The 144,179-nt window shown below is 44.2% G+C and overlaps 1 protein-coding gene and 2 long non-coding RNA genes across 4 annotated transcripts in view; all 3 read left to right on the top strand.

Annotated features, from left to right (window-relative positions):
- Positions 1–48,832: 48,832 nt before the first annotated feature.
- Positions 48,833–105,573, top strand: LOC142768710 (uncharacterized). Of its 2 annotated transcripts, XR_012885408.1 has the most exons (3): positions 48,833–49,003; positions 101,711–101,882; positions 105,490–105,573. It is a non-coding gene; the product is annotated as an uncharacterized LOC142768710 (long non-coding RNA). The 2 variants fall into 2 exon arrangements; XR_012885407.1 differs by lacking the exon at positions 105,490–105,573 and having other exon boundaries at positions 101,711–102,158.
- Positions 105,574–123,445: 17,872 nt separating this feature from the next.
- On the top strand, positions 123,446–130,779 carry LOC119163908 (uncharacterized). The gene is made up of 2 exons (XR_012885763.1): positions 123,446–124,085; positions 129,367–130,779. It is a non-coding gene; the product is annotated as an uncharacterized LOC119163908 (long non-coding RNA).
- A 4,044-nt stretch (positions 130,780–134,823) lies between these two features.
- Positions 134,824–144,179, top strand: part of LOC119163907 (TNF receptor-associated factor 3) — a 9,500-nt gene continuing 144 nt past the window's right edge. The window contains exons 1-2 of the mRNA XM_037415978.2: positions 134,824–135,216; positions 142,895–144,179. The exon at positions 142,895–144,179 is cut by the window's right edge and continues 144 nt beyond it. Of these exons, the coding sequence (XP_037271875.1) occupies positions 134,944–135,216; positions 142,895–144,139 (1,518 nt within the window). The 5' untranslated portion in view covers positions 134,824–134,943 and the 3' untranslated portion in view covers positions 144,140–144,179. The remainder of the gene's footprint in view (positions 135,217–142,894) is intronic.

The raw sequence follows: 144,179 nt of genomic DNA, 5'->3' as shown, positions 1-144,179 counted from the left end.
TTGGCTTCAGAAACAGCGGGCACATGCAGGCAGTCTGGTAACGTAGGCCATCTGTTTTGGGGGCGTGTCCAGGCAATATGCTATCAAAGCAAGTATGTAGTTCGGCGTGTTCTAGGGTTCAGCGCATTACCAGATGAAGGAGGTGTCGCTCATTTTTATGTTATGGTTTCAAGCGTACCTTCACTAGTTTACTTCTTATTTGCTGTTAACAGGTGTAATAATCCAGAGCTCAGCTAGCACACAGATTATGCCGATAGCCGCTCCTGTGACTACCGACTCCCTTCTTTGGCGCACGGCTGGCGTACCCTCCCCTTTGGTTACTATGAAAACGACAGGTTAAGCAACGAGATTCTATACTCTACGACTGCCAAAGCTTTATTTTCAAAGCCACTGTCTTGCAACGATGATTTTCAACGATTAGGCAACGTAAATTTTTAAACTGTTATATTATTGTGCTCGTGAACAGTTGTCTTACTATTGCCCCTGCGAGTTGCTTGTGCATATCACAAGTCTGTCATTTGGCTGATAAGTCAACTTTGCTTCCTCAGTTTCTGATTTTTTGGTTTACTTTCTATTCCGCATGCGATCAGTGAGGCACAAGGTGCACGCAATAAAGTCGCGTAATAATAAAGGCACGTAACAGGCCAGTGGGGAAGATAAATTTAAATTTCGCGCCATGTTAGGCAAATGCGCGACGTCACTGTGGCTTCCAGTTGGGAAGTAATACTTTATTTATTTTCAGTTTTTACCCTTAGCTGTCACCTTCTAGCGTAGATGGTGACGGTGGCAACAAGCCACCGACTACTGCATCCATGGGCTTCTACGGAAATTACGCGACCAGTTTACATATATACCTTAGGATGTCTCTCTGGCGATATGGCAGTTTGCATCCTTAAGGCTGTGAAAAGTTTACTGTGTGGGACATAAAATAGCAGCACCCTAATTCCAGATAGTCGCTTGTTGCGCAAGTTGGTACGTGCCTAACGTCAAACAAAGCCCCTCTAATATCGAAAAACAAAAGAGAAAAAGTGAGACGCTGAAGCAGAGACGGTGATCACAGACGTGGAACACGGAGTTCCACCTCTCTGTTTATTCTGTCTGCTTCTGCCTCTCAATTTTTAGGCTTTTGTAGTGGTTGTCTTCGAGTTTAGGTACGCACCACTTTTCGACTTTCCCACCCTATTCTCAGGTGCTACTCTAAAATAATGTATGCTTATATGGTCATCGAAATATCTGATACTGTCATATTTAATTTCTTAAAATAGAGTGCCACGTGGTCGTTAAGTGCGTGGTGCAGCATTAAGATGACAAAAACGAATGCGTGTATGGTTTCTTGCAGACTGGTTTCTTGCAAACCTATGGTTTCTTGCAGACTGTGTTAAGGAACGTGTTATGTTCGTGTGCAGTGCGTTCATTCGCACTTGACCTGTATTGTCCAGTGATATTATTCTATAAGTGATATCGTCCACCACTATGACGTAACAAACACCTGGCTTCTTTTTCCAGATGTTCCGGAGAGAATACACGCAATTCAACATCTTCTCTGCTACTTTTACCTCGCTTGCGATGTTTTATAAAGTGAATATTAATTTTTCAGGAGTTTGGTTGAATATACAAAAGGAATGAAGGAATGAATACAAACGCTGCACACAAAGGACTCTGTTTGCATAATGCAAAAATGGTGAGAGCTTTCACTGTTTTACTTCCAAGCCTGAAAGATCCCAATGAAAGTGGTGTTTCTTTATCTGCTTTCCTCAATGGCTTTTTCCAAGTGAGTAAAGCTAAAGTGATGTACAGTACAAAGGTATAGCTTTTTTTTTACATCTCCAGTACGTTTCAAGCCCACATTTAAGCCATGTTTTGCTGTATTGTACATCCAGATGTGGTATACGTATTGCCCCAGAAAGCAAGACCAAAACATTTTTCACCCATTCGCTTATTTTTGATAAATATTTAATGGCCTGAAGACTCAAATTAAAGGACTGTAAAGCGTCAACTTAATAGATTAACGCGATAGTGATATTTGGTTCTCACTGCGTAGTTTGAACACTTAGTGTACGAAAGATTTTTGAATGGCCTATGCAACCGCTAAGTGGCCTTAAGGGTGCAGTAGCGTGTGTGGCTTTTGCAGTGGGCGACTGGCTTCAAACAGTGAAGTCATTATCATAATCCTCTGTTTTGACGCCTGATGGCAATGTCTACGTGAGCTGCGTTTTAATAGAGCAATGTTTTATCAAGTATTGAGAAGCATCTATACAGGTAGTGTGTATTTTCAAGCATGAAAGTTGCTTTATCTGCATTTCTGACCAGCAGACGTTATTTCACAATATGCGCCACTAGAGGCGTGCTTGTATGGTGGAACAACCACTTGTCTCACAGATGACTCCGGTTCAGTCCCCACTCAAACTCAAAGTTTTCAATAATTATTCTACTTGCATCTTTTATAACTTTTTGGTCACGCAAAAATGTTTTTTCGCTGTCAGTCTACGATGCTGACGCGGACGCTAAGGTCGACGCCGCAACTGAAGTGAAATGATATTTTACAGCGAAAGCTGTTCAGAGATCAAAACTCGGATTATGCGCGGCACTGTAGTTGTTCGCCACCACCACCACCAGTGTTCGTAACTAATATCATAAAATTAAAAAAAAAACACTAGGCCTGCGCGGATGACCCAGCACAGTCAGAGCGAAAGCTACAAGAGTGGCCTTTCAGAGCCTTTCGAAACACTCAGTGGGTAACTACTGCAAACACAAGTGCTTGATACCCACTAGAGCATTATTAAAATATTTCGGGTAGTAGGTCAGCATTCGCTAAGCTATTTTTTGTCAATCTTCTCAGAAGCGTCATAACGGCTTAACACTTGCAAGGATTTTTTGTCGTGTTAATATGAGTAATAAAGAGTTGTAGAACAGCAAAAGAACAACCAGTGGTCGCACAATGCGGATAGCGTAGCGAGTGGGTCGGCCAATGCTCCAACCCCTTACAAAGGTTTGTTCTTGTTCCCCCATTACCTGTGGTTCACACGCACTTCAGCCATTATTCCTCATCGTCATCAACCACTGAATGAACAATTGGCGCAACATCATTGCAAGTGTTTAGTGGATACCACGCTTCTCAGAATAACGACGAAAAGTAATATAGCGAATGCGAGCCTACTGCCCAAAAATTCTATTATTAATGCCCTAGTAGGTATCAGGCAAGTGTGCTTGCAGTAGTTACCCTATGCGCGTTTTGAAAAAGCTCTCAAATGCAGTTATTCTAGCTTTTGCTCTGACTGCGCTGATCCTTCCGCGCAGACCTGGTGTTTTTTTTTTTCTTAAGACGTTCCTTAGACGTTACACCGTGGTAGAATAGTTTTCTTTCACACTGATTGCCTGGGTTCAACTCAGGCTTCTGCCCGCATATTGTCTACTCCTAATGCGTGTTAGCTGCAGCGAATATCCATGGTAATACCGGAAATATCGCCAAGAAGTTCACCTTTTGTTTATATACCATAAGGGCTTACAGTCTACAATTTCGGTGTAACATCTGGGCGCTGTATGTACTATAAATGATATCACGTTGAACAGCCTTCAGTCTTCAACATGTACAGCTGTACGAAATGTGTCAAAATGATGTTCGTGTATTTATAAATTTTCGGTACATTTTGTAAGATGAAATTGTTAAAATATTTGATAACACAGAAAAAAACTCGAGGTAAATATAGAACACGTTGTGCCAGAGAAGCGGTGTCACCAGTGCTCAACATTTTTATGCAATTGGCACTCAGTGACAAAACCACAACTACAGCACGCCCATTTAAATGGTGAGCATTGTAGACAAGACTTGTGAGTGGAAGCGAAGGCACCCTATAAGCACTTCGGATATGTTCTTCGTGAAAACGGGCAGGCAAAGGTTGAACACTGCATCATGGGCCCTTTAGAGACAGCCCGCATTGAAAGTAGTAGGTACAAACTTCGTAGGCTTAAGCGCCACTTTGCTATGGTTAATTGACCAGGAATTATTTTTACAGGCCCAAAGTTTGTGGGAAGTAAAAACTTCTATAGAAATTTTGTACCATCATACGATTTATATGACTGCGCCAGGGGGTGACATTTTCTCTGTGATCACCCGCTATTACAATATTTCTGACAGCCAACAATAACACCATGGTTAAATTTCATGTCACCCATTCAGAGACGCATGGTATTTATTCATATGCGGACACATTTGCTAGGGTGAACTACGGTGAACTGCTCGCTTGTTTTAGGCTCTGTGATGTTTGAAAATATTGCATATTGCCACGGGCATGTAAGGAGATTGAGCCTTGATGGATTGGACCTCGGCTGGACACAGAGCCCTCATGGATTTCACTTCTTGGACTTCTTCGTGGAAAACGTCTGTTAGAGCAGCAACATGAGGCTGAGGAGACACCGCGTGCAGCTTTTGCAGCCCTTTGCGCACAATACTGCACATGAGCTCAGTGAGGTAATTTATGGTCATCGCTTCAAGAGTTGCCAGGGCTGATGAGGCTGATGAAAGATTGCCAAAACGCTCAAACTGAGACGAATGCGGCCTTAGCACATCTCTATTGTCATGACTTCGTGGAGAAAATCTGCTACTGTGCTGAAAGGGTTGCCCACTACTCCCGCGAACAACTGCTCTTTCACTCACGCATCAGTAGGCACACCTTCTCCTCTTCCATCATTAAGGGGTCAGCTCACATGTCCTCAACGAACATGACAACTGTTGGGTTTCAACCTGGTGCGTTCGCCCAATACTTTCATATTGTTAGTCGCCCCACTGACGGTGTGCCCACGCCATGAAGGAAGCGGTGTCACTGATTTGGCAGAACAGCGGCTGTCTGTCAGTCATAAAAGACGTAAAGACCCATGTTGCCAAGGAACAAAGAGGTGGCAATTTACGGGAGAAAAAAGCCAAGTCCAGCTGCAAGGGTGGAAGGTGCACTTGCGCTACACTGTAGGCAACCAAAAGCAGCGGCAGCGGCGGCATTGATTCACTGGTCAAATTTACTGATGACCTGTGAGCCCAGCGTTGCGGGCATGTACCCGGAAGGTGCGTTCCCACGGCTCGTCAACGCCGTACGTCTAACGTTCCGGGAACCGGAATAAACGAAGTTGAGCGGCTACGAGAGGCGGTAGTTCTCTGAGGAAGATCCGAGGAAGAAGGACACCGTGCCTGCCACCTTCAACGGCTGCCAACCGAAGGTCGAGGAGAGAGACATTCCTGTGTTTTGTTTGGATTCAGGAGTGTTTTAATGGGAGGTTAGGGGATAAAAACCATGGTTGCAGGGACAGGAAAGAGAGAGAAACGAATAAACGTCTATATCAAAATTATGTCCGAGCATTCTTTTGTTCAATGTGGCAGCAGATGAACAATCTTGTCCTCGGCTTCCTTGGCGGCCGCACCAAATGTCGCGCAACCAGCAAGGCGAGTGGAAGAACTAAAACGGAACTCAAGTGCAACTTTTTCCTTCAGGCGCTGATTTCGGGAATCGAGGAGACGTTCTGCTTGCTCATTTTGGTGACAACTTCGAAAGGTAATCTGCTGCTTGGCGCAACACTCTGGCCAGGTTGCCATAGTGGCTTCATGGTTTCGAATGAAGTGCGCACAGAGTCCGCGAGGTGAGAGTAGGCATACCGAAGCTTTCGGTGCTAGTTCTACTCTTGCACACCAGCACAACGATTGTTGTCGTCAAGCCAGTCGTCGGCGTTCTCGTAAGGATCACCATAAAACGACTTCGTAGTTCATGGGGCCTTGAGACCGCGAAGGAGGCAGCATCGATGTCTCTTGAGTTTGCGTCGTCTCACTTGTCACGTGATTATGGATTGAACACGATGTCCGTTCCCAGGAGCACTGCGCGTCGAGCCGAGCCAACCACGATGATGCTGATGATGATGACGACGACAATGATGGTGGTGATGGTGATGATAATGATGATGATGATGATGATGCTCTTGGAAACATTGCCACCTACCCACTCTGGGGGATCTTTCATGAGTCGGGCAGACCATGCATACTGAACTTATGATTAATATTCAGTAAGAGCTAAAATAATTTTGAGATAATTTTTTGATGTAACACTAATTTTTAATGATTGCTATACTAAGTTGTTCTATATTGTGTAACATCCTGGAGTCTGACTGCAGGTCGCGGGATCGAATCCCGGTAGCGGCGGCTGCATTTCCGATGGAGGCGGAAATGTTGTAGGCCCGTGTGCTCAGATTTGGGCGCCGTTAAAGTACCCTAGGTGGTCAATATTTCCGGAGTCCTCCACTACGGCGTCTCTCATAATCATATGGTGGTTTTGGGACGTTAAACTCCACATAGCAATGAATCAAATCCCGGCGTCTGGAATTCTTTTGACTAGAAGACTGGATAAAGTGTTGTTACTAGTTGATACACCTACCAAACCTCTTCGAGCCAGATATCAACTTTTCGACAGCTTCAGAATATTCCTGTCGAAGTGTCCCAGCGCAGAGGCCCCAAATGATATTAGAACGGTCGACGTAACCGGTAGACCACATTGCTGCAATACTATTTCGATAGAACGTTTGCTGTGTAAGGAAAAACTTCGGCCGCTCAACAAAAAGTGTTTAATCGTTACGAGTTCGTTGCAAGAGGAACAAAAAGAGGAGATTGCCAAACCCGCTCTGTACAAGTAAGAATTGAGATTTGAAATTCTACAACTCATTCTGGTGATTGAAACTTCAGCCAAACTTCCTACACACCAGTTCCTCCTCGAAGGGAACTGTAGGTGCAGAAAGTCCAGTGATAAATCACCACGAAAACGAGCTTATCGCCTAGTTTTTTTTCACAATGGCACATACACGCATCGGGAAGGCCCAATCTCGTTTCATGCTCGTGTCAATAATGTCAAGTATAACTGGCACAAACTATCTTCTGCAGTGTAGAAGCTGGCGTGGTCTCCGTTGGGTGACAGAAGTTATTGAGGTCTTCATACAATTATGCGACTGATACTAGCTGATTTTACGTCATTACAAACAGGTTCTAAACAAAATTTTATGTTCATTGAGCTGGCGCTATTGGGCCGTCAAACAGCCCTTGCGCCATAAAAGACCACACATCATCATCATCTACATCACCAACTACATCATCATCGTCATCATCATCATCATCATCATCAAATTTTGGCGAAACTTCGGTACGTCTTTTATATATTGCTGCAAGCACTTTTTGCTAACACAAGTGCGGTTTTCTTGTGAACAACGTCTGGCTGAGCTAACTATCACACAAGAAGGCATTCTGGATCTGCTCCCTAAAATTGATGTGAAGAAATGCCCAGTGCCTGATCAAATTCCCAACGCCTGCTTAAGACGATATGCCGAGTGGCGCTCATGTTTTTCTTTCGGACTTATTTACAAAGTCACTTTACTCCGGTGAAGTTCGGACAGATTGGTGGTATGCTAGGGTAATACCAATTCACAAACAAGGTTCCGAAAATGACATCACAAACTACCGGTCAATTTCTTTGTCAAGTACTTGTTGTAAAACTCTGGAGCCCATTTTGACTACTCACCTAGTAATGTTTGTGGAAGATAATGTCATATTAGGTAAAAATAGGCACAGTTTCCGGCGAGGATACTCTACTGTTACGATTCCTACAGAGTTTACACACGAAATGGTCAGTGTACCAATGAAAAGGGTCAAATAGAGATTATATTTATTGATTTTCGAAAAGCATTTGACAAAATTTTACGTAGGAAGTTGCTCATGAAATTATCTTGTTCCCTTGGTGACAGTCAACTACTAAAATGAATAGAGGCGCATTTGTCAAACAGAGAACAAGTTGTTGAAATCAATAATGTTCGCAGTGCCAATACGCCAGTCCGATCAGGTGTGCCACAAGGGTTCGTTATAGGCCGTTTACATTTTTCTATCTACATTAGTAATATGGGTGAAGGTTTTTCACAGCGTGTGCCTATAAAACGTTATGCAGATGATACAATCGTGTATGCAAAGATTTGCTGCTCTAATGACCAACTGGTACTTACTAACCACCTACAAAAATTGAGTGGTTCGTGCGATGAGTGGCAAATGTAACTGAATACATTCAAAAACCTTTTTCATGCGCATGGCACGTAAAAAATCCCGCTATCTTTTCCGTACAGTATTAAAGGCGCACTGCTAACTAAAGCTAGAGATGTTAAATATCTAGGTATTCGCCTTGCACATCACATAAACTGATCAGTACATGTCGATGATGTTTGTAATAGAGCCATGCATACACTTAGGTCGTTGCGTCGAAAACTGCACAATGCTACTACAAAGGCTAAAACAATTATATACAAAATGACAGTTCTACCAGTACTGACTTACGCTAGTTATATATAGGAACCTTACACTAAAACAAATACACTAAAATGAGAACGTATACAAAATATAGCCTTGCGGTTCGTTTTAAACGTGTATTCAAGAACTCAGTCTATAGGTGAGCTTAGAGAAAAAACAAGAATAATGACGGTGAAAAGAAAAATGCAACTTAATCGACTGATCTTCTCTTTTCATATATTGAAAAGGACTTCAGTATGGATTTCAGTATGTGTTCACCTAGGTATCACCTAGGTTAACACATTGTACTAAAGAAAACTACCTCATACAGGACAAAACATTCAAAACATATTACACCGATTACCCCCCGAACCGATTTATTCAAATAAATTTTTTATTCGGAGCATTGCTGAGTGCAATTGGTTACCTGAAAACATAGTCGAATGTTCCATTTTACAAAGTTTCGAAAAGGTTTTCTTAGAACATTTGTGAACGATTTCTAGTGTTTCAGTATTTGTTCGCACTTCAATTGGCTTGTAGACTACCCGTTGCCTAAACATGTTCAATGTACTACAAGACTTCAAATATTATTGTTTTTTCTTTTCTTTGGTGACGTATACGGGATATTTTCTAACCTGTTATTTTACATATATGGGTGAGCTGTGCGGCATGTTTTCTAATATGATTTTGTGTTTCATTTTCTTATTCTGATATGTTGTTCAATTCTTGAGTGTTCCGTGTTAAAATTGTCTTTGCATGTACTACGTTTGTATAAGGCAGTTATGTAACCCCCCTTCCTGTCTTGGCTTATGTGCTGACAGTATGAATAAAATAATAAAATAATACTTATTGAAAAGTATAATGCAGCTGAAGTTTCAGCATCAACACACGCCTTGCGCGGGGTAGCGCACCGCTTGGAGATAGGGCTGCTGTCATTATGCAGAAGTCCTCATGCGTATAAACGAAGGCTCTAGTTGCATTCCATCTGAAATGCTCTTACTTTCTGTTAACTGCAGCCTTCTATCTTCCTCAGATTTTTTTCTTCTGTTACATGAATTTATGATCTTGTTTTTAAGCAATGCTGCAAACTCTATAATTTTTAACTTTTAATGTTTTTGTGCTTGAAAGTCACCAACCTTATGTTTCTTCAAAGTACGTTATTTTTACAGTGGTGGACTGCCAAGCCCTACTAGAGTACCACTTCATTCAGCTTGCCTTCCAAATGTAAGTATTATAAATATGCACGCTATGCAGTAAGTGTTAATGACGCTACTAGCGCACATACAGGCGTGCTATGTCGAAATTCCCAAGATATTAGAGAGCGCGAGTTATCTGCGAGAGAGCTCTATGTCGGGCGTAACGAGACGACCATGAAATGCGCGCATATGAGAGTCGGAAAAGAAATGGTTACTATTGTGCACATTGCATAAAAACATATCTGAGCCATTTTCGGTAGTTGAAAAGGAATATACTAGGTATATATGTATAGGTTGTGAAGTTTTGGGTGAAGAGTGGTTGACAACCTATTAGCCCCGAGAAGTTGGAGTGGCGCCGCCAGGTGGATGACGTCACGGCACGGACTCCTCGACGCGAGCCAAAAAAAAAGAAGTTTTCAAACAGGACCCATAATTTTCATGCATACAACCATCACCATTCAATACTTTCTTGGGATTGTAATAAAGCATTCGAAGCTTGATAAATAAACTTGAGAAGGCTGGGACTTTCGCGTTAGGTTAGCAATATATCTGTTGTTTAAATATCATCTCCCACTGCGCACATCTCGGAGTTCCCCAAGACGCACGTTGTTTCTTCGCGGTACCAATGGTTGTACTAAACAAACTATGTCAAACAAACAATGTCAAATTCAACGTAATATTTAAAATTAGGAAATGGTTCTTTCCTGTTTCACAAAATGAAACATGGGCATAATAATCAGATTCTGTTAAGTTGCGTGCATTTTTTTACAAAACTATTATTGCCAGGTTTTTTCGCTGTCTTCTGTAACTATGGCAACTATGACTCGAACTGCTAAATGAAAAAGTGATCTGAGATTGGCTTTGCGAATTTTGATTCTTTGCTGCTGTGAATACCGTATGTGCATCTCGCGTTGCCTTGCTTGTCATCGTGTTTGAGGTAAATGACAGTGTTTCACTCGATGTCTTTCATTCGATGTCATTCGATTTTGCTTAAAAGTATTAGCGGCGTCGCTTCAGTGACAATCACAATCAAGGAAACACATTGTGAAAATGGCGTTGATCATGATCAATGCAGGGTTATTACATAGCTCACGCCATTTCGCGGGTGCAAATGTGCAAGGTGTGCAAGGTGCAGGGTGTTTGTACCTCGAGCGTGAGACGAGTGTTTACGCAAAGGACACTTCAATCTGGCACGTGGCAATAGCCACACGCCAGATTGAAGCCAGTGGCAATAGATTTTGTTGAAAGTACCAAAAAGCTCCAACTGACACACGTCAAAATAATCACACACTAAATAATCACAATTCGGTTCACAATGCATACACAAATGCATATTCTCCCCACCTGGTTTCTTTACTTTCGTACTGTGTCATGGTAGCAGGTCCTCTTGGTTGCTTTTTTCTAACACCTCGCCGGCACTTCCATCACTCATATGAGCACACTGCAGAGCACAAATCTCAAAAAAGGTGAGCAGTATTCTCACGTTGCGACACCCAACACTCCCTCAAGCACGTGTGGAAATAACGCTCATGCCATGGCTTTAGCGGGGGGTAAGTCACAAATGCGTACATTCCACAAGATAAAGACGCGCACATTCAGACGTCACCTTCCCGCATATGAAGGACCACAACAATCGTTGAAAGTGGTAATCCTGCTGCGCCGAAAGGAATGTGTCCGCTATACCACACGAGCGCTCATACCAGCATGTGGTTCTGACCTCCCTGGTAAGCTTACCCGCTTAGAAGGGGTAGCGCTTCCGAGACTTCGAGTGGGAGAGTTACTCTTACGCCGTCAGTTACTACCCACTGGCCGCAACAATACCGCGCAGAGTATGGAATCACCTGCCCCTTTTGTGACGCCCTCATAACTGCCGTAGACGTGACACACATGCTCTGGTCGTGCCCGGGCCTAGAACAAGCACGCTTTGGTCATCTTCGAACAACGGGTCACCATCCCAGTCGCCCTCCCGACTTACAAGAGTGGGTAAGAGGGCCATACTATCAATCTCTGTCAAACTTTATGCGTGAGTGCAACTTGTTTATTTATGTGTGAGAACGCTGTGTTTATCTATGCTTGTTATGCCTAAGGGCAGTCTTTCGAATAAAAAAAGTGGTAATCCTAGCGATGCAGCGAATAGACGCCGTGTTGCTGCTTGACGTTGCTGAACCGACGGAAGGCGACGAAGCTCGGCCGCTTCGGTGCGCTTGAAACGCTGCAAAATAATAAACGCCAGCATCGAATAACGGCTGATGAGGATGATGCTAAGAGGGTCAGGGTGAGTAGACGAAATAGCTTCTTGACGAACAAAACACCACAGAAAAACCGAAGGGACGCCTGCCCCTCTTTGTGCAGTGGCATATCGCCTCTCGTCGACAATGGCGCCATGCTGAATTCGTTATTGGATCATTGTGACTGTTACGTTACAGTAATGAGCGACCGCAGTTGGACAGGCATAATACAAATGGACAGTGGTACACTTTACCTTTCATTCTTAGCTTGTCACCGACTATTGTTACAACGCGTAAGGGACAAAGTGCTAACATAAATAGTGAAACAGTGCCTCTTCATTAGTGTCTGCCAAAGGGACACCAAAGAAGAACCATCACTTGATTTATAATGACAAAATGCACACTGAGAACTATAATGTCGTATTTTTCAGTAGCCTAAGTTCATTATTGATGCGTAAAATGAAGATTGAACCTACATTTTTGAATTCCGCGTCAGAATTCGCCCTCATGGCGCAAGAAATTTCAAATCGCAATTTTGGTATTTTTGTGCATTAGCTCAATGGATTGTTCTGAAACATCGTATGCCAAGAGGAGGACACCCACAGATTACATTTTATTTGTTTTTTATGATTGCAATCTATGTCGGAGCCAGTAGGTGCCTTACGAATTATTTACGGCCCTGTGTTCAGTGCGAGAATCTCAAGGGGTTAAAGCTACCGGCATTTTCTTTTCGTGCGTTTTCTCTCTTACTAAGTGTCATTTCATGGTAAAAGAGGCGTTTTCATAATAGTGAATTTTTACTTAACAAGTACGCGAAATAACATTTCGCTCTTTATTGTCCTTCCAATAAATAAAAAGTATGTATGTGTGGAGAAAAGGGCGAGCCGCCATACCCATGATGAAGCCTACCGTCGACCTCTTCTTTATTGGAACACTCTCACATGATCTACTTCTAATGATGATAGAGTCGCTCTTCGTCGCTTACGCAGTATTCAGCATTTTCCGCGCCCATATACATTGGCACCAGCTGATGAACACTAACACACCTCAAGTTCTGAGCAAACGCTGTTCAACAGTACTTCTATAACGGTCATGGTCCAGGTCATTCCATGTGGAACCATCGGTGGTTTTCTCTATTGCCTGTTTTGCGGTGCTTTCGGCGCTTGTTGCACGCTCATGCTTCGGAACGTGTTGACCTTGATAAAGCTGAATTGTAGCTGAGCAAGTTTCTTTGACATGATAATTCGCAGACAAGACTCTTCCAGACGAATATTGTATAGCTATACCTGTGGAATACTCTCCTTTTGCTTTCTGTTAGTTTCTGCATTAGCCTGGTAACCCTTCTGCTTCCGCCTTCGTCTAATCAGTCTCATTCGCCGCTATGACACTAAGTCGGCATTAGAACATTCACCTAGTTTAGATGTGCCACGCACACTCCCTTCAATAATGACTTCTGTAGCTTTCTCGAAGAACCAAAGCTTTCAGCAGTATAAGGGGCTCACTGTTGTGTCGTTGTGGTCTTTTGTTTCTCACTTTGTGAACTGGGCTTGGGTTACCTCCGTTGAGCACTTGTGCGCACGGTGATAAGAACCTTATAATGTCTAGCTCTGCCAGCTTTCGCTAGGACGCATTCTCAAGAACTCGTGGGTGGCATTGTTGATATACAAAGTCTTCGATCTTTTCAACCATAAGAGTACCTTCTATTTCAAACACCGGTGTTGCTGTAGATGTCTTGTCAATCGTTTCAAGGGTATTGCACACTAATGACAGTTCTAAAGGTGTGGCCCAGATCTTTGTAAGTATCGGTTGTTGTGTACGGGCTCCTTCGTTTGTAACTTGCAGTCAAGGTGCTAATCGGTTGGCTTCCGCTATACTCAAGATGTACAAGGCTGACTCCTCTAGCATTAGTGCTGCAATATTACTGTCCATTAGGCTTCGGCTAAATGGTGGTGATGCAGACGCAAAGAGTGCCTTTTCGTCTGCTTCCAGTTTAATCTGTTGTCTTATTGATGTAAAATGAGCCTGTCGATCTTTTAGGTTTTGCGTGATCCTACATTCTGGTTTGATCCTTGCCAGAATAATATTGTACTCGTAAACGTCAGCCCCCTCCATCACTACCACCAAATTATCGATGTGAACTGTTCTCTCTACTTCCTTGTATATGCGTCTGAATTCACCATACTGCTCAATCAAAAGTGGGTGAATACTTCGTAACTCACAGAGTGCTGGGTGGTCCAATTGCAGAAGACACCCTATGTCTGCGATGACTTGCGTGCTGGCCTCGCGTACCTGACTCCTTGAACTGGTATAGCGCATTACGGGGAAGAAGAAACGGCCGAGCATACCGACGCAAGAGGACCGAGCGCTACTTCAGTTGGAAATAGCGCTCTGTCCTCTTGTGTCGGTCTACTCGGCCGTTTCTTCTTCCCCGTAATGCGCTATACCAGTTCAAGTACGACAAACCAACTCGCCCAATCTTCAACACTCGTGTACCTGACTCCGCCTTTTGCAGAGGGCCTCCATGATCCGGTTCAGTATTTCCGTAAACGTGAGAAGTCACTGGCCATCTCACGAGGCGAAGTCGGAGTCAAACGGCAGCCGTCAAAGAAGGCTCGCAAAACGAATATTCGTAAAGTTTCGGGCTCTCATTGTTCATGATCTTGCGAATATTGGGCCGTCGAAGTGAAGGGCAACGCAGAATGAAGCCGAAGTAGACGTGAGAGCTCTCGTCTTGTGAGCCTCCAGGCGATGCCTGCACTCACGGGGCTGCACTGTCAAGATGTACATACGTCGTTGACCTGTGCACCACCTCGACTTGTGAATATCACGCCATCGTCGTGAAGCACGGCGCCATAGCAAGCTTGCGAGCTACCGTCTCGTGAACCTCCCGACGATTTGTGCACTCACGTCAGTCCACGGGTGCTTCTAGTTGTCTTAGGTCAACCTGGACTCGTGCTTCCGTGTTTTCGTACAAAACTAATATGGCGAAAAGGTCGAGCCACCGTCCCCATAGCAAAGTCCACCCGTCGGGCTCTTTGTATTGGAACACACTCATATTATCTCTTCTAAATGTTGACGGCATCTCTCGTTATCGTTTATGCAATACTCAACTGTATGCATATTGACACAAATAGTTTTCAATCAGTAAATATAATACTTATTTCCAGCAGTCGTGACAATTTCAATCGACTATTTGTCACAACTTGTAAGAAGAGGGCTAAACATGAAGGCATGACATATCTTGCAGGCACAATATTTAGCACATATCAAATATCATTTAGACCTCTATACCTTAGACGTCATTCACATGCAGATTTACAAAGATGTACGGAACTTACTTGTCACAGGCCGCAATATGCAGCATTAGCAACTCTAGATATGGCTACGGAATACGAGAGAGCGGGACGTGTTCTCCTCTTAAGTTCTTTCAAAATCTTGGACTTCCCGTAATGCGAAACGTTAGGTTGCTTGAGAACTGCAGAAACTGCTGCCAGAGAATTTTAAATTAGTACTGACTCAGCAGAAGCATCTTTACTATCACCTGTTGTGAACTAATGAAATTGCGCCCCCATTTCACTACGAAAAGTAAAATAAACCAGGCATTCCGCTACGGCCTATTATCGACTTCAAGAGGTAACTGCTTGATCAACTTTCGGGTTACTTACATGGTGTTTTGAGTCTGCTCACCAAAAAAAAAAACAGCCTTACATTTTTCAATTTCTTAGCTTTCGCGGAAATAGTGCACAACATTGCCGCCAATGAAGAGGACGATATGGCGTACTTCGCCGTGAAATCACTCTTCACTTCGGTTACTCTTAATTTGGCCGCACCAACAGAGAAGGTGGTGCTTCTGGCGGACGAAACCTTTGCGGAGCGCACACTATTGGAGGTAGCACACTTCTATGAGTCACTGGAGTTTTGTTAGGCAAAGCATGCTTCACGTACCGCAAGCAGTGCTACAAGCAGATGCGCGGAACTGCTGTAGAGGCTTCTATCTCTGTACTACGATGAATTTGGTCAGGGAGGTCACTGAAAAGAAAGCGCTCGCCAACTTTTTTCTCGAACCCAAGATATTCGTTTGCTACGTGGACGACTGCTGCTGCAATATCGTAAGTTCTTGGCGTATTTGTCCTGTATAGCAAGGCTGACAAGAGTGTGTCGGAAGACGAGAAAGTTTATCACGTTAAAAAAGGGATTGTTGACGATGCCTTCAACCTGCTGTAGTTCAATGTTGTCACGAGCAATCAACACAATTATGACGGAATATCACGAGCATCTATACGATCCTGACATAATGCTGCAGTATAGAATAGGCGACTGCCCGCCGCGTCTTCCACGACATTAGACGTCTGACGAACACAGCAGCTACTTCCTTTTGCGATCAAGCCTTCCGCCAAGCCACCCGTTTAACAACCTCACTGGCATCCTTCGTCGATAGGTCAAGCCAGCCCAATTTGTAGCCACTTCATTCCCAACGTCTGAGCCTTCGCCGACCACTATCTCACTGATAAAATTCGTCGTTGGTCAAGAATTATCTAACTTCAGCCTACATGACGTTCCACCTGTCTACTCTGCCGAGTCTTTTTGTCGTCGTCCCTTCAGTCCTCACTTTGCTTCCGACTGTTCTGGACAACAAAATATGTCTGAATGGCCTATACTTCACGGCAAGTTCGTATGTTTCAACTGCCCATGCAGTTGTCATATCATATCGGTCATATCGCGTGCCACTGTCACAACCACTGGGCTCCACCAGCACACTACCCCCCCACCCCCAAGGCCATTTCTGTCCGCAAGTCATCCTCACCATTTGATTCCTCTATTCTGACCACGTTCTCTGAAGCTCCGCACCGCTGATGAGACCTCGCTACGCCCGCTTGTCATCCCATCCTCGCCGTCATTCTCATTTGCAGCCGCAACGCCGTCCTGCCTCTCTGATCTATTCGCCGTGGCCCCGATCAGGAATGTAGGCAGTGGAGCTCCTGGATGTGGAGCTGCATTGACGACGGCCTCTGCGAGAAATCCTCGTTTAATATTACCGACCACCCGGAATCTCTTGAAGGTTATTACACGATGTACCTGTGAGCACGTTGATTGATACTAGAGCCTATGTGTCCATCAAGGGTGCTGCTTTTCCTCGCCGATCAACGAAAGTTGTCGCGCTCACCCTGAACCTAGGCATACGAGTCGCCGACAGAGAAACTGCCGCTATTTATGACACGTGATCTGCCCGTGTGAACATTGCAGATAGATGCACTGCTGTTCTTTTCACCGTTATTAAAAATTGTTCTGATGATCTCATTCTAAGTATGGATTTTCTAACTGCTCACTCTGCCCTTAGAGACTGTTTAGCCGAATGTCTAGGCATTGAGAGGCCTCTACTTTCCAATTGCATCGACTTACCTCAAAGCCATCTATGCGCATCAATATCGTGCGCCTTCCGCCTAACTCTGTTACACACGTCGACCTCTTCTCACGCCAGCTGTACATGACGGCATTTACATGGCTGCACCAAGTCTTGTCTTGATGGTTACAAAAAGCGTCGCTGTTGTGCACACGATTTAGGCAATTGTTGAAAACCGCACCTGCCTTTGTTTCGTCAAATTCGTTCTCACTGCTAGCATTGTTCCCTTGGGCGAAATCACAGCTTTGCAAGACCTCAATCTTGAGCCCTTCAGAGTGGATGATTGCTGCAGCTCAGACCATGGTCCAACTTTATTACGTTCCTCGGGCGGTGACATTGAACGCATGATGCCGTGAGACTTCACTCCAAATGAAATTGAAGCGGTCCGTGAAATCATACTTTTTTTTAGTTTCGCCAGCATGTTCTTAAGCCAAACGAATGTTGTTACTCATCGCATCAATACTAGCATTGCCGGTCCAATTCGTCGAAGACCATACCGTGTTTTCGCGTCCGAGCGTACAGTAATACAGCATGAAGTCAAAACGATAATCGAGTCCTCGTACAGCGCCTGGACTTCTCTCGTCGTCCTGGTCCAAAAATGAATGGATCGTGGAATTTTTGTCTGTATAATCGATATCTCAACAAACTTACGGAGACGTTTACCGTTGCCATGAGTCGATGACGCCTTGGACTGCCTTTATGGCGCTAGTTATTTTTCCACTATCACCATTCAATCCAGCTATTGGCAAATAGTCGCCGATGAATTGGACCGCGAGAAAGCCACATTTTTATTCCTTACTCTTTTTATATTTCCAGTGTAATGCACTTCGGTCTGCGTACTCCACAGGCCACATGCGAAATATTGGTGGATTCGTTGCTCCAAGGGTTCAAATGATACATCTGCGTATGTTTGCTAGACAATGTTATCAATTTTTCGCCTACAGTTGACTACTATCTCAATTGTTTATCCGCAATTCTTGGCGTTTTTCGGTGAACCGGACTTCAATTGAACATTTAGAAATGCCACTTTGCTCGTCTTACGAATAACCATACTTGACCACCTCGTCGATGCCGCAGGGGTGCGCTTGAATCACAAGAACTTTCGCGCCGTTACAGATTTCTAGTTCTTAGGTTCAAAAAAGATGTTCTGTTTTCTGGGGCTGTGCTCCCATATACAAAGCTTCGATAAGCATTAGCCACTGTTGCAAGCCCGCTCACACATCTACTGAAGAAGGGCGCTCCATTTTCCTATGGCGCTGATCAATGCTCACCTTTTTTCCTGCTCACGATCCTGCTTATAACACCACTAATTCGAGTTCATTTTGATCCATCAGCTTCAAATGAGGTTCGCACTTACGAAACTCTGTATAACGTTGGAGCAAGGTAATGCAACATCAACGCAGACATGACCGTGTTATAGCTTTTTCAAGCCAAATGCTATCTACTACCAAGCGCAACTATTCAATCACGGAGCGTGAGTGCCTCACCGTTGTGTGTACAGTCGCTGTGTTTTGTTCATACTTATATGGGCACGTAATACGGGTTCGTATCCCGGCATCGGCTGCTGCATTTCCGATGGAGGCGGAAATGTTGTAGGCCCTTGTGCTCAGATTTGGGTTCACGTTAAAGAACCCCAGGTGGTCAAAATTTCCGGAGACCTCTACTGCAGCGTCTCTCATAATCATATGGTGGTTTTGGGACGTTAAACCCACATTTCAATCAATGGGCACCCAATACGTGTCACCACTGATCACCACGCGCCTTGTTGGCTGACCTCACTCAAGAATCACACAGGACGCTTCGCTCATTGGGTCCTACGTGTACAATATTACACAATCACCGTATTGTATAAAACAGAGCGGTTGCACCAAAATGTAGATTGTTTATCTCGCTACGCTGTGGAAGAAGCAGCCCATACCGAAGCCATTGCGAATGTTTTGTCTGTGTCGCAGCTACTTATCCTTGACAAAGAACAACGCCGGGATGCTTCTCCACGGGCCGTCATTGACGAGCTTGTGTCAATGCCTCATGACGTGTCTCAAAATATTGCTGGTTAAAGACGAGGTCCTATACTGCCCTAACCTCAATCCATATTCCTGTGACTTACTCCCCATCATACTTGCACACCTCCGTGCAATTATCTTCAACCAACTTCTTGACGTATTCTCGGGGTGCTGCTGTGGGCGATGAGCTAAGACATGACTCCGTAACAAAAAAACACGTTAAATAAACACCCACGTGGCACACCATCTATATAAAAATATACAAAATTGTAGTAAATATATAGAAATACTTACAATATAAGTCACTACTGTTAGTACACCTTTAGCAGTGAGCCGAAGACACTTTTATTGGGGTAAACGCAGAGGTAAAGCCGACCAGCTGTCAAGCAGAGTGAGCGTGAGCAGCAACAACACTCGTCCCTCTCTTCTTTCAATGGTGCTCCTGCCTGTGCCATATATCAATGCTACAAATCAGCCCCCCCCCCCCAGAAAAGGAGCCATCCTGGCGACCCCTGGACTGGGTAGGATGGGTGGGTCGTAGTGCGGTTTCGATCGATCGACATGAACAGTCTCGCGACCACGACTGCGTTGGTCTGTCGATGGTTGACCAGCTCAAGAATACAGTTAACCGGTGAGGACTGACGTAGGACTCGGTAGGGGCCTTCGTACTTGGCGGTAGCTTTGTGGAAAGACCAGGAGCAGATGAGAAAACGCGAAGCCATACCTACGTGCCAGGCGAATACGATGGGGGGGGGGGCAGGTTTTCATCGTGACGGTCCTTCTGGTACGCTTGATCTTGTGCGGTTAAGGAACGTGCGGGTTGGCTACGATCTTTCGCATAAGTGGCGACTTCGGATAAAGTTGTGGATTCTGAAGTGTCTAGAAGGTACAAGAGAATCGTATCCATGAATGAGGAAAGTTCGCGCCCGTAAAGGAGAATTAACGGGGAGAATCCTGTCGTAGACTGAGTGGCGCTATTGTAAGCATAACAAAGGGGAGTATGCGGTCCCAGTTGGTGTGTTCAGCGGACACGTACATAGACAGCATGTCGCCCAATGTGCGGTTAAATCATTCAGTCATTCCATTCGTTGGCGGATGGTACGCAGTGCTTGTGCGATGCACAACTTTGCATTCACGAAGAAGGGCTTGTACGGCTTTGGAAAGAAACGTAAGTCCGCGGTCGCTGAGTAGCTCACGAGGCGCGCCATGGCGAAGAACAAGATTGTGAAGGATAAACAAGCCAGCTTCACGTCATGTGGCTTCTGGCGGCGCAGCAGTTTCAGCATAGCGTGTCAAGTGATCCACAGCGAAAACCACCCAGTGGTTGCCGTCAGGAGTGTAGGGAAGGGGACCGTATAAGTCAATTCCGATGCGGTAAAAACGTCGGGATAGGCAAATCAACGGCTGCAGTTGTCCATTGGCTGTGTTCGGTGGGCTTTTTCGGCGTTGGCATTTTAAACACGAACGTACGTACTGTCAGACAAATCGGTACATTCCGCGCCAATAGTACCGCAGCCGGAGGCGTGCATACGTTGTTATCACACCAGCGTGGCCGCATTGAGGATCTCTGTGAAAGAAGTCGCAAATAACAGCACGTACGTGGCGAGGAATCAAGAGCAACCACTTGCGGCCGTCGGTAAGGTAGTTGCGACGGTACAGGAGTCCATCGCGGATTTCGTAATGTCGAGCTGTACGTCGTAGTGAACCTTGGGGTGGTACCTTGGGGTGGCTGAGGCAGTAACTCTATCATAGAGACTATCCAAGCGTCTTGGCGCTGCTCGTAGGTCATGTAAGTGAACGAAAATGCAGCAGCATCGAGACTGGAAACAGATGCACTTCCATAACATATAAACAAATTCCTTCACAGTCTAAAGTGTCCTAACTATTGTCACATATCTCTACAGCCTTAGTGCTTCTCACGGTGCTTCACGTCACCTTACTTGTCGTAACTGACGCGCTGATCGTTAATGTCCGAATTGGTCGTGTCCTCGTCGGGGATCTCGATGCTCTCGACGAAAGTCGTCTTCCTTGCCGGTGCCGACGTGGTCGCGCGTCGTCGTCATCGCCTGATTCCGGTGGCGTGGCGATGTCTCGATGGTTAGGCCTAGCGGCTGCTGCTGATGCCCGGTGCTTAACGATGACGTGGCCAACCGGGGACTGTCTTCGGAGGCTTTCTTCGAAGGAGGTTTGCGCCAGGAACGTCGGCGCTTGCAGTACGCGGTGGCTGCATTCCAAGTAGCCTCCCTCAAAGCTTTTCGAGATCTCTGTCTACTTTTCGGGACGCCCGCGTCACATGTTGCCAAGTCGCTGTCCTGCCGCTCCCGTCGCCAGTACATTTGCTGGCGATGCGTCCTTCTGTTGCGAAGCGCACGACGACAATGCCAGCTGGTCGCTGCTAGCCCACCGATCACCACTGAGATCACGCGCCTCGAGCCTCGATGAATGATGCGCACACTCGTGCCATTTCAACTCTTGTCCGTTATTCCTCGTCTTCTTTTCTCCTACACGCTCTTGATCGTGACAGGTGCACATGTCACGAGCAAGCGTGAGAATCATATGTGCGAGAATCCCCAAATGGGCAATTCTCGCACATATGATCGTGTATGCCGTTGTTTCTTTTGGCCTGGTCTTGCCCGTTATGTTTGACGCTACGTCGCCACCTTGTGAGCCCTGGCAGCGCCGTATAAAGCCATCTTCCTTACCAGCTGGAGGCCTTCGGTTGATCAACGTTTCCAATAAACCTTTTTTCAGTTACTCTCGACCTCTTTGGCTAGTTTGAGTTGTCCTCCTCGGGCAACCAATGAGTTGCTGTGGCCACTGACTATGCAACACCGTACACAATCACACGAGCACTTTTGACTAATTGCGCTATCAATGTGGCGGGCTTTCTTGTGTACATAATTTTAGTACATTGAGCTGCACGCCAAGGCCTCATGGAACGAAGCCGCACCTTCCACTCAGCTGTTGTTGAAGAAATCCTGTGTTGCTGTTGTATCAGCCGCAAGTTTGCAACTTCGTACTACCCGCAAACGAACGGTCTTGCGGAGCGCCTCAGCCGGACCAGCTGAGACAGAGAGTCGGAATTGATATTGAGGTTTCCCATCGCTCGGGGTATCGGGGATTGGGTGTTTTGAGGGGAAGTGAGGGCTTATTAACATCTCTACACTCAGCTGTGAAGTGTGACGGCTAGGGGCCATGAATTGCTGAAAACACGTGGGTGCTGAGACTGGGGAACCACCGCGTTTGGTTCAAGCACGCTCCATCAAATCTTTGAGCTCAATGAAGTTTATTCCCTCTCTCCGAGCCGGACCATAACCGACATGTTTTCTAAATATTGTTACGGGGAACATACACGTATCATACACGTATCACGTATCCATACACGTATCAATATGTAGCGGCTGACCACTTGCATTTAGACATTCATTTGTCATATGTGACGTTCGCATAATATTCCACGCATCACGATACTGCCAGCTATACGTCATTTTATTTCGGATACGGCCGAAACCTCGCCCTACTTTTTGACACCTTGCTGCCCTCGGTCATTTAATATGCTGGTAAAGCCATCGAGCGAGGCGATCACGCATGCCAACTAGCCCGACATTGTCTACAGGCCTTCACTGGAGCCCCAAAGACAGCTCTATCATTTTCATGATAAATACCAGCACTTTTTGCCGGGTTTGCTTATCCTTTTGTGGTGACCCGCTCGGCATGTAAGTCTTTCTCAAAAACTGTTTTCATGCTACACTGCACCCTATCGCGTCGTTCGCCAGGTGACTCAAGTTCCATAGAGATTGTCCCAGCCAATCCGACGTCATCATCATCAGCTTTCAGCGACATCATGCGCATAGCTCGACTCAAACCTTGTCGCCCTCTTGCGTGTAGACCAACCATCGTGCGTGTAGACCAACCATCGAGATGGCGCTTCTACTACCAGCTGGTGATGATACAAAACAGCCGCTGCCACCTTGATACATAAAAGATAAGGGGGACGGCGGATGCTTATGCTTGTTGGACTGGTGCTAGCTTGTTCAGCCAGTACTTTGTATACATAAAACCCCTACATGTAAAACTGTCGAAAATCCTATGTGAATAAATTATTTCAGTGTTCTCTAATACTGCATGCCTTAGATTGATATCATACTTATATATTAGCAATTATTGTTGGAATTATAAACAGAAACTTCTTCATTATGAACAAAAACTCTGTGCTGCTGAAATCGGGGAACGAATGATTGGGATACCAGCAGGCACATTCACAATGTCACCAAGTAGTTCCACCTTGCTTCAGAAAATTCTCGTGGACAAGACTAACTATTTTAGTGGGCAGTAAAGCACGCTCAATGGGGGCTTCGGCGAAGCTACCTTAACCGTTAGAAGTGCATCACCTTTTGACATTTTCTTTGTTTCTTTCTTGAATGGAGGCCGGCACAATACTTTAAATAAACACTTTACTCACGAATCATCCACCAGGATGCCATAGACGGCAATGATGGCACCCGAGACCGGGTCTACTTCCTTATTGAGACAATTGTGTTGATGCATAGCCTTGTCTGATATAAGGCCCTCATATCCTTTACATGTGTGGACAATGAGACCTCTTTATGCAAAAGTCACCATGTATTTGACTGTAAAGCCCTTCTTATAGAATCAGTAGCACTGTAACGCTCAAAGCAGACAGTTAAGCTGGCTGATTGAAACTTCCGTGAAGTCCACAATTACATGTGCATTGCTCAACTGTTTAAAACACATGGGCAAATACTCAACAACGTTTTAATGGTACAGTTGCAGTTGTTATCGAAATTTCCGTCAAAATCTGAATTGTTTATGCACTAATTTTGGTGCATGTTGTTAGTGACCAGCTCACTAACTGGCTCAGGAAAGCTCTCAAAGTATCAATGGTCAGCTTTACAAAAGGTAAAGCAATTGTTTCTTCTGCAGACCAGTGGGGTCGGCCTGGGAGTGGATGACTCATTGCATAGCAGCTTGCTAGAGCATTCAAAATTTAATTGTTTGCAGGCCTCTTATTTATATTTTTTGCTTATTGTTTGTATGGAAAGAAGCCTGATGTCCATTATACAGCTTTATGTTCTGTTGTTCCTGTACGTAAAACCATTTCTAGGAGGACATGTGCTATATATTTTGCTCTGCAGGGAACTCTGTCTCTTGTGTCTGGGGGCGGGGTTGGCAAGTGCATCACTTTCACAAAACAAAAGCAAGGCCAAATGTATCTGGAAATGTATCTGGTGCTCGAGTATAGAAAAGGAAGAAGACTTGCTGTGATCGCAGCAAGTCTTCTTCCTTTTCTATACTCTAGCTCCATGCCCACTGCCCTCGTTACACCAGTAACATTTTGTCAGATATAGAGTTGTACTATCTTTTTTCTTCGAGCTGTTTTTTTAATTATGCATGTAAGCATGTTATACCGAAAGTTAGAAATAGGAAGTCTAGAAGTTTGGTGTACCTTATTTAACGCATGCATATCACACGTACGCATCTCGAGATACAAAGCTTTATGCAAATTAAATCCTGAAACCATAGCTCATGTTCTAAATATATCACTGAGACCACACTATCACCTTTCATGATCGCGAGACCCTTTAAAGTTGTGAGCGGCCACAACTCTTTGTTTTGTCCAGCTACCTTGAAGGACCCTTCAGGTCGCCTCACGTGATGGAGCCTGTGACTTCAAAAATATGACATTACCATCGTTTACAAGTCCTGCAAAAAACACTCCAACGCCTATTGTCTCTCTCGTGCGCCTGTCGACCAACAACCACTTGACGACCCGGATGACGACTACTTCTAGGAAACGATAACTGCCAACGACTTCGCTGAACGACAGCACGCCGACCCGGAATCTAGGGCCCTAGTAGAATACCTCGAAGGCAGGACCACCGAAGTTCCGAAGGTGCTTAAGCGCGCACTTGCGTCGTTCTTCCTGCGAAACGGTCTCCTTCAAAAGAAACAATTATCGCCGCTTCGAGCCAAATACTTCCTTGTGGTGCCTTCAGCTGTGCAAGCAGAACTCCTGCAGGCCCTGCACGACGATCCGACGGCAGGGCACCTCGGTATTTCCCGCATTCTCGGGAGGATACAAGAAAGGTAATACTGGCCACGTATTACCGCCAACGTCACTCATCATGTGAGGACATGCTGGGACTGCCAGCGACGCAAGACACGGCTGACAAGGCCAGCGGGATTCCCGCAACCCATTGAACACCTCGCCGATCATTCGAGCAGATTAGTATGAACCTTTTGGAGCCATTCCCGACGTCGGCTTTTGAGAACAAGTGGATCGTAGTAGCCACCGAACACCTAACTCGCTACAACGAGACAAATGCCCTGGCCAATCGCAGTGCATCCGAGGTAGCTAAGTTCTTCGTCAAAAGTATCGGCCTACGTCGCGGCTCCCCGCAGGTCCTCATCATGGAGAGAGGAACGGCATTTACTGCTGACCTAGCGATGTTGGCATACTGCCAGGCATACCAGCGCCAGAAGACAGCGTACCTTGCACAGACCAACGGCTTCACCAAGCGGCTAAACAAGATGATCGCCGATATGCTGGCAACGTACGTCGATGTCGAACACAAGACGTGGAACGCCATTCTTTCGTACGTGACTTTCGCATACAACACGTTGGTGCAGGAGATGACGCAGACATCTCCATACAAATCGGTCTACGGAAGGAGCCCAGCAACTACGCCTCGATATCATGTTACCCAACGTCACCGATGAAGAAAACCTTGATGTGAGTAAGTGACTACCTTCAGTGCGCGGAAGAAGCCCGACAGCTCGCGCTTCCGTATCAAGAACCAACAGACGACTGACAGCCGCTGTTACAATCTTCGACGACGCTTCCTGGAATAGCAGCCCGGTGAACGTGTTCGATCGTGGACGCCGATACGCCAACATGGACTCAGTGAAAAGTTTTTGCGATGGTACTTCGGACCATACAGGGTGGTTCGACGTCTCGAGTCACTCGATTACGATGTTGTGCGCGACAGTATCATAAACTCTCAAGGACGCCGATCGTGACCTGAAATCGTCCATGTGACGCGCCTCGAGCCATTTCATGCGCGTTAACAAACTGAAACAGTGTTTTTTTTCTGTATTATTGCTGTATAGTAATTTATTTCTTGTACTTTCTTGCATTATGATTATAATTTCATCTTTCGGTAAAGCATCGGGACGATGCGTTTTTCAGAGGCGGGAAATGCCACGTTCCTTTTCTCAAGTGTTGTTATCGCCCCAATACACTACGTGATTCTCAGCGCAAACCAGGCCTGCAGTCTTCGAGAAGCTTCAGGACTGTAGTACTTCATTTCGATAAGATCACGCCCACTTCGCGAAGTGTACAGATTATTCTGGAACCTACGTTACAACTAGCGATAACGCTAGAACATTCGATGGCAAGTGTGTAAATTGCCGACGCGCTTCGCCGCTTGTCAGTTGACTGATGGCCGACGCTGCATGATCCGCTATCAGAGCAAGTGTGCTACCGTAAGCCGACTTTCCGTTTAGCAGGCACAGGTTTGCCCAAATAAACAGTTTCATTTGACCAATCCGTCTGTTGCCTTTAACCACATCATGACCCCGTGACACTATTTCAGGACACCCATCTATATTTCAGGACACCCATCTGAACTTCAGACAGATTCTGACGCTGTACGTGTTGTGTCTGAGCAGGTAGCGGCTATTAAGGCCCATTGTAACGATACCGAGAACAGAATGCGGCGTTAGAATCTGCTCTTTTTTGGTTTGGAGGATGACACTACAGAGGATTGGGCAAAGTCAGAGAAGAAAATAATTGACTTCTGTGCAAATAAGCTTGGTCTTAAAATGAATGAACAGCAATTTGAACGCGTAAAACGGTTCGGAAAATATAGAGACAATAAGCGAAGATCTGTAATAACCAAGCTAACCCTCTTGAAGAATAAAGAACGTATTCTGTCATGCGCGCACAAACTGAAGGGTACATCAACTTTTATACGAGAAGATTTCTCGCCGGAAACTCGGCATACGAGACGAAAACTAATTGAATTTGCGATAGCACAAAACGAAGTGTTTAGGCTTTTTGTGGACAAACTGCGCATCGATTCCACAAATTATATTTATGATAGTGCTGGAAGCGCAGCTGTTCCGCTGAATAGATAGCTCCGGTCAGAAGCATGCGCACAGACTCACATAGCACCAAAGCTTTACCCTATTTCACCATCATTGTCTCTACCGTTCGCCAACATACGAAGCATACCATCCAAACGTGATCTCATTTCTTCTTTTTGGAAGATAGTAGATCAGACATTATTGCATTTACTGAAACATGACTGCATCCTGCAATAAAAGTTGAAGAAGTTTTTTTTTTCCTTTTCGAACAGGTATAACATGTATAGATGTGACCGTTCTTTCAAAAGAGGGGGCGGTGTTATGATAGGTATTAAAAAGACTATTACGTCATCTTTAATCAACACACGGTCTGATCTTGAGATTTTCTGGGTGGCCTGCACAATTTCTTCCTCTAAGTTATTGATAGGCATTTGTTACCGTGCACCGGATTCGAACGGTTCCTTCGTAAGTGCTCTGCGCGACAGCATTAACAAAGCATCTGAGCTCTTCCAGGCTGATTTACCTTATCTTCTGGGTAACTTAAATTATCCGCTAATTCATTGGACAAAATTAGCATCTTCTTGTCATACATCAAACGAATTTATCCATTTATGTTTAGATGTGAACCTATTTCAAACTGTTTCTAAACCTACACATGGTACCCATGTTCTAGACCTTATTCGAACGAACACTCCTGAGACTATAAGTAACATAGAACACCTGGATGGTTTCAGCGATCACCATCTGCTTCAATTTACAATAAACTTAACACCACCCACGGCAGAACCCATAACAAAGCAAATTCAAGACTACAATGAAGATACATTTACTGCAAAAAATACGGAACTAAGAACATTTTTTAAAAACAAAGTGTGGCCCTCATTTTATGATAGATGTGTGGAAGAGAACTGGTTGTTGTTTAAAAATGCTTCGTGCGCGTTGGTAGACAAATATGTCCCACTCGTTTCTATAACAAACAATAAATTAAACCCCTGGTTTACAAAAAAGCTCAAGCGCATGAGGAGCAGAAAGAAACGGCTGTATAATATCGCCAAGAGCCTTCGAACATCATCCTCATGGCAGAATTACAAATGCTATCTTAAAACATATTGCTCAGCTGTAGGCGAAGCAAAGGACAAATATTTCTCTAATGACCTTCCTGAACTACTTAAAAACAATCCAGCTAAGTTTTGGAAAATATTAACCCCAACCACGAATCTAATGATATTTGCTAACACAGCAGCAGCAATATTCCTCTTTCAAATAGCGAGTGTCCATCGGCTCCTAATTCAATCTTCAGTTCCTTATTCACAAATGAGGACACTTCAAACATACCTAACGTTTCTGATTTAAGCTACCAACACATGGAACCTATAGATATCACATTAGAGGGACTATCATCACTCATAAATAACCTTAAGATGTCTTCTTCTTGTGGCATATATGGCTTAAACTCAATAATGTTACAAAATACAGTAACAGTGTCAAGCGAAATTCTTCTTCACATATTTAAGCAGGCACTTGTGACTGGCCTCCTTCCTATGTCATCACTCATAAATAACCTTAAGATGTCTTCTTCTTGTGGCATATATGGCTTAAACTCAATAATGTTACAAAATACAGTAACAGTGTCAAGCGAAATTCTTCTTCACATATTTAAGCAGGCACTTGTGACTGGCCTCCTTCCTATGGACAAGAAAATAGCAAAAATCATACCGGTATTTAAAAGTGGCAATAAATCATCATGCGAAAATTACGGACCAATCTCCTTGACATGCATTTCTTGCCAGTTACTGGAGCACATTATCACATCACAGATCTACAGACACCTTGAAACTCACAAGTTCTTTTTTCATAATCAGCAAGGTTTTAAAAAAAGGCCTATCGTGCGAGACACACTTGCTTGAATTTGTTACAGACCTACACACTAACTTGAACAACAACCAACGAACTGACTGCTTTTTTCTGGACTTTTCGAAGGCGTTTGATCGCGTCGCACACTGTCGCCTTTCAAACTTTCAGCTTTTAAATTGAACTTTTTCACTTTATCATGGCTCCGGAACTTTCTTTCTGAACGTTACTAGTTCACCATTGCAAATATTTTCTCGTCCTCCTTAATTGAAGTATATTCTGGTGTACCAGAGGGAAGCGTCCTCGGTTCTTTGCTCTTTCTCATCTTTATTAATGACCTTCCACATAACGTGTCCTCCACTATAAGAATAGTTGCTGACGACTGCATTGTCTATCGCACAATAGTTAATACAGATGACTATCTGGCACTTCAGCATGATCTCGAACAAATTAGTAACTGGTGCAGTAAATGGGTAATGTCATTGAATACGTCAAAATGTAAATAATGTCATTTACTCGGAAACCTATAACTTCCCGATATTCATACAATATCAATAAAGACATTGTTGCAATAGCTACACAATACAAGTATCTAGGCGTTATATTCACCACAAATCTTTCTCGGTCAGAGCACATCACCTCCGTTTCAGCCAAAGCCTCCCATTCTTTGGTTACTTGCGACGAAACTTAAGAAATGCTTCTTCTAATCTTCACAAATTAGCATACCTTACCCTCATTCGCCATCAACTCGAGTACGCTTCCTCTATTTGGTCCCCTCACAAAAAATACCTTACTGACATAAGCCGCTTCGTTTCTAACGATTACAGCTATCGATCTAGCGTCACACAAATGGAACTTAACCTTTCATTGGAATCATTGAGTACTCGACGTGACATTGCCTTGCTGACACTGTTTCACAAATTCGTTCATTCAACCCGTACAACACTAGCATGCTTGAACTGACCCTACTTCACGCCACACAGGCTTCATAATTACCTTAGCTATACCCACACTTATGAATCAACACGTGCATTCAATTGCTCTGCGCTTCCACGTGCAGTCCGATGTTGGAATTCCCTGCCAGATAGCATCGCATGTCGGACAAACATTAATGCTTTTCGTGACACATTGACCAGTTATCTAGCCAACGAGGTGTAAAAATGTTTGCCATTACCGCAGTGTGCTCTCTTCGTTGTAACATTTTTGCAGTCTCTTATTGTATTGCACCGTAGTGTCACTTATATATTTCCTTTTTATCTGTTTTATCTTTGCTAGTGTTGTTGATTTTGTTTTATTTTGTACAGCTATTATTATTATGTGATCTGCTACATGACCGCTGTACATGAACTTTGTGTTTTTGTAACTTCTACGGAAGTTTATTTTTTGTACTGCCCCCCTTACGCATTGCCTCAACAGAGGCCTGAGGTATTTTTAAATGAATAAATAAATGAATAAATAAATTGTACATAATGCTATTATAAGTACTAACACGCCACCTATAACAATGTACAAGCAACCAGAAATTGAATGCCGTTGGTTTTGCTCAGCTTGCTATGGCGAGTAAAAGTGTCTTCTGTCGCTGATAGCTGGAATAAACCAGCTAAGTGAAATGCCATTATCATATGGACACTTTTATACGTCATTTGAAGAGAAATTTTACTCCTACATGACCTTTCTGCGTGCACTGCAAATTCTTCCGTGCCATCTTTCTATCGTGCAAACACGCACTACAGCTTGAGCACAGCAGAACTGCTTAGCCGTTCGTTTTTTCTTAATGTGAAGCTTTTTTTAGCGAACTTCGGTGAGTTTTACCGTATCTATCTATCTATCTATCTATCTATCTATCTATCTATCTATCTATCTATCTATCTATCTATCTATCTATCTATCTATGCCCCGCCACGGTGGTCTAGTGGCTAAGGTACTCGGCTGCTGACCCGCAGGTCGCGGGATCAAATCCCGGCTGCGACGGCTGCATTTCCGATGGAGGCGGAAATGTTGTAGGCCCGTGTGCTCAGATTTGGGTGCATGTTAAAGAACCCCAGGTGGTCGAAATTTTCGGAGCCCTCCACTACGGCGTCTCTCCAAATCAAATGGTGGTTTCGGGACGTTAAACCCCACATATCAATCAATCAATGGCAGTTATGTTACGGGATCTATCTAATTTGGTATGGCAATTTGGTATGACTGTATAACAAGCGTACCGGACAGGTCATAGCATGAAAATCGTGATACGTCTGTCATGAATGTAATGAATTGTCATATTCTTGCTGCTCCTGCTTTAGTGTCCTTCACTTGACATATTGCAAAACTGGTGTGGTATGACATGACTGAATGGCGAACACAACTTACAAGTCCTCACGTGTAAATTATGATATGCGTGTCTTGTAAGAATTCACGATGCGCTCACGGCCTTTCGCTAGCTTCACCTACACAGAAAGTAGATACGTGTGGTGAATGGTTAAATAAGGTTTTGACTGATGCAAACGTGATAATCATGACATGCGTGTCATGTAAGAGCTTCGCTACACGCCTGCTCATGATGCGCTCACAGTTGTTTCACTACGTTCACAAACACCCAATTTGCTACTACGTTACGTCAATGGATGATGAAGGTATATAACTGGTGCAAACGTAATCATCATAACATGCGTGTCATTTAAGAAAAAGACTGCAGGCAACGCACATATTGCGCTCACAGTTGTTATTCTGGCTTGATATACACAAATTTTGGTACAACATGACGGGAAAAATTACTAAGGTATATGACTGGTGCAAACTTGCTAATCATGACATGCATTTCAATAAAGAACATTACTACATACCACGCTCAGGATGCACTCGCGGCCGTCTCGCTAGCTTCAGATGTACCAAATGTGGTATTACGTGTCGTAAATGAACAACGAACAAAAATACCAGGCACAAACATGATAATCAAGACATTGAAGTTATGTACGGCATAATTTATGGCCACGTCGTAACATTTTGCTGATAATAAAGTGGCATATCGACCTTCTTCATTCATGCTTCGCATATCATCGATTCCAATTGTACGTGGGATCTGCCTTTTTTTACGGGTGGCTGCATTTCACTGCTCACAGCTGCAGCCAATTAGGCACTCGTGCCTGAGTGAAATACTAACATCACATAGAAACATTCACGAATGATTGGCAGACAACTTTTTACTCGGGCTCGAAGTGTCTGTGTGCGCTGCAAATACGTCGGTGCCATGCGAGAGATTACCTGCACTTCCACTAAGCGCCAAGTTGACAGTGATAGCGTACCCGAACTTGCTGGTACGTCAGTGGTAAACGCTACAACTTTCGACATTCGTTCAAGGTGTACGGGCGTTGTGCTGTAAAGTGCATTGGATGCTTTCCAAGTCGCCGTACCTTGTAGTGGGAAAAACGTGCAATGTCGTAAATACCGTTCATAAGTTGAGCATTTGCTATAACTGCAGCATGATGCGTGCCGTTAATATTCGCAATTATGCGTAGTGGAGCGAACTCTTGCATTCCGCCCAACATACACACAAAATAAAGTATAGCTTATTCGCATGTGGAATGCACCTTGCGCGCCGAGTTGTCGCCATGCGAAATGTTTACATACTTCGAACAGTATCGTGACAGGTAGTGTTGCTAGGGGCAATGGTCATGTAATAGATTCTAGTTAATAAGTTTACACACGAGTTTCACCATGAAAGAAGGAATCCTCTCATGCAAAATTCCGTCAGCAAATGGTTATTCTCGGCGTCAAAGCCTTCACAATGAGAAGATCGGCAATCCACCGCGCTTGGCCGCTTCTGTCCTTGGCCTCTGAAAGAAATGCATGGAAGTGAATAGCACCACGTTTCAATCGCTCTCACGCATACTGAGGATAGCAGCATACCTGCTCGGCCGTTTCTTTGTGTTTTTAGGGGTGAAGCTTGTTGAGGCGTCACCCGATCGTCCCGCGTAGTAGCCACCTCTACTTAGCTCTTGAATCGGCCATAGAGGGCACTACTTGTACTATATACAAGTAGTGCCCTCTACATCAGGTACAGGTAGCAATATGCACGATATCGGAGGTACTGGTGCGTGATCGCAACCTGCAAAGAGCGGTTGTCAACGCAAACCAAAACATATGGCAGATGAGTCGAGAGAATGGCTTTGAGGTGGTGGAAATAAATAGAGAGGTGCATAGGTGGGGTGATTTTCAACGAGACAGAGTTCACTTCGATGGGCGGCTAGGTCATGAGGTGGATTGGCGACTTGCAGGACGCGCAGTAGCTTTTTTTCAGGGCAAGAGGGCCCTTCGGGGTGCAGGATGGCTAGTAACGAGGAAAACAACCAGGGAGACTCTTTGACAGGTGGTATGGACAGATACAATTCCAAAGTGGCACCAGTATCTAAGATAGGTAGAGTCCAAGGCCGAAATAGACGTAGCCACGAGCGCCAAGCCAATTCAGACATAGGGCATATTAACATGCAGGGTGGTAGGAGCAGGCTGAAGTGCGAAGAGATAGCAGAACAGCGAAGGGAGGTGAGGCCGATGGTATACGGTTATGTAGAAACACATCTCAGGGACATGGAACAACCTCCTAACAATGTGGACTACGCTTGGGAATATTGTAATTGAACAGAAGGCAGCAAAAAGGGGGTGGTGTTGGTGCATTCATTCATAAAAGTACAGACTGGCAAATGGTCAAGCAGGAGTGCAAGGAACATTTATGGCTAAAAGAAAAAGTGGCAGGGCAAATGACAATCCTTGGTTTCGTGTACTTGTGGACGGGAGCAAAGGCCAGAAAAGAAAACCAAGCAATGGTAGAGTGTATATAAAATTACATTCAGGAGTTAGCAGGAGAGTGCAAGATAATTATACTAGGAGATATGAATGCGTACATAGAAGATATAGATGGGTATACTGACCCGACAGGCAAAATGATCATGGATATGTGTTAAAGGCTTGATTTGATCATTTGCAACAGTCACGAGAAGTGTGAAGGGCAAATAACATGGGAGGTATGAAGGCTGTAGTCGACGATAGATTACGCACTGATGTCACGTGTATGATAAGCTCAGGGGGATGCACATAGATGAAGGTGGCTCCAGAAGTCTGCGTAGTGATCACAAACGTATCAAGCTAAGTTTTGGAAGAGCAGTGAAAGTGGGAAGCAGGCAAGATGAGAAACTACCAGAAACTTTTTATTGAGAAAGGCAAATTGAAATAGGCACTAAAAAAATTGAGAAAGTAATCACTGAGCATCATAAAACAGTGTGGACATACACAAATTTAATTAGACTGTTTGAGCCAGAGCTTGCTAAGGCACGTGACAAGTCATCCCGAAAAAGAAGACAGAAATCTAAAAGTTGGTGGGATGAGAAAGTTAAAGGAGCCATAGCAAAACGTCAGGAAGCCTCTAGGGAACACAGAATGCTAAGCAGCGGGGTGAACAACAGATGATGTTGAAAGAAAATGGGAAATCGTTCTAAGCTGTAGAAGGGATGCATCACTTCTGATCAATGAAAAGATTAGGAGAAAGGGAGCTCAGTGGCTGGCAGAAGTACATAAAAAAGATAGAAAGGCAGCTGTGAACTTTTGAACCTTCTAAACCACCTAAGAAATGTGAAGAGCCTAGAGCAGAGGTTTACAACTACAGCTCAAGGTGCTAGGCCAGAAGAGGACGCAGCTATTGAATATATAAGAACAAAGGTGACAGAAACACTTCGACAAAGAAGTGATTGATGCACCACAATAGACAAGGATGAATCAAGTGGCGCAATGGCTCCATTTTTACAACGAGAGTGGGAAGGAGCTGAGAAAAGGGTTCCTAGTAGTACATCAACAGGTCCAGTTGGCATTCCAATTATGCTGATAAAGACATTAGGTCTGAAGTCTAAGCAGGCTTTGAGAGAGGCAGTGAGCAAAATATTAACCGATGGTTAAGTTCCCGATGCATGGAAACTTAGCAGGGTGAGCATGATCTATAAAAGAAAGGGGGACAAAGCTGACATAAACAACTACCGTCCTATAGCAGTGACATCAGTGGACTACAGGCTGGCAGATTATAATGCAGATTATAAAGGAAAGACTGCAGGCACGGATAGAGCATGAAGGGGTGCTGAGGGAGCTGCAGAATGGGTTTCGGAAACACAGGAGGTTGGAAAACAATCTGTTCTCACTGACGCAGTCCACCGAAATAGCAGAAAAGGAACACAGGCCCCTGCGGCTACCATTTTTGGATATCAAGGGAGCGTACGATAGCGTGGTTCAAGAGGAATAGTGGGAAATGCTGGACACACTAGACATGGAAGATGTAGTCAATAATCAACTAACGGATATCCATAAAGGTAACAAAGTAGTTATAAAGTGAGAAAAACAAGTATCCAAGCCTGTAGAGGTAAAACGTGGACTTAGGCAGGGGTGTCCCCTGTCACCCTTACTATTAATGATGTACCTACTAGGATTAGAAGCCAAATTATAGAGAAGTAGACTCGGCTTCAACATCTCTTTCGTCAAACAACGAAAATCCATTGAACAGGCGCTACCAGCATTGATGTACACAGACATTATAGTGCTAAAGGCCCTACAACAACGAAGATTTGCAGAGATTGGTGGACATCTGCGGTAATGAGGGAGATAGGTTAGATTTCAGATTTATTAAGAAAAATTCAGCAGTCACGATTTTTAATGACAATGAAGGTAGTGAGTTTAGAATACAGGAGGTCACGCTAAAGAAAACAGATAAATAGAAATATCGGGGCGTATGGATAAGCAATAGGGCCGAGTACCCAAAGGAACACGAAATATACGTGACGACTAAAGGTAACAGGAATTCAGCGGTAATGAAAAACAGGGCACTGGGAAATTACAATAGGTATGATCTTGTGAGAGGGATATGAATAGGGGTCATGGTTCCTAGTCTGACGCTCGGCAATGCGGTCTTGTGCATGAGATCAGAAGTTCAAGCAAGATTAGAAATTAAGCAACGTGGAATAGGTAGGTTTGCGCTAGGAGCTCACGGGAATACACCAAATCAGGGAGTACAAGGTGATATGGGATGGACATCATTTGAGAGCAGGGAAGCTAGCAGCAAGATAAAAATTGAGAAGCGATTAAGAGATATTGGGGAGGTGCGTTGGGCTTGGAAGGTATTCAGCTACTTGCACATGAAGAATGTCGATACGAAATGGAGGAAGCGAACCAAAAAATTGACTGGTAAATACTTAGAAAACAGCAGGGGGCCAAACCAAAAAAAATTATCGGTTAAGAAGAAGGTTAAGGAAGCTGAGACTGATATGTGGAGAATTGGCATGATTAGGAAGTCCACACTAGAGATCTATCTATCTTTTAAGCAGGAAACTGCCAAAGAAAGGATCTTTGATAATACTCGGGGTAGTTCTCTATTGTTTGAGGCCAGGACGGGAGTATTGCAAACCAAGACATATCAGGCCAAATACGAAGGGGTAGACACGGGGTGCAGTGCGTGTGGAGAGGAAAAAGAAACTGCCGAACACTTGATAATGTTCTGTAAAGGGCTTCACCCTATAGTTCAGGATGATGGCGCAGAGTTTTTCAAAGCACTGGGGCTTAGGGACTGGGAGGGCAAAATAGACTTTTGCGGGTAGCATTAACTAGAAGGAGGTTATCTGATTGGCGGCTAAAGTCAAGGCACGAGTAAAATTTAAACCCTTCACTGCAAAGTACGAATACTCAACCTCACTATTTAAAGAAAAAAAATAAATCTAGTTTTTTGCTCATTAAGAATTACGGCTTGGTGGCGCTAGCCACCGCCCGATCTGAAGGGTATAGCCATATCCAGCCATCCCAATCATCCACCAATTGCATATGCGCTGAAAAATACAAATGATCCAACACCAAAGGGCGTTACTTGTAGAAAAGATAACAATAAATTATGAATTTTATGAAAATAGGATTTTAGGATTTACGTCACACGTACGGAAGAAGAGAAAGAGGAAGATTATCGTGCGACTGAGATCGCGTGTTTTTCGGTGGCGCGGAACGCCAGATGACGCTCTATAGCAAAATAAAAGTGCCGTTTTGGCACGCGCACGTTTGGACGGTGGTGGATAGAGAAGGCTGTTGAGTGGCATGCACGCAGGACGGTGACGGCTCGTGCTCGAAGAGGAACCCCGAAGTGCGGACGCATGAGGCATAAGTGTGCCAAGAAGCCACGCTGTGGCGCCAACGACATCCCGTTGTATGAGAGCGGGAGGCCAAACCAGCGCGGCAGTGACACCAGGCAGCACGAGAAGCTGTACCTGGCGCCCAATCTCCCAATTGAAGACGTCAAAAGGTTTGTCGACTGAGACATGTGCTTATACGACATGTAGAAACCATTCCTGCTCGTCGGCGACTTCCACGTCGACGTATCGGACCGAACAAACATTGGTTGATGCAATACATCACGAGCAGGTACGGACTCAGGTGCGTCTTCTTTGATTACCGCGATCACACGATGACCATCAGGGGAACGTGCATCGACGTTGTGTTTGCAAACTTTAACGTACAACTAGTGCAAGAATCAATTTTGATGCATTTCACCGTCTATAAGACGGTCAAAATGAGGGCAAAACGAAATCCGTAATAAACGACATTGGTTATTTGACAGTGTTTAATGACATTTCACTCTAGAGTTTCCTTTGAGGTGTGGACCGAGGTATCTTTACTAGCAAGAGCTTCGCCCCACTTTTTATCATTCACCACGTGGCTATGCCGTCATTTTTTTGTTAGGCAGGCTCCATGTCACCGCCCACAGCTGGAGCCGATACAGAAATGATGGCGTTTCAACTGTTTTGACCTCCGCGCGAAGTTTTCTCCTGCTGCAGCTTCGTGCCGCCTAACTTGTTGGAGTAGCGAATACACACACTGTTCGACCCGTCTGTGATGACGTAATAGAAAAGGTTCACGAAAGATGCAGGGTTGTTCTGATGAACCTGCGGAGCTTTGCCCATTCATCATCATTCACTCCGTTCATATGCTGTGATTTTTTTTCTTGAGTAACCGCGTATTGGGCCTGGGCTTTCGAAAAACTGTTTCGCCTTATTCATTGAAAAATTCTTTTTCTAATGTTTTAAAGGACGGAGCGTAATCATAAGATTCTAATGTGCGCTCTTTTTTTTTTCTTAACCAGTGCAGGGGATTACAGGCAGGACAGCCGTGCGGTACCAATTGCACTTGCTGCTATCACTCCCAGTTTCCCATCATCCTATTGTGTGTTGCAGACAGCTCTAGGCTGCCACATGGCGTTGTGCGGCCGGCCAATGGATAAGGATAGAGAACCGGCAATGCTCACTGCTCCGACATGTATGTTTCCTTCTATGCTGTTGTGGAATAACTTAGAGCTTATCAGTGTGTTAGCCAGCTAATTGTGCGTGTGCTCAAAACCGCACAGTGCGCTAGCTCGAGTAAAGCAACGTTTTACTGACTACGATAAATGCTATCATTGCTATTCTTATACGTTTTTGTGCATGCCAATAACTCGTCACGTGAGCAGCCACCTCGACAAACGCGAGTGCCTGAAAAATAAACTTCAGAGTTGAGGTATAAAAACCTCAAATTTGAGGTACAAACAGTGTTTTACTGGCATTGTTGCTTTTCATGGAGAGCAAACCGGCCGGTAGAAGACACGTCTAAATTGTACAACTGCCTTCTTTGTTAGCGAAAATATCGCTTTCTAATAACGTTTAACTTTTTCTTACCACGCCAATTAAAATTTCCCACCAGTGATTAGTGCTTCAAATAGGCATATTTTTAACGCCCAAAAAGAATCTCAGCATGGGCTAAAATGCTGCATTTATTAAACCAGGACAGCATGTTATACACATAACATCTTCTGACATACATATCCTGTCAAATCGTGGCATGCATATCATGTACAACGTAATTTTCATGTCAAGCTCAAATTGAATATAGCTTGTTATACTCAAAAGTTGGTTCGGCGTGATGTGAGAGCATGACAAACATAAGTTACAGGTCCTTACGCGCAAGTCATAACATGCATGTTATTTACAGCATTGTTCGTTCCTTGCTTGCTGTTTGGAATTTACAGATTCCCGCAAAGCGTAAGATCTGCCGGCTTTCTTTTATATCACAGGGAAAAGGGGGATCAAATTTATTGGTCAAAAGCAACGCAAAAATGAACGCTCCCCTTCATTTCGCACTCTTTCTTCGCGTGTCAGCCAAGCTCCTACGAGGCAAGAAGTTGAGACCTGTCTTATTATGGAGTCTAGCTCACAATGACCCAGATTAATGTACGAAAGGATCATGCGATTTTTTTCGTGCCACTTGCCGACGCAAGATTGCACCATGTGTGTTCACGTACACTGATGTTAAATAAAACAAGAGTTCTGTGATGGTACATACAGACATAGTTCCCAAGCCACTGTATCACCGTATCAAATACGAAAATCGCTAATTTGAGCACTGCTTCTCCTGTGGCGGTTAGTACGCTGATGTCGAGACTACGGCTGCGAGCTTATTACTCATGACACTACTTTGTCGAACAAAAAAATCTGACCTAGTGCTTCAAGAGGAGCTTCTGGTAACGTTTGTAAGGTAGTGACCCCGACTTAAGTATGTTTGTTAAAGCCAACGAGTTGATTGTGCAAGTTAAACGCTGATTGACGAGGCTGTTCTTTAAATACACGTTATTTAGTTATTGGGGCATATACGCCCCGCGTATCTCGAAAGTTTGGGAAAATACAACCAAAGTAAAGTAAAGTCCTGACTGAAAATCCCGGAAGTTTCGTTCGCGTTCCTTATACCGTGACACGTTATGGGTTTTAGAAGGCAAATTATTTTGAAAGTGATGGATCAAAAATTACTAGGCTATTGGTGTACGTGATGTTAGTACAATGTGTTGTTCTTCAAATGATCTTCATTCTATTGCTTTAGGGAATATTGAGTATCATGGGCCTGAGCGCACACCGAGAAGCAATGACGGTGAGATCACACTCAGTTTTAGAAGAAGCATGAAGCAGTGCTGTAATATCTTTGACTTATCAACAAAAAAGCTTGAATGTTTACGTAATGCGAATAAGATCCGAGGACATCGCTGACCAGATGTGACTACAGTCGAGTAAATTAAGACCCTTTCAAGCTATTTGTCGCGTTATATTGGAGAAAAAAGAATAACTCCATTGAAATACTAATGTAGAACAGTGTGTTGATTGAGTCGGCAATTCATTAAGGAAATGGCCTGAAGAAGGTAGAAATAGAAAAAATACCAACATCAGCGCTTTTGTAATGTTACAGAAAGCATAAATCGGGTGCCTTGATGCACACATCGACTTTCTTTTTGCTATTCAACCTTGTATGAGGAGATTTTATTTTTTCTAGATTCCGCGTTGCGTTCTTTCAATAAATTTTCATTTGTTGGTGCGCACGTTTCTTCTTTGTGTTTAATTCTACAATTCTCGCACAATTTCGCTCATAATAAAATAAGCTGTTTTCACTACTTTGCACCTTTTTTTAGCAAATGGGATGAACCCAACACAGTTCTTTAAATAGAGGACAGTACATTCCACACTATGGTCACTGTGAAATGCCAAAAGTAGGTTGTCTAAATATAAAGTGGGTGTGTTTTACGTATATGAAGGTTCCTAAAATCATGCTTTTTTTCATGAAACAACTACTCTGTTCAAGAAATGCGATTAGATTAGCAATGAAATGTTCACTAAGATAACATGATATACTGGGCAAAATGAGAGGTCTGCAATTTGAATATTGACACACCTCGATGGGCGGATGAAGAGGAAGAGGTAGAAGCGGTCTGGCTCACGAGCAGCTCGGTCGCCGGTTTCTGGCTCTGAGCTGTACCGATCTCAACCATTTTCTTGTAAATAAACGCGTTCCTTCGTCACAGTTGTGGTGGAAGGTGCTGGGTAAGCCAGCTACTGTCAAGCGAGACCGGAGAGCAGCCGTCTACTAACGACGGAACCGCAAGAGCACGAGCTTCGCCGCAGCCGTCGACTAGCGGGCTTGCCACCACTACCTCAAGATATGAACTTGGACGGAGACATCCAGCAGCCGGTCGCGAGGGCGCCGTCTTTCCACTACCGAGAGCCACGCACATTTACAGGAAAACCTGGCGATGACGTTGAAGAATGGCTCAGCCACTATCAACGGGTGAGCCGAGCCAATGGCTGGAATGCGGCCAGCCAGTTGTCCCACGTGGGTCTATTTCTCGATGGCAGTGCTTTAGTGTGGTTCGAGAATCACGAAGACACCTTGACAACATGGGACCAGTTTATGGAGGAGATCAAGAAGTGCTTTGGCGACCCTGCGACGAAGAAGAAACGTGCAGAGCAAATGTTGTCGCAGAGAGCTCAAGCTTGTGGTGAGACATGCAGAACCTACATTGAGGAGGTACTGAAACTGTGCAAATGTGTGGACACCAACATGACGGAAGAGGACAAGGTGGGCCACATTCTCAAAGGAATTGCGGAAGACGTCTACCACTTCCTTATCGGCAAGGAGAGTCTTGAGTCTGTGGCCGATGTGATTGGGCACTGCCGAACGTTTGAGGCCCTGAAGACTCGCCGCATCACTACGAAGTTCGGACGCCTTGCCAATGTTACGACCGTCGCCACTGTCGATGTGTGCCAAGACTCCGTGCCTACCGACCTTTCGTCAACGATTCGCCTCATTGTACGTGAGGAACTCCGTCGTCACCTTTACGCGCCCTTGAACGCCCGAGAACCACCGTGCGATACACCGTCCACAAGTATCAATGCTACGAGTTTCGAGGAGCGCAGCTATTCCAACCGCGGCCCTCAGCTAAGGGCTCCACCACCGGCGTCTTCTTATGTAGAGCCGCCTCATGCTCCCCACAGTCGTTACGGCTACAACAGCCATCCACCTCCTTTTGCGTCTCAGTGGGAACAGAGCGCCGCGTACCCTCAACATCCAGCGACGTTCCCTATGCCCCGTGAACGGCCCGTCTGCTACCAGTGCGGTGTTCGTGGACATATCGCCCGATTTTGCCCAATGCGACGTAATCCACGTTCGACATTCCCTCAGAGATCCGCGACGTTTGCACAACGAAGCCAACGGCCTGACTACACCTACTGGCCCCCCAACCCAACTGACGAGCGGCACGCCTACCAGCCGATCAACCGGAGTGATTCGCCCGGATCTGTGCGCAGCTTAACGCCGCCCACCACCCGTCCACCTCGGTCACCGTCTCCACGGCGCCGGTCACGAATGTCGTCTCCGCCACCGGGAAACTAGCCAGCGCGGCCGACGGAGGTGAGGTCGCTGGACGTACCGATTTTCATCAAAGAATGCCTCCACCAGTTTCTATGCTTCAGAATAAGGTTCAGGTACTTGTTGACGACGTTCCCACGATGGCATTGATAGACACTGGCGCAAGTGTTTCCGTGATGAGTTTAGTTTTTAAGCAACGACTGGGCCGTAAGGTTATGTTTCACTGGCACAAACCTGCCACATTTCGGGCAGTGAGCGGCGCATTCTTGCGTCCTGTCGGCGTCTGCACTGCGTCTGTTAGTGTTGCCGGTAAAACGTTCAAGGCGGAATTCACAGTACTGGCTCAATCAACGCATGACGTTATACTTGGCATAGACTTTTTGCGAGAGTGTCGTGCGACCGTGGATTGTGGAGCAGGTGAGGTTCTGTTGTCTACTCTCGCCCAGCAGCCTGATTGTGAGAAAGGTAACCTCACTGTAGCTAAAGATGTACTTCTGCCAGCGTGGTCCACGGCCAGCGTACAAGTGACCACTTCGGAAACCAACTCGAGTTTGAATTCACGTGACATAGTGATTGAGCCATTGCCTGTAGCTTGTCTCAAGAAAAACATCTTTGTACCACGGTGCATTGTATCTCTCGCAGACGAGACGGCTCAATTATGGGTGATAAACAGCTCACCCGAGTCGGTTGTACTACCGGCTGGTATGCGCCTTGCCCTGTTCGAAAAGCAGAGCAGCACCTGCATTGGAGCTTTAAGCGATCTTGAAAGGGCGGGTCCGGAAACTTCTGGTATAGAAGCTGAATTTTCAAAAATGGTTAGCAAGTCCATTTCCTCACAGAAGCGCAAAGACCTGGTTGCACTGCTGGCGAGACATGCTAAAGTATTTGATTTTGCACGGACGGTGCCTAGGGCTCAGATACCGACCACGCGCGCTCGTCACAAGATCGATACTGGCTCTGCTCATTTGGGTTACTGCTTAAAACAGTAACCCAAATAAAGGTCCTGAATTACCATCCCACTGTCCAAGCACTCCACATAAACTTACATTACGATGGACACAAAACAAAGTTAAAAATTGAAGCGCACCTACTGCTCCTATCAGTGCAAGACAGTTGCTATGCGTATTCATCGTTAGCAGTAGGAGGTCTTTAATGAACATTTTCCCCAATGCGAGCCTACCATATTTAAATAAGACTTTTTCAAAGATAATATAAGTTGTCTTTGTCTTTCAATCACTTGTTGTCCTAAGAACTTGCTAAGAAAGGTAAAAACCAAGAGAAATTTTGTGTCACCGCAGCCTGCATGTGGAGACGTATTATCAAGAAATCTTTATTGGCATTTATACGGTAGGCACTTGTATTCTTGTTTCTGCAACGTGAATGACTGAGGACGATGAGGTTCCCTTTTGTATTCGTCATCTTTTAAAGCAGTTCAGCTTTTGATTTGTCCTGCTTTGGTTGTGTGTACACACACTTTTGCTGCGAACGCTATACTCCGTCTTCTACCTCCGGTGTTAACGAGGCGTGATCTTGGAGTGTCTCGCCTTTTTCAGTTTCTGGCACTTACCTGCAATATGTAATGAAAGCACCTTCACCACACAGGCACGCAAACAACCGCGCTTCGTGATTAGCTCTAGGAACGCGCCATTTGGCGGTGCCTTCACTGACAAAAATGAAAAAAAAAAACAGCGCAGCTGGCGGAGTGTGCTCAATTACATGCCTCAGTTTTCTGCCTCTAACCCAACTGTGCCGTTTGAACTGCAGGCGAACAGCTTGAAGTTTGATCGGCAAACTCACGTGTAGCAGGGGAGCATCTGAGAGTACAGAAAGAGATCTTGGCAAGTAAAAGATCACAAGAATTTTCTGCGAAAGCTTGCGCAATACCAAAGACAAGCACACATTGTAGCTGGATAGACAGGTAGGCGTGTAGGTAGTTCATATTCATTCAGTGAACCGGGAGTCCGGGAATCCACAAGGTACAGAGAAGACACACAAGACACATTCTGAAATTCACACTTTTGTTATCACTATCTCATTTTATGACGCGGTACAAATGGGTGTACATTTCGGAAGTAAAATTGCACTTTCTGTCACTTTAGATCATGACAATGCCGTCATTTTGGTGCAATAAAAAGGTTACTGACCCTTCTAATTAAGCTATTCACAAAAACAAAAACTTATAAAATTAGGATATTTGAGTTTAATCAAGCAAACGAAGAAGCAGGATTTTATACAGGCTAGTCCACAATATACCAAGTTATACTATTATTCAATTATTCAGGCTATAGAGAACCCCGCCGCGGTGGTCTAGTGGCTAAGGTACTCGGCTGCTGACCCGCAGGGCGCGGGCTCGAATTTCGGCTGCGGCGGCTGCATTTCCGATGAAGGCGGAAATGTTGTAGGCCCGTGTGCTCAGATTTGGGTGCACGTTAAAGAACCCCAGGTGGTCTAAATTTCCGGAGCCCTCCACTACGGCGTCTCTCATAATCATATAGTGGTTTTGGGACGTTGAACCCCACATATCAATCAATCATCAGGCTATAGAGAGACACGCAGAATATAACCAACCCTACACATAGCTTTTAGAAATAACGAGATGGCATTTGATTTGGTCGGTATCTCAGCAGTCCTGCAGGCACCGTGGAATCAGGGCATCGACGAAGCTTGCAGGAAACACGCAGGAAAAAATATATGGTGAATCCACAGCCACCATGGTACTCCATAAAAATTTGCAGAATCCAAATCAAGTAAGTTGTAACGCCGGGAGATACCATCTTTCCAATGCGTGTTTAGAGAGAGTTTTCAGCAGCCTGTACTGGGATGAGTCCCATATAAAAGTTTTGTGAGTGTATTGTAACGTGACGTTCACTGATGGCATTACATTGATGAGTAATTGAACTGGGCACGAAAAGCGGAATACTTGGGCTGAAAATCAATCTGAATAAAACTAAGGTAAGGGGTAACATTCTCGGCAGGTAACAGTACTTTCCGATAAGTGGCAAGCACCTGGAAGTTGTAAAAGAGTACGCCGACTTAAGACAGGTTGCAACCGAACAGCCGAACATTCTAAAAAAATGGAGTATTCGAAAAGTATAGTTCTACAGCACATTTGTCATCTTACATGCTAGCGTTTTCTTTTTTGAAAAGTGGACGCTGGTCGATTTCCAGTCAGGAATGCTGTGTCACACTGATAAAGCGCACGCCCTTAGCCACCGCGAACTACTGGAGCCACTTTATTAGCGCGAAAAAAGTACTCGATGTAGATGACGATTATTGTTGTGTAACAGGAACACTCATTACAGAGCCGTTTTTTTTTCAGCCGTGAGATTGAAATAACTGGATGAATAACGGTGGAGGAGAGCAAATTCGGCAAGCATTCAAATTATGAACGCTTGTCTACCACTATACCTCAAGAGTGAGGCATATAAAAGCTGCATATCTTCCCGGTACTAACCTTCCAAGCTGAAACATGAAGGTTTAAAAGAGAGTATAACTTGAATTGAGGAAGATGCAAAGAGAAGATAGCTGTAAACTAAAGGGCCAAGAAAAAGAGTAGAGTGGGTCATGCAACAAGAAGGGGTGGGTTAATGATATCATAGTTGAAATCAACACGAAATGGATATGGGCCGGGCACGAGGCGCCTAGGCAGGATAATCGCTGATCATTAAAGGTAACTAACTGGATCCCAAGAGAAGCCATTCACGAGAAAAGAAGACCGAAAATGGGGTCGGCAGATAAGATTAAAAAGCTGGCAAGTATATTGTGGCAGCGAAGAACACAGGACTGGATTGATTGGCAAAACGTGAGAGAGGCCTTTGCTCTGCACTGGGTGTAGCCAGCTTGATGTCAATAAGCATTTTCCTGTAAAAAAAAAACATCTCCATACCGCTTCACACTATCCGCTTTATTAAAACAAATTGTGAAAAAACACACCGTAATAATTACTTCTATACTAGCTGTGTGACACGCGGTGTGCTTTTTCTTCCTTACAAGCATGTGATGGCAAGCAATTCGACCTGAAATAAACTTCACAGTGGCCGCTCACAATATGGACTTCGACCTCTATCAACCGTGCATGAAGCTTAGTTTCGATTCCTTTAGCAGCCGATATAGCCGTGTGGCATTTAAAAAGAAAGGGTCTGACTTTTTTCGGTCTAGCAACAGTACTGCAATGAACTTGAATAGTCAGTTGTTGGGGGTTAGTTTTTCATTTGGTTGACAGAAAAAATCAAAGCCGCCTGCATGAACTGTGTACGGGTTGCATCATATATCTTGCAATATTTTGTTAAACTTGCGCAAGAAATAAATAGCACAGGATGTTTGTGCGGCACACGCTCTGTGTAGTATGCTTATTTCACATTAAACGGATTTTCGTAGGCTACGTTCACAATGTGCTGTGTAGCGCTTTCATTGAAAGAAATTACTGTGTTGTGCAGTGCATGGCAAAGCTTGACCACTGTACTTGCAGTAACTGAAATATCTCAGATGTTTAGAGCTGTCAATACATTGCGCTTGGTGACCTTGTCGTGCTTACTTTTTCGAGGCAGTTAACAGCGGATGAAATTTCTTTTTATGGGCACGTTCACCTCCGATACGTGAAGGACATATTGTTCGTTGCTGGAGAAGAGTCGCGGAATAAGGGTAAATGCTGTCCGGGAAATCATCAGCCACTATACAGGAACGAAATAAAGCCTGAAGAAAGGAAGATGACTTGATCGGATGCGCGCATCAGCAGTAATCGACGTGCTTCTATCTTGACGCACCCTAGCACAAATGCCTTATTGGCACTTGGAGGATACTTACGCTTCAACTTGAGTAAAAGACTGTAACAATAAGGGGCCCAGTTTTTACTTTTCTGAATCGATTTCATTGCGTCGCTTCTTATATGGACGCCTAAGCCATACTTCAAACAAAGTAAAACCTCATGCCTACTGCGAATACAGTTGGGAAGCACGCGCTTCGGTGATTCATTTCGCGAGGCTGTGAAGTAATCACTACAGACCTGTGAGTGTGTGCATGTGTGTGGCAGCCCACCTGGATTATGTTGCTGATGATGGTCGTTACTAACTTTTCAACACATCATTTTTATGAATGAGTTATTCATATTTTTATTCAGAGGGAAATGTGGCGTTATCATTTATGCGAATTTCTTACGCGTAACCGTTACTGTGATGGGTATGACGGTACGTGTATCTGAGAGGCTTGTGTAGGCTTCGTAGCCTCGATCACACGTTTATACAGATAAGGAGCGAACCCTTCGCTCATTCGCAAACAGAATGATTGTGAGTTAGTAGGCTCTTATCAACTGTGCTTGCTTTCAATCATACTTTCAAACAGCCAATGTTACTCGCACAATCGTTGGTCAAGGCTTGCAGCGAAAACCAATGCAGGCTAGCAATTTACAAGGTGATGCACAGGAGGCCTCTTTGCGTTATTGTGATGTGCGCTTGAAAGTGAAGCTTAAGTCCTCCAAGTCTGTGCCAATATATAGCATTAACAATGAGAAAAAAAATTGCCGCCAATGATCCCTGCACAAATGGTTAACCAGCGAAAGCGCTTAGCAGTGGATTCAACATTTACGCTGCACTGAAGCATTTTACAATTATTGTCAACATGTTTGTGAGTCCTAATGAGGTCACACACGTTTCGGTGGAGTTCACTATATAGTGTTTATTTGATATGCCGCACATTGTGTCTTGATGATCACGGTCACGGAGAGTGTAATGAGCGGTTAAATGTGTTTCGCAAGGCATTGATCACACTGGTTGTTCTCGAACCACAGGTGGTCGCAGACGTCGCAGCTGAAGCCAAAATGCGCTGGACATCCGCCGACAACGGGTTTTTGAATGTACCACCCACTATTGAACGGCACTGGTTAAGCATAGAAAACGTTTAGCATCGCGAGATAACTCGTCAGCGTAGTTTGTAGGATCTGCCCGCCACTGGCGCTTGCATTCCCGTTCACCTTTTAAATTAGCTTGGGAGGCTGCCTGCCTGGTCTGTTTTTTTTCCGCCCTACACCATCGACCCAGTGAATGCAAGTTCAGTGAAGCTTCCACTGTAGGTGCTCTTCTACTGTATCTATAACTTACGCATGTGGAAGGTCTTAGTAGAAACTGGTACTTGCAAGCACGAGGCCTTGGCTGCGACGGAATAGATGATGTCACTCGCGACATGATGCCCTCGTACTTGGGCACTACGCTGAGAACGACTTAGCTAATTGTACAGCCATTGGAGACCGTTCGTGACAATTCCGAACAGCTTTTCGTTCCTTCTAGCCGTAGAGAGCTTTCACTGTGAAATTTGTCTTATGAGTTGTCACTAGCTAGACCATTCTATATGGTTATATAGCCGCGTGGTCATTACGGGCACATTAGCATCGGTGTGGACCAAAAAAGGGTAAAGCCGACGGAGAAACGCAAGAACAATCAACAATGCCCCAATATTTTATAGCGTAAAGTTCATATTGTTGCGCCATGTGTTGTTGAGTGCATTTTCTAGGAACACCAAGATAGCGAGCCAGCGTTGTTTTGTAGGCTCAAGACTGCTGTTGTATGAACAATACATTTAAAGTACAAGCAATGCTAACTTCCCTTCTTAGCATATGGCAGTGAAACAGTTCGCATCATAGCACATCGTGGGGAATCATTTACAAGAGACAATTTTGTAACCACACCTTTGCATTCGTCGTGTGAATAACGGCTTGAAACATGGTGAGTATGTTTTCAAGGGTGCAACGCGGTAGCTTGATTGGGACCAGTTCGCATTCTGTGATTTGCTTCCCAGACTTCTCTGTCTAGAACGCACCTCGATTGCGCCGCAAAAAAAATGATACTTTGTGGGCGTAGCATTGGCTGTTTGAAACGCCACAAGAGTGAATACGAGCACCAAATTGCCTTTGAAAGTAGTCCTCCATAATGCAATTTAGTGTAGGACGCACTACGTGTAAGTTGAACAATTATACGCTATTCTGCACACTTTGTTGATGCCGTTGCTGACGATAATGATAAAGCACACTTCATATCCTTGAAATAGAGCGGTCTTTATTCTATCCACTTCTTTTGCAAGTGACATCGGTCGATGCTTTGTGCGCTTTACATTTGCGGAATACCAGACGTCTTAAGGGGACTCTTCACGCTAAATCAAGCTTGCATCGGATTTTCACTTCTCATTTTCAAGCTAAGAAACACGCTTTGGTTCTACTCTACACCCTGTGGTTAGATACAACTTCGTCTGCACCAAGGAGAGATTTAGCATCAGCCAAGAAGGTCATGTTATGTCATTGAGATTGACCAGCCTCGCTGTTTGTAGGCTTTACACAGTAAAGCCTACAATTCCCTTTTTTTTCCTTTTTTTATTCTTATGCAAACTTCAAAGTCTTGTAAAAGCGATGGCATACTTTATTTTATGACATAGAAAACATATTTATATATATTAATATATATATATATAGAGAGAGAGAGACAGGGAGAGAGATAAAATTGTGTTGTATTCATTTTTTTACATATTCATCTCAGTCTCCCTTTTGTCACGTTTTAGTTGTACACCACGCACTGATGCCTGCGGCGTTCTCATCTTACGCCAAAGATATGAGCTGATTTGGTATTGCAGTGTTGCTCGTCACTTGAGCACTGCATCCCTGAAATGAACGTTAAGGTTTCATTCAGGTAGGCCTGCATCATTTTCTTAGAAAAGTATCAGAGTAACGCAACCGAAATTCGAGCGAAATTCGGAAATAGGAAACTTCGTTTTAAACTCCGGTAAGTAGCTGGACACCAGATACCATGTTATATTTTGGCACAATGCATTCGACACACAAATATGGCCATGTTTTTGCTATTAGAAAATACGATGATGATGTGGGGAGGTTGCTGGTACAATAGCCATTTGATGTACAAGGAAAGCCTGGCAATAAAACGAGAGATGCGGACAATGGTTGTGGTTGATGGATGCGTGACCTTCAAAGTCCGCGTACTATAGTGGGTAAAACATATAAGTATCAAACTAATGAGCTACTTGTAATGTGTGTATTGAGAATGAATGGCAACTCTTCATAGTGATAAAGCTATTTGAAAATATGTAGCATTAGCACCCGCTATTGGACAAATCAGCGTCCCCAGCATCATATAAGTACGTTTTTAGCACTGGTGCACTCAGAGAATACTAGTATACGCTGGAATTTACTGGCACTTCAGTGCGCGCTCTGGCAACTAGATGAGTCGCACTGGTAGGGGCACTTGTTGAACCACTATGACGCTGGAGCTCACTGGGAAGCGCAGAAGACGCTGGAATTTTCACTGGAGTGCACTGGTGCATACTGGATCATCCAATGTTCCTGCGAGTACCGACCCGCCGTGGTGTTTTTGTGGCTAAGGTACTCGGCTGCTGACTCGCAGGTCGCGGGATCGAATTCCGGCTGCTACAGCTGCATTTTCGTTTGAGGCAAAGTGCGGTAAGCCCGTGTGCTCAGATTTGAGTGCACGTCAAAGAGCCCCACTTGGTCGTCATTTCCACTACGGGGTCCTTCAGAATCATGTGGTGGTTTTTGGACGTTAAACCTCACCTATAATTCAATTCCTGCCAGTGCCACGTACAAATTAATGTAGCGCGTGCAGTGGATGTTTTCGTATCGTTGAATGTGAAACCCTTGATGGGATGATGCAAATGATGCCACCCTAACAGGCCCCAAGCATGCCTCACAATTTCTCGATAACTTGAGATAGAGAATAAGCGCAAAGCTTTCATTATCGAAATCATGGTCATTTTTATTGTGTTCCTTTGCAATAAAGAGCAAAATATCGTAATAACACAAAGAAGCCAACGCTGGATATTTTGCTTTCAAGCTCATTCTTTCTATTGTTCCTGCACGATCAATACCAGTGCTAATTTCGCGGAGCATCGGGGCTGCAGCAATAAATATACCTTTCTTTGCGTAGCGCCCGCGTGTACCAATTTCGCAGCGCTGATGTATTAGCAATATGAAATTTGGTTGTGTTCTTAAGCATCAATGCACCACTCGTAACAAAAACAGGAAATTGTTACATCGCAGCAAAGCTGACGAGACGTACATGAGCTCTCTCGATCGCTTCACATGCTTTCCCAGCAAATGCCCCCTCCCCCCCCCCCCCAAAAAAAAAAACAGCTGTCGTTCGATACCTTCACAACAGAAATGCATGTCTGGCAACGCTTGTCATGCTTACTTCAGCTGCAGCTGAAGTAACGGTGAGAAATTCCGAAGTTCTAAAGCACAAACGTCAATCATCGTAACAAAGCGGCATCAAGAGCGGTCTTACCCAGTGTCCTACACCAGCAAATTTTAAGCCTCGTGTCGGACGTGTCGGTGTACATATTACAGGCGCTTCTTGCTTTGTTTAAACACAATTCTAAAGTGTATGAATTGCCGCAGTCAATAGTGTAGACATTAGCCAACCTAAATTGCTCTTTTTTGTGTGCACTGCCCGCACAAGGAGCGATCAACATCAATGTGACAAGCTTTGAGGAACAGAAGCTGTCACCGATAGCTGCCGGCCGCACAAGCTGGTACTTCTGTGACTCGTTTGTAACACTACGCAATTTCCATTTGATACGTTGGTACTTTTGTGAGCTGAACTAACACGCTGGTATACGTTCCCCGCAGGGCGCCTGTGAAAGCAGGCGTTTCGTGTGTAGCGACACCACGGACACGAGCTAATGGGGGGGGGGGGTTCGACTTTCTCCCTCGCCTAGCCGTGCATGGCTTTGCCGTGTTCGGGGAAAAGGGGATCCTGGGGCTTGAGCTGACGCTCGGTGTTTGGACCTTTAAGGCCCCTCAGCAGAGGCAACACACCCCTTTGGTCATGGCTTCACGTAGACGGCACCCCTGGGCTGCCCCATCCAGGGGAAATTGGCAGTCGCCATTTCCTATCTCTCTCTCTACATCTTAGTCTTTATCTCTAACTTTTTATCTCTCCTGTCTTTTACTCTCTTCTGTTTACTTCCAAACTTCCTGGCGGCTAAGGTTAACCTTGTGCAAATAGCCTACATTGGCCTAAGCGCGTTTGGTTATAGTAGCGTTGTACGGCTGGCCTATGCAGGTTTTAGCATCCACAAACTTGTGGCATCCCCTCGTTGGACTCCGTGGTGGGCGGCTGCCAATGCTTCTGAAGAAAATTAAACAGGCATGCATAGAACTTTCCCCTAATAAGCGATCGTACCGCCTTAAAGCACGTACGTACCGAAGGCTTTGGTTTTTTCAACCGTTCAAATAGAAACTTTCCCCTTTTCATCTCATACCTAGTGAAGAAAGTGGCAAGCAAGCCAGAACTGTATCCCCCTTTGTAGCAGTCAGGTTTCTTACAGAAACTCTCTAGGCCGGGTACAAGTTACCAAGATGGCCAGTGGAGACCTCCTCCTTAAAGTTCGAGAAAAAGAACAGTTTGAGAAGCTACAGAACCTTTCAGCTTTTGGTAACACTCTGATCACTGTAACACCGCACAGATAAATGAACACAACTCGTAGAGTGGTATCTGACACTCATTTGCTTGGCCTGACCGAAGTAGAACATCTGGAGGGTTGGAAGAGTCAGAATGTGGCCGATGTACAGAGGATTATCATAGGAAGAGACAACAAGCAAACAGCAATAAAACACCTTATACTCACGTTCGCATCCAGTAATCTGCCAGAAACTATCCAAACTGGGTGCACAAAGACTTCGATAAGACCGTACATACCTAACCCACGTCGTTGTTTTAAATGCCAGAGGTATGGCCACGGCTCTCAGAGCTGACGCGGTCACCAAACGTGTGCACAATGTGGAGTGTCAGGGAACAATTCTGACAACTGCGAAGAACCATCACACTGTGTGAACTGTTGCGGAAATCATGCCACATACTCACGGTCTTGTCCATTTTTGAAAAAAAAAGAAAAATAAATCATCACAACAAAAATATAAACAAAACATCACATTCAAAGAAGCAAGACGAAGAGTGTCGCCATTTTATGGCGCTACATATGCTGATGCGGCGCGTCAGCGGGCAACGCCGCACCAGCCCTCGCCACTCCCTCGGCCAGTGCAGAGCGAGCCGTCGGCTGTGGCGCCTGCCCCCAAGGCAGCAGTAGTTCAGTCTGCTCCGCCTTCTAGTGAATCGAGACCGGAGACTCTAGGGTCCTCTGCTCTCAAGGCTTCACCTTACCAGGCGAAGCCTAAAATCCGAACCACCAGCTTGCATGTGCGGGCATCCAGTGCCTCCGAGGAGACAATTCATACAACGGTACCCTTGGTGCCGAAAGGGCAGCGCGGCTCCTTGGAGCGCTCAAATAAAAATAAAAAAAACAATAACAGGGTCCGACGACCATCCTGCCACCTGTGTTAACAAGTTCAGTCAACACAGGATATTCTCTCAACACAGCAGCATCTTTTTTTTTAATATGCAGACAGAAATATTAGAGTGGAACATCTCAGGCCTTTTTCGAAACCTCTATGACTTACAAGAACTCCTCCGTGAACACAATCCTAGAGAGCTGTGTGTACAAGAGACACTTGAAACGAACAAAAACAAACTTTTTACTTAACTACGTAACCTTCCGAAAGGATAGAGATGATGCCATGCCACCATCCGGGGGTGTAGTGGTTATAGTTAGTCAAGGGATAGCATGTACACAGTTACCCCTTCAAACTTCTCTGGAATCGGTGGCTGTCCGAGCAGTTATTCAAAACAAACACATCACAGTCTGCTCTTTGTACATACTTCTGCGCCACCGTCTTGAAAAACGTGTACTCCAGTCTTTAATAGACAAACTACCAGAACCTTATCGAACGCACATAACGGTCTGTGCGGTGATTCTCGCAGTGATGCACGAGGTTGTCTCGTTGAACAGTTCCTCATTTCATCAGGTGCTTGTCTGTTGAATAGGAAAGAGGCAACGTATTATAACCTTGCCAACAAAACTTACTCTCTCATAGACCTCAGTATCGCATCTCCTTCACTTTTATCATTACTCCAGTGGAAAGTCATAAATAATCCACACGGAAGTGACCATTTTCCTTTAGTTTTGAGTACACCAACATTATATGAATGTCCTCTACATGTTCCCAAATGGCTGGTAAACAAAACCGACTGGGAAGAATTTTATAACATTACTTACTTAAGTTAGACTGACATAAGCGCGTTAAGCATAGATGATGCTCTGCAGTACTTCACGGCTTTCTTACTGACGCAGCAGCCAAGTGCATCCCACAACCATCTCGACTGCCCGGCAAGCGACGCGTCCCATAGTGGAACACTGAGTGTCGTAATGCGCGAAAGCAGCAGAACAGGGCATGGAGGTTGCTGAGGAACTCGCCGACAGCGAAAAACCTTGAGAGCATTACGAAAATAAAATCTCAAGGCAGGAGAACGCGCCGACAGGTCCGAAGGGAAAGTTTGCACAACCTTTTAACAGGGATCAACTCGTATACACATGATGTTAAAGCCTGAAACATGGTTAGTAGGGTAGCGGGAAGACAAGTACACACACTCCCACTTGTAAACACACATGGCGACAGCTTGGAATATTAGGCAAACTTCCTTGGCTCACACTTCGAACGGGTGTCCAGCTCGTCAAACTATACGGACACTTTCAAAGATATGAAACAAGAATTGAGAAGCAGGAACTAGAACACAAATGTACAAAACACGAAGCATACAACCAGGCTTTTGGCTTGCCTAAGTTCCAGACATCACTAAACTCCTGCAGTGTTTCCGCTCCAGGTTCTGATCGAGTGGTATACGATATGTTGAAAAACGTGCCAGTCGAAACGCAAAAACCTTACTTTTTTGTACAATGCGATCTGGTTTTCTGGCGCTATCCCTACTTTCTGGAAAGAGGCTATTATTATTACAATTTTGAAAGAGGGCAAGGAGCCTTCTTCAGTTTCAAGTTTGAGGCCTATTGCACTTACAAGCTGCTTGTAGAAACTTTCGAAAAAATGATGAACTTCTGACTTGTACATTTCCTTGAAACAAACGATATGCTCAACCCGTTGCAGTGCGGATTTCGAGAGAGTAGGTCCACCACCGACCACCTCGTTCGTATTGAGGCACAAATCAGAAATGTTTTCGTGTACAAGCAATACTTCCTTTCTGTGTTCCTTGACATCGAAAAGGAATGTGATACAACATGGCGCTTTCGAATATTAAGAGACCTGTCCCACCTTGGCATGCGTGGTAGAATGTTTACTATGATTGAAAGTTACTTGTCAAACCGGATATTCCGCGTCCGAGTAGGCAGTGTGCTTTCACAAACATTTATCCAAGAAACTGGCGTGCCGCAAGGTGGTGTACTTAGTTGCACACTTTTTATCATTAAAATGAATTCTTTGCGTTTTTCTATTCCTCGCAATATGTTTTATTTTAAATACGTCGACGACGTCGAGCCTGGTTTCAAATCTTGTAAACTGGCCATGTGCGAGCGGCAGGTTCATCTTGGTTTGAAAAAAGTATCCAAATGGGCAGAAGAAAACGGTTTCCGCCTGAATTCACAAAAAAGCACGTGTGTCTTGTTCTCCAGAAAGAGAGGCTTTCACTCGGAACCCGATTTTCAGCTGCATGGGAAACGCCTTTTTGTTAATACTGAACACAAACTCTTGGGCCTAATCTTGGACACCAAGCTAACCTTCAAACCACATATCAAATATTTTAAAAACAAGTGCATAAAGGTATGAACTTTCTAAAAGTGTTGTCACGCAATACGTGGGGAAGTGGCAAAAAGTGTTTAATGAATTTGTATAAAAACCTCGTACGTACCCGCCTAGACTATGGGGCAATAGCATATCAGTCTGCGACACCTACTGCCCTAAAAAATGCTTGACCCTGTTGATCATGTAGGCATCCGTCTTTCCTCGGTTGCTTTTCGCACTTGCACCGTGGAAAGCATGTACGTGGAATTGAACGAATGGAACGTCGCTCCATCAACAGAGGTGTTACATGTCTTTTAAATATTATTCTAATGTATATGCCAACAAGAATCACCCATCACACTCCACAATTATTGACATGTCAAGCCTTGCTGTTTTGAGAAACGGCCTTATTGGAGACAGCCCTACTCTCTCCGTGTAAGGGGCCTAGCGAAGGAAACCAATGTGCCCTTCGAACACCGTTTAATGGCTCCCGCAGTATACCTGCCACCATGGCAGTGGCAGGCGATAGATTGCGACATGTCTTTCTTAGAGATTACGAAGCACGCGCCAATCGCACGTATTCAGACGTACTTCTCAGACCTACAACATAAAACGCTTGTCCTGAGTTCTTTACAGACGCTTCAAAGTCTAACACTTCTGTCTCGTACGCAGCCGTCGGCCCATCCTTTTCGGAAGCCGGCGTTCTGCACACTGATACAAGCATTTTCACCGGCGAAGCTTATGCGATGCTTGCGGCTGTTAAACACAATAAACAAATAAAACTACAGAAGACAATATTATATAGAGATTTCCTAAGTGTAGTAAAAGCTCTGAAAACGCCTAAGAAGCACAAAAACCCTGTTCTTGTCTCACTTTATTCACTCCTATGCACAGTGTACTCATCCAAGCAGCATGCTGTAGTCTGCTGGGTGCCAGGACACCGCGAAATACAAGGCAACGTTCTGGTGGACAAGCTAGCTGGATCCACCAACAAAACCGCTAGCAATACATCGATACCAGTTCATGCACTCGACTTGAAAGCTTTTTTAAAACGAAAGCTCAGGGGCTTTCTGCAGAGCACATGGGACACACACACTGGTAATAAATTGCATGTCATCAAGCCGCAACTTGGTCATTAGCCACCAGTATCAAAATCACGCAACACAGAAGTATTACTTACAAGGTTAAGAACAGGACATACATACACTACACATTCATTTCTTCTGTCAGGTGGCGATCCACCTTTGTGTGAAAGATGTGGAAAAGCGCTCACGGTACTCTACATTCTCATCCAGTGTAAAGAGTTAGACACGCTAAGATTGATAGATTGATTGATATGTGGGGTTTAACGGCGCAAAACCACCGTTTGATTATGAGAGACGCCGTAGTGGAGGGCTCCGAAAATTTCGACCACCTTGGGTTCTTTATTGTGCACCCAAATCTGAGCACACGGACCTACAAGATTTCCGCCACCATCGGAAATGCAGCCGCCGCAGCCGAGATTTGAACCCGCGAACTCTGGGTCAGCAGCCGAGTACCTTAACCACTAGACTACCGCGGCGGGGCAGACACGCTAAGAAGACAACACTTTCCATTACCCTACCGACAGCTGATACCACTTCACCCGGCAATGTTCGTCGGTAGGGAACCACTTTTTACACCTAAATCATTGTAAGCTTTTTAAAGAGAGATCCGCAGTTTTCATACCATATACTCGGGCATTCCGTAGCACGACTTCTCCAGAGAGGTCTTTGCTGCGGTGGCTACACTCAACAAAGCACTTGCTTCACGGTCCTTGGACGCAAGGTTGTGAACAAGTGAGGCACTTGTGCTGATGCCATACATGTCCACTATCATTTTTATTATCACAAACTTTTGTCATCCATTAACACCACACACCTTTCTCGGCATGGTCATAATTTTATTACTTCAATATTTTTACTCGCATTAGTGCGAGGAATTTCATGGCTCCTATACAGCCGCTTATCACAATCATTGTTTATAATTCTAGCAAAATTAACTGGCGCTCCTTCGCCATGAAACGGTCCTTGCGCCATAAAACATCAAACATCATCACGCTGGTATACGTTTTTGTCACATTGCTTAAATACTTCCGAGGGCGAATTGCTATTTGTAGGTATTGATAAAACTGCAAATCTGTACGCTGGCACGCCCACTGTTCTGTCAGTGGAGGCCAGAAGAACAGCAGTCGTTCAATTTCGCCGCAGCCAAAATGCATGTATGGCAATAGTTGTCCTTCTACTTACTTCAGGTGCAGCTGAGGTAACAGTTGGAAATGTTGTGAAGCTCAAATGCAGAGATTTTAACCATTGCCACTCAGCTGTGTGAAAAGGAGCCTTTCCCAATGCCGCATCCCAGCGAGCATTAGATATATATTGTGCCGGCCATGCCGGTGTGCACGTTACCGGCGCTTCTTACTTTCAGTATGCGTAATTACAAACTGTAATAATTAGTGAAAACATAGCTTAGACATTCGTCAACCTAAATCTATCATTTCTCTTGTGCACTGCACGCACAAGGAGCGATGACCATCGAAGCATCGCACTTTAAGGAACGCAGGCTGTCGCAGAAAGCTGCTTCTCACTAGGCGGTGGTATTTCTGTGACTCGTATGCAAGAACACGAAATTTTCACTTAGTAGATTGGGATGCCTAGTGAACTAACAGAATGGCATACTTTCTGAGTGCATCGTATTTGTATTTTCTGGGGTGGCTTTTAGTTGTAGATATCGATATAGCAGCAAACTTGTACACTGACGCGCCTGCTGTATACTGCCATATCATCACTTGCACGATAACACTACTCAACAATGAACCAACAACAACGCCAATATTTACCGAACAAGTCACTATAAGACTTCTCTACATGTGAAATAGTAGCAAGAGCAAGAAACAGCTATCAAAGAAAAATATTGGCCGTAACAACCGGCAATTTGTGGCTTCTCCTGCAGTCTTTTTTATATTTTTGGAGCTTAGATGTTAATTGCTCAAAACACTTTGTGCTCTTGCCAATATGCGCATGTCGGTCGGTGCTCAGCCACCCTTCGTTTGTGCCGAATAAAGACGCAATTGTTCTTTAAAAAAGGAATATCACGTCTATGTTGACTGTGTGACTTGTAAACATGAAGCCGCATCTTATGTTCGTTGGATAAATAGTAATTTTAGCGATGTCCACCGACACTGCACAGCAGGCCTCTCCTACATACCCATCTGCCCGCTGTCCCTGTGTCTTAGGAGAGCGAGATTGAGCCTTCTTTAGTGGTATAAATGAGCAGGTTGTTGAAGAGTGGCTCTCTTCGTGTGAGCGAGTAAGCCGCTATATTAGGCGAGACAATGACCAACTTGGCCACGTCCACTTCACCTCAGAGGGGTACCAGAACTCATGTACAACAATCATGTAACTTGACTTGACAAGTGGGCCTCTTTCAAAACCACCTTCGTGGTCATGTTTGGTCGACTGACTGTGCACAAGCTCCGCGAAGCAGAGCGCTTCTGAGATCGTGCCCAGCTGTCTGGATAAAGTTTCGCGTCATATATCGAGGACATCGCAGGCCTCTGCCATTGTTTCAATCCTGACGTGTTCGAAACAAGTAAGGTAAAACCTATCATGAAGGACATTCAGGACGATGCCTTTTTCATGCTGGTGATGAAAGACCCTCGAACAGTTGCAGACGTTATTCAGCATTACCAAAGCTTCGACTAAATGCGAAAACAGCGTATTTCAACGTGAAGCTCTACTTTCGCCATGGCTAGCACGTCTGCATTGACCATTGAGGCCATTTCTCCGGAACCAGGGGCACTGACGCAGCGAGTACAACTATTCATTCAAGAGAAAGTGGCTCACCTGTTGTCTTTTGCGCCCTTCCTCTCATGCAATACTCCTGGGCTCACCTCGTCGCTGCGCCAAACCATCTAAGAGCAAGTCTTTGGGGCACTTCCACAGATGTACCAGCCACCACCTGTATATGCTACCCTTACTTATGCTGGCGTCGCGAGAAGGCCAAACGTTGTTTACTCTGCTCACGAAACAAATGCTTTTACACAAAGCGCACGATGGCATGCCCACATATCCCCTTTTACTACTATCCTTCAACGCTTCCCCGCAACCGTTGGTGCACACCAGATAACAAAACAATAGGTTACTGTTGTCTGTCTTGCCATGTTGAGAAGTTCTGCCGTCCAGACGTCCCTCGTCCAGGCACCATTGATAAAACATACAGTTACACCTACGCAGAACCACCACAGACGCTGTCTATTTGTGATACTTCGGACACCCCTTCGTCGATCTGCCACATCTTCAACCCACATCCATTGTCCTCCCCACGTCGACGTTCGCCTGCACTGATGCTCCATCGTGCACCACCTGCCCGAACAGGTAATGAACCATCGCAGTTGCAGAGGTAAGAACTGCACCGCTGTCGGACTCTACAAGGGCTACTCTTCCTATTAATCAAATAACTGACTTTATTGAAAGTGATGCAGTTCGACAGTCGATACCGGAGGTTCTGGGAATTTACTGAGCGAAGCTGTGTCTGCACTATTGGTCGCCCACTGGTTTTAGAGGAGATTCAAATACTTATCTTCATGATAGCAAAAATACGATGGCGATGCTCGGAATTGCTTGCACGCAGCGTTATTTACAAAGAGAGTGTCAGAGATCGCTATATTCTCAGGACTTCGAAACCGAATCTTCGACACATGCGTCACTGGAGCGCAGCTAAATAAACATCAATTTAAAAAAACAATCTGCACAAATACTTTTGATGCAGGGTAGCTAGTTATCATAAAGCGACAAATATGAGCTAATTTCAGGTCGGTGTGTTGCGTTCTGTGTCTACACCGTAGGTAATGTGAAAAGAGCTATCTTAACCAGGCGAAAACTCGTTTTACATGCGTTTATCCCACAACTCCGAGCTAGAGTTGTATTATGAAGCGTATCATAGCAAACTTTGGCGACCTTGTGTTTATCTATCTATCTATCTATCTATCTATCTATCTATCTACATATCCATCTATCTATCGATTCAATTATCTATCTGTCTATCTATCAATCTATCAATTTACTTACGACTTGGGGGTTTCGGCACCGCATCGTTAAGCGCATATAGCAAAGTCCAGTACCTTAACAATAATGCATGATCAGCAGGAATCGCTGCTCAAAATATAGAGAATATGATTTTTTTGTCATGAAACTCATGATTTACATGACGTGGCCGTCGTGCTCTAACAGCCATTTTGTTAGGTGTACATATACCGAAATCGGCTATACTATCGCGACTATTCTGCTCAATTTTACCAAACTTAGTTTTGAGAAAAAACACCTTATCGTTGTACTCGAGCTTCGTAGAAATGAGCCCGACTGTTGAGAGAAATTCTTGTGAGCATGCCATTAGGGAAAATGCGAACGTGATCAATGACAGCAGTAACATTGAACACCGATTTCAATGGAACTGATGTGAGAGCAACATAACCTAAAGTTTTCGGCGAGGCTAAATCTCAATATAGTCATATATCAGAAAACTCAGTGAAGTATCACACCATACCCATGAGATTAACCAATGCACATGTTTCTTTTGTAGCAGATTCGATTGCTTGTTTGTTCATTAATCAACTGTTTTGCAGTCGAACTGGTGGTATCAGCTCCACATGTAACATCATGCTACAAAGTCCTATCGTGTTTAAGGGAACGATTAGCTCCTAAACCTCAGGCATGACATTATCTAGAGAACTTATGTTTTAGTCAATCACTATATGCGAGTCCTAAAGAATCATGCTTCTCTTTTGTAAACACAACCTCATTGGAGTTACGGCGCTTTTATTGAAGATGACTATGGTGCCTGGCAAGCTGCAACATATTTTCTATGTATACTGCATCGATCGCCTAATTCCGTGATGCTTGCACGATTTCTGATATCTCAACCGAATGAAAGGTGGGACGCGAAAAGTGTTGAAGACTGCGTAGACGAAGAAAAGTGGAAACATCATGTGGTGGTTCATATCAGTATTGAAATAAAAAACAGGTAATAGGTTGGCTTGGCGATAGGGATGATGACTCGTCCTTTTCAGTAGGTTTTGGTGCCGTGAAACTCCAAAGAAAAGGAAACTTTGAAAGTGAGACGGAGTGGCCTTCTCGAATTTCGAGCAGATCTGCTGCCTCAAGAACATTTGTAAAGGTTCCATGGGTAAAACTGTCCTGCGAGGCGGAAACCTACTGCGAGGCGTAACCCAGATCGTAAAGCATGGGATCTCGACGATGGCTGGACCTTTTGCGGTGGAGCAATGTTGACTCCGTCTTCACCTTGGGAGACGGCCGGCTAGTGATTTCTCCCGTTTCTGACACTAAACCCGAACGTAGAGGCCCTTTTCGAAATGTTTAGTCAGGTACTCAAAGCAGTCAAGCAAGCCATCAAAAAGTTTAACGCCCTGTGTATATGCATCGCCACCCATTAGTGAGATAAATAAATTTCACTCAATTTTTACATACGAGTATAGCCTTTCAAAGAAATTGACAAGGTACAAAATGCCGTCTACATTGATAACTATGATGAATGAAGCAGACAATTATGTTCCTGGGATTATTCAAGCTAAAGTTAGGGGAGAGTTCACAATTTAAAATGCGGTAAAAGCTCGGCGACTGCATGTGGAGTCAATGAAACAACAGATAAGAACACAAGCAGAAAGAAACGTCTCTCTCCATCTGCGTTACCACCATCTAGCAATTACATGCTGAATAGCAATCTTGCCGCACAGAAGCTTGATGAGTCAACCCGTCGTCGAAGGCACACTGGATACAGATAGATTAGCACGCCCACTGTAGGGAATGCAATCTCAAAAATGAAACCAAACAGTGTCAAAGTCTAATGAAAGATTCTACAACTTTTCAATTCACATCAACATGCTTGAACCGTGGAGCTATTGACAGGTCATCCACAAAAACTCAAGTGATTGTGGTGGAAGATTATTCTATGATCGAAAAGCGGGAAGCTTTTCACGATGCCTGAGGCAATTCAGGAGATTGTTAAGATGAATGCACAATGAAGACAACAGATCCAGACCTGATTATGTCACCGCTACCATCCGAACAAGTGCCCGGCGGAAGCAAGACAAGGCCACTTGTTTACTAGAATATCAACAGTAGAAAGCCTAAAAAAACACAGAACAAAACCACTGTACTGATCATAGCCTGTGCTCTTCGAGCAAGCTGCCAACATTAAGGCCGGAGATAATGCGAATCATAGATCTCTTCTTATAAAAAATGCAAATCAACATGGCCACATCAAAACCTCAAGTGAGACAGTCTTGAAAAATGCCAAAAAAGGCTGATGCTTTCAAGGCTAACACAGCCAAGACGAAAGTTTCAAAAATATTCTCATAAATAGCTGCTTCAGGCCCTCCTAGATGAGTCTGCATAACGAGTGGTAATGGCAACTAGAACCGATTTCCGACAACACAAGTTCACGTAAAACAACACGCTAAAAAGCACGCATATGAAACCAGTGTCGTGAACACACTGGAGGACCAGGCAAGAATGTAAACGCAGATTGTTCCGCATGCGTTAATTGATTCGAGGCCTTTTAAATACTGATGAACATTGTGTACTAAGAACCTGGGTGTGTGTTTAGCGTTCATCACCATGCATCATTTGCGTAGGCATGGAGGATGTTGAAAACTGCGTAGAAGACGAAGAGCGACGTAATGCTCGCCGCGATAATCAGAAGAGAGTTCATTTCATTTTATTACCCTGAACACTCCTCTAGGCGGTGTAAGCTATGTGTTGAAATAAAAAAAAGTCATCAATGGGCTGTAATATGGGGACGGCTGCTTGTTCTTTTCTCCACAGCATTCTCACATTTTATGAAGTTGATATATAAGGGTTGTTCTTTTCTGGGAACTATAACTTGCATTACAGTGTGCATATGGTGTATTGTGAAGTAACCAGATTTGCTTTGTCCTTGCTTGATTGAATGTCAAATGCGTCCTAATTCTGTTGCCTAGTTTCTTTGTATATAGCGTGCGAACACCGGATAGTAAGTTGACTGGATTGGCAGTCTTCAAATTTAGGAAGTCCCCTGTTTCATGGTTCAAGTTGATCTCACCATTCCAAGAAATTCTGCGCTCCCTTCACCGTATAAAGTCTGTTTGCACACGAAGTGGCCATTTTTCATTACAGAACATGCCCACCTCCTTTTAAAATAAAAGCCAACCGAAAGCCAAGAAAAAGATTCGGCCGATCCCACGCACCTAGGAATCGACGTTATGCGAAGCATGCGCAGAGAAGGTGACCGTGTTGCCATTTCTTAGTGGCAAAGCTCCTTAGGCCGTGGGTCGTGCGTGCACGAATAATGTAGTAGGAGTAGTAGAATACTAGTAGTACAAGTACGAGTAGTAATAGTCGGTAGCCACCTCCAAGGCCCAACTAGAGGAGTGGCATGTGCTCACCTTTTCGAATAGAGGAGGAAACCCGCGCACGTTAATCATAAATAAAGAATAGCTGTTTCTGATGAAATAACCTACAGAGAGAATTATCGGTGACTTACTTTCTAATAAAATTTGCCTCGAATTTGATGCCTATTAAAAAAACTAATAACAGAAGGATGCACTTTGAGCACTATCTTACAAGAAAAAGTTGCTATGTTAAACTCGCCCGGCGTAACCTCCTTGGGTTTAGCAAGGTTGAGCGAGGGTTGGACAGCAGTGCCATTAACTTGTGGCGGTGAAAATTGGGAACTAGATACGAAGAGGAGTCCGTAAGAGTGTGCGCGCGTGCCGCTCCTTTAGTCCGGCCGTGCCACCTCTCGTTTAGTCCCTGGAATGTACGCTGGATAGCGGTACTTCTCTACGATGAATCTATGAGAAAAGATGCGAGATGGCGGTACTTAGAGAGTTCACTAGATGGACGGACGGCTGTACAGACACATGGGCAGACATACGGACAGACAGACAGATGCACGGACGAACCGACAGACACACGGATGGATGACAGGCACACAGACCGACACATGGACGCACGGTTGAATGCATAGATAAATGGACACACAGGCGACTGCCCGGACGGATGTATGAACGAACGTACAGACGGACGCATGGATGGACGGATGCATGGATGGACGGACGCATGGACAGACACACGAAGGACGCACGGACAGATGAATGAACGCACGGACGGTCGCACAGACAGACAGACGGAAGCACGGATGGACTGAAGGATGCTTCGCGCCACTCATTATCATGCACCCCGTAGTTATGCTGTGATTTTTTATTGATTGTGTGACACACCATGAAATGACAATAAATATATGTACAAATGTTGCACGCACATACATGTGTTGAAGAGCTCCCGATGTTAACACAATCAGTTGTTTGCACTGGCGCAACGATGCCAACTGGAAAATGTGTATTAGCAACCCCAAAAGCTGATACGATGATGCTAGTGAAGATGCTGGCCCTAGACACTGCTACATAAATCAACTTCTGTGCATAGCAACTAACCACAATTGATGTTAACCCGACGTGACGGCTTTATCAAAGGAGTACATATACATTGTTTATAAAATTGGGTAAGCAGCACTGCAACCCCTATTGACGTTTCACGAAGATAAGCGTCTATTTGAAAAGCCATTCTGAGAACTGGCATAGCTCTGTGGTAAAACTTTTCATAGCCATTCAGAATGCTTGGACTTGATTACAGCTGGAATCCCGACATTTATTCTTGGCATTTGTCGGGTCGACGCTACCGATGTCGGGTAGCGTCGACCCAACTTCGGTAATTTTAACTCTCGTGCGTTAAAATTGCCCAGGTGCTGATAAGAACAGAATTCTTATTGATACTTGGTACATACAAACATCATAAAGGGTTACAGAAAAAACATAACAAAAACGGCAATAAAAGTGTATAAATGAAAACAAATAACAGACAGGCTAAGAACTATGTTTTAGTAATAATAAAACCGTATAACATTAAAAACGCGGTATCGCTTCTCATTAAAAAACTATTTACAAAATACCTATGTGTCTACGGTAATCGTCGTAGAGGCGGCTATTGTGTCTGAGACGCAAAGTCTTTTCATGGTCCGAAGGTAGTTCTTTGAACAAAACCTGCGGCAGACACGATCGTTGACCGGATCCTATGAGCCGAGGCAGCCAACGATGATGGCGTCGACGGAAATGCGCTGGAACCGCTGGAGGAGATGTCGCTGTAGATGGGCATACTTCTCCTCCTTGACCCTCCAAGCGTCCTGGAACGCATGCATGCGGTTGTCGAAAGGACAGCAGACGTCCAGGATCAGGGCTTCCTCAGCACGGGCCAGGACGAAGTCGGGTCACAAGCCGGGGACGCCGACCAGCTGGTTCTCCCCGATGACGATGAACCACTCCAGGGCCGTCTTCTTAAGGCGCACGACGATGGCATTGTGGCGCTCCGTCATGGCCCGACTCTGCCAGATGCAGTGGCAGAGGACGTGTGGCAGAGTCTCCTCCCCGTACCCACCGCGTCGGCACCTCTTTTCTGTTGCGGGCACTCACGTTCGTGTGCCGCTCAGGGGGAGGAGATTCAACCGGGCTCGGTGAATGAAGCGCCAATCTTTGAAGCGAGTGAAGCGGCCGGACCTCATGAAGTGGAAACTGGCGTGGTCCGCCGCTACACACGCCATCGTCTTGCCCTGGGACGGCTTCTCTTGGATAGAATGGTCCCGGTCCTCGTTGAGGATGGCCCGAAGGATCTTTATCAGCTTCCTGCGGTTCCACGCTGACACCGTCGCCTCTCCGCAGGTGGTGCGGGCACCCTGGTCCAGAAATCCCAGGTGACGGACAGGCGACGAGAGGCTTTGCGTGCCTCCATCCAGACAGACTGCAGCTGGGTCGCAGTCTGCCTGAAGGCGCCTTCTGGTACTCCTGAGAGGTAGGCCTTGGTGTCGTTCGTGTCCGCTGGTCGCCTCAGCCGCCTCGACACCACCCAGTAGAGTTCCTCCCTCGCTCACTTCCGGGCCTCCAGGTCGGTCGACGACAGGAGCTTGAAGGCCCCGTTCACTCGGCAGATGTCACTGAGCTCCGCCGCAAGACGGATTCCTGCAGTGCCGGCATGTGTGCTCCCGTACACATACTCGTTTGACACTCTGGCCGGCGCGTACAGGGTCTTCTTTATCAGCGGGCGAAGCTCCTCGTCGAGGCGATGCCGATCTCCTTTGCTGGCAAGGCCCACGTGCATGGCGAAATTGAGAGCTGGATACAGAAATGTTTTGATTGTGTCCAGCCTCTTCCATTTGGTGAGCATGGAGGAGAGCAGCCATCTGCAGAGATGGATGGCCTCTTCGACCGTTGTCTGGTCCAGAAGTACCCAAAACCCCACAGGACGTCCCAGGAACCAGTGTACCTCGAAGTCCGCCAGGGCCGGGACCGGGATGCTCCCTATGATGAATGTGGTGGGCCGTGTGGCCGACGGGTAGCGCCCGGACAGGTTGAGGGTTCGGCACTTGGCAGGCTTCAGTCGCAGCCCGAGCGGGTCCGAAAGGGCCGTCACCACGTTGAGGCGGCGCTGCAAGGTGGCGGGATCCCCGGCGAGCAGCGTCATATCATCGGCGTAGGCAAGAATTTCGTGTTGCCTATCGCCTCCCTGCACTGCTCTGATGATGGAGTCCACCGCCAGGTTGAACAGCAGGCCGCTAAGGGGACAGCCTTGGCGCAGGCCCGCTCCGATAGCGAAGGGCTACGTGGTGCCGTCAGCTGCCATGACGCAGGTGGTGTTGGCGCGGTAGAGTTCCTCCACAATCTCCGCGAAGGACTCCCCCGCGCCGGCGCCGCGGACCGCATCGACGAGGGCCTGGTGGGTGACCGACCCGAAGGCGTTGCCGTAGTCGAGGAACCCCGTACACCGCTCCCCATCTCCTGTCCTGGCGTCGTCCAGGCATCCCTGCCGCACGAAGTTGTGCTCGAACACCCCATCGTGCGCCAGAAAGCCTTTCTGACACCTGGACAGTACCGCATGCTCGCCCAACCACAGCTGCAGCCGGGTGGTGAGACACCCAGCATACAGTTTATCGATCGTTCGACCAAGGGCAATGGGTCGCTAGTTTTTGGGGCCCTTGCGGTCGCCCTTCTTGTGGATCAGGATCTTCCTCGTCGACTACTAGCTCCGGGATGTGCGGCGGTATTTGAGGCAAACGTTGAATACCGCCGCAAGATACCGCCCTTCAGGGTCCACCTGTCTCCAGTGGTGGTAAGTGAGGTGGTCCTCTCTCGGAGCTGTACTCTCGCACCTACGGAGCTTGGCTGCTATCTCTTCATCCAAGAAGGGGCAAAGGTACAGTTCCTCGGTGGTGAGGGCTCGTGTCCTGAGGATTGTTGTGTCCACTGCTGCCGGGGACCAGAGGCGGATGTAAAAGCCGTGAATCGTGCCTGCGTCTATCGGGCTGAGCTGCGAAGGGCCATCCGCAATCAGCCGGACGTCCCGGCGCCGGTTCCTCCTGTAAAGAGCCTGTAGCTGAGAGGGTTTATCGGGATTAATCTCGCGCCGAGGTGGAGTTTGGCGCGAGTCCCGATTGGGCAGCTTTAGGTGGTTAACAATGGCTGCCTCTGCATGGTACAGGGTTGTCTCAAACCGCGCCCACTCCTCCTCAAATACGGGCGAGCGGCTTAATGCCCGCAGCTCCGCCGTCATATCTGCCAAGACCCAGGCATTCTCTGGTCCTATGGTGTCGGCCGCCTCCGCCTGCGTGGCCGCCTCCTCCTACATTTGATCTTAGTGCTATATACACTTTGATTTTTGAGCGATGTTTGTGTGTTCTCGTTTTTCATGGGTAGATACTAAATATCAATCACCTGTTGCATATACCGGCATACTAGCGGCACAAACCCACCCGTGGGCATGTGCCGCTGTTTGAAGGAAAGTCTTTGACGAACTCAAGAAACTCCCTAGCAGACACTGCTTGTGGCGGTATTGCGAGGAGAGAGGAAGAAAAAGGTGGTGTGCTTAGTGTGCAATAATAAAAGGGAAGCCAGCTTCAAGTAGTGAGTAATAGGTAAGCACCTCAGTGGGCCAGTGAAATCAGCAGAGGGGACAACGAAGTGCCAGACAAAAGGAAGAATGAAAAATAGCTGTGCGATGTACGAAGTGTTTCAGCGGAGCGCATTGCTGCGTCACCTATTGAACAATGTTTAAGTCACAGAGAATTGAGCAGAGGCTTTCCTTGGAAAACGCTCGCAAGCTCTTCCGAGCACACGCTTCGCTGAGACAAATTTATTGGGTGACTGCTGAAACTCTGTGCCAGCGCACCAAGCCTGCAGAGTTGATGTCTCCGATCGTTTGCTTCGTCCTCAAGCTCACTGAGTCGCTTAGCTATTACTCTTTAGTGTGTGCCACCTTGGGTGCTGAATGATTGAATGAGATCATGTTTATTCCACTTTGTTCGCTCTTAAAGCACAGCGGAGGACATGACAGGGCAGTATTGCAGACAGAGGGGGCAGAGTTGCTTCTATTATTAGCATACTTCATGGCGGTACTAAGTAGGAGCCACTTGATTGGCTCGAACTATGTTGGTGTCGCGAAGCCGGTTTCCAATCGGTGGCGTGAGTGGGTGCTGAAGGAACAACATGAGCGCTCGCCATAACTCGATGGCACGATCTGAGAGCGAAGGTTTCGGGCAGGCCCATGTCCAAAGAGAAATCTGGTGTTGCCGTTTTGATTTATTGATTGATTGAACGTTTATTATCATTTGTCACATGAGGTTTACAAACACTGATTGGACCCATAGCCTGAGGCTAGTGTAGGGTCCAATGAGAACAGTAATGGACAGAAGCGGGAAATATCAATTACACATGCTACATATACAGACACTGTAAATATACACATATACGGAGTAGAGAAGTCTTTCTCTACTTAAACAATCTGGTCACACCAAACAAAACTGCATGTGTGCATACAAAAAGTTATGACAGATAACTTCCTGGACACACCCACAAAACATCAGTTAAAATACATAAAGAACATCAAACTATCACAACTTTAGGTTAGAAGGAAAAAAATGCTAGGTTTACAAGATTTTATGTTGGGCATGGCCCAAATCTACCTTATGATTTGATAAATGCCGTAATGAAGGGCTCTGCAATTTTTGGTCACAGCTATTTAACCTGCACCCACATCTAACCCCACAGATCTACAGCGTTTTCACCTCCATTGAGCAGGCAGCTGCCGCAGCCGGGATTTGATCCCGGGACCTGCCGCTCCGCAGTCAAATATCTTAGCGACTAGACCAACGTGGTGGAGTCAAGTGGTTGAGATCAGCCCAAAAGTAGCACGTTAAGCAGAAAAATGTCACGGGTGGTGATGTGTCACCCCTATGAAAACGGTTCACAAAGAAGTAAAGCGTGTTCCTGGCTGAATTCTTCGATTCAGGACAGACTCTGGCCGTGCCAATTTCTTCGAAGGAAGTGATAATATTGAGAGTGGATTACCTAATGCCGTGTAGTAGGTGGCGCAATGTTGTTTTTCATAATGTGCTTATCTGCTACCGTATCTGCTAGTTTGGTTTGGGTGGCCAGTAGAAAAGGAGGAGCAGTGGAAGCTCTCGCTAGCGCGGTGAAGAAATAAGTGACCGCTAATCTGTGAGCTTTCTCGTTTTCGGGGATACTGCAATGCCCAGAGACGTGGATGCGAAGGCCTTAACCGCATTGGCAGCGCAGGTGCGTCTGGAGTCGCATATTCTTGAGTACACGTTCTGTGTGAAAAACATTAGCGTATGCCCGATGGCCAGTCTGGAAATCAGTTTACACATGGTGGTGAACAACTCAGTTTTAGTTGATATTTCGAGAGCCCACTCCAAATAATCTAAAATGGCCACTAGCTCTGCTCGTGTGCTATTCATCATTTCTGCTGAAATATGATAACGTCGATTCTGGTAATCACTGCAGAGTAATGAAATCTGGCTAATTGAGCAGGCGAAAGCAAAAACAACGCACTAAAGAGCGCATCTGACCTTCATTTTGAAAATGTCCTCATTGACGACGCTGTTTTTCTCGCCTTTATCAACCGTTAAACTAGACACCTTGCTTTGTGGCCCCTTAAGAACCCTCGCTTGTTCGTTTTTTCCAGTTTCAGGGGAATGGTGTCGTTACTGAAGGTGTTTTTTGGAGAAATCATGGTTAGATGCACTTTTTGCGGCTTATGTTATGGTTCTGCTTGCTTACTTATCCAGCTTTCATCCATTGAACGCCTTTTGACGCCATTGAACGCCATTAACTTTGGACGTCTTTTGAAAATTTCGAAGTGGCTATGGACTATTCGCAGGAAGGACTTCAATTGGCCCAAAAGACTCTATCAGCTATTTCCGCTGCCTGAAAAGCTCATTGTTTTAGTTTTCATATTTGCTTCCATAATTAGAGTTCGGGTGCATCTGAAGATGCTTTCTTTGACAGCAAAAAAACGCCACAGCTAACATGCAGACTTGATCTTTAAGTAATATTTAATTCATATTGAACTCTTTTATTCAACCACCCTGTAAAAATGTTATTGCGTTATGGAAGAAATTATTATAGTGGGCAGTTCCATTTTTAATGTGTAATAATTAAGTGTGCAGGATAGGATATAACAACACATGCTATGTTATTTCACACTATAGCTTGTCGAGCAACTTGGTACACACTTGAACTCAGAATGTCACTACAGTGTTAAAAAATAAAAATACAACAAAGATGGTTTTGTATTCTATTTCTGGGCTCATTCTCTTTGCTTCTGCCTCACAGATTCTACTTTTTTGTCATTTTAGTGGTTTTCTTTGAGTATAGGTTTGCACTGATATTCAGCTATCTCGTCCTATTCACTACTGCTCTTTGAAAATATTCTATGCTTACCAACCCATCAATGTAGTCAATACATTATCATTTCCCATCTTATATAGAATTTTCCGTTGCCTTTAAGTGCAAGCTGCAGAGTTCAATTGACACAAGCGAAGACGTGACCTTCACGCTTATGGTTTATGCAGACTGAGTTAAGGCGCGAATTTTGTTAGTGTGCTATAAGTTCTTTGAATTTTAACTGGTATTGTCCAGGGATGCAAATATGCAACACATGGCAGCTTCCGCCAACATGACATAGCAAACAACTGGCTTCTTCTTCCAGATGTTCCAGAAATAATTCACGCAATAACACATGTTCACTGTCGTTTTAACCTTGCACAAAATGCTCTGTAAAATCAATATCTTTTTCAATATTTTGGTGGAATACACAGAAGAAATGAACAATTCATACAACCACTTCACACAGAAGACTCAGTTTGCATATTTCTGAATAAGGTGAGAAGCTTTCACTGCTTTAGTGCCAAGCCTAAAAGATCGAAATGAAAGTGGCGTTTGTGTATTTGCTTTCTTTACTGGCTTTTTCCAAGTGAGTAAAGCTATAGTGAGATACATTACAAAGACATATCTGTATTTAGCAGATATAAATAATAGTTTCGAGTGACTTTAAGGCATTTTTTTGCTGTATTCATTATCTAAATCGAGTGCCTCATTTATCTCAGAAAACTAAACAAAAGCATTTCCTACTTATTCCCTCATTCTCCGAATCAATCTTGAAAGGTCAAATGAGTCAGTTTCGCTGACCCATCGGTTTATTTAATGTATAGAAACGAGCGATAATTTGAGCCTATATATTTTTATTCTGTAAACCTTTCGACCGATTAAGGAATACTTTTTTGTTCAGAGTCATACTTCCAATTCGTGCCTCTCCTATGCCTCAATCAAGTTGCAGAAACCCAAGGGTCCGCAATTGAGGGCCTCTTGCTTGCATGCACAAAATTCCACCCTGATGCATGGCTACGTTCCACGGTTGCGGCTAGTGAAAGCTTTACGTTTTTCTAAGGGCAAATCTGTCGACAGCCTGCACATGTTGTCTGTCGGAAACGGAAATGATCACCATTGACCCTTCATCAACGGGCTGCGTGGAATGATGATCACCAAATCTTCATCAACTGGCACGCACTCTTTGCGTTTTTTATTGATATGATATATAAGGAGATGTTGGCGCACCATTATGGCGCTGGCTGCTCCTTAGCCGTTGATTGAAACTTGAACACGTATCTTGAAGCAAAACATACAAAGCAGTGCATGGAATATAGGAAACTCAGGCACAGATATGCAAAAACACACTTATACGCACATATCACAACATAATGGTAATTAAATGTTCAAAAGTCAATGAAAGAAGTCTCTGAAAATGTCCCTCGTTAATATTCGCTCCACCAGCACAAAATAGCAGAGCACACGTCAGGCCCTTATAAAGATGCATTCGCTCGTATGTACAAAATAGTCATCCCGGCATTCATTTCACAACACACGTGATGGGTGTCACATGATACTGTACATAATAAGTACATGTGTTACAAATGAAAGTTTGTTCTCTCTTAATAGTTGTCAGCAATCCCGCTGTCTTGTAAAAAACGTGTTAATGCTTTTAAAGCGTGTGACTGTAAAACTCTAGTTGGCCACGGGCCCAGAAGTTTTTTCATGCTAAATGGTCTGCGGTCCAATGCGAACAATTGTGACTTAAGACGACTTCTCGGCGTGTCATGATGTGGACAGTCTATGAGAAGGTGACATACGTCTTCATCTATAAATCCACATTCGCATTCCGGAGTTTCAGCTCTGCCGATTCTGTGCAAGAAATGTTTTGTGTATGCAGTGCCTAGCCTCAATCGGTGAATTAGAGTTTCCATACTTCTATCTAAAGCCAGCGTAATTTTGAATTCAATAAATGGATCGATGTGATATAAATCACAGCTCTTTGTACTTTGGTCAAACCAAGCAGTTTTGCTCATTCTGAAAGTTGTGTTCTTTATAATACTGCGCAATTCATTTTTCGAAATAGGTAAAGAAACAGTAACGTCTTTACGATGTGCTTGTCATGCTGCTTCATCGGCAGCTGTGTTTCGAGGAATGTTGCAATGGCCAGGTATTCATTGGAATTTTATCTCATGTTGCGCCTTCTTTGCTTTGGTGAGCTCTTTCAGAGTTTCGTATGTCATACTATCATTTATTACTGTCCTGTTTGTACTGGAGAGCGATCTTAATGTGGCCTGTGAGTCACTGAAAATTACCCATTTTCTAGCGTCTGCTACCGAGTTTATAAACTTTAGAGCATACAGAATAGCGAAGAGCTCAGATGTAGTAGATGACGTCATGCGACGTAATTTAAACGATTCCTGAATATTGAGCTGTGGTATGATAAATGCCGATGTTGAAGACGTTGTAGTACTTGAGCCATCTGTGTAAATGTGTATGTGCCCTGGATACCGCATGTGTATCTGATAAATCGCTAGTTTTTATGCAGCTTGGACGAACATGTCTCTCTTTCTGATAATGCCATCCACTGAGAATTCAATGCTTGGTATTGCAAGCAGCCATGGAGGATAGTTCATTTCAGAGCTCCAAAATTCATTTCTGGGTAATATATGTACATTACTCTGTACATCGTTATGAGCATTGCTTTTATCTCTTAGAAAAATCTCCAGTGCCAATGGGTGGTCCTTGTGTTGCGTCTGTAAGTGAAAAAAATGGCGGCATGTTTCAATTGTTCTCATGACTGGAAAGGGTGGTTGTCGAGTCTCTGCTATGACAAGGCTGCTGGAAGTCGCTCGTGGAACACCTATGCAGATGCGCAGTCCCCTAGCTAATAGTCTTTGAAGTCGCTCCTCTGAAGTGCGGGAAAGGCAGTGTAACACTGCTGCAGAATATGCAACTTTTTGTCGTATTAAAGCATTGTGAACAGTGGGCATGGATGATACAGATCCGCCCCATGATGTCTGTCACAGAACGAGCGCTCAAAAAGGGCGCGCCGCCACATTCTCGCGACGAACCGCCGGAGTGACGCCGCGAGGGCAACGAAAAAGAAAGAAAAGGAAAACAAACATCTAAAGCCTCCCCGGGCGCGCGAGCCTCTCCTCTCGGAAGCGTGGCTTCGCCGACGAACCTCCTCACCCCACAACGGCGGCCGAGCAAGCACTGGAAATTTCTAGAAGGAAAGGGGCGTGTTATGCCGGGTTGAGTCATCTGTCGGGGACGGCCTTCGTACAGTCTCGCGCCTTCCCCCAGCCTCCGCTGCGCATCGCGCCGACGAAATGACGAGAACCTTCTGGAGTCCCGCGCGGAAGGTATTTAATCGAGCAGCCGAGACGAGAGAACAGGGGAAGACGGAAGTTAGCGCCAGAGCGCGTAGGGATTCCTCCGAGTAGTCGGCGAAGGTTTTGTCCGTAGCGACAAAGCAGGAGAAGAAGAAGAGGATTTCCACCTGAGGGGTGAAGGCTCGAGCTACAGGCAAGAGTGTGTGTTTACCGCTATCGAGCGAAGACGCGTGGCAACAGCTGCGTGTGTGAAGCCGACCTGTTTCCGGCGAAGAAGTTTGAAGCTTGGAGAGTGGCCTATTGAAGACGTGAGGTTTCCTGGAAGAGAAACTTCGAGGGCTGCGGAACGACAACAACGCTGGACTTTGAGTGAGTGATTCTCGGAAGAGTACCATCTAGACTTTTGTTCCAAGAACTTTGGACTGAATAGGTTTTCTATCTCTTTAGTCTTTAAGTGTCTTGGTTGTTCAATGCATGCGACTGCATTGTAGTGCGTATTGTTGTCTGTGTCCGTTGTTTCGAGTGCGGCTGATTGTACTGTGTAGTACGTTGCTTGATTGGTAACCTATTGTATGCAACTATTGTGGAGTGTGCATTCTTGTGTATTGTTTTCGATCTGCCATTGTTGAGAATATAATTTTGGTTGTTTATCAACTCTCGGCTCTGACTTGTTCTTTGGGCCACAGCCGGCGTCCGCTGGCGCACCAAAAAGGACCACTTCTAAATTGTCCACGCTTTCTTGGTGCGGTTCGGGGGGCCGATACTTCGGCCCTTGGAATTAGCCTGGCGATCGCCTCCCTAATTAACGGGGACTGTGTGACAATGTCCCAGCAATTCTGCGGAGTATATTCATTAGCGTATTCACCTCGTTTTCGAGTTTCTTTATGTGAGGTGCCCATGATAGCTGCCTATCAAGTATTACTCCAAGAAACCGATGCTGTGTTACAATCATTAGTGGTTCTCCTTCTAAATTGAGATTGAAGTTCTTTAACTTCTTAACTTCTTACGGGTGAAGAGCAATACAGCTGTCTTTGCGTGCGATAGAATCATTCTTCTTTCTTTTAAAAAGTTGTTGATAATATTTATTCCGCCTTGCAATGCAATCTGAATTAACCGTATGTCCGTGCCAGATGCCCAAATGCACATATCATCTGCATACAAGGAGTATTTCAACCTGGAAGGCAGTCTTTTAGCTAATTAGCCATAAAACAGTTAAAAAGAAAAGGGCTGAGTACGCTTCCTTGTGGCACTCCTTGTCTGATGTCGTGTTCTGCACTTTTTCCTTCGCTCGTCTGAATGAATATTTTACGACCTGATAAAAATTTGGATACCCACCGCAAAGACCTGCCGGACAGTCCGAGTTTCAACATACTCAGCAGAACATGAATGTGACTGAATGTGTCAAATGCCGTTTTGATATCCAAGAACACTGTGACCGTCAAACTACCACAGGCGCGTTCATGCTCCACATACGTTACCAAGTCCAGTATTGCATCCATTGTGCATCTCTGTTTCCCAAAACCTGTCAAGTAGTTGGAGAATACAACAGGGGCCGGATTCACAAAACTCACTTACGAAAACATTTTTGCGCAAGAGAAATTTTGTTGCGTAAGTCGATTCACGAAACGAAAAAACGTCGTAAGAGGCCATCGTTGTCACATCGGCCGCTGCAAATAAAGCGCGCTGTGACTACCCGGGAACATGTCAGCGATGGTGATGCAGTTGCTATATTTGCTTACGTCACCGAAAAGTGCTCGTAAGTGGATTGACGAAGCGAAATTGTGCGTAAAAACAGCATGGCTGAGAGAAAATCCTAAGAGTGGTCCGGACCACTCTTAGGAACAATGTGGCTACATAGAACCTGCTGCCGCGGTGGTATACTTTGGTGCCCTGGCTGGTTTTGAGTTAATTCACGTCCATTAAGGGCTGCCTGATGACTGCTGGTGAGTTTTTATTTCTTTCGGCGCTTTGAGCTTCGCGTGTTGTTTCCCTTGTACGCAGTGGATTGTGTTGACAACCACCAGCGTCCAATAAGTTCGAAGTCGCAGTAATTGATGAATTCTATTGGGCGTCAATAGCATAAAACTACGCATGTAAAGGTTTGTGGTTGGATGAAAACCAATGTGATACGTGAATGGTCGGTGCATTCGAACGCGGCATGGCATAGGATCAACCTTATTTGTTATGTTGTTGTGTTGCACCCCATCTCACCAATTAAAAGTGCGACTCGAGATCCTTGCCTCTTTGGTGGAAATTACCACCAAAGAGGTTAATGGGAGCACATTCTTTGCACGCTATTGGAAATAAAAATGAGAGGAAGTTTTCAGTGAGTGGTTCATAAAGTTTGTGCTCTAGTGTACTTTCATTAGCTCTAACTGTCCAATGGTTGCGATCTCTGAAATACAGCTGTCGATACACTTTGGGACGATCTGTAACAAAACGTACTTTGTAAACCAAAGTGTATTAGGGGTGCGCGTGATTACGCATGGAACTACAAACAAATCATGCATCTTCACCTTCACTGTTCAGACACCGATATGGACCGCGATAATATGGCAAGCAATCGGAATGAAATGACCCTAGTAACTTTGTATGACACCGAAAATATGCAAACCCTCACGATTCTGGAGCAAACCTTGGCTGAATTCATCCCTGCATCAATTACCAGCCATTTAACTTGGCGCACGAACATCATTCAAAGGTAGAGCGAGCCACTGACATGTATTTTGTGCGACGCAGCGACCACTTGACCTGAGAATAATAGCGTTGCGAAGGCGAATCCCCTGTCGCATGCTCTGATCGAAGCAGACGACAAACGCGAGCAGACGACGGCTTGGCCGACAGGCACAGCTTGTGATTGGTTGTGAAGCAATACCCTCTACATCAGCACACTCCGTGACGTTGCCAAAACACTTCTTTCATCTGGCACGCCTGTCCTGTTCGTCATATCACCCCCCTCGCACATAAGAGAAAATTTTTTCACGCCGTGAAAATAGTGCAAGTACTTTCTAAGAGCTCTCTTATGTGCTGCGCAGTTGTCGAAAACATGGCGTCGTAAACAGCATACGGTCGGTGCGACTTTCAGCAAACGCTTCTCGCACGAGTTACTTCAGCGTTTGACCGGATGTGTTGTGATTACAGCAGCTCTTTCGGTGCGTGTAAGCAGTGCGGAAAGCCGTGGCAGTGCAATGGTGTACGGTGAAGCGCAGCGAAGCCTGTGCGTCGGTGTGGTTATCAAGCGGGGATCGGCGTCGATGTATCGACGGCAACTAGCACTCGAGAAGCCTGCAATGTGTGTTTGTGTGCCGGCAACACTTCGTTCGCTTGACTTTCCAGTCTCTCAGTTGGGTGCTGTGCGACATTTCGGATTGACAGCGTTTTGACACGTTACTTGAGTGACCCCAAGTACGTACGGAAACGTATGAACTACGCGCTCGGTTCTTGCTTCGCCACTAGTTAGCCCGTACGCTTCTATTTACTTGAGAGCAATGTACTGTTCGGGAGTGAAACGATGTTCGTTGTGAACAGTGGTGCTGTGTTGACGTTCCAAGACTTGTGAACAAGCTGTGCTCGTGTGACCGAAAATTGAAAGACAGCGTTGATAACTGTTTTGCCCTGAGAAGTCGTGGTGGGGCAGCTTGGCGCTTTTGTTTGTTAAGTCGTCACTTCTCCTTTTTGTGATAACCATAGTCCTAGCGCTGTGATGTGATCAACCAAAACTGCGAGATGCTACATTCTGTTGTGGATCGTGTTACTTTAGAAGTGCGCCTAGATTGTTCTTCGGTAACAACTTGAGAGTTCTATGTGGCAGCGAGAGCCCGTGAACGTCAAGCTTCCCTCCGGCCCCCAGAAAAAGCAAAGATTTCACCGGTGCCTTGCTTTGGATGAAGTTGTAGGCCAATATCGCCTAACTACAGGTTTCCGAGTTCGTCTGGCCATCGTTTTGCACGGCACTAGAGCCTATACAACAGCCGGTCATGGCCAGTTCTTACACTTTATCAATGGACGTGGACGCCTTGCCAGCCCTTCATTGCTGTCATTGGCAGCTTCCAGTCTGCAGATGCCCTTTGCCTGTTGGCCGTACTTGGTTCCTCATGACACCGACGGCAACTAAATGCTGCCATTGGTGAGTTCACCTTGCAGAACTAAATTTCACCGGTACTATAGTTCACGCAGTTCTATAACGTGTGCAAGTTTTTAAGCCCATCAGATGTAATGTTTCTCTATGGTAAGTTGAAGCATGAAAAATTTACTACTACTGTTATATACATACATACATTATAGAGAAAATACATAAAAAGTTTTTTGTGATTTGATACAAGTGAGCTCTTGTTTGATTATGAGGTTGGGCCTGTCGATTGACCACGTTTGATAGTTGGAAAGTTAATGTGAATTTATTTTTCAGGAGCCAGGTTTCACTTAAAAAATTTATGTTATTTTGGAAAATTAGTTCTATAGCCGATTAACTCTGTGGTAGTACTATACTTCAGTAGGACATATATATTGCGGTACGTAAATTTTACATGAGGCTACAGTTTATTTCAAAGTGATTATAGCAGATTTTGGTCTTTTTAACGAAGTGATAGCTTCCTCAAATAAGTATTAGAAGGGAGTGCTTTTAATGATTGTTTTTAAATATCTCGTTTTTGGCTCTTCACACATCACAGAGATTGGTTTGTTAAGGTCCTGTGATGCATCGGTTGCACATTCTGGCACATCAATCCTCATCATTACTTGGAGCACCTGTACAAAAATAGGAAGGACACGTTCTCCCTAACTGTGCAAGCCTATGTCACTGCTGTGACTGTTATCATTCAGCGGATGTGGCGTGGAACCATGCATGGCAGCCTCATCTGGAAGGACTGCGATCTGCTTGGGAGCTTTGAGGGCACAAAACTGCCTAACGGCTGGCTGCGAGGTTAGTTTTTCTTTAAAACATACGATTACGTGAACACCACTTACTGTGCACAAATTCAAAACCCAAGCATGGTTGCTTTCAGTGGATACCTGTAATATTCTTACACATAATTCTTATTCAACGTTTATAGAACTAAATTGCAAGATAATTGAGAATGTTGAAAGCTGAAAGCCTGCAGCTTATGAATGAAACTCCAATAGTCTGACACTCAAAAGCTTGTGCTTTGAAACGAGCACAAATACTTTGATTCCTTATTCAGCTCTCGAGCTTGTGACTCTCTCTGTGGATCGAGTGTTCTGGAAGGAAATAGCAAGTGGATGAAAATCGCCTGGCTGTTCACAACTTGCAAGGAGGAAGACCTATAGAAGAAGCCTCAGATTACATAGGGCCAGTAACTGCATCTTTTACCTAATGTAGCTTTTTCTGTCTCAGTGCTGTTGCTAATGTTTCAGCCGAACATGTTCACCACGATTGCATAGTGATATATATTTTTCTACAAATTGTACCTGACCTAAGTATGCATTGTTGATCTCTAAAGGTGACGTTCAGTGTGTTTCAAAGTCATGGCTTCTCATTTCTCTGTCTGTGGCTAGCCTATTTCAGCAGCAGAGCGATGCAGCTAGCACACATGCAATCCAAGTCATGGAGCGCTCCTTTGGTGTTCTGTGCAGGACGCAGCATATCCATCCGGCAAGACACTGGTATCAACAATAATGGTGAGTGTTGGTGGCATCTGTAGGAGCCCATTGTGTTTGTTGCGTATGATTATTTCCCCTGATGAAGTGCATTTTTGAAAGGTTTTCTTCCTTTGGAATAATAAATGTCAGCAACAAGCACACTCATAACCACAAGTGCTTTGTGTCTTCTAGACTGCCCATTTACTCCTATACGCAGTATGGTGAGCTGGCTATGTTAGACAGCCTTAAAGTTATGAACATTGGCTGTTGTGTTGTAATGCAGTCTAACTTGTGTTTCTTAGTGAACTTATTTGTGGTCTGCTTTTTGCACCTAGTGTAAAGTCAAAATAGAAGAAACTTTATTGGCTTTTTATGGCTGGCAGAATTTTCATGCCTTCATCTATAACATTGTAGTTTTGCTCTTGTATCATAATAATATATGATTTCTGTCTTCACTAATTGTGTGTGTTGAAGCTTGTTATTGGCTTCTGAAAATACGACATCTGTAAATATGAGCACATAGTTAACAACTCTACACTCTTGCATGGAGCATGGTTGTACAATGATCTGTATCTTTCTAAGTTCCAGCAGTAACAAGGGGTTCGGCGCTCCACGGTCATGTACAGTGTATCAAGAACATAGCACAGAAGACCAACAAGTATAAAGGGACTGCCAGTGACTGTTCTCCTGCTCAAAGTTTACAACAGCAGAAAGAGCACATTGTGATGTCAGGAGCAGCTGCTGCTTAACTTCTTAGCAGTGTATTATTCAGCAGTTCATTTGCTTGCGTTCGAAATTATTTAAATTTTGCATGGAAGATACCAAACTATGACACTAATTTAAAGGTTGCTGTAGTGTTAGTGGTCAAATATTTTTGAGCTGGAGTTTTTAACATGTGTGTTAAGTGCCTGCGTGCCTCTACATTTACATGCCAGAAATCACAGCATCCATGGTCGCCAATTGTAACTGTGTTTGCATTCTTTGTAGTACAAGAAGTAAAGGCATGGATGCAGTAATCATGTACTTAGTCGATGTAATCCTTCAGTGTACACTCATTTGTATAGCACCAATGATGCCATGAGTGTATGAGCTCTGGGAAGTGAATCTATGTGGTATATTTTATTTGGAAGGAAGAGGATCATCACTACTCCTAGTATATCTTAACCGTAGATTTTAATGCTTGGGTATTATCCCACTGCCTGTCCGTCCTTCAACAGTCTACTTATCTACTGTGTAAGTGTAACTTTTTAAATGTATACTTTGCTCAGATAGGTTTGTTCATAATATAATGCAAATGACTTATCATCTATGCAGCTCTACTCAGACTAGAAATAAAAGTATTTATTTTTATATGTAGCTATAGCATGCATTCACTTGTGTTTTTCTAGGTGCCTGTACAATTGTTTAGCCCTACAAAAGTGCTCGTATACTCTAATATTGAATCTGGCATCTTAAAATAGTTTGTAAGTGAAAGTAAGAATGCATTTACAACCAATATTACTATCCTCAGATGAACTGTGAAATTTCTGTGGAAATTTATTTACATTTTTTTAACTTTGTGAAGGCAAATGTTGATATGTTCTTTTATTGGGGTCCCTGTTTCATGCAAATGACACATAATTACTTTGCAGTGGCATAGTATTAGTTGTTATTTTACACATATGTGCTGAGCAATATCGCAGTTGAGGCCAGCAGCAAGACATACATGCAGTGCACTGGAGCATCACCTCACATAGTGTACAGTCTTTGCCCACCAGTAAACTCAATATTTTTCAAGCAGACAAATAGACAGCTGTATGGGAACTGTGTTGATGTGCAAACTTTGAAGTCTTCTTGAGGAGTGTTTTTCATCATTTTTGTCCAAGTGAAGTAGCTAACCAAGGCCACAACTGGTGTGAATGTGGTGTTTTCCTCTCTCCAAAAGCACTCTTACCAGCTGCCTCAATGTTAGCATGGGGTGAATTCACGAACTGGAAAAATAATTGGTCTTTGTTTTCTTGGCCGAAAGAGTCACTTCCACCGTTGAGCCACCACAACGCGCCAGAATAGAAACTTTTAGCTAAATAAAGTTGATTCAACTTTTGAGAAGTGTTTTGGGGAAACGAAGTGGCATCTATAGCTGTCGATATAAACACTTTGCACTTAGTAGCTTATAACTGTATTAATCATGTATTGTCTAGAATTTACTCGCGCTGTGCCAACTTTCAGCCCAAGTGTCCTAACATGCTTTGTTAGTGGGTTGTGAATGAGCCAAGCTATGTAAATAAACAGAGTGATATTGCAGACATGTACAAAATATTGATGCACAGCCCTTTTCTTTAGCATGACATTGTCAAGGGCTTTATTCTTGTGTTTTTATAAAAACTGCTTGTCACTGGGCAGCAGCGGAAAACTATGCATCAAGCTTTTGCGAGATGGTTCAAGAAACACCGTGTTCAGACATAACAGTGCCGGTGGATTTCTCTCGTAAGTTACTTTCTGTAGTATATTCAAAATGAGTGTATTAGAATTGTTGTTTTATAGCCATTCATTTTAATATTTACACCTGAGTGTATGTATGTATGTATGGGTGTACATATATATGTGTGTGTGTGCGTATATGTATGTATGTTTGTATGTATGTATCTTTTAAATGAGAATCCGTTTATCATTGGTGAGTAAGTTTGGTAATGATTTGGCTGAATTTGTTTCTAGTTATTTCTCTTTGGAGCCATTATACATTTCAATTTGTTTTGTACTGCATAAAAATAAATGTAACCTTACACAGAATGTGTGTGCTCGAAGAAGTTGTTTCATTTACCAACCTACAGTCATGGGCAAGAAATTGGGTAAAATGGAACAAACCTGCGAAGATTAGTTTAGAGCATAGCTACTCTACCTGGCATATCTAGTACACATTGCGTTGGTTGAATATGTCGATTTCCACCTTTCAATTTTAATCAGAATAAGCAAGCTATCACCCGTGGTTGTATATGTGTGTGATATTTATGCATACTGTGATACCGGTTCGCAATTACAATTAAGGTCACAAACCTAGTCAAGCTGAATACACGAATTTTGTCCATGCACCTTTCATCTGCACTGTAACTGTTGTTAATAAAAAATAAACTTCAGTTTAGAAATTTATTCTAGTAACCAAAAGCAGGGTATCTCTTTATCACACAAATCAAATTGCCATTGTTCTGTTCCATTTTGGGCAATAGGGCACCCTCTCAGCAGAACTCGATTAACTGCTATAGTTCATTTTAACCATTGACAGCGACATTACACTGAAGTGTGCAGCATGACAAATAGCGGGAGAGAAGACACAAACTAATCACTCTGTTTGCGTCACCTCTAACTGTTCGTGCTCTTTGGTCTTGCTGCATGTGATGATGCCCACCAAATTAGCACGAAAGCGTGTCCCTAGAAAGGCAGTCAACTTGGCTGCAAGCAGTTACCTCACTGCATGTGTAGATTTTCTCCCAAACACCGTGAAGACTGATTGCTGGTCGAATATCCAAACACGTGAAAAGTAATATACCAGTATGATATTGGTATTTCAGCACTGCACACTTTTGCGATAAGAGAGGATGGAGGAGAAAATTATGAACCCTGAATTGTTTAATTTTTGAAGGAGCACAGTACAGCGCTTTTGGGTCAAAAGGGGAGTGAAAGAAGCAAGTGCGAAAGCCTACTTCTCAAAAACTTTGTACCCGCCACCACGCATATTGTCAGGCCGGGCAACCTCTTGAAAAAAGAAGTGCTCAGTGATTCTGCGAATCTAACCAAGTACCTCCTAGATTGTAGTTGAGCGCTGTAACCGCTCGTCCACTGCAGCAGTGCTTGCATTCGCCCTATTGCTGATATATCGTCATTCCTTCGAATGAAGCCAAATGCAAAAACGGCCGGTGAAACTTTGTCAAAAATAGAAAAAATAGTTAGAATGCATTTGCCCAAGGTTACTAGAAGATAGAAACTGCCACGTGTGACTGTATAACCGTGCGCTATTTATTCTTGTACATTACTGTCATGACGTTGGGATAGCCGGCTCTAACGTAGGCTACCTTCTCATAGTTTGCCAAATATAAATAAGAAAACAAAAATATATATCGGCCTGTGACAACGCTAATAAACTATTATGAGTTCACTGTCACTAGTGTCACTTTCGCTAGATGAATGCTCAGTTTTCTTCCATTATCGTTATTTAGGAAAGTTTTGGCTCATTAACTCAACTCTCCTAATTAGCATTGATTCTCACACCTAAGGACAGTCACACTTCATCTCGCTTTCTGAGTGGCTGTCACTCCCATATAACGCTTACTCCACTTTTTTATGCTCTCCGAGCATCTCACCCTGCTTTGCAGAGACTTTCCCTGACGTCTGCTGGGCCAGAAAATTGTCTTTGTTATCTATCAATTTCAAGCTTTCGCGAAGCCGAAACGAGAGTCTCTCTCTCCATTCTCTTCGCACATGTGATAACGTCTCTCGACCTCAAAACTCGTATACACGTCCCTTGCTTTGTTTAAGCACTCAAACAACGCTGGACGAAATATTTGCACCGTGTTTTGGGAAAAGCATTAGCACTGAGACACCTCCCGACGAGTCTCCCTCATTTTACGTAGACATATACCTAAGCGTAAGCGTATGCACGTTCTCGCATTCCGGCTTTATAAAAATGCTGCGGTGCATGGAACCAGCGATATTGACAATTTCATTTGATTACTGCTGTTATCTATTTCCGCACAATTCGTCTGCAGGCACCAAAGTCGCTCATGTGTCTTGTAATAAGAATGTTGTAACAAAGGCTACCTTTGACTATAGGTACAAAACACCCTTACGTTCACCACTATGCCGTGCTAGATTGCACCGAAATAGTTAAGTAGCAGCGCAGCTTCAATGAAATGTAAGGTAACTGCTCGCGTTAAATAGGGGAAGACATTCGAGGCACATTTTCAAACATTGCATTCCATCGATTTATGTGTGGTTTCATTTATGTGGTGCACCTGGAGTGTTGTTTACTTGTACTTGGCGAGATAGTGCATGGATTGCTCGGTGGCTTAAGGCCATCGAGCAATTATTTTTTTAGCTACAGTCGTTGATTAAAGGCGAGTGCTTGGCTTTGCACAGCCCACCAAAACGTCTAATACAACGTACGCGGCATCCCGTAAGCGCTGTAGCAGACGCTTACGGAACTGAAACTTAGATGCAGCAAATCATTGGCTATCATCGTATACTCTCGATGCTAGACGCTTTGCATGCTACCTTGATAATATCGGCACACACTTCTTTCTTTCCTTGTCGTTTCATCGGCTATCGTGTGTCCTCCTTGCCCTCTTAAGTGCCGAATAATTTAAATTCATACACGCGCTATAGTAATCCCTCCAGATAAGAGAATTTTTGGCTAAGAAAATGCGTAGCCAAAGAGAAAGCTTTGTGAATTCGGCCCCAGTTCTGTTGCACCACCATTGAAGTCGCGCATCAATCATTTTTTCCAATACCTTACATAGACAGCTTGTCAGACTGATTGGACGGAAGGATTCAAGGTTCAAGGGCGTCTTAGCCAGTTTTAGGATCGGAATGATGCGAGGAGACTTCCAAGACTCCGGTACAATTTCTTGCATCCATAGATTATTGTAAACATCTAAGAGAATAGTTGTGCCTGTGGGCCCAAGGTTCTTTAGCATATTGTACGTAATGCCGTGCAGTCCAGGGGCCGATTTTTGACGACATGATGCTATAGCACAATGCAGCTCCCTTAACGTAAATACAGAATCTAGTTGAGGATGCTGGGCCCAGAAGCAAGCATTAATTTTTTGGCTGGCTAACGCGACAGAATTATCAATTAAGGCACATTGTGATGCGGCGGGACTACTGATAAGTTGACAAAATTCATCTGCTAGCACAGCTTCGGGTTTGTCCAAGGCTACAGCAAGAGCACGAAATGGGAAGCTCTGTGATACAGGGCCACTAAGTGCTCGAATTACAAGCCAAATTCTTGGAACAGGTGTGTGGGGAGAGAGCGTGCCACAAAAATCACGCCAGCGTCGTTTACCTAAATTTTCTAGCCGTCTGCGCATTACACTGTGGATTTTCTGTGCATTTTTGTATGCTTCTAAACTTTCGCTGCGTCGATATACCCTTTCTGAACGTCGTCTGCTGGCTCTTAGATGTTCATACTCTCCATCGACTGCAGCATAGTTTTTTGGAATAGGGCTTTCTTTGAACATTTATTCGCATTATCTTGCAGAAATTCAGTAAAGCTTTCAACTGTCGTGAGCTCACTATTTTGGTTTGTTAGGTGGTACCGAAAAGCTTTCCAGTTCGTCAGTTTGCTGTAGCGCCTGATGTCGTCATTTCGCAAATAGGGGTGATTTATTAGAATGGGAAAATGGTCCCTCCAACGTGTTTCTACATCCGTTGTCTATAATACACCATTCACTATATCTTGGGAACACATGGTTACATCTATGCAACTCGAGTAATTATGCCCTTGAAGAAAAGTTGGGGAGCCGTCATTTAAAATTGTCAAATTGCATTTGTCTGTGGCACACTCAACAATATTCCCACGTGCATCACATCGATCACTACCCCAGATTATGTTGTGCGCATTAAAGTCTCCGCATATAATCGTATATGAATTAGAAATGTTGAAGATATTTGTTAGCTCTTCCACCGAAATGCGGCTTGAAGTTTGTAGGTAAAAATTGATCACTGTTACGCACTGCTCACCAAAGGATACTTTGCAAGCGACGAATTCCGGGAAGTCCGAATCACTTTAGTGAACTTGGTGAGAAGGTAGGCCCTTTTTTACGCACAAATGCACTCTGCTAGGACCACTTCGACGAGATGACCTATATATCACGTAGTTGGAGAGGCGGAAATCATTATTCATTCCTGCCTCTTGGATGCAAAGTATTGGAAAGTTATACTGCAAAAGGAGTTTACGGAAGTCAGCACACTTCTTTCAAAGACCATTGGCATTCCACTGGTATATGGAGACATCTTTGTAGCGCTTATTCATATGTTACTTGTCGCAGGTTTGACCCGGATGATTGACACAATAGTGCTTCCAGAGGCAGCAGGGCTTTTACTTCTGGCAGGTTGTTTGCTTCCGGTAGAGCAGACAGAATTGCCTTAAGTGCTGCGAAAAGCATTGGCAGAATCAATTGCATGACTGATGCAGAGGCACGGTCTCCATTGAAGCGTTGATTTTCTGAGGCCTGTTGAGAATGACGTGGCGCTTCGATGTTGTAGTTGGGGCGAACGCTGGCACTGTTGGTTTTGCAAATTTCCGGCAGAGATCGCGTGGGCGTTCGCAGCTTTGACGCGTAGGTTGGGTTACTTGAAGGTACTTCTCGTGAGTGGTCTCTCGGGTGTGCTCTTGGCGGTTCTCTTGGCTGATCTCTTGGCGTGCTTGTCGACTGTTGTTGTGGTGGCCGGTGAGGTGGATCACGTACAGGATGAACAATCTCAAGGTTTGGAGATGGTTCATTGGGGCGCGGTTTTCTTCTATGGATGAGCTCATGCCGACGCGTTTTTGCTGCAGCTTTACTTTGCGGGCAGCGTGAATATGAGGCAGCGTGATTACCTGCACAGTTTGCACACTTAGGCTGAAGAACTGACTTGCACTCCTTATGATGGTGTTCTTCTGAGCAGATCTTACACCGACGTGTGTTACGGCAACTTTTCGCCATGTGTCCGAATCGCTGGCAGTTATAGCACCGAAGTGCTGGACTAAGATATTCTTCCACTGGGTGACTGGTGAATCCTAAGTAGATTCTTCCTAGAATCGGGCGGTCATCTCGAAAAGTCAGAATCACTGAGTGGAGTGGACGCGACGTTAGTTATCCATCTTCCTGGCGGTATTATTTTATTTGCCGTCGCGCCGATATAACCCCTGCATCTCTCAAGTACTCTAGGAGTTGTTCATCTGAATACTGCAGAGGAACATGTTTTACTTTCCCAACGTTCCGAGTGTATGACTCTGCGATGAAAGGCTTAACTTTCAGGCCAGCTACATTCGAAAGCATCAAAAGACGCTTGGCTGAACTTAAGGAAGCAACGCTGACACTGAAGCTTCCATCTCTAGTCGTTCTGAATGACTGCACTTTTTCTTTTGCAGCGGAAACTACTTCGGCTGACACTCGATTGGGGTTCACTTTCCAGAAGCTAGCACCTTCAGCTGTTGGACGAAAGACGACTGGGATACCCTCTGCTCGTTTCTTTTTATAAGTAACCAACGTAAATGGTTCTTCTTCGCCCATGTCTTCTTCATCACTTAGGTAATACGTTGACGTTTTATCGTCGGAAGGATCCTCTTCTAAGCGAAGCTTCTTGCTCTCAGCTTCATCGTCTTCCATTGCTGCTGTGCTAGCTCTAGCCATTTCGTGGTTGTGAATGAGCAAACGGGCAGACTTTATGATGCTTGGGCGCACCTGTAAGCCCCCAGGCTTTTCATTGTGTCCTGCAGTATCACTCATGTGTTTTAACGCATTTGGACGAGCATAAGGCTCGTGGCGATGGCTACCAACCACCGTAGTGGTCGCGTACTAGCCAAGTCTTTGATAAAGGAACCTCGTACCTGTAGGGCGCCGAGCCCTCGAAGTCTTCACCCGACGTCTTGTTGGCACACCGCGAAGAAATGGTTGTCAGCGTAATAGTCCAAGAAAAGAGCAGAAATTGAACAGTGCACAAAAACAGCGACCGAACAGATCCACTTTTTCTTCTTCTTTTTCCCACTCTTTGCGTTCTCATCTGCTTCACTCTCGGAACATTTACAGCGGTTTTTCCTATTAGGCCTGTAACAACTCCTTTGTGTGAGAAAATTAGCGTGCTGAGGGAAAGAAAAAGAGATGTAGATAAAAATAAAAAAGACTCAGCTAAATGTGGTATTCTAATCTACTATGTTAGATCCCAAGGCAAGAATAATAACCTCTCGGCTTGCTGGCATGCTGGTCGAGGTTTAAGTAGCAATGTATATAGTACAGCATAGCAAAGGCGTTTTAACGAAAAGTGAGTGTAAAGAAGGGAGTAGTGATCGTGAGGAGGAAGAGAAGAGTGAAGCAAAGCGAAGAAAAAATGACAGCGAGAAAAATAAGTACAGATTGAAATTAGAGGGCGGATGAAAAAGGAAGAAAAGGTGAATAAATTTAGGAAAAAAGAAAAAAACTTGAAACGTTAGGAAGACCCCAGAAGCCAAGACTACAAAGGTGCCAATCAGCTCTGCTATATTTTTCGCATTGCTCCTCAAGCAAAACCATGCTTTATTTTTCTGGTGAATATTTTATGACGAAGAACACATGCTGATCAACCAGTATGCTATCATTAAACCTCAGCCATTTGCTAACAACAAGCATTCAGAGGGGTTCTCGGCAACTTCCAAATTCATGCGCGTGGCAACCTCCAAATTCATGAACGCATTATGAGCGTAGCATGTAGTCATGTTTTTACATTACACGCATCTCATGATTATCATGTTTGCACTAGTATCTTACTTTCGTTATTTATTCACGTCCCGTAATAGCAAATTTGGTATAGGTGAAGCTAGTGAAACGTCCATGAGTGCATCATGGGAGCGGCATGCATTCATGTTGTAACATGACACGCATGTCATGATTTTTATGTTAGATTGTGTGGCTAGTGTTCGCCGTGTAGTCATATTATACCGTACTAGTTTTGCAACATGCCATGTGAACAAAATCACTGCAAGAGCTTCAGGACCATGCTGTGTAAATCATGACATTCATGACATACATGTCAAGATTTTTATGTTATGACAAGTTAGTTATGTTTGTCATATAGTCATGCCATATCATACTAAGTTTGGTATTGATACCGTTATTCAAACAGTCAAGGGAGCTAGAAGTCATAGGCAGCTAGATAGATAGATAGATAGATAGATAGATAGATAGATAGATAGATAGATAGATAGATAGATAGATAGATAGATAGATAGATAGATAGATAGATACGCTCGAAGTCCCCGAAGTTCGCCAAAAATGCTTCGCGTTTATAATACCAGCTGCTCACGCTGCAGAACCTTTTACTGGTCAACTCGTATATGTAGGCGCTGGATCTTGACCTTTAAAGTCGTGCCGGTGGGAGATTTTTCCTGTGCATTGTTGATGAATAAAAATTAGCAACTACAAGTCTCGTAAGTCTATTTCGAGCCTTCTGTTTCTCATTGGCCTTTGACAGCAATTGGCATGTTCGAACGGGAAACACCGGTCCATCACTGTGCGCTTACCGTCTATCCAGGTTAACTTCTACGCAACGCCAAGAGGAGTGCCTGCGTGAACGCTGACGCTAGTGTAACAGTAAGCGCCCAGTGCTTGGCATCTACACAAGCTTGCCTTTAGATTGTGTAATTTTTAAGGGCGAAGCTCCTAAATCTGCGGGTCTGTCCATGCATATCTTTTAGGACTGCTTCTTAACTACACCTAGTTGTATGACTCCCTCAGCAGGTGGCACTAGTCTGAGTAAGGGACGTACGGACGGATGGACAAACACATGGGCGTACGTATAAATGGAGGCATGGACGAACACACAGCCGGACGCACATATACAGGGAACTACAGATGGATGGATGGAAACAGGGACACACGGACATACGAATGCATAGATGGACGCAAGGATAGGCGCACGGACGGATTCACCAAAGTACGCTCGGACGAATGGACGCACAAAAGGAATAACACATGGACCCATGGAGCTCATTGCATAAGGCTGAATTGAGCAGCACAGGCTTTCCAAATACGCAGTCAGGTGTATCTATAAGCAACCAACCACGATCCGAGGGACGTGCATGGACTTACCCCCGTATTCTAGAACGTCCCTTCACTCAACGCTCCACCTTCACTTGAGAAAGCCGATGAAAGCGCCGTCTCTAGTCACGACAAGTCACTGCATATAAGCAATGATCTGCTGCAATTCTTGAGTAGCACTGCGCTATTTTCAGCCGAACAGCGGCGCAGTGCTCAACTCTGTCAAGTGAAGGGAGAAAGTCGAGTCGAAGAGCGTTTGTGAATACGGAGTTCGTATTTGCAAACTTACCACTGCAGCCAGCACAAGAACCTCTCTCAATTCATTTCGCCACCCATAAATGCGTAATAATGAAGGGAACGCGCGATTCCGCTACCATGACAACACAACAAAACAAACAATAAAAAAACTGAAACAACAAATAAACAAGGACAAAAACGAAGTGGTAGATCTCATGTACAGTGGGAATCGATGATATGCAAAGCACGAATGAGGAACGTTGAATTGTCACATTCAAATCAGCACAATGTCACGAAGTGCAGGTGAATTAAACCATACATGACTTCCATTTCTTGATCATCATGTTGGCACGTGGAATTTGTCCCAGTCGTACATAAAAGTTACGTAATACAAAATTGTGTATATGTGAAGTGAGCGAGAGGGACATGAGCACGCTGTGAGCATAGTATGTAGTCATGTTTTACGTGACACGCATGTCATGATTATCACGTTTAAACGTGTAATTTCCGTCCGTTCACGTCACGTAATATCATATTGGGTTTATGTGAAGTTAGCCAAACGGTCTAGAGCGCATCATGAGCATGGCCTGAAGTCATGCACTCACATGACACGCATGTCATGATTATCATGTTTGTGCAAGTCATTTACCTTCACCATTCATTACCGTCACGTATTACTAACTTTGGTGTATGTGGAAACTAGCCAAAGAACCGCGAGCGCATCGGGAGCATGGCATGTAGCCATGTTTTTACATGACGCACGTGTGATCATTTCCACGTGAGTGCCTGCCATTTAGGTTCACCATGCAGTCATGTCATACCATACTAGTTTTGCGATATATCATGTAAATGGAACCACCACAGCAGCAACAAGACCACGACATGTAAAATATGACATTCATGACATACATGCCATGATTTTTATGTTCTGTCCAGTTTCCTAAGCTCGGTATACAGTCATGTTAGGTCATACCAATTTTGGTATAGATCTCATTGCCCAAACGACCCGGAGAGTTAAAAGTCGTAGGCAGCAAGATAGATAGATAGATAGATAGATAGATAGATAGATAGATAGATAGATAGATAGATAGATAAAAAGTTAGGTAGACAGATAGATAGATAGATAGATAGATAGATAGATAGATAGATAGATAGAGATAGATAGATAGATAGGTAAACAGATAGATAGATAGATAGATAGATAGATAGATAGATAGATAGATAGATAGATAGATAGATAGATAGATAGATAGATAGATAGATAGATAGATTAGTAGAGTCGAACTCGCCGAAGTTCGCTAAAAAGCTTCGCATTTATTAGAAGTTGATTTGTATAATATACGCACAGACCTACATCTGTCTAATGATGAAAAAAGCTATCTTTTCACAGAAGGGTTACCTACGTCTCTCTAATGATGCGAAAAGCTGACTTTTTGCGGTAGAGTTAGGGTTTAATGATGATTTCTGCCTCATGAGCTTTTCCCAATTGTCGTCATTTATTTCATGGATGTGGCTAGATTTTTTTTTTGTCATGACGTTTGTCAGGTGCTTTGACATGGTCGAATAATAATTATTTTTCATGCTGAATGCCTGAGATAAACTTACACACGAGCCCTATTATTGTTTTCTCGACTCTACTCAGGCTCCTTCCCTGATAATTGGTTGCCGTTTTGTGCGTCAGCTACAGGAAATATCTATGGTTGTGGCGAAAATGTGACAAAGACATTCGCCTTTTGTCGCCATACTTTAGGGTCTCACAGTAAACAAAGTTGGCATAACCTATAGAAAGGTATGTACTAGAAAGTCTGTCACGTCAAACACGCTGCAGTCCCGAACATGCTGGCTGTAGGAAATGTGCAAAAATGAGATTCGTAGAAATACACCCCTTTGAAACATTTTTGAAATGAAATTGCTAAAATACTTGGAAACACCAGGTAAAACACTTCAAATAAACACAAAATGCGTGCTGCCTGCGACGTGGCATCGGCAGTGTTCGACATTTTTTTTTTTTACGATTAGGCGCTCAGTGAAGCAACCACAACTAGAATGCACCTAATTATACAGATACGGATATGGTGAACATCGTAGACAAGAGATCTGAGAGGAACCTAAGCCACTCTAAGGCAGCTAATAGGATATGTATCACCTGAAAATGGCCAGACATAGGCTAACTGCTGCGTCAGGGGCCATTTGGGCAGCCCGCGATATAAGTAGCAGGTCCGGGCTTCGTAGGCCTAAGTGCCCTTTTCCCGTGGTGAATTGGCCGAAAACTATTTTTACAGGCGCATATCTTTTTTGAAGTGCGAAATTTCCATAGAGGTTTTGCTCGACCGTACAAATAATATGACGATGTCATATAGTGTCATTCTGACTAATCACCCGCTATTATACTGTTTCACTCAGCTAACAATAGTACCATGTTCAGTTCCCCATTCACAGAGTCATTGTATCCATATGTAGAAACATTAGCTTAGGAGATCGTTAACGTATTTTTCCAACAGCAAGCTTATATCAAGTGTGATATGTTTGAAAACATTTGACGCTTTCAAGTAATACGGGCACAAAACTATCTTGCACAAAAAAGAAGCCTGCGTGGTCTCATTTGTGTGAGAACCATTATTGAGGCCCTGATAAATATTTACGTGAGTGATGCGACCCATTTTCAGGTCTCAGCGAAAGCGCCACAACTGAAATTGTTGTCAAACCTTGATATGCTTTAAATTAATGGAAGTAATTTTCAACAAAAATTATCCCCGCAGTTGACGTTGTGGCATGAGCACTCGACTTTCGCAGGGTAGAAAATCTCAGAGCGTCGCCGCAGGACAGTGCTGCTGGCTTCATGCAGACAAGTCATTGTGTTTAAACGAATGCTGTAGTGGAATTCTGCCTTAAATGTTTTTGTGCTGTCCAACCTTCCGTAATGCTCAGATTTTCTCTCTTGTAATACTTCCTATTTATAATCTCGTTTTTAAGCCATGTAGCAAAAAAGTTTTGATTTCACTTCTGAAATGTTTGTGCTTGAAAGTCACCAACTTGCTGTTTTGTTTAAGAACGTTTATTATTAGAGTGGCGGAATTCCCGGCTCATTGAAGATACTTCACTCCTCTTGCCTCCCAAATGTAAGAGTTCTAACCACTGTTAGCAGGAAGGCTTATGAACACTTCCCACATGCATGCGCTATGCAGGATGGTGCAAGATTCTTGAGGACACGACTTTTCGCCGAGCTCGCCCTACGCGGTCGTAACGAGAAAATTATGCGAAATGCCCAATCAGCGTAAAAAGAAAATGGTGACAATAGCACACACGGCACCAACAACGTATGCGAGGCAGTTTTTGAATGTTCTAAAAGAAATACTGGAGGTTTATCAAATTAGCTGGCAAATTTTCTGGCAACAAGCAGTTCACAATCCATTGCCCATGACATGAGTATGGCAAATATGGGAGCTGCGATTGATTTATATTCAAACGACTAAGGTATATTGCGCTGAATTGGCAATGCCTTAATTAACATACATCTAATTATATTGAAAGTGATCTAAAATCTAGTTAGCCTGTTCAGGGTAAGTTTTGGCCAGATTAGCTTTTTTTATCACCAGGTTTGTAATAACCATTGTGTTCCTTAGCATGGCTTTATTTAGCTCGATCTCGCTTGAAGGCCTTGTTGTCGTAGACCTAACAAGATTTGGCTTAAGTACGCAGATCTTAGCAGGACATGACCTAACTAGCATGGGTATTTATTGTATTAACCTTATTTTAACGGTGTGCCATCTTGCTAATTACTCTTTAAGTAGGGCTCACGTGCATGAAAGTTAGCAGGCAATGAAGAAAAAGACAAAAAGGACGTGTGCAACTGGGAATTGTTTAGGGGTTCCAAAATATATTGCGAATATTGTGTTATATCAGTAAGGCCAAATGCTCCCCTTAGCTTGCAGATTATGCATACTCATCTTCAGAGCATATATAAACATTTGGGCATCTTCACTTGTGCCTTGTGTTTACATCTATTTTTGAACCAAGAACATTTTGAAAAAGCTGTAGTTTAGGGTACATAGGCCTCAAGCTCTGCTTGTGCAAGTTCTGCTAGAGCTTTTAACTTTAACAGACGTAGCAGCGTTTGAAATAAGTCATTGTCAAAAACAAAAATGTAATTCCATGACGTATTCCTAACTAATGCAAGAATTTTTCCGTATAGATATACAATGGGTTTGCTTAAATTGAAAATAGCAAATGTTATTGTCACTGTTACATTCATGTGTGAAGAAAAAGTAGGTGTAGGCATCTTTTGAAGAACTTTTACATCGTCATTCTCAGTAAATTTTCCGGATTACACTTCTATGTATGACGCACATCTTGTACTGAATACTATGTCCTTAAAGAAATCACAAGGCCGGCGGGGAACGCGCCGCACCGTCACAGCTAAAGCTGGAAGAGTGGCCTTTCAGAGCTTTCTCTAAACATTTCTTGGGTAAATGCTAGAAGCCCACTACCTGAGTACCCACTACACTATAAATAATCATAATGTCTGTGTAGTAATCCAGCATTAACTATGCTATCGTTCGTGATTTTTCGGAATATCAGTAATATTGCTATTGAGAACAACAAAGGAACAACCAGGCGTCACACAGTTCGAATTGCGTAAAGAGTGAATCGTTCAATGCTCCAAATTTTTCTAACCTGTTTTCATCACCTACCAACTGTGGCACATACTCACTTCAGGCATAATTGTTTATTGTCGTCAGCCACTGCGTGAAAAATTTCTACAAAAGTTTTAGCAAGTGTGTAGCAGATACCATGCTTCTCCGAAGAATGATGAAAAACGTTACTGCATATCAAAGGAGTGTATGACGATGAGTGCGGCGAAGCATCCATCAGGACGTTCGCGCTTCCGTCCGTGTGGTCATTCATGCTTGCGTCCATCCGTGCGTCCATTCGTGCGTCCATCTATGCGTCTGTCCGTGTGTCTATCGATGCATCCATCAGCTCGTGCATCTGTCCATTCATCCATTCGTCCGTGCATCTGTCCATCCATCCTTCTATCTAGTGAACATTCCAAGTACCGACATCTCGTATTTTTTATCACATATTCATTATATAGAAGTACCGCCATCAAGCGTACATTCTAAGGACTAAACTACACTTAAGTGGCGTAGCCGGGCTAGAGGACCGGCAGGCGCGCAGTCTGTTATAGTTGCGCTTCGTGTCCAGTGCAGACCTTTCACCACCGCTGGTTTATGACGCTGTGACTGTACTCTCGCTAAACCTTGTTAAAACCAAGATGCTTACGCTCAGCGAGCTTAACGTGGCAGCCCTTTCTGGTCAGATAGTGATGAAGGTGCGCCCTTCTCTTCCTAGTTCTTGTGGTAAGCATCAGATTCAAGGCAACCTTTCTTGAAGATTAGGTCACCGATACTCGTCTCTGTAGGCTATTTCACCCTAAACAACTTTATTTTTATTTATGATTTACTTGCGCGGGTTTCCTCCTCAATTGAAAAGGGTGCGCGCGTACCGCTCCGCTAGTACGGTCGTGGAGGTGGCTATATATATACCTAATACGACGACTACTACTACATCACGGACGCGTGACCCACGGCTCAAGGAGCTTCCCCTCTTAAATAGCAAAGAATACCGAGAAAGTGTTAGCAGTTACCCATCAAAAAAGGCTTTGAGATGCCGCTCTTCCAGCTTTTGTCTTGACTGCGCTGCGCGTTCCGCGCAGACCTCACGTTTTTTATTAGAGTTTCGTTTTTTGTATTACATGCGAATGTGACAGGGGCGGATAACTACGGCTACACTCTATTAAGGCGCCACGCGTGACCCGTGTTGTGATCTATTAATAGCTTTCGCTCTAGACTTTCAGCTACTTATTCGAGTAAATGAGTCGCTCTCTGTATGGAAATACTTTATATCAGTTTCTTGTTTCAAGTCTTTCGTTGAAAATCCTTTCACTACGTCATTCCCTAAAAGCTTCAATAGAGTGCGGTTGCTAACGAGGAAAATTTTATAAAGTAAATGGGTGATGCTATCACGCGGTGGTCCTTAGATGGTTCTGTAATGTTCATTGTACTTGATACCGTTTTCGTTACTGCATTACATTTTCGTAAATTTTTTTTACTTAAGGAATCCATAAAATTTAGGTTACGTGGTAAAAATACGGTCATTTTTTTCTCCTTGGGATAAGAAATTGTGGCCAATTCGCAAATGGTAAACGTGTTTATTTAAATTGTAATTCTAGATTCTGCCTTTTAATTTTATTTACACAGGTTCGGTCAGGGGTCATTTATTGTTTCATTGTCAAGAGCCTTGGAACATCAATCATTTCCGTTTATTTTCTGAAGTTTCACAAGCCGTATCAAAACAAATATATACATAATGTATTGCGGAATGGAAGTATTGCCCTTCATTCTGAAAATATGTTTTCCGCTGGAGCTGCTTGTCTGGGCCACAGCACCAGGAACGTAGTCATAGCAGTTTGCTAAATAGGGCTGACCTATTTCAAGCCGTGGGTCGTGCGTCCTCAATGTGTGTAGTAGTAGTAGGTGGTCACTTCTCGTTTAGTCCTTAGAAAATCTGCTGAATAGCGGTACTTGTATACGATTAATATATAATGAAAAGATGCGAAATGGCGGTACTTGGAGTGTTCACTAGACGGACGGACGGACAGACAGACAGACAGACAGACAGACAGACAGACAGACAGACAGACAGACAGACAGACAGACAGACAGATAGACAGACAGACAGACAGACAGACAGACAGCAGACAGACAGACAGACAGACAGACAGACAGACAGACAGACAGACAGACAGATAAACGAACGGACGGACGCAAAGACGCGGTGAGCCACCGGACGATTCAAGGTTTACAGATAAAAGCCTCCGAAGATTCACCCCACTCATCATCATTAACACTGAGGATTTGTTATGAATTTTCTGTGAGAAACAAGATTTACTTGTGAGGCTATTCCGAATAAAAATCTAGTACTTTGGAATTCTCATTTGCTTATACCCATCAGTTGATAGTTCTGTACTCACTTTATTCATAGGTAGCACTATTATTCTGCAATTTTTACACTCCCTTGATTCCTCGTTAATTCATTTTCTTTATAAAATTTTATATCTATTGTGGCCCAAGCAAAGCTGTTTCACTCACCATTCTTTACGCCTCATTAACTTAACCACCGCTTTATTGGCCAATTCCACATACTGGGTACAAGCCAAAGCATAGTGTAACGACAGGGACGGTTTGTCACAATTGAACGTGCCTGGTTAACAAAACGAACAATAAGAGATGACGCAGGCGTATATCGGTTAGGCAATTCTAGAGTACAGCCTCTCGTTGCTTAGCGTGTCGCATTCACCGTCACCGTAGGTGAGAGCACATCGTCCGTACGCCGGTAAAGGTAGTCGGCAGTCTTAAGAACGGCTATGAAATCCATGTTTGAACTACTTCGGCTATGAAATTTACCGCCAGTAAACAGCACATAACCAAATCACTGAACTGCGGAAGGTACGCACGAAACCAAAACATCAAAGTGAGCTATGCCTCTTTGACCCGGCAAAAAGCTGAATACCAGCCCTGATAGCAGAGTGCTTGGATAAGCCCCATCCCCCGCCATTTGTGGCACTTGAACTGAAAATGAGGCAATCGATCATTTTTAGTCAAGTGTCAAATAAACCATAAAGTAAAAATATAAAGTAAACTTTCGCATATATAAAATTACTACTATTCGAAAAAACAATTCTATCAAATTTTGGGTTTTGGATATTTGCCCTCTCCTCCCCTATAGTCGCGCTTCAATTGTAGGCAGCCGTTGATGCCTGTGGCACTAGGTTTTAGATACTTTCCGTCTCAGCCTATAAAATTTGACATTTGCATGTCGAGAGTGAGACTCCGTTTACCCAAAGTCCTTGAATAAAACAAGTTTTCAAGGTAGCGTCACTAATCGAGCCATCCTGCTCACTCTCTCGCTTACCTTCCCTTTCTCTGTCATCCGCGTCTGTAATTGGTGCATTGCTTGCAGGTGATCTTGCAATTAGCTAGTGGTGCTTATTATTATGCAAAATATGGAAAGTGAGTACGCATGTGCATATGGCTCCAGCCTGATTCCCGCCGTGACCAAGGACGAAATCGTAGCCAGGACATAAACTGTCGAGGAGGAGCGTTTCGGCGAGCGTCAAGTCAGCCAAGATCGTTTCATTGTGCTCGTTCAATTCAACGTCTGCCTTCTTCAATAATGTTGGGTTGTCTTAAAACAACAGAATATTGTTTCGCTCTCTTCAGCTTACCTTGTGTTATCCGAAGTGAAGCACACCGTGAAGTGTAGCTATGAAACATTTCACGCGAACGCTTTCATGCAACTCCGTCGACTTATAGGTTGACGCGGATCTGCAAAACGCGTTTATTTGTCATTTTTATTAAATGCTAGGAGCGCATCTATAGTATATGCAGTTTTAAAAACGCTTGAGTGTATGCACCTATGCAACACTTCAGCGTATGCACCTATACAGAGTAGCTGGAGGGTGTAAAGGACGCACCTTCAGGGATATTTCACGCTTGCATAGTTGACCAGAACGCGGCATAAAGAAGCCAAAACGCGCTGCTTTGGGACACTTTACCAGTAGAACTCTCATTTTTCAGGAAGTTGCGCGCACCTCACCAGAATCCCCTGGCATCACGGCTGTCCAAATGGCCACATTTAAAAAAATCAACATCGCAGTGCTGCTAGTCAAGCGTTCATACCAGTCTGGCCGTGGTTTCTCCTTGCGTTTGCAGAAGCCACCTGTAATGACTCTTCACAACATCACACCCTGTGGTCTCTGACAGAATCCAGCAAGAAGAACGTTCACTGTGTCACAGCATGAACAAAACACATTCGGAGAGCTGTACTAGCTAAAACTGGATGGTCCATAGAGTTTCCCAATTTACAATAGAGAGAACTCTGGCGCTAGTGTCTACGGGAGCTGCAATGCACGGCGCTTCAGCGAGCATGGGAATGATGGGTAGTACACACATTTGTCTAAACTTCGTACTTCTGGCCTGGTTTTGGTTCCGTGTGTGTTTGTGTGGCTTGGAGCTGTTTTCTTACGCAACAAGTATTAGCAAATGTTGAGCGGTTGCGCTTCACCATTTTATTTTTGAGACCTACTTTCCAAATTGGCTCACAAAGTTCAAAAGCATTCAATCTTTATTTCAAAACAAAACCGAAACACAGCAATAAACAAAGCCGCAAGTACAATTCGCCGCCCGCAAGTACGAAGACTAGGCAAACGTGTGTACTACCCATCATTCCCATGGTCGCTGAACGATCGCAGCGCCAGAGTGCCCTCTAGTTAATTTTGAGAAACTCTATGCCCGCAAGTACGAAGACTAAGCAAATGTGTGTACTACTCATCATTCCCAAGGTCGCTGAACGATCGTAGCGACAGAGTGCCCTCTAGTTAATTTTGAGAAACTCTATGGGATGGACTACAATGTACGGCATGAGACGCCATGGCTAGTGGTGTAAAATATTGAACAACACAATGTTGCCAGTTGAGTAACATACATCCCGCGCGCTCTTGTGTTGTACTGTTTATGTACAGATAAGTTTCCCTGCGACTCCTTTTCTTCCATTTCATTTCGTTTATATCTATTCACCATATATATCAACTGAGCCCAACCAATTGTTTTTTTAAGAGTTTTCATCCTTCTAGGGGGCGCTCGAGGAACATAAATGAGGACAAAAGGAGAAGGTGTCGCTATACTTCGCAACTCGTTTCCTCTAGGGACCTTAGGTTTACCAGGAAGTTAATCAGGAAGCGCTCCGCTGCTCCGAAACAGCTGAGGCTCGGTAGAAAAGGCGAACCGCTGGGGAGCGCATCAATAGGTCGGTAGCTGAGCCTGACAAAGAAGGATTAGATTCGCTTATTCAACACCTTGATGAAGTGGAGCTGGTCACGCTTTTTTTTAATAGCTAGGTAACTCGATGTAGGCTTGTGACAAAAATTTTTGCCGTGTTCAATGAACTGAGTGTTGTTCTATGAATCGCAAGGAAGCATTGCAAATATTTATTACTAATATTCGCTCTTTTCTTTTACTAATTAGTGCAACGGAATGCAGGCAGGGCAGACGTGCGGCACCAAGTGCACGTGTTGCTACCACTCCCTGTTCAACAACTTCCTGGCCTGCGTGGCAGACAGCTCCAGGCTTCCACATGGCCTTGTGCGGCCGGTTAATCAACAAGGGCAGGCATAGGCCTAGTTCACTGCCGCGATATGTATGTTTGCTTTTATGTATTGTGGCATACAGAATAGCTTATAAGTGTGTTAACCATGACGATAGTTATAGCACGAGAACAAAACGACGACACAGAGACAAGAAGGACACGATGGACATCTCTGTGTTGTCGTTTTGTTATTATGCTATAACTATCGTCCTGCCATACCAACTAGCCTAAGCTGCCACACTTCTGTTATAATCAGCTTATTTTGAGCGTGCTCTTAAGGGCATAATGTTCCACAATGAATAAAGCAACGTTCCACTTACAACGAAACTGCTATCGTTATTATAGTTGTGCATTTTGATTACTCGCCACCTGGGCTGAAAGTGGAAGAAACAAGGGTGTCTAAGGAATAAAGCTCGTGGTTGAGGTGTAAACAATTTTATACCAACATTACTGGTGTTCCACGCAGAGCTGGCCGAGCGCAAACAGACATGAGAAAAATGTACAAGCTCTGCTGTTTTTTGTTAACGACAATATGACTTTGCAATGTCATTTACTTTTTTCGCTACAACGCCTCTTCAAACCAGTCACCGGTGTTCAGTGCTTTTAATCTGTTTATTTTAAACGCGAAAAAAGAATTATGTGTAGGAATGGTAAGAATAACGCTTTTTATTAAACCAGGCAAGCACACAATACAAATAAATGTTTTATAAAAGGTAGGCAGACTGAAGCCATCATGCTACTCTGGCCACATGTTATAGTGTTAGTAACTGATGTGCTAGCGAAAAGAATAAGTAAACGTCGTCAAATTCACATAAACAAGAATTTGCATGCAGCTACATTCTGTACATACATCGTATTTTACGCACTCCTAAAAAAATCTGCTGAAAACACGAGTCTAAATGTCGTATTTTTGTCACCTCAAAAGCTGTCTAGCCTATGCAAAATGGCCCAGTTTTACACCTGAATTCCTTTGTTCTGCTACGTGAGATACAAAAAAAAAGTTGTCGGCTTTCAAGGAGGCTAAGTGTCACATGCGGCAAACTGGGGAGGTCCCAGTGAGTGACCGCCTAAGGGAACAGTACGATAACGTCAAGGATAGTTTGAGCGTCTATCTTGAAGCTCCCTTCCAACGCACTCGTGCGCCTCAAAATTGAAGCTGTGCACCACCATATCCTGTATACTTAGTGAAGTATATTTCGGAACGTGCCTAATTCTTTCACTTTATTTGACTTTATACGAGAAGTAAATAGCGTCTGAGAGCTGTCTAGGTATATAAAGTTATCGACGGCTCAAGAACACTTGCGTGACGTGACTGAGAGGCACACGACCAGGGCCGTTGCTGAGCATGCGTAGGAACCTAATCGTGCCATTGACTTGGATGATTCCACTATCATCGCCTAAAAAAGCAACGTTGTAATCCACCGACATCGAGAATCATAGATTATTCAGTCAAGGATGATGAAGAGAACAACAGGAACTATAGCTATCATATACGCCCGTTCATTGCGTAACGTACTAGATACTTAACGGACAAAGTATCCTTGTCCAGCTTAATGAATAAGGAAGTCTTCGAAACGTCGGATGAACCATCAGGCTTGGTCAGTGACCACGCTTCACACTATTGTACTTTGAGAGCCCAGTCATCGTAAAGTGCAGGGTTAGGATCACGTGCTTGAGCGCATATGTGCTATGCTTCCGTTGGTAGTAAAATAATCAAGTATATAGTCGTACTGCATTTGTCTCATCTCATTTTTGTTTATGTCTTCAAAGCGCATTCATGTTGTAGCACGTACGTCGCGGAGTCAGTTTCGTCTTGTACTCATCACACCATGGCTTACCTACAACGACTTTAAATTTCGCCTGATTATTGTCAAATACCAATGCCTGGGGTGTTTTCATCTGCAAGAAAAGTTTTACAAAGACCGTGTAAATATAATAAGTGTGTGCCATTGCAGCACTTAAGTGTGTTTGCTTTGCGCACGGTGCTTGTACAGTCGTTGAACGCATAAAGAGGATTCTGGAAGCTTACAACACACACCCGCATTGGAGAACCTGACCTAGTACCGGTTGACTTTGTTAGAGTGCATCAAAATTAGTGACTGACTCTGTGACTGCGTAACTGCTTGGTCTAAAATATTCTAATTTACTTCATCTTCCCCTTTCAGAGTTTAAATGCGTGCACTTCAAGCTTCATGGCGTTCTAGAGAGCTGGTAGCAAACATTATTGAAATTGGAATTATAGAAACCCTGCAAGTGCAATCTCGTTGTTGATGTAGTTGGTTTTTAGATCAAGCCGATTAATATATTAATTCTTACTGTGAATGTAATATGCAGTTTACGTTTAAAAGTTATGATACAAATATGAGAGACACCACAGTGAATAGAAGGCAATCACAATTTCGACAATCTGGTTTTAATTGACTTGCTATGAGATCGCACTGTACACGGGCCCGAAGCATTCCATTTCTATGGAAATCAGACCACTGCGACCGGCATTGATAACGCGGCCTTCGGTTCATTACGCAAACCTAAAAAAATCAAGCCTAATGGGGGAAAGACATCCAGTTTAGTCCTCAAATCGTGTCGTTAGTCCACAAAAAGACCAAGAGTGATGAAGAGCGTGCCATGTGCGAATTCGGAGAAATAACGAGAGAATGAACGGCTCACTTACTCCTTCGGGTAGGGGCTGAAGCAAAGAAAAGACGCTTTTGCTACAGCCCCCTGATGTTTAGACGAGTGAGCAGCCTTTCAAAGGTCTCGCTCTAGGTCAGGTACGCCCCATTTTTCTGAAACTCACCCTTCTCTTTGTCGGCGTGGTTGTAACGTGGGGCGGAAGACTGAGAGGCGAAGAATGTGGCAAATGCATGCTCAGAGTTGCAGTGAACTGATGACAAGGCTCCTCAGCCCACTTAGAGTTACGATGAAAAAAATGACGCGAGAAAAGTATAATTTGTCGGGGAACAATAGTGCACCGACCATTATAATGATTCGAAACGTAAATAAATAGATTTTATAATATTTACAAGCGGTGAGAATCACGCTAGTCTGACACACATTTGAGTGCGTATATTGTGTAACCATCCGCGTCGGACATCTTCGAAATCGCTCACAGTCACTGTAGTCAAGATTGCGGCTTGTGTTTGTCACTCGTGGTGGTCTTTCTTTCTCTGGTTCTGTGGAAGGTGAGTGGCGCTTCACAGGCTATCAATGTAGCTGTGAAAAACATACTTCGTCCGTTGTGCTGGAGTTGTCGACGCGCGTGTATTTGTGCTTCTGTGGAACTGCTGTTCAATATACTGAACACCGCAACTTTCTGGCAAAGAAATGAACACACCAGCTTACAAGAAGGGCTTCATCACGACTTTTTTTCTGCAAAGCTTTAAAAATGGACACCGTAACCTTGAAGTCTCATCATCATTTTGTGAAATAACTTGCTCTTGAAATAACGTGCATCAGATAATTTTTCAGGTAATGCTTTCACTTTCGTAACATTGGCACATTACATAATACATAGTGTGAAAGCTGAAAAAAGCACTGTGCGTGGCAAGTTTGTGCATGTTTTGTGAGCTAGCGAGTGTTTAATTAATGGGATTTGCCAATTAGGTGGTGGTGTTCTAGCTGGTTTATTTGTATAAAAACTGTTTTCTATTTCTCGCAGGTAAAACAGGACAGCAGCCCACGGTAAACACCGCTGGTGCACATGGCACAATGCTTGTGGAAAATAAATGTTTCTAGCTTTGAATTGGTCTCTGCAATTTTCCTTTCCAATACACAATACCGAATGTAGTTAGTAAGACGCAGCTCACGTCAGTTATCATGCCAGTCTGGGAAGGATGGCCAGGTGAATGAATAGGGGGATTAATCATTGGTCCCTCAAAAAAGCTGTTCAAATTTCTTTACTACCACATGCACACACTAATTATGGCAAACATATTACCATATTTGCAGCTATCCGAAATTTTGGAATTCAGTACCACTAAGCACTGAACAATTGTCATTAGCTGCTTTAAAAAAAAAGAGCTTAAACATCTTATCTCGCAATCATAACTCATCTTCATTTCTATATCGGCGTTCATTTGCATTTGCAGCTATTAATGGGTGCGTGATTTTCACATTTATTACCCATGCATATAGGAGTTGTTTAGCTGTATACCTTTATTAAGCTGTATATCTTTATAGCTGTATATCATTATTTACATCATTTCGTTCCCTATTATACTGCCATATTTATTGTATGTTTCGTTGTTTTCACAGTTATGCAAAATTACTGAACATTGTCTGTTATCATTTTCACTGGCATTTTATTGCATGTTTGCGGTGTTCTTACTACTATCAATAGTTACTTAATTGCTTTTTTGTTGCCGTTTTGTTGTAGTTATCAACATGCCATTTTCTAACGTGAGGTCCCCTTTCAGCTTTGTGCTATGGCACCTAGGTCCTTCTGTATATACTAACCCCAATGCGTGTATATTTTTTGCCACAAATAGATTAACAGTTTATCCCGAAAAAGTAATATTCACGCTCACAGGAATTATTTCTCGTGAGCAACAGTTAGTCCTTACGAGTGTAACATTTGCTCTGTTAGGGACCATTTTAGATATTCAGCTGCTAGTCCTTATTGGAGTAACCATTAGTCCTCTCATGATCAACCGTTAGTTCTCTTGCAGTTAATCCTTCAAGGACCAGCTATTTACCCTTTTAGAATTAGTTTCCAAAAGGATGAATAGTTGTAGCGAATCAGTTGATTCCAAAAAGGCCAACCTCCCTTACCTCTTTTAGTCTTTTTTATAGAGTGTATAATGTAAACGTCTATACGGAAAACAAATGACATTGTGCTAAAGGGCAATATCCCTGAATACTGTGATAAAGGAATTCGGTCGCGTACAATCACCTAATAGTTTCGTTCCTAAAATAATGATTTATACTGTATCGGAAGAGTTATCCTGTGAAAATACTTTCTAAACATTACATAAATGTAGGCTTGCGTGTGGCCCCGCCACCATGGTCTAGTGGCTAAAGTACTCGGCTGCTGACCCGCAGGTCACGGGATCGAATCATGCCGGCGGCGGCTGAGTTTCTGGTGGATGCGGAAATGCTGTAGGCCCGTGTGCTCAGACTTTGGCGCACGTTAAAGAACCCCAGGTGATCGAAAATCTCGGAGCCCTCCCCTACGGCGTCTCTCATAATCATATGGTGGTTTTGGGACGTCCAACCCCACATATGAATCAGTCAGGCTTGTGTGTGACATTGCAGCGACATCCGTAAACGGACTTCAGGTTGTGGTTTCCAACAAAGCGCATAAAAGCTTGTTCGTGACACAATTATGAAAACGAAAGCGGGGACACTTACCTGAAGTTTGAGTGTTAGTAGGCTATTACAGACATAGATTAATTCCGAAATGTCGAAGTTGGGTGTAGTTATGCGATGACATTCTGATACGCTGTTTTAACACTATAGGAAAGACGCGCAAAGACGTGTATTACGGGGTTTTTTGTTTTCTTTTTCGGCGTCTTAGTAATAAAACAGCACGTCGCAATGTGAAATATTCCCAAAGAAGCTTGTCTTAACATTGCCGTAAAACATATCCAGAGAATAGGGGGATAATCCTAACCAACCCGTAAAAAGAAGCGCAGTTATATAATGTTACTCACCTATTCATTCGTGTTCTTTAGAAGTACCAAACTCGTACCAAATCGCATTATATTCAGATAACAGTTATTACATGCACAGTTCTAAACACAACCGTTAATTTCAGGATGTATAACATGAACGAACCAGACAAACGTTCGCGAGGTCTTTACACCTTTAGTTTCTTTGACCATCGATGAAAACACACAACTTCGTATTATTCCATCTCTATTTGCCCATGAAGTGCAATTTTAGCCATCCTTCACGATAACGGCAGCTGCGTGAATTCGTGGTTCTAAATGTGCACAGCAGGCCACTGCAGCCACAGTGTATACTGTTGTATTATGGCAAGCAGAGGTGTTCTGCGACCAGATACACATTGGCAGCTTTTCGCCATAGCTTAAGCCTTACACACAAGAATCTAAGAATTATTGCAGACCGCTTTCTTTCTCAATATAACGGGAAAAGACAAGTAAAACAAAAAAACACACACTGAAAGAACAAATTTAAAACACGTTTCTTAAGAATGAACAAGTACTTTCTCTATTTTCTTGTCCAAAATAGCCATCTGTGGCATATTGAGCGCATTCTCGCCCCAAGGAAAAAGCTTGTTGCTTTCGTTGTTCAAGGGTCTTGATGCTAATGTAAGTGCGCTGCACTACAAGGCACAGAGCTTTCGTAAGCTGAGGTTGCTTTGCGCAACGCAGGTAAACACACGCATAAAATTTTAAAAAGGAATATTTTAATGATTATTAGATATGGAATTTAAAAAGAAAAAAAAGAATACTTACTCTCCCAATGGTGAACTCCGCGATTAGCTCCGGCAGACCATCATTGCGCATTTCAGCAGCTACACGCGCAAGCAACGACCTAGCGCGTGACCGCAGTCACACTACAGCAGTGCGTATAGGGAGAAAAGCAAGCTCAAACTTACAAATAAAAATACAAGGAACGTGATATCTACGGCTTAACTGCACACAGTGGCCAAGCGTGAACATTACAATTAACGGCAGGATGTGCTTTTTTCGCAAGTAATAGTGACGTTCGGTGAGCTTCGTGGAGTCATTCGGCAATTAGCGACATATATATTATGAGTTGGCTGCACTCAACGCATTTTTATAGCTGCGTCCTGTCACCTGATCTCGGGGTGAATATCATCATTGCTACTCCGATTCCCACACACAAGCGGTGGTGGCACCGGTGGTTGCTCCTCTCCTTATATGAAGCATTCGCAGACGCTTCATGGCAAGTTTTAAATATGGAATGACTCTGACAATATTTATGTTGTTTTTGTCATTCGGAATTCAGCTGATTGTTACAATTTTATGCGCTCGTGCAACCTGAACTAAGAAGCACTTCTTTTATTTGTGTACTTCTCTTTCAACGTTTCATGTCCCTTCCTGTATTAAATTAACTCTTTAGAAAACGGGAACATAACCAGATGTTGTATACATTGCTTCATTGTGGTGTTCTGTGCGTGCGAAAGTAATCATTTGCCTGGAGCCTGATCAGAATTACTTGGATTCATTTAATTCCAGCTGAATTCTCATTGTTAGCACAGACACTAATCAAATACAGCACATTCACTAGTCTCTAAGAGCACACCAGGATTCTCGGCCCTTTTTTATGCTCAATAAATTGTACGGCCAAAATGTTCGTGGGGGCACAATCACCACGACAATATGTAGGACCCAATTTTGTGAATTCGCTTGCTTACGAGGACCGCGCATGAAAAGGATAGAAACGTTTCCGATACCACCATCACGTTCTACTCTTGCGGCCAAAGCTGAAGCATCTTTCGTGTTTGTAACAGGAATGTAATCTTGGATGCTAGGCTTCTCCAAGATTTCACTGAAATCATTTCCGTTACTGATGCGACGTGGGATATACTATAACAAATTGATGAGAAAAGGTAGACCAAAGAAAATATTTTGTTTGAATCGGATGACATGTGGGCGGAACGCACGGCCCCTCAGTCAGTGACGATAGAAGACGGGTGCTTTAACCCCTACGCTACCGACGCCTGTACGTGAGCTTTTAGAAACACGCGTCATATATTTTTATTTCCCATCTCCCCTACGACCGCCAACCTTGGATTGTGTTGGGCGCTTGTGAAGTACGGCACCACGACACTATGAGCCCGCACAAGACGCACTTCCGTAATCTCCGTGCAGTGGTTGCTTGCTCCTTGGTTTCCACTTCATTTTGTTTCAATGCAGTTTGAGCGAGTGCTTCTTTTCTGTTCCAACTCTTTCGCTGTGGAAAACTTTAGGTAATTTTTCTGTTTCATTCGCCTATTCAACGCACTACAAAAAAGTATGGCGAACATTTTGTTTTGCATGACCACAATGGCATTCCGGGGAGTTGGATCGATATATGTTGTGCAGGAAGCTGTTTGTGTACGCTACTTCAAATCGAAGTCTGTGTATTGCTGTGGATTATTTACTTCAAGTGAAAAACACGAGATGCCTTCATACATTCATGACCCACGAGAGGAGTTCTGCCTCTAGCCGTCTTGCAATGCCTTGTCATATATGACAGGGCACTTCTTAGTGCATGCCGGAGCAGAACTATACGTTACCGGATTGATGGAGTGTGCACAGCTTAAAATTTCTTGCCGTCAAGAAGGAAGCTGTCATTTAGCGCCTAACGAGTGATAGTGAATATGTTCTTAGGGAGGTTATCCTTGCGCGCGATCCAACATAATCTGTGTCCGGGGTTTCGTTAGCTACTACAGCTACCTTTCGAATTTCATCCCGATCTTTGTTAAAAGTGGCTGGTGTGAAAAAATGCACTCAGAATCTACGTGCCCATGTTCTCGTCGAACAATGCTATAGGCGTGCCAGACACCAACATGCAGTATTAAAGCTACATTTCATTAATCTTGAATGTACATTGATCATTGAACTGCGTATGCGAAGCAAGCTTCACTTGTATATTAAACCGGGGCCTATGACACAGGAACCCAACATGTTTTGTTTACGGTTTTATTTTTTACACTCGCTAAGTTCACGTGAATTTGTAATCCACACACTAAGTTTCTAAAGGGCAGCGTCTCACGAGACACTCAAGGTGCAATTTTCTAAATACGTCTGAATAAAACAACCCTGCCCCAAATATAAGCCGATAATTTGTAGAACGTGCTACACAATGCAACCGCGATGTAAAATCAACAATATTTTTACCAATGCTAGCTGAAAGTTAGGGCAAGATTACCATTTAGTTCCGTCGAGGTCACAGGCGATGGCCAATAAATGAACGTTGCGTAGCTTCACGAAAGAAAAAAAAGCTGTTGCTCACGTTTTCTGTTACAATTTTTCTCATTTTTCGCTTAACTTCGAAAGTAGGTTAATTAACTGATCTTCAAAATTCCACAGTCCACATCCTTAAGCAAGAGAAGATCAGTGCCTTCAAATTCTCTGCGACGAGACTAAAGAAGTTATGATGTACGCTTCTTACAGTGAAGAAAGATAAAAGGAAAGGGCTACAAGAGAATACAGAGGTTTAGTTGTAGCATAGCGCCTTTATTTCTTGCCACAATTGAGCAGAAAAATATAACACAAGTATTAAAGTACACAAAAATGTAACACATGCAAATTTAGTGATTGTCATGATTTTCACACGCTGTATTCAAGCAAGTTTGAATGTACAAACCAACGAGATTGTCACAAAGCAGTTTATTTGCTGGGCCCTTGTATTCTCGGAAAGCATCATGCCCTTGGACATTCACTTTGTGCAATTGTGCCTTGCGCTGCTCTTACGATGCATTATACCTAAGCCAGAAAAAGCATAACAATATTATGTTACTATCTTGGAGGCAGTAGCTCAAACTTCAGGTGGAGTCGATCGAACATAACGCATCCCTCCCTTTCAAGGTCATCCAAGAGAAACGACTCAATGCACCAACTATAGCTTGGATTGCTTCATTTGGCCAGCCTGCCAAAATATCCTGGAGCATAGAGAATACAGCTTAGCCACTCTTTGTGTTTGTAAAACAACTGATGCAGGAATGTAACCTTGATTTCTTAACTGAAAGGCCGCTGTAGGAATTCATTGATCTCGCCTTTGTACAGCTTTATGCACGCGTGCACGCACACACAACCCGTTCCTTTCCGGAAATGCAGTCCAAGGAAATTGCGGTAGCCGCAAAGGTAAATCGGTTGACACAAATATTCTACAAAGCTTGTGGATATTGCCTTTTGTTTCAGTGCCTCAAGTCCTTGAATCCAAAGATGACAGCTCGAAATACCAAGTGTTTTGTGCACAAGAAGCTGACTTTCCCTCTCAATGATTGTCTTCTGATCACTTTCATCGTCTTTAGTCTTCGCTGCAGTGATGCAGTTAACGAATTCTTTAAACATTTTCAAAATAGTCTCTATTGCATGCTTAAGCACGTCACCAAGAACACTCTAGAAGGCGCCCACGGTGTACGAGACTTTTTGCATTGTGTTGGCGTCTGTTGCAATGCGCAACCGGATTTTTTACTGACTCTCCTCTAGAATGTTCAGACACCGCCTTGTTGTGTCAGCGACGACTTTAACATCTTCCCCTAAGCACGTATCCACCCTGCAACTTCATCAAGTTTGTCCCCTTTGGCAGCCAACTCTTCCTTCACTTCTGTAACCGCGGCAATCCTAGCGTCATTGGAGTTAATCATCTGCCTCCCTGACACATCAATCACGGCCTCCCTCAGAGCATTGACAACGTGCGACACCTCGCTCAGTCTATCGCACAGGCTGTTGTGGTCTCCTACAACCTGTTCAGTACATGGTGTCATACTTTTCACACGTTGTCTCCTTATGTCCAAAGCGGGGATCATCGCTTCCTAAACAGAGTGCATGGGTGGTTAGAGGAGCTGAGCCTGGTTTGATTGCGCATGCATGCTGCAGTTGCTCCTCTGATGCGCACACACATTCCTACACAGTACAATCGCTGAGCAGTTGCAACAACGCGTTGTGTGATGGATGCAATCTTTATAAAAATGCTCGAGCATCTCTGAAAGGTCAAAGAGCGCTTTGCAGCCTTCATCCTCGTTCGAACATTTAACCTGCAAATGAGACAATAGCGAATAAATTATAAAAAACTTGTCTGATTTTCAGTACCTCGTATTTTAGTGCCAGATTATCTTGTTTAATGTTTTTTCAGGCACCCTCACATGCCTTTAAAAAAAAGGAAGTTGAACACGAGAGCACACAAGCTTTACATGAGACCAAAATTCCCACTTGAACAAATTCAAAAGCGCTGAGAGCATTTATAAGGCTATGGCTACACCTGCTTTTGTCATATTTCTTGAATTTCACAAGAATACCGAAATTTCTGTTTCAAATCTGCTTGACTGGCGCTTTGAGTCCATTCACTTGGCATTCTGTTTTCTTTTTCAACGATTTGCTCGTGGGTACGTTATCCCGCGCGTCCATGGCATTTGTAGTTGCATGCTTATCTCAAAATTCTACCATGCATTGCACCCCGCCGCGGTGGTCTAGTGGCTAAGGTACTCGGCTGCTGACCCGCAGGTCGCGGGTTCGAATCCCGGCTGCGGTGGCTGCATTTCCGATGTAGGCGCAAATGTTGTAGGCCCGTGTGCTCAGACTTGGGTGCACGTTAAAGAACCCCAGGTGGACGAAATTTCCGGAGCCCTTCACTACGGCGTCTCTCATAATCATATGATGGTTTTGGGACGTTACACCCCACATATCAGTCAATCAATTACCATGCATTGCGGGCGACAACTTACGCATCTTGCGAGTTTGAGTTCGCAGCAGCTACAAGAAAGAAATCAACAACGCCACCCCATTGGAGACTTACTTATCGTACAACTTTTCTAAGTGCCGTGCACGTGCATTAGTATAAATATACTAATGTGATTTTTTTTCTGAGCAGCAGCTGCGAATTTAAATATCAAAGGCGCGTAAGTTGTCACTCGCAGGGGTTCATTGTCGAGATAAGTATCCGACAACGAACGCCATGGACGCGCGCGATAACGTAGTCACGAGCGAAACGGGGCCAAAACTGTCAGCCAAGTGAGAACATACAATCCGGCGGTCAGGCAGTCTGGGAATAGAAATTTACTAGTGAAACCCACAAGTACTCCATCTATTGTTAGCTGCAGCAACCATATCATTTTCAAAGCCGTGCGGAGCTGACCTCCGTCCAAGCGAGCCGAGGCCACACGTCGACGCGTGCGACCTAAAGGGGTGGACGGCTGTACACGCAAGACAACAAATTTTTCGCAATTGGCCGTTTTATATTTAGCGCAATAACTTCTAGCATTGCCTTTGAAACAGTTCTAAAATAGTGTAAAAATAGCTGCTGCTGCTATGAGCACTTTTAAGAATTAACCAGTTTAAGATGAAGCATATCCAATCCCGCCTATTATTTCTAAGTTGATTCGTTGACATTGCCGATCCTAAGTGGGCACGGTCGTAGTAGCGAAGCAATCATTGTTAACAAAAATATTGACAAGATATTGGTAAGTGAATTAAAATTAAAATAGACGAAGCCCTTTGCCCCGTCATTTTATGTTGCTTCAGTGAGCTTCTTCATTCAAGAAGAGTATTTATTGACAAACCGAATTATTTATTCTCACAATCTAGTTGTACTTCTGACGTGAACCACTCTGATACAACGTGCATAAATTCGTAAGTTATAACTACAATAATGTTCTCTGTAGAGTACACAGTAGTGTTGATGTAATATTATAGAGTCTTACCTTGCGCATCAGCAGATTCTCCAAAGGAAATTCCATCCATTGGACGTCTCGATCACAAAACTCTGCAACGTCTAGAGGACACACGTAAACCTGGTTGATGAACTGCCCCGCCGCGGTGGTCTAGTGGCTAAGGTACTCGGCTGCTGACCCGCAGGGCGCGGGTTCGTATCCCGGCTGCGGCGGCTGCATTTCCGATGGAGGCGGAAATGTTGTAGGCCCGTGTGCTCAGATTTGGGTGCACGTTAAAAAACCCCAGGTGGTCTAAATTTCCGGAGCCCTCCACTACGGCGTCTCTGATAATCATATAGTGGTTTTGGGACGTTAAACCCCACATATCAATCAATTAAACCTGGTTGATGAAGCATTGCTCGTAACAAGTTTCGCAAACAACGTGTCGACAGGGCAGAAAGGCAGTCCGTTTTGAAAGAAAACCGCAGACTTCACATATTCTGTGAGCCGGAATGGCTTCGACGAAATGCAGAGGTCTCCATTTCAACTCCGGCGAAAACCCAATTGACGTATACTGCTGCATTTGAAGAGCCTTGAGGTGCAGCGTGACCGCCTGCTCGCAAACATCGTTCAAACTGCACCCGGAAAGGGCACACGTAAGCCACGCTTTCCTCACGCGCCCGTTGTCAAGACTATTATCAGTATGATATCAAGGTATACGTAATCTTAGCGTAACTTCTATAGAAGCCCATTGATTCAGCAGTCGGCAGCGCGTTGTTACCGTCGCCATCTACGCGAAGAGAAAACAGCTAATAGAAAAAAATATATATTACAACACAACCGGAACCAGTGACGTCGCGCGTTTGCCCTACAAGGCGCCAAACTGAAATCGCATAACGATGGTACCACTGAATTCTGTTGCCAGAGATTTTTTCTCGCGTTATAAGACACTTCCAACTTCATCGCATGCAAACGTATGGGTTCTAAAAACTTTTTTGTACACTTCGTAATATGCGACATAGTATTAGCATTTGGGGTGCTATCTGCTAAAATCGCGGTACGGTTGTGAGAGTAGCCACAGTGAAGAGATTCAGAAATTTAAAGAGGTTGGTGTTTTTTAACTTGTATTCAATTAAGGGTGCGTACACGGACCTTCAGCGTTTCTCTAATGCGACCACCATGCCCGGGATTCTATGAATTAAATATTAGCCCTGTGGAATCCACAAAGACTGCCGGCTATATATCACTGTAGACGAAGCACATCTGCTTCACGGTTCTTTGTATTCGATCCCTCGGCTTCAAGAATGTCCAAAGAAATGAATTTATCCGATAAGAGTTTGTGACGCGCATCTTTTAATGGAATGTTTTTTTGCGTATTGGCATTTTCTATACAAGAGATAAACGTGCACGTGCTGTGTTGTAGTCGAAAGCCACTCAAATATTCTGTATTTTCGGCAACACCGTTTTGAAGCACATTTTCCCAGCTGTTCCATGTAGCCTGTACAAGCAATTCAAAACACGAACAACCTAAAAAAAAAACTTCCAAAATCAAGGACCTTTTACAGGATACCGCAGGCTTGCAACGCCCAAATTTGGGCCCAGCAATCAGGTGACGGCTGCGAGAAAAGTTAAATTGCATGGTGATTCGTTTTTTTAATTTTTTTGCGATTGTTTCGTTGCCTTTCCTTTTCAATCACTGTGATATTGAGTAAGTGCTTTCATATATATTCTTTTGACTTGAAAAGCGTCCGCTCCTTTGTGGCCACAAGCCATGCCGAGGCGCTATCAGTGTGATAGTCGTCTGGGAAACGATTTCTGTGGAGGTGTTTTGAGGACGTTCCCAGTTTCTAGTGAAGCCAGTTGTGGCGAATGCGATGTTGGGCTGGTGCACTATTCAACACGCCAACTGCCAGCCATAAGTACACTTTAGTCTCTATTTCTGACGAGTTGGACTGGGGAAAATTAAACTTATTGGAAAAGATTCCACCGAGCATAATTTGCGAAGCGTGTGGGCTGGTAACTCGATTGACCGTATACTTTTACCTAGTCGACACATCTTCTGCAAGAAATGCTAGGAACAGAGCAGCAGTGATGACAAGCTTTGCTGCTCTATGGATGGTCAAGAATTCGCGGCAGAAGACGTCGATTAAAGGGAGTGTCCGGTGCATATCCTCTGGAAACGGAAGGTAATATTACATAAAATGTTGACGCAAGGCCTTTTTGTGGTAACATTTTTCTTTTGAAACGGTCATCGTTCTGAACAGTAAGGAACTGAGCAGCACATAAACTAGAATTCAACTGAAGGTGGTGCTATGGCTTTCTGGTCGACTTCTAGCCCCTTCATATAACGTTTGTGTCCGATATTGAAAGCTAGAACTTTGTATAAAGGGCTAGGACTTTGAATAGTAGTAGACAATAGCTCAGTGAATTACTTATTTAGGGAGTGAGGAGCATGCTAGCCTTTATGGTATGCTTTTTGTTCCGCATTGTTGTTTTCACATCAACTAAGAGTAAATGTAACACAGCATGTGCCCTACAATTTTGCCTTTCTGTGGTGGGCGTCACGATCCTCAAATGCGGTAAACAAGATTGGTGAAGGTCGGTGTATTGCGAGCGTAGTGGTGCCAAAGACAAGACAAAGGCAGTTTCACCGGATCTCTAAGCGTATTCTTGAGAAAGGAGAAGAGAAAACGGCTTTGCCTGGCGAAGTTTTTATATATGGAAGAGTGCTATCAAGTGCTGTCACCAAGGTGTGTTGTGAATGCAATAAAGTACAATTTCAAAATCGCAAAAAAAAACACCACACTTATTCTGACAGAAGAATTGGTAAGCGTGAAAACAAAATGGGAGTTACGACACAAACCTGCGGTTCCCGCACCAGATACCGTGACGGCAAAAATTTCAAAGACGTCTCCTGGGTTTACATAGCTTCTCGTCAGTAACATAAAAGTACTTTCCCACCTGTCGATGCCAAAGAACTAGCATACGAAGTTTCGGGAAAATTATTCCAGCCAAAGTTGCAAAAACGCGACAATTTATTTTCAAGTTTCCTAGGCCACGTGCGGAGATTCGGCGTGAAGTTTAATAAGGAGCTTTAACCTTGAATTTTTCTGTTAGTAATGAACTAATGATTGTGGCGTTTAAGGCTGTCGAGTTCTTAGAATGCAGTTCCCCAATCTAAACAAGGACATCGTTTAGCCATTTAGTGCCTTTTCAACAGTTCCTTGCAGCCACCATAGCCAGCACGACTAACGTGTAGTATCACGCGCACGGGCTGGATGTTCGTTCGCTTTCTACGAAGGCTCTTGGCCGATTCGCCTCAATTACAAGGTTTTTTTCGTATTGTATTTTATTTATGTTTCTGAATAACCTTGTAGTAGGGGTTCTACATAAGGCGTGGATGCATACATGAAAACTAAAAGCCAAGTTTAAATACACCACAATCTACTCCGTTAAGGCGGTGACAATCTGGAGGACAGGTGGTAGTTATGAACTCGTTAATAAACACACTGCCTCGACTCAATGTTGAAGCAATGACCGCGATAGAAACACATCGGACTCTTATGCAAATGAAGGCTAGGATATTTTGGAATCATTGTAAATGTAGTGAACAATGTCGAATATGCGTTGACGTGCTGCGCTTCTCACACGCGCAGAACCACATTATTTTTCGGGGTTTGGGCACGTATGCGAGCACGCCTTGCTTCGACGCAATGAGCATTCCATTGGAGCATCACAATTACGTTGGAGCATCACAAGATCTGAACTTCGTACATCATTTTCGCCAGCTTTTGTCTGGCGTTTCCTTCCTCGGCCTCAGTCGAAGTCGACGATAGCGGTGATGAAAGCTAAAGTACACTTCCAACGCACTTGATGAAAACGTTCAACTTAGCTTGTCCCAGTTATTGAAGTGCGAGCATAGACGCCGTAAGCAGCTGGATGGTGGGAGAATCTTGCTGACTTGCTCGTTATATATGGCTCTCACCCACTACGGAGGATTGGCCACGAAACCGGCGATTAAGGCTTCTGTCTAACTGCATAGCTACAAGCGAGACATACGAGATTTGTTCGGGAATGCTTCTTTTAGGTCCATTGACGGCTCCTGTGTGCGTTCTTGTTTTCTCCCGAGTGCACGTGTTATCTTTTAAAGACGACAGTCTTTCATGAGAATCTTTGACACAAAAATGTTCGTCTGTTTTTCTGTCTGTACATTTGTCTGTTTGTTCGCCCTTAACGGTACTCCAAACGGTACAAGACGATACACCAAACGGTCGCCTCCATCCGCAGCGCCCACCAATATTGCTCAAGATCCAGCGTTCACGCTTGTGTGATTGTCAGATGAAAAGCTATTGTTGCGCATATCGGAGGCACCATAAGAACACGTCAATATTCTGTATGTGTCTTTTACTAGAAAAGGCATACATAAACATTTCCAAGGACCGTATCATTTTTCACGCTGCACTGGCCATGCAACGCTTGAACGAAAAGGCAAGTGTTTCCAACGCTTTGCTAAGACGATACAGTGGCGGCACCTACCCGTCGCCTTGCGTTTTCACCTTATCGCCTTCGAGACAGGCGCGCACGCCACGCACTTAGTTTTACAAAATAACTGCCAGGTAGCGCTCATGTCTCACGTGTGATGCGAGTTCGTGCACTCATTCACCTCCGCTGCACGCTCGAAGTACTCTAATGCAGCGCCTCCAGAATATCATTCCCCGATTTTCTTGTGCAGCACATCAAGTACACTTTTTGTTCTTTCTCTTCAGACGCAAGACTAATCGTCTTTTGACGACATTTGCAGTGCGACATACAGAAACAGGGCGAATTTGTTTTCTCTATCTCTCTCCCTCTGCACTCTTTTTCTTGCCATAGTTTCCCCACTGCTAGTGCTGGGTAGCAAACCAGATGCCAAAATTTGGTTAATCTCACATCCTCCCGTTTTTTTTTCTCTCTCTCTCTCTCTCTCTTGAAATTAGTATGAATGGGTAAGATTATTTGACGATTATGACTCCTGGCAGATACACAAATAATGTCGCAATCTCATCGCACGCATCGTCACACCTTTTCCGCCAGACGTGTGCCACGTAACCACTGGTGGATATTTGCCATTGGTACTCGTATGTGTGACAGGTGATTCATTGTTTATATCTACCCAGCGACGGCGAGGGTAAACATTGGTGATTTTAATGCCCGAGCGTTAAGAGAGAGATCACATTGAGAGCGCTGACCCGACAAAAGCAAAGACGAAATATAGGGGTCTAAGCGGGAATCGAGTTCCAGAGTCTGCTTGGTCATAAGTACAATAACGAGGAGCCACGCCAGGTCTCGGAAATACATTTAAATAGACACTAATTTACGTGAAATGTCAAGGTTGTTGCAGTGCTCACTATTCAATTTTATAAAACATTAGGTGTGCACTTTATGATGCAGCCGTGACGTCTTGTTAACGACAGCTGTAGCTTATCGGCATTGACTGAATTTGATTTATAAAGCACTGTGCAGGTCTACTATCTTCGCGAGCACCGGTGCTTCATATCTGCTTGCCGCTTGTGCCGTTTCTAATATTAATCTTAATGCTGGCATCGTTACGCAACTGCAAACAACTGGTTATATAAAACACATCCGGCAGTTTAAGATATGTCTGAACGTGCGTTTCTATATATATTTAGCGCTACTTCATTATGTTCTGATCAATAAAAAAATTAAAACACAGTCACCTTTTATCTACACGCTTCGCATAACTTTGATTCCGAAGGTCAGTGGGAACTGCAAATTTTCGTAATATCATGACGTCATCTCAAATATATTACCTTATTAAGAAAAAAACAGATTGTGCTGTAGGCTCAACGCACGCCCACATAATGACATATTTCTTTCCCAAATCACAATGTTAGAAACCTCAAGAGAATGTAAATGTGTACGAAGTAGCAAAAATAAAACAGACAATCAAAAAAAAGAATAAAGCAGAGAGCTTATTTTGACCTTACTTTACGTATGGCATATTGCATTCACAAGGCTACAAAAAAACCTGGAGATATGTGGGATGCAAGAGAAGGACAACTATAAAAGCAATTATGCTAAATATCATATTATAATTTCAAGAGCTCTTTGACTAGAATCACCGAGAAAGCAAGAAAGCAAGCGCCATGATATGTCAAATATAGCCAGATTAGGCGAGTACTTTTTCTACTAGATACAGCTGCAGTATCGGCGCTGCTATAGTTTTACGTTGGAGAGTGCCATCAGAATGTGTGCAGTCACCGCTTCGCAAATATTTGTACGCGGCGCTTGCAACTGGCTAAGTGTAAGTGTCGTGGCTCTCACACAGCTAATAATTGGCAGATGCCACGTACATTGCGAATTGATTATAAGCGAAGTACGAATGAGGAAGGTTGATGTGTAACTTTAAAACCAGCACAAAGTTACGAAGCGCAAGCATTTAATTTACAATAAACAAAAGCAGCAATGTTATGCGCACTCGGGTATCTAGATACAATGCAAGTATGTTGTATATAGCCGCGTAACGAAGGCACTACTAACGTTTGCAATAGCAGCCCCAGTAGTGGTAGGCATGCATATTACGTCGCACATGGCTTCCATGTCTTTATTATGGTGTTTGCGCCTGGTAATTGTGTTCGTTGTTTATTCACGTCACACAATACCAAATTTGCTATATGGTAATACATAACGCGCACATGATGAATATTATATTTGGATGTGTAATCTTCGTTGTCCAATCACGTCCCGTGATACCAAATTTGGTATATATATGAAGCTAGCGAAACAGCCGAGAGCGCATCATGAGCGTGGTGTGTAGTCATGTTCTTACATGGTACGCATGTCTTGATTATCACGTTCGCACCAGTCTCTTCGCCAGCCATTCACGTCACCGAATACCACATATAGCATAAGTGAAGCTAGTGAGACGACTGCGGGCGCACCATGAGCGTATGGCGTGTAGTCATGATTTACATGACATGCATATCATGATTTCCACGTTAGGACCTGTCACATCGTTCGCAACGCAGTTTGTCATATGCCATACCAGTCTTGTAATCTGTCATGTGAACGAAACCACTGCGAGAGCAGCCAAATCATGACATGTAACTCATGGCATTCATGATAAACAAGTCATACTTTGCTTGTTATGACTAGTCACTGATGCTTGTCTTAGAGTAACGTTATGCCGTACCAATTTTGGTGTAGATCCCATCATCGAAAGATCTGAAAGTCATTGGCGGCCTAATAGATAGATAGATAGATAAATAGATAGATAGATAGATAGATAGATAGATAGATAGATAGATCCTCACCATTATAATCAGCCTGCCTACACCCACTGCAGGGCAAAGGCCTCTCCCATGATCGGCCAATATCCGGCCTTGTGCTTCCCGTTGACCATCGCCCAACCTAACTGTCTGTCTCCCCTTCGTGTGTTTGCCTCCTCTTGGAATCCATTAGTTACCCTCAAGGACCAGTGCTTATCCTGCCTACGTGCTACGTCCCCGGTCCATGTAGATTTCTTCTTAATTTAAACTGTGATATCCTTGATCCCGATTTATCCCCTGACTCACTCTGCCGTCTTCTTGCCTCTTAATGTTACACTTAGAATTTTTCTTTGGAGCACTCGGTGCGTCGTGCTCAATTTAAGGCGGACCCTCTTTGTAAGCCTCAAAAACACAAGGTCAGAACTTCGAAAACAGGCGAGGTGTTTTTTTTTCTTTTATACACTTAAGAAAACAAGCCCACGCGAGCTGCAAGTCAGATGAAGTTGAGAGTTTACGGGCGGTGAAGTGGTGTTCTACAGTGCTAATGGAAGGGACATTTTGCTTTTTCGATTACAATCTTGAGCAGAAAAAATGGTGCTTTGGAGAAGGCTTAATTGTCTTTGGAGCAGAAAAAAAATACTATATGTTCTAAGAAAGTGCAATAGAAAACTTGCTCAGAGATGTCACAGCAGCATAGCATAGAATAACAAAAATTGGTTCGAATGCAGATGCCGGACCATACCTCATAGTTATTTATTTAAAACGCGTGATAAGAAAATCGCCTAAATAAAAATGAAAGGCCTGGGGTGCGGCCTCACTGGTGACCACCTGCAAGTAATGCACTTCCTCGGCTGAGCAGGATTGGCCATCCTGGTGTAGTACATGGCCGCTACCTACCAAGACTACATGCAAACATTAAGATGGATAGCAGCGGCCAAAGTGACTGCACAACGCAAATAAATGCTTAGCATTGAAAAGTTGCAAACCTATGGTTCGGAGAAGGCTAGTTAAATGCGATAAGTACCATTAGCTGACACAGCGATGGCTGCATTAAGTCCACTGGAGATCGCAGTCGTCCTGAAGCGACAATTCATGTGAAGAACATTGTTGAGCTAGCAATTGCTATGAAAGGACCAATTCACTATGTCCTAGGTGTTCTGTTTGAAATTTCTTTCCGGTCAAGTCTTAGCGTGCAAATTCATTGCTCTTAAATGCTTTTTTCTACGTTTTGAAATGTCCAATGCAGCACTAGTGATTGTTGCGTTTATGTTCTCAAACAACGGTATGGTTGTCAGAGAAGCACCACTGTGAAGGGCTTCGCAAATTGCGGCCCCGTGGTGTTTATTTTCAACTTGCATACACTCAAAACTACGCAAACGAGCCTCCAGCGTTTATTTACTGTGACCCTCATGGCTGGAAATCGATGAGTGTACAAACATCACTGCGTAATTCCCAAATATGACGAAATATACAACGACGCCGATGCAGCGAGTCCGTTTCACACCATGTAGTATTCAATCTCGCGACTTCAAAAATATCTAGGGTATTATTTACGTAATAGTTTCTTGTGACACACGGCAGCGTTTATCTTTTATTTAACTGTTTGCATGCGTACGGGCATTTTCATTAGACGAGAGAAGCGTGTGCTTTGTCGTGGCTGAAAGGCGCTTGAATACATTGTAATTTATTGCAGTACCATTTCGAAGCAAATTTTTCTTGCTATAGGTGGCAGCCTCTACCAGCAAGTGAAAACACGAAGAACTTTTAAAAAAAGACGCACTTACAGAATATTTACGTGTTGTTATAGTGCCTAAAATATGCGCGATAATTGCTTTTTAATGGACAATCGCACTAGTATGAACGCTGAAGCTTGAGCAACATTGGTGGGCGCTGCGGATGAGGTCGGCCTTTTGGGGTGTCTGCTGGTGCCGTTTGAATTTCCAGTACTGTTAAAGATGGACAAACAGACGAATGGACAGACAGACAGACAGACAGACAGAGCAAAACTTTAGCGTCGAAGGTCTCCAAGAAATATTATCGTCTTTAAAAAATAAAATCGACAATCACTGACATTTACAGGGCACCGTAGGCTTGCAACGCCCATTTTTGGGCCCAGCAACTCGTTCAGCCACCTACCGACTCATGCAAGAGAACTCGAGACGCTCGGTGTTTTGCTTTTTGCGATCGTTTGACCACCCTTCCATTTCGACCACTGTTATGTCGAGTAAGTGCTTACATACCCTTTCTATTCACCAGAGAAGCGTGCGCTCCTTCGGGGCCAAAAGCAGTGTCGAGGCACTATCAGTGCGATAGTCGTCATGGAAACGATTTGCGGGGAGGCGTTCTGACTACGTTCCTAGTTCCCAGTAAGGCAAGCTGAAGCGGTGGCAATAGCGGGCCGGTATACTATTCGCCATGCCAATTACCAGCCATCGGTACACTTTGTTCGGTATTTCTAACGAGTTGGACTAGAGAGAATTGAGTTTTGTGGAACCGATTCCACGGAACAGAATTTGCGAAGCGTGTGGGCTGGTAACCCGACTGACCGCAATTCTACCTTGCCGACACATCTTCTGCAAGAATTGCTACGAACAGTGCAGCACTGACGACCGGCATAGCTGCCCTATCGATGGTGAACAAATCCTGGCAGAAGACGTCGATTGGAGGGAGTGTCCGGTGCACAACCTGCTGAAACGGAAGGTAATATGGCATAAATTTTTCCGCGAGGGTTTTTGTGGTGATGTTTGCCTTGCGAGACCGTGATCATGTGAAGCAGCAGGCGACCTATCAGTACTAGAAAGAGCATTTGGCTGAAGATTGTGATTTGGCTTTGTGTTTGACGTCCAGCCCCATCATTTAAAGTCTTCTGCGTGTATTGAAAGCTAGAACTCTTTTCTCCGGGCCAATACCCCGAACAGTACTGGGAAGTGGCCAAGTCAAATACTTTTTTGAAGGTGGGCACACTTTTAGGGAATGCTTTTTGTGCCACATTGTTGTTGTCACGTCAAATAACTGTAAATATAAGGCAGGCTCTGCCTAAGAATTTTCGACCGGTCTGTGGCGGTGGTTCGGCAAACAAGATGGGTTATGGTGGGTGTGTCGGGAACATTGTGGTGTCAAAGATAAGCCAAAAGCAATTCTACTGGACTCTTGAGCGTATTCTCGTGATATCAGAACACGGAATGGCTTCTCTTTGCTAAGTTGTTAAATATGGAAAAGTGCTGTGAAGTGTCGTCGCCGAGGTGTGTTGTAAACGGGAAAGGCTGAATAGTGCGTATTTAGATGATTTTGCTATATCGTTGTGGCGTTTGATACAATTAACTCGCTCTCTGGTTTTTCTTCGTCGAGGCTGCATGCATCGCAGCTGCCAAGAATATCCAAGTAGTAAGAGTCCTACAGCTTTGAAGTGTGCAATGCCTCTTGTCGCTATTACAGTTTCATATTTACGTAAGCGTGCTTATATTCTATCTTAGTCTTGTGTTTCAAAGAGAACATACAACCCAAATGAAAACCAAACGAAAAGTATAGAAGCCGGTTCAATCAGACATACGTGCGTGTTAAAGGAGACCAGGTGGTCTGCAATCCCAGAGCATTCGAGTACGGCGTCTCAAATAATCATAAGGTGATATTAGGACGTCAATGTTGAATGCATAATAATATTACCTAACGGCAAGCGATACATAGATGACGTCATTTGCGTTATTTTAACTCAATTGCAGAATTTGTTCCATTATTTGTGAAGGAAACGAAAATATTTCCAGCTGCCGTCATGTGTGGCGTCACGCCAGCTAGCAAAAAAAGAAACGTGACTGATCACCCCTACATAATTTGAATGGTTAGAATATCAAAGTAAAACGTGTCTCACAGAAGTAGTTGGTAAGGGGGGGCGGGGGGGGGGGTAGGCGCACCACTTTATGTCGACCCACCTACGTTCACACCTAGAGGCGAATGACCATTTCGATGAATACAAATATGATGATAATTTGTACTAAGTGAACTCGGTAATACATGCCTGGACCCTACATATAGTGAATCCCTCGCAAAGATGGCCGCACTACGGAGTTAATCAACACTGGTACTCGGTATGCACTCCTTCAAATTCTCCTAAAAGGCAAACAGAAACGCAATGTGCATTTTGTTCCCTCTAGACCGGCTGGCATTTCTAACAAGGTTACCGCGGAGCGCGGCGTGTATGCCATGCGAGTGTCCGATAAGTATAATTTGAAATCGGTAATTATAGTGGGCGGGAAAGTTTGGCTTCCAGGCACTTCTACACGGTGTGTGAAAACGTTCGAGCAATTAGTTTTCAAAATGTGCCTAATTGGACGGTAGTTGCCAAAGCGCGTTGCCTGAGCCCATTGCGGAAATCATGCGTACCTATACTTCTGTTTCCGGACGTAAACAGCACGCTGCCAACAAGGGCGCTGTGAAAGAGGGGGCCTGGTCGTGTTGCCTCCTTCATGGCCTTAGTGCTGGCGGTGTGGTTCAAACGCACGCCAGCCGTTGTCGTAGACTGAGAGGTCGTAGGTTATACCAACAGCAGCGAAAGAATTTTCTTCGCGCCTTTTTTTCTGTTCCGGCTGGTTGAGTTTATTTCGTTGACGTATTTCTGTGACGGCGATAGGTCATGAGTCGTGTTGGACACCGGCATCAAACACATTCGTGGTAAATGTGTTTCACACTCTTTCTCATGGCCTAAGGGGTCGCTATAGCTAACTCAGCCATCAGCGTTTCATATCAACTTATCTATTTATTTATTTATTTATTTATTTTATGTTTGAGGTAACTTTATTTTCTTTTTTCCTGTCTATAAGAAAAAACAAAGCAAAAGCAAAAGGCTGGTAAGCCTCACAGAGGCTGTTGCTCCGAAATAGTCTGGTACAGAACTTAGACGCAGACAAAACAACTTTTTACACAGACTAACAATCAGCAAAGTATAATCAGACAAATAAACGCTACAAATGTGAAAAAATACCACAAAACAATGCACAATAAAATATCATTACACAAAAACATCATTATCACAATAAGTTGAATAGGTGAGATAAAGAAACATTTTCAGCAATATACATTCCCGAAGCAAGCAACAGCATTGAAACTATACAGTTAACAATTAGAACACATAAAGTAATAACTAATCGAAATAATACATTAAACATATTCAATGCAATCAAGAAGGAGAATTTCGTTCAATGTATTTTCGGAAATTTTTTATTTAGCTCGACTACATTTTCAAGTTTATAGAGGAGACTTGCTATTTCAGTCAGCATTTTGCTGACGATAGATGGTACTAGTTCTCGGTGTTCTTATGCCAGGTGCACGGAGGCAGTACTCAACACACCGAGAAAAATTATACATGGGCTATATTTTGTGATTTTTATGTGTAGAAGTAACTTGTAGTAATATATTTGGTGTGCTTGTAAATAAGAAATGTTTAGAAAATAACGGACGTGTGCTAAAATTTTGTGCGTGACCATAGTATCCTTCGATTAGTCGTAGTACCTAATTACTGTGCTGTCGTTGTTCCCCAAAGAAGACACAATAACTTAGTCTAGAGTAGAACAGCTTACAACACTTTCTTTAGCCAAAGGGGTAATAAAGGAAATAGTCTGTACATGCATCCAGCGCATCTACTTGGGTCTGCTACTAGTTTATGTATGTGTTCATTCCAAGAAAGGTCCTCCTGGAACCCACAGTGCCATATACCCACATACGCATACCCACAGAGCCAGATGGCATTGCAGTGGATGAGTAGCGGGGGGGGGGCGCAGAGTAAAATTGAAAGCATACAGCTGGTAGTAATCTATAGGAGCATCAAGGGAATATACATACATACATAAGCAGGAACTGCTTCTGGTTTCTGTATTACTCATGTTTCTGTTGGCATTGTTGTGCAAAAGTTTAGCAACTGGTGATATAAACATCTGCAAGTGTTCAACATAACATTTGTACACATATGTAACATATATATATAACTTCTCACTTCAATTAGAAAATAAAACACGGTAACCTTCCTTTTGCAAGCTTCGCACGACCTTGATTCTCAAGGCACATGGGATCTGCCGAAATTTTTTATCTTTCATTCTAAAAGGTGGCCATGATACCATAGACATAAATATTTTCGACGAGTTTGTTTTGGACGGTGACGTCTGTTTTGATGTGGACATATGCTTTTTGTTTTTGTAGTTTTTGTTTTTCCTTTATGTCTCTTTAGCTTTGAACAATTCGTAATGAAGTTCAGGGCACAGAAATGGCTCACGTAGTCCCGTATGAATTCGCCTCTGACTCGAAAGTTAAAGCCCCCTCTTTTTTTCTCAATCAATCGGTGAATTTTCCGCGATCCCTTCTGACAGCTTTTGGCATCCAACTTGATCCTGCATTGCCTCAAGCATCGCAGCCATTGCAAGACTTCTGAATCACACTTTGTTTAGCACTGCATTTGTAATAGGCCCACATTTGACGATATCTTGTGAGAACGGCAAGAAGCCACAAATTTTCGCGATCTCCAGCGTCATCACGTGGCGACGATTTGTTACTCCATGATTTGCCGCGAACTCGAATTCACAGCGATGGTAAAGCTTAGAGGCACCCGAAACTTTCATTTTAAAAGAATCAGACTTCAAGGATACACAAGTTTAGACTGATAAATTGCACTCTGAAAACTTTAGAGTAGTTGATTTCAATAGCGTTGGCTAGTTCGTAGTTGAGTATGTTGTATCAAAGGTATCAGTTTTCAATTCGCCGCCATGATCACGTGTGGCGAAGTCACGAATCTTTTCCCATTTTGGCCACTTTCTGGAAGCAAAGTTTCCTTAAACTTGGTATTATTCGTGTGCGTGTCCACTAGAAGACTCGTGGTCGGAGTAGCGACATCGCCACACGTGGCAGTGTCATTCACGATCGTGCTAATGGTAAGAGTGCAAAGCACATTGCCTTTTGCGAAGCAGCAGATGCAGGCGAAGTGTTTGCATATGCAATGATTGGTTATTCGCTGCTTATTGGCATAATCATGCGCCAGCGTTGCTGCGGGCAGGGGTTCTTTTTTTCGTTTTTTTCTCTTTTTTTACTTAGCCTTGCTAGAACTGTCATTGCTTTCTGGCTGTCACCTCAGCTTCGAAAAATAAATTGCGCTTGGAACTAAAGCTATCGGTATATTCGAGAACAGCAACGCTTCATGTCGAAATGTTGCCGTGCCGATCACCAGCCACTTGTGCTAATATTCATCTATTGCGGCTGTACTCATTTTTCATCTATTACCAACTACCTGGGGCCCAATAGACGCCGGAAAAATCTCTGACGCCAAGGCGGGTAGTGCGGGAACTGCGAAGTCGCGTCGGCACTTTCATTTGCTCTTTGCGTATGGTTTGCTTACCGAGCGTCTTCTCGCGACCAGCGTCGTACTTTTGGTGTGTGAAAAGAGTATTGCACTAACACAAATACTTTTTCAATGCCTATTTTATGAATCAGTCGATAATTGTGAATCAACTTGTTTGTTGTTGAATGGTGCCTTCATTCCTTGCTGGCAGTGCGAATATCCATCAATTCATTCCAAATACTCCCCAGAGCAGTTTCGCTTGCTCCGCCTGGCTCAATGGGGCATTTCATGCTTCAGCGCTACCAAACCAAACCTAAATAACATGCTTTGCGCTACCTGAATACTCTTCCTAATTACTGTTTTTGTATATAGAAATATTGTCGTTATTTTTCAGATTGTATAGCGAATACATTGAGCAGACTGACTGTAAAGAGCTGCTAGAAAGATCAAGTGAGTCAGTCTTGCCTCACTTTAGAGCCTCTAACTCTAGTATATGACGCAAGATAGTCTGTGGAATTCTTTTCGGTTTCTTATGTACACTGTGTTATAATTAACAGACACGGTCTGGCAAGATCTTAGTTTATGCATTATTGACATTCAAAGAGTAGACATTTTAAAAGTTGGTAAATTATTATTGTCCGAAATTTCATTCATTCTCTTCATCAGGTGCAGTGCTGGAACCAAGACCATGGGTGCAACGTTATCTTGGCTGCATCGGAACTGAACGAACACTTTTGCAAAGAGTGCAACCACCACTCCACTTCATGTCCGAGGTGTTCTATGGTCGTACGCTGTGATAATGTGCGCGCGCACATGCAGAATGAGTGCGTAGGTCAAGTGATGTCTGTCGCGTCCGGAAATCGGAAAAGCAACACCACTACCGAAAAAGTATTGATGGCGGCTTCAAATGCAAATATAGAAACACGAGTAGGTGAGATAAAACAAACTTTAGACCACTTTACACAAGCTCAATGTAACCGCCTTAAGGAAATTTCACAGTCCATGAGCATGGTTAAAGAATTACTGCTAGAAATATTAAGCAGGACTAGCACGTTGGGCAGCGTTGCATCCTCCGCAGAAGCAATGCATGAAACACTAAATGACCACATTGAAAATCTGCAGCAGCTTGCAGGAACTATGAGTAATTCACATGAAACACTTAAAAACGTGGAAAGCACGGCGCTCAGACTGGAACGGAAAAATGAAGACACAGGAATGTTACTGAGAGCTGATCTAACACATTATATTAGTGATGAAAGTGGTGCGCTAAAGGAAACCCTTCAAAAAGAATTGAAGGATGCAACAAAAACAATCTGTAACGGCTGCGCTGAAACTGTTGTCACGATTGTTGGGGAAAAGATTTGCGGGAAGCAAATATATGCAAGTGTCATAAATACAGAAAACATACTGGCCTTAGCGACAATTCCTGTCAGGCGACTAGAATTCTGTGTCGCAGGATTCAAAGCCATGAAAGAGAGCGCTTTGTCGAATGGGTATTGCCTTTATCAGGAGAAAAGAAGATTCATATCTGGGTATCACCTTTCCCCAGGTGTATATTTAGAAAAGAAGGAACAACATGTTTACCTTCATTCTCACATTCAGCTGCACAAGGGAGTGATCGATGACGTTCTTCAATGGCCATTCAAAAAAAAGGTTCGCTTCACCATTAAACACCCAACGCAAAACAAAGAGTGCAGAAATGAGGAAGTCTGCTTGGATGGTCTCGAAAACTTTACAAGGCCCGTTGATGGAAGTAACGCCGGAATTTATTTTTTCGTGCAAGGTTATTTCAGCCCGGATAATCTCGAACGTGAAGGATATGTCACGAATGACAAGCTTTGCGTAGTGTTGGAGCTTATTTCAGTAAACTGAGACGCTTTAACACTAAGAGAGAATCAAACGTGTTATAAATACTTGTAATAATGCTTCCGGGTAAAATTTGGTCATGGCATTGTATGTCCTGGACTATTGATACGACGGTATTATTGGTACATATAGCACCTTAGTCGTGCCATATTGCTCGCGGCACCTCTTATGTTTCGATGACTATGTTCTAATGAAGCGCTTGCGTCATTTTGAGTCGTGATTTATCGTTGACTCTTGAACACCCTGTCACTGATGCACAGAACACAACCGGTAACTGTTTGGCCCTAGTGGTGCCTTCTGTTAACTATAAAGCGTGCTTACGAGAGCACTGGCAGAAACGTTTGAAGGTGAGATAGCATTTGGGGCAGATATCTGTGGAGAAACACGCATGATCTACATCATACCGACGGGTAATATAACAGAGAAAAAATTCTATATGGATCTCAAAATGCGTGTTGCGCCCCTGCAAGCGACATGCGCCGTCGAATGCTGTGTGATCAGTTAGTTGTGCCCTGAGTCATGAACTCAACAACACATTCAACGCTAACAGGCAGAGACGTGAGAGAGACAACACAATGCGGCACGAATTTGCGTTGGCTGCCGCCATCCATGCGAGCGTTCTTTCGGAGCAAACCTTTTTAACAAAAAAAGGGGGCGGACTTGCCCGCGAGTACAAAAACTAATGTGGTTGCCTCGAAAGTGCATTTCTGATTGATTAATTGATTGATATGTGGGATTAACGTCCCAAAACAACCACATGATTATGAGAGAGGCCGCAGTGAAGGGCTTCGGAAATTTCGAAAACGTAGGGTTTTTAACGTCCACACAAATCTGAGCACACGGGCCTACAGCATTTCCGCCTCCATCAGAAATGTAGCCGCCGCAGCTGGGAATCGATCCTGCGACCTGCGGGTCAGCAGCCGAGCACCGTATCCACTAGACCACCGTGGCGGAAAAGTGCATTTCTGTGTGGGTCACACATATTTACAACACGTCAAAGTAGATTATAGCTTTATCGAGGATGCCTTTAGGGAAAAAAAAGTCGAGAATGCGGAGCTCATGTGCTAAAGTTTGTTTGTGTGTGTGTGTGTGTGTGTGTGTGTGTGTGTGTGTGTGTGTGTGTGTGTGTGTGTGTGTTCACGAAACTACTCTGACTTTCAGCTTAATCGGCACTCTCTGCAATTTAAATACTCACCGAGTGCTGTAAAACAACAATGTTCAAATTAATAACCGTTGCGCACCAGTGTAAACGAGCTTTCGAGCCGCGTTAAGCGAGTCGTTAGCCACCCATTGGAAGAAGAAAACCAAGGTGCGAAATGGTTATGTCGAGGCTCCTTTCAGCTAACTTACACCTAGTTATGGAAAAAATAAACAAACACCGGCGCTAGCAATAACGGCGCAGTACAGCTGTGAGCCGTATGCAGTTCGTGTTTTCTTCATAGATTTTCTCGCGAACAATGCCCATGCCAACGAAACCTGTGACTATATGAGTGACTGATTTTGGTGGCATTGGTTTGGCTCGCGAGAAACCCCGGCGTCGGCGAGTGCAAAAGAACTTGATGTATCGACCACAAGTGCGTTTGTTTGCGCCGTTTTCCACTTACTGATGCTCCCTCGGTCCTGGACTTGTCGGTGATCAGCCGTGCCCATCACGACAATCTGAAATGTCATCGAGGGCACTTGTCATTTCATCTTGTAAATTTGCACAGTCGCCTTTCATAGTTGCATTTCACTGCATTAAGTATGACTGTAGATTTGTACGTAATAATGGTAGCGTTGCGCTGTGAAACACGAGGATGCTTCTGCCGGCATAAAGGAAGGAAAAGGTTGGAAAGCAGGATGGCGCAACGCTACACAAAAGTCTTTGCAGTAGTTTTAAAATTTGGAATATTTAATGTATGATAATATGTACTGTGCAAAGCTGGCCAGTCCTATTTATTCAACAATTCAAATAGAATACAATAATAATGCCGAAACATGTTTAATAAAAAGTCCCATGTTTGTTCAGCTTATTTAAGATTACAGCCCCGTAATCTTTTTGCGTCTTTTTTAGTGTACGCGAAATATAAAACAGAATTGCGTAGCGTGTAATAAATGAGCCGTACGTTATACCTTGGGCACGAGATATTCTAGTATCATGCAGTCCACGTTTTAGCGGGAACATGAACTACGTAGTGTACAAGTAGTGAGCCTGATTCAGGTACGTTGATAATAAATTGTACCAAAGTTACCTTAACATTTAGAAGCTACCCAGAAACATTATTGTTTAGAAAAGAGTTGAATAAGACGACTGCTTTATTTTCAATATATTTCGAAAACTGTATAAAAAAATTTGGATCCGTAGCCGATATGGCCAGTTAAAAAGTGGTTACAGACAAGGTTTGTTGTGGATTAAGGTTGTAGATTTATTGTGGATTAAGTTTTGTTGTGGAGACAAGGTTTGTTAGCGAGTACAATTTTAAACCAATCATTCCATCACAAATCCTCTATTCAAATACACTCATGTGAAAAAATGAACGAGGAATAAAGTGACGTGTACATAGGTTACAGCAACATTATTTTGGCAACTGCTAACTTTCTGAAACAAACAGATTGCCGAGTGACTGCACTATATTCGGCAGACATTTATTTTGGTGTGAATATACCGTTTAAAATTCTAGTAGAAACAAAGGGTATTGTTCAACAACCGTAGACAAGTTGCACTATTGGCAGAATAAGATGTTGTTTTGAAAGCCAAGTTTTACCTATGGGTTTTGGTAAGATTGAAGAGTGAAAAGGTGCGTTATTATTCATGATTTCGCGTAACAATAAAACGCTTTTGAATTGCCTAACCATTTTAGATGACATTATGTAAACGTTTGTGAAAATTCAGCCAGTGGTGCACTTTCGGGCGCTAATGCGATAGTTCGCACAGCTCTTTTGTGCAAATGGGTAACGAACAATATGAGGCTTATGCGTAGCTCCATGATTAGATGTAATAAGTTAGGTGAGAATGAAATACGTTCAAGTGTAATATAGGAGTATGTGTGCGCTAAAATAAATTCCACACCAAGAGAATGTAAATTATCTAAACCTCACTTACTTGACGAATAGTCTAGGTGAGACGTCCAGTGGAATGAATGGTTTAATGTCACGCCGAGGTAAGTATGATCGATTGATATGTGGGGTATAACATCCCGAAACCACCATATGAATATGAGAGACGCCATAGTGAAGACAACCGGAAAGTTTGACCACCTGGGGTTCCTTAACGGGCACCAAAACTGAGCACACGGGCCTACAACATTTCCGCCTCCATCGGAAATGCAGCTGCCGCAGCCGGGATTGGATCCCGCGATCTGCGAGTCAGCAGCCGAGTACCTTAGCCACTAGACCGCTGCAGCGGGCGCCGAGGTAAGTATAGGCGTTTACTTTATTTTGGAAGTTTCCCCGACGAGCAGACTACGTGTTTCAAGTATCGCCTTTTGGTTAGAGGCGAAAATAACGTACTTCTTTTTTTCATGTTTAGTAATACTTTTTTATGTACTGAAAAATTATTACAGTTTAATGGCTAGTGTTTCGGCTTCCTGAAGAGAGTGGTGAGCTATAAGTAAAGAAGAGCCACCTGCATGCAGATCTGCTTGTCTAAGGGTTAAGGATCAAGTATTATCATAGAAGAAGAAAGAGAACAAAATTCAGGCTTAGTTCAGAACATAGCAGCTCACCAGTTTCAACGGAATTCTTGTTTTATTTGCTACTGAATATTTGAACATAATGAGACCGTTTGGACAAATAACTACGAAAGAAGTTTGAAAATTTTAATCTATATCGATAGCGTTCAAGTTTATTTAGCAATGTATTCTGACCCACAGAATAGAAAAATTGTTTTACGTCGAGGAAGATGCCGAGAACGAATTGGCTTTAGTTTAACACATGGTTTACAAGTTTTTACCACAAAACTTAGTGCAGTAGCCGAAGTGTGTTCTTTTCTAAAGCCATGTTGGTTCGGGGTTAGGGTACTGTATTTTGTAATAAAACCCATCATTCTTTTGGTACAAGCTGCTCAAAAAGAGCGTTCACAGAAGAAAGAATTATGACGTGGTAAGCGTGTGTGTGCACCAAATTTCGCGAGCCATGAAGGGCAATCGCGCAGTGGCATTGCCAACACGCGGCAGCTCTGTGGCCGATGTAGACGAATCACCCTGTTCGCTCGAGCAGTAAATTGGCTTCGCTGTTAGGCGCTTCGACATTTGCGATGTGGGCGTTCCCTTATCGGACTGATAGCAGCTTTCGTATCCATCGCGTGACCACACAGCACAAGCAAGTCGCTGGGATAAGGACGCCGCTTTGACAACAATTTCCTGTTGGCGAACGCGCTGCCTCTTCGTGGCTCTCAACATGCAGCGATACAGTGTGTCTGGATTTTCCCACGAACTGGACTGCAGGCCTTTTCACTTCGCTGAGCCCATTCCGGCCGTCAGAATATGCGCTGTCTGCGGGTTGCTGCCACAAACGACCACCTTACTGCCATGTCGACATGTGTTCTGCAAAACGTGCTACCCGCAGTGCTTGGTCAACGGAATCTGCGAATGTCCACTGGATGGGGATAAATTCCTCGTAAAAGATGCCGAATGGAAAATTTTCCCCATGAAGAATCTGCTGAGGCGCAAGGTAAACATCTTGACATTGTGAGCGAAAGAAAAAAAGCTTCAAGTTCTCGGGCCTTCATATGGTCTCATCTATGATCTCCTATTGCCTCATGTCGGCGCTTGGCGCCACGTACAAAAAAAAAAACGCCTGTAGATTTCCTACGCATTACCTAGCTGTCTTTAGCATATTTCTGTCTAGATTACTCTAGCATCATACGTTTGCTTCTTCTACAAAGTTTGCAATTGACTTCACATGTTCGCTAATCGCCTTTTGAAAGTTTGTGAGATTTTGTATAATGCTTCCACTTAAGTGCTATCAGTCAAGAACTTTATAGGGAAGTTGTGTGGAGTTTAGGCTGCCATGGAGGCCACGTGGGACACCCTAACATCCGATACGGTATGTGACACCCAATTGAGGGGGGGGGGGGGGGAGCGTTGTGGCCTTGTTGCACCTGTTGTGGCACCTGTTCTTGGGGTGCCTTTAGTTGGTGATGGAGCTGGGAGTTCCTGAGTGCTTTTTCCCAGACGAACACACTACTTAGAGCACCCTGATGTAACGCGGGACATTGTTAGAGCATGTGGGAGAGTGAACAGTTAAGTTCTGTGCAAACGTGGCATGATGGAGTCTTGGCCTGGTTGTAATGGCTGTCACTTTCTTTATGAAGAACTTTACTGGCCGTGGTTCCGCTGTAAATTTTTACGGTATGTTTCTGGGAAGCTTGTCAATGCCCTAATTCTGTAGTGCCTGCATCATTGCTGATGTCTCGACTAAGTCACACGCCTTCTCGTAATCTATTAGGGCTATGTATAGGGGTTGAATGTATTCCACACATTTATATTTCACCTGATAGATAGCTTAAATATAATATAATGTGAAGTAACCTGTGCAAAATACAGCTCGGTCTTTTGGTTGATTTTTATTTCCATAAGCTAACATTTTTCTCAATATTTTGTAGAGAACGAACAGTAGAGGCACAGAATTTTAATAAAGAAGGGTGTAAGGCAGGCAGACACAGTCTTTCCAATCTTTTTCACCACGTGTTTACAAGAGGTCTTCAGGACCCTATATTGAGAAGAGTTAGGGATAAGAGTTACAATATTCTGTAGAGAACGAACAGTAGAGGCACAGAATTTTAATAAAGAAGGGTGTAAGTCAGGCAGACACAGTCTTTCCAATGTTATTCGCCACGTGTTTACAAGAGGTTTTCAGGACCCTATATTGAGAAGAGTTAGGGATAAGAGTTACTGGAAAGTATCATAGTAACCTGCGGTTCACTGATGACACCGCCTTGATGAGTTACTCAGCTCACGATTACACTGAAAGCAGAAAAATAGCTCCGGAAATAATATGCACAAAACTAAATAATGAGCAACAGCCTCAGCAGAAAACAACGCTTCGTGATAGGTGGAGAGATGGTGGAAGTTTGAAAGGTAAAGGTCTACTTATAAGGTTAAAATGATGCTTTCTCGTGCTTGTTTTTCAATGAAAACTCAGTTGCGAGTAAGCCCTGCGGTTTGTCCCCCTTTCTTCTCTTGTGTTGGCATTGTCGTGCTCTGCGTTATAATATGTTTAAGCAATGCTTACATAGGACAGGTAATAACCAAGGAGCCAGACCAGGAGGTTGAATATTTAGAAGAATAAAGATGGGGTGGATCACAGTCGGCAACCATTCTCAAAACATGAATGGTAATCTACCACTAGCCCTCAACTAGAAAGTATATAATAGCTGCATCTTGCCGATACTTACTTACCGGGCAGCAACCTGGAGGCTTATGAAGAGGGCTAGGCTTCACTTGAGGATGACGGAGCGAGCAATAGAGAGGAAAATGAGAAGTACAACCTTAAAAGGCAAGAACACAGGAGAGTGGGTCAGGAAACAAACCGTGGTTAAAGATATCGCAGTTCAAATCAACAAGAAAACTGGACGTGGGCCAGGCACGTAGCACGTAGGCAGGCGAACTTCTTATCATTCAGCGCAACTGAGTGGATTACCAGAGAAGAGAAACCAATGAAAAGGAGGCAAAATTAGCTGGGCCGATGAAATTAAAAAAAAGTTCGCAGGCATACCGTGACCGCAGAAAGCACAAGACCACTTTTATTGGCGGATCAAGGGAGAGGCATTTTGCCCTGCAGCAGCCATATTCAGACTGATGATGACCGTGATGTAATGACTAAGTCATCTTTGTGATGGTTCTGATCTCACATTTACCATGTGGAACGCTACCCCTTGGGCGCTTTTAAGGTTTATGTGCAGCAAGGGGTGTTGTCTTCTATCGTTACGGATGCGAGATGTGATTTCTTGTAAAAAGAGTAATGCGTCGTTAAGCTGTTGGTGTGGGGTCAGCTTAATGGCACCTGATTCATCGTCGTGGCCGTTGCATTCTCGCTTTCGGTCGTGAGCCTTTACATTGAGGTTGGGCTGTTCCGAGGACTTTGTTCATGTGGCAGGTTGCGAAGAAATGTAGTGAGAACTGAAGTACTTGCGCTTTTGTAAAATATGGGTTGCTTCACGCGATATATTACCTGTTTGGTAAGTCCGATCTGTGGTGTTGAAGTCTGTGAATACGTGGTTGTATTAGGAATTAGTCAGAGCTAAAGGTAAAACCACCTGCCAAGCTATGGCACTCGTTGCCAGCCTAACCAAAGCAGCTTTGCATCGGTTTCCGTCGCAATCTCCCATACCACCAGTGCAAAGCAGAGAAGTCACCGTATTGCGCCGCATCTGCGAACGCGTTAGAGCTGCGATTCGCGGCAGTCAATGATCATGCGAGTACGGGCCAGACATCAGCCTTTGTTGTGCTGTGCGTGGGCATTTCGTAGGAATGGGGCTACCATGCTGGTATCTCGGAGTCCTGTATCTCGACACCAGCTGATAGGACATTCGGGCACTTCGTAAGAGGCAGCACACTCTTTTGTAAACAGCCACACGTAGATAATACAATTTCCACATTAAATTTCCGAAAAGGGCCCCAACTGAAACACCAGCCTCCTTTCCAAAACGCGTGAGTATTTTTTTAAGTACAAAGTGATTTAGAGCGAAGAGCCTGATGAAAGAGGTAGAAAGATCTTGCTCTTTCTGGTAAGAAAACGCCTAACTGAAACGCTATAGCTAGGTCACGAGATGTCTCGAATTTCAGCTTACGACCTGATCTCGATCTGATATACAAAAGAACTACAATTTCTTTAACCTTACAATATTCATAAACATCTCCTTCAACACCACGGCATATAGATCGATTAATACTCCATATGGGGTCGTTTATACCATCCCTTGTACCTTACCGAACCCAGACTTCTCGAACGCTGAAAACAGCAATTCGTGGCAAACTTAGAACGATAAAAAATTGAGGAAACAACACACAGAAGCCAGTCAAGCACATAGTACTCACAATTTGGTCGAGTGAACTGCCACAGGCCACAGACACAGGGCCTACAAAACCAAGAGTTCATCCATATCTACTGAATCCACGAAGTTGCCTAAAGTATAGAAGATACTGCCACGTTCCATTTCCCAAGTTTTTGTTATCGTCCCAAAACACCACACGATTCTCAGCGCAAACCGCGCCTGCAGTTTTCGAGAAGGTTCCGGACTGTAGTAGATCATTTCGATAAGATCACGCCCATTGTGTGAACGGTACAGATTTTTCTGGAACCTATGCCACCGCCAGCGATAACGCTAGAACATTCGAAGGCAAGAGTATAAATGCCGACGCGCTTCGCCGCTTGTCAGTTGTTGATCGAAGGCCGACGCTGCGTTCGCCGCTATCAGTCCGAGACTGCTATCTGTGCAAGACTGCTGCTGTAATTAGACTTTCCCTTTACCGGGCACAGGTTCGCCCAAATAAACAGTTAAATCCTAACACGAAGTTTCCTGTCTTCGGCCACGTCACGACCCCGTGACATCTGGTGGAGGTGCTGCTTCGTTCATGTACCGGACGCCCCCGTCAAGCCGTGAACCCAGCCCCCGTCGCGGAGAAAACACCAACGCCAACCAAGAGCAGCGAACAAGCCGCCGACAGCAAGGTCTCCCACCGGAGTACGGCCTTCTACAAGACAAGGCGCGGAAGACCAAGACCATGACCTCGACTGCAGCGACAATGACAACCGGAGCGTCCCAGCCCGCGATCGTCATTCATCAACCCAGGGAACCACCAACGTTCCATGGCTCATCGTTTGAAGACCCGGAAACCTGGCTAGAAACATACGACCGTGTGGCCGCCCTCAACCACTGGGACAACGAAGAAAAGCTCCGTCGTGTGTACTTCTACCTGGAAGACACCGCAAGGACCTGGCTAGAGAATCGGGAGTCCACGCTCCGAACGTGGGATGTCTTCTGCGGCGCATTTCTGCAAACGTTCGCGAGCGTCGCTCGCAAAGAGAGGGCCGCTGCTCTACTCGAGACCCGGGTTCAGCTACCAAATGAAAAGGTTGGAATTTTCACAGAGGAGATGACCCGCCTATTCCGTCACGCTGACCCAGACATGCCTGAGGAAAAGAAAGTTCGTTTCCTCATGCGAGGGGTCAAACAGGAGCTCTTCGCGGGACTAATGAGAAATCCACCGAACACCGTCCAAGAATTTGTATCCGAGGCGACCACCATTGAAAAAACGCTAGACATGCGCACCAGACAGTATAATGGTCGCCTGACTCCAGAATGCGCTGCTGCTCAAGCCAGTGACTACGACGACCTGCGTGAAACGATCCGAGCGATCGTGCGGGAAGAGCTGCGCAAACTGTTGCCTTCGGCGCAGCCTCAATTGGATTCAATCGCCGACATTGTGCGAGAAGAAGTCCAGCAATCGCTTCGAATTCCCGAAACACCGCCGCCCGAGCCAGAAACTATGAGCTACGCCGCTGCAGTGCGCCACAACGCTCCTCCCCGTCCACGCCAAAACGCCGCCCCGTCGCACTTCCGTCGCCAGACGCCGCCGCCGCCACCACCCCCACCGACGTCCTACCGTTCCCCAGCGGGCCAGCGCAGTGCACCGAGGAAAACGGACGTTTGGCGTGCACCTGACAACCGCCCGCTCTGCTACCACTGCGGCGAGGCCGGGCACACATAACGCCGTTGTCAGTACCGACAGATGGGACTACGTGGCTTCGCCGTCAATGCACCGCGTCCGCAGCCAGGAGATCGGCCACGTGACATCGCCGACTACCTGGCAGGAACTCAATGGACACCACGAAGTCCTTCCCGTTCGCCGTCGCCCAGCCGCCGCATGTCACCGCACCTCCGGCAGTACTCTGGCCCAACGCGGGGCCGGTCTCCTGGCCCGTATCCGGGAAACTAAGGGCAGCAACCGATGGAGGTGCGGTTGCTGTGCGACGAACTACCGAAGATCCTCCGACGACGACGCCGCCGCGACGGAGCTTTTTGAACACAACACCAACCAGGCAAAGCCCTGAAGGCAAAAGCTCACTTACCGAAGGTGGCCGGACGACGCAACATGGAAGCAGCGGAACAAGCCGACGCAGCCGTGACCCGACGCCACGCCCTAACTGTAATGCGAGACGGCGAACTAGCGACCTCGACGTTCTTATCGACGGCCACAGTGTGACCGCTCTCGTCGATACTGGAGCCGACTATTCTGTCATCAGTGGGTCGTTCGCCGCAAAGTTAAAGAAAGTTAAGACAGTTTGGGAAGGCCCTGAAATCCGCACAGCCGGGGGTCATCTCGTACCGCCGGCAGGAATCTTCACAGCGAGAGTCACCATTAACGGCCGTATTTATCCTGCAGACTTCGTAGTCCTACAACGTTGCTCGAGAGATGTCATTCTTGGCATGGACTTCTTATGCCTCCATTGTGCAGTCATCAATCTAAGAACAAAGTCGATAACGTTATCCACAGAAGAAGCACTACCACCGCGCATGCCATCAGGAAACCACGCCTTGAATGTGCTGGAAGAACAAGTCACCATTCCGCCTCACTCCGGCGTCATTATTTCAGTCGGCGCTCCTAAATCACCTGACTTGGAAGGCGTCGTTGAAAACAGCATCTGTTGGGCACCCGAAATATTTGCGTCGCAAGAGGAACTGCAGAGCTGCGGGGAGGCAAAGCAACGGTTATGCTCACGAATTTCAGCGATGAGTACAAACACGTGAACAAAGGAACGATGGTCGCATACATCGAAAAAATTGTGGAAGCCATCAGTGCTTTCGCCCTCGCCGATTTTGCGGAACCTGCTCAGAGGAACCAAGCCTCTCCCTCAACTCGAGCGCCTCCGTATGAATAACCAACAGATGACCGATAGCCGCCGTTACAATCATCGACGACGCTTCGTGGAATACCAGCCCGGTGAACGTGTTAGCTGTGGACGCCGATACACCGACGTGGACTCAGTGAAAAGCTTCTGTGACGGTACTTTGGACTGTACAAGGTAATTCGACGTCTCGGCCCACTCGATTACGAGGTTGTCCTTTGCGGCATCACGAACTCTTAACGGCGCCAATCGCGACCTGAAGTCGTCCATGTCGCGCACCTCAAACCGTTTCATGCGCGTTAACAAACTGAAACAGTGTTTTTTTTTGTATTATTGTTGTATCGTAATTTATTCATTGTACTTTCTTGCATTATCATTGTACCTTCATCTTTAGTTAAAGCATCGGGACGATGCCTTTTTTCAGAGGGGGGAAATGCCACGTTCCATTTCCCAAGTTTTTGTTATCGTCCCAAAACACCACACGATTCTCAGCGCAAACCACGCCTGCAGTTTTCGAGAAGGTTCCGAACTGTAGTATATCATTTTGATAAGATCACGCCCATTGTGTGAACAGTACAGATTTTTCTGGAACCTATGCCACCGCCAGCGATAACGCTAGAACATTCGAAGGCAAGAGTATAAATGCCGACGCGCTTCGCCGCTTGTCAGTTGTTGATCGAGGGCCGACGCTGCGTTCGCCGCTATCAGTCCGAGACTGCTATCTGTGCAAGACTGCTGCTGTAATTAGACTTTCCCTTTACCGGGCACAGGTTCGCCCAAATAAACAGTTAAATCCCAACACGAAGTTTCCTGTCTTCGGCCACGTCACGACCCCGTGACAATACAATCACAGCTTCCTTGCAAAGCACAATTCACTTGTGTTAGGTGTGCTACAATGACCACATTTCAAGCAACTAGAAACCTGCGATGCTTTGTGGTAACTGCGTGAGCATTCCGGGTACTTTACGCTCCTGGGCTGCATCAAAGAGAGAGAAAGACAATTTGTCTCTTGAAGGAAGAAAGCAAGGTATCTTTGAGTGAAAGCAGTAAAAGATTATGACCATTACATGGGCAACTTATGCACACGTGGTTCATGAGGGGCTGCCAGCCTTCGCTGGTGGGACGCGGAATAGTGGAATAATAAACAGTAAGAGTATGTGTTGGAACTTAGAAAACTTGCACTGTTATCTAATTTTAATAAATTTATCTTTACTCTCAGCTGTTTTTAAGCTAATAGTAGTCCCTTCAGTGAATACTTTAAATATGATTGCCGTTTGTTACGTGCTACATTTGCGAAATTTGCAATTTTATAACGAACTTTTACCCAGGTAGCAGGGATTCCAATGTTCATAAAGAATATTGATCTTGGGAGGATAAACATTCCAAATTTAATCTGCATGTTTGTATCAAAGGAATACCCAACATGTATGTCTGCTGCAAATTTTGGGTTTTGTTCGAATAATATTGTTTTATCTAAATGACATACCTTCTGCTGCAGGTGAAATGTTGGAACGAGGACAACGGTTGCGACGCCGTCATGACTATTTCAGACATGCTGAAGCATTTTGATGAAGAATGCGTGCATCACACTACGCGTTGTCCGAGCTGCTCAGCGCTTCTTCTGAGGACAAATCTGTGTGCGCATCGAAAAAGTAACTACAGCACGCATGCATTACCCAATCACGCCCAACCTCTGGAGCCGTGGAAAAATTCAGTTCAGGAACCGATGATCACCGCTTTAGAGACGACGTTGAGTGAATGCATCGGTGAACTGAAAGCTGGCATTGAACAGATTTTACAAGGACACGCGACCCACAGCGAGAAATTGGATGAGGTCTGGCACATTTCAAATGCGCTGAGGGAGATAGTGGTGCAGATGTCAGAAAAGCAAGAGCAGGAAATAACTGTGGTGAAAAACACTGCCTTTAAAGAATGGAAGAAAGGCATGGTTGCACAAGGTGAAAAGTTTGACGAATTTTCACGAAGCTTAGGTGTTTTAGGTGCAGATGTCAGAAATACAGCCAACGCCACGCAACAATCTCTGGAGAAGCTGGAGCAGAGCCATGCCGAATCGAGGCGACGTTGTACGCAAGACGACAACCAGCTTCAGAGAGTCTCAGACATTGTGAGCTCATTCGAGGGTATTCTCAATGAAGCACTGGAGCGTGTAACAAAAGCCATAGTACAGAAGTGCAAAACAAATGCTGAGCTTTTTGCTACACCAAAGGTGAAAGAGATGGAATGTGGCAAGAAGGCATTGTATGAGAGTGAGACTCTGCTCCTAGCGAAGAACACATTGAGCATTACACTGCATGCATTTTGTGTAAAAGAAATCAAGGCTTTGAAAGAAAAAGCGACATCCACAGGTTTAGCGAGAGACACATGCGAGCCCATATACATTTGTGGCTATCACATTACGTTTTTATTGTATATGAAGAAACGTGAGAATACTGTTTCAGTGCACGCAGGATTACAGCTGCATAAAGGTGTGGTGGATGAATTCTTACAGTGGCCGTTCTTACAGAAAGTGAAGCTCACATATATGCATCCATCTTCAGACAAACACCTTCAGGTTTTAAATGTCACTCCTTTTGATCTCAAACATTGTGGTAGGCCGACAAAATCAAGCAATGCAGAATTTTATTGGAACCATTTCTTACGCCTGGATGATCTGGAACGTGAAGGGTACATTGAGGCTGATCAACTCAGTTTAAAATACGAGCTTCTGCCTTTATCAAAGTAACAGATTATTGGAGAGACTCAGCGCTTTACTAACAATCCAT

The sequence above is a fragment of the Rhipicephalus microplus genome, chromosome 8 (assembly GCF_043290135.1).
Source record: "Rhipicephalus microplus isolate Deutch F79 chromosome 8, USDA_Rmic, whole genome shotgun sequence".
NCBI lineage: Eukaryota > Metazoa > Arthropoda > Arachnida > Ixodida > Ixodidae > Rhipicephalus > Rhipicephalus microplus.
The sequence above is the reverse complement of the archived record's forward strand: the minus strand, read 5'-3'. Positions and strand labels throughout refer to the sequence as shown.